Source organism: Haliotis rufescens, unplaced genomic scaffold (genome assembly GCF_023055435.1).
Source record: "Haliotis rufescens isolate VD_foot unplaced genomic scaffold, xgHalRufe1.0.p SCAF_16, whole genome shotgun sequence".
NCBI classification, from domain to species: domain Eukaryota; kingdom Metazoa; phylum Mollusca; class Gastropoda; order Lepetellida; family Haliotidae; genus Haliotis; species Haliotis rufescens.
The window spans coordinates 34,171,830-34,316,008 of NW_025963846.1; the positions used below are offsets into that span (position 1 = coordinate 34,171,830).

General features: G+C 41.4%; 4 protein-coding genes across 4 annotated transcripts; 2 read left to right on the top strand and 2 right to left on the bottom strand.

Annotated features, from left to right (window-relative positions):
* Nucleotides 1-25,693: 25,693 nt before the first annotated feature.
* On the bottom strand, nucleotides 25,694-32,564 carry LOC125380911 (uncharacterized protein K02A2.6-like). Its single transcript, XM_048396672.1, has 2 exons — nucleotides 29,153-32,564; nucleotides 25,694-25,707 (listed from the first exon to the last, which is right to left on the bottom strand). The coding sequence occupies exons 1-2, from the start codon at nucleotides 32,562-32,564 to the stop codon at nucleotides 25,694-25,696; spliced, it is 3,426 nt and encodes a 1,141-aa protein (XP_048252629.1).
* A 4,238-nt stretch (nucleotides 32,565-36,802) lies between these two features.
* Nucleotides 36,803-50,044, bottom strand: LOC124118030 (gem-associated protein 2-like). The gene is made up of 8 exons (XM_046480076.2): nucleotides 49,835-50,044; nucleotides 46,575-46,662; nucleotides 45,909-45,998; nucleotides 44,303-44,365; nucleotides 42,085-42,303; nucleotides 40,336-40,404; nucleotides 39,046-39,156; nucleotides 36,803-37,415 (listed from the first exon to the last, which is right to left on the bottom strand). Exons 1-8 carry the CDS (start codon nucleotides 49,960-49,962, stop codon nucleotides 37,329-37,331), a joined length of 855 nt encoding a protein of 284 aa, XP_046336032.1. The 5' UTR covers nucleotides 49,963-50,044; the 3' UTR covers nucleotides 36,803-37,328.
* A 212-nt stretch (nucleotides 50,045-50,256) lies between these two features.
* On the top strand, nucleotides 50,257-77,258 carry LOC124118035 (DNA/RNA-binding protein KIN17-like). Its single transcript, XM_046480082.2, has 11 exons — nucleotides 50,257-50,346; nucleotides 52,118-52,254; nucleotides 52,942-53,036; nucleotides 60,057-60,223; nucleotides 66,744-66,977; nucleotides 68,210-68,261; nucleotides 69,513-69,657; nucleotides 70,346-70,468; nucleotides 71,217-71,316; nucleotides 75,733-75,833; nucleotides 76,927-77,258. The coding sequence occupies exons 2-11, from the start codon at nucleotides 52,135-52,137 to the stop codon at nucleotides 76,990-76,992; spliced, it is 1,203 nt and encodes a 400-aa protein (XP_046336038.2). The 5' UTR covers nucleotides 50,257-50,346; nucleotides 52,118-52,134; the 3' UTR covers nucleotides 76,993-77,258.
* Nucleotides 77,259-86,499: 9,241 nt separating this feature from the next.
* LOC124118052 (threonine synthase-like 1) lies at nucleotides 86,500-104,132 on the top strand. The gene is made up of 10 exons (XM_046480102.2): nucleotides 86,500-86,762; nucleotides 89,610-89,750; nucleotides 92,824-93,626; nucleotides 96,916-96,986; nucleotides 98,752-98,856; nucleotides 99,384-99,486; nucleotides 99,580-99,745; nucleotides 100,485-100,736; nucleotides 102,756-102,846; nucleotides 103,664-104,132. Exons 1-10 carry the CDS (start codon nucleotides 86,634-86,636, stop codon nucleotides 103,990-103,992), a joined length of 2,190 nt encoding a protein of 729 aa, XP_046336058.2. The 5' UTR covers nucleotides 86,500-86,633; the 3' UTR covers nucleotides 103,993-104,132.
* Nucleotides 104,133-144,179: the final 40,047 nt, after the last annotated feature.

Here is a 144,179-nt window from a genome sequence, read left to right on the forward strand (position 1 = left end):
ATAGTAGTTTTAAAATAACAAAAGGCACCACTTTATCCGCCGATTAATACATCTACCAAGTATAGATAGTCGTACGGAGGCCACGGGTGACCCAGTCGTCTAAGGCGCCGCGATTCGCTGTGCAGAGTTGCGTCCCTTGGGCACGCCAGAAACCTGAGATTGTGGGTTCGAATCCCGGTTCGCCCTGATTATGTTTCTAGGTTTGTCAGCACCATACCCGTGCTCGTGGGTTTCACCGAAGTTGTAAACGTCTGAGACCTGCATCACTTCGGGCTTTCCTCCCACATAAAGCTGACACGCCGTGATATGACTGGAATACTGCTAAAAGCGGCGTTAAACCAAACTCACTCACTCACTCACTCACTAAAGTTTCTTTGAACTGTATTTGTCCTATCATGTCCTGTTAGAGAAATTTGGGAAGAAAGCGCCAAGTGATGTTGGACGTAGATTTTTCCACCTGGGTGAAACCCTTGAACAAATGACGGTGCTGACAAATCAAGAAACTGGTAATCCAAACTTACTGATAGGATCCCGATATCAAACCATAAACACCAACTACAGCACCTTAATGTCCTGTTTACTTGTTGGTAGAGACCCGTGAAGATCCGGGGTAGAATAGGTCTTCAGCAACCCATGTATGTTGTAAAAGGCGACTATGCTTGTCGTAAGAGGCAACTAACAGGCTCGCTGACTTGGTTGATGCATGTCATCGATCCCAATTGCGTGGATTGATGCTCATGATATTAATCACTGGATTGTCTGGTCCAGACTCAATTATTTACAGACTGCCGTCATATAGCTGCTGGTTGAAGTGAGTGAGTATAGTTTTACGCCGCTTTTAGCAATATTCCAGCAACATCACGGCGGGCGAACACCAGAAATGGGCTTCACACATTGTACCCATGTCGGGAATCGAACTCGGGTCATCGGCGTGAGAAGCGAATGCTTTAACCACTAGGCTACCCGACCGGCTCTTGTTTGCAGAACATACAAATTGCTACAGTATTGAATTTATAATGCAAAAGATATACCTGTGAATACTTTTTCGCCTTATTTCTTGCAAAGAGTAAAAATCAGTCAAATATTAAGCCCTATGCTTCTGAGCACGCATTGTCATGACGTCAGTGTGAAAATCCCTGTCTAAATTACTTTCACTGATGTGACTCAAGAGTTCTACAACCGGATGCCAAGACGAAGTAAAGCGGTATGCCAGATGCCAAGAGTGGGTGGTGGTTTGAGGTGTGTCGGCACCTTCACTTTCTACATTCAGTCGAGTCTCTTCTTTACGGCTACGGAAAGAGGCGAGGTTGGCCGATGATCCAACCCCTGCAACATTCGTGACCAACTCGTGTTATTCCGGGACAAGCTTCTTGCAGGTTACGGAAAGGGGCGAGTGGTGACGAATGGGGGACGAGTCTTCTTGCAGGTTACGGAAAGGGGCGAGTGGTGATGAATGGATCGGACTTTGCTCTCTATTAGTATACAAATGCGCTTGTACTAGAAATCGGAGTAGTCAGTGATAATGCAAGTCTTTCAGTTCGAATTACATATTGTTCTGCAAAAGTAAGACACCGAAGTACCATCGCGACAGTAAGGAATATGAGAATGCATCCTCACGCATCAAAGTGACCGTATCGCTAGCTTTCCAAAGGGGTTCGATGTCAGCAGTGGAACCGTGAGTGAGTGAGTGAGTGAGTGAGTGAGTGAGTGGGGTTTAACGCCGCTTTTAGCAGTATTCCAGTTATATCGCGGCGTGTCAGTTTAATGTGGGAGGAAAGCCCCAAGTGATGCAGGTCTCAGACGTTTACCATTTCGGTGAAACCCACGAGCACGGGTATGGTACGCAACTCTGCACAGCGAATCGCGGCGCCGCAGTGGAACCGTACAACCATTGTAACAAAGATAAAGACGCTAATGTACTTCGTTTTTCACATTAAATGTGTGGACTATTTTCAAGTGAAATGGGTGATAAACAATAATAAAGTGTAGAATGATGTGCAACAGGTGGCTTAAAGAGGAAGTGTACACGCAAAGATCACTTTCTTTCTTATTTTATACAAAACGCAATTTTAGAATTAGTTGGTATCACTGTTTGAAAATACACACTCATTTTTCTCACAGTGAAAGTAGGAAGCTCACAAAAAGTGTAAAAATGTCATGCCGTTATGAGGCCTTCGATATCCGAGCCAAACAGGCCTGAGTTATCCCCCATTCATAGAAAATGCATTGCAATTTGCAGGGAAACTATTGATCATCCACTATGAGGCCAGAATTTAAAATAAATGTTTACAAACTTAACAAATTATAAAAGGTTAAAAATAGAATCTATATACATAAATAAAAGATGTAAAATAATATGTAAATAATTAATCATTATAATCAGTGGGTTGTAAAACTGAGTGGACCAGATATATAAAATGTTTACAAAAAGCTCATTTACTGTCACTATCAATAAATATAACTTATTTAAGAAACTATAATTAAAACTTGTTGAAAATTAATAAGAACAATTTGAAATTGTAAATTTTTGTTTGGAAATTTAGACCTCCTGACCTGACTTTTTGGGCAAATCATCTGTAACAACCAAGCCCCGCCATCGACTCTGGACCAGACAATCCAGTGATTAATATCATGTGCATCGATCCACGCAAATGGGACCGATGACATGCATCAACCACCTGACCTGTTAGTCGCCTCTTACGACAAGCATTGGATGCTGAAGACCTATCCTCACCCGTTTTCCAGCTATATGACGGCGGTCTGTCAATAATCGAAACTAGACCAGACAATCCAGTGATTAAAATCATGAGCATCGATCCACAAATTGGTGGGTTGGTTGGTTTGTTATATAACGCCGCACTCAGCAATATTCCAGCTATATGACGGCGGTCTGTAAATAATCAAGTCTGGGCCAGACAATCCAGTGATTGACATCATGAGCATCGATCCACTCAATTAGGTTCGATGACATGCGCGACAAAGTAAGCGAGCCTGACCACCCGACCCCGTTAGTCGCCTCTTACGACAGACACAGTCGCCTTTTACGGAAAGCATAGGTTGCTAAAGACCTTTTCTACCCCGGATCGTCACGGGTCCACCCAATTGGGATACGATGACATGCATCAATCAAGTCAGCGAGCCGGACCACCCGATCCCGTTTGTCGCCTCTTCCGACAAACATAGTCGCCTTTCACGGGTTGTAGACAGACAGACAGACAGACAGACAATAATTTATTTGCGTCTCACCCATTAGGTACATTGTACAATATACATATAAAATCAAAACACGCGTAAAACTTACAGCCAGTCGTAAAACGACTTATGAGAGACGATATGATCATAAAACAAACATGTATACGAAAATGAATATACATACAATATATACATCATGAATATAAAATAGATCGGCGCTTCAATAAAATATCATAGCAGGTTTTGGCCACGTAAAAGGTGAGATCGGAGCTGGATAGAAGTAGTGTAAATTGTTGTAACCACTACAAATCATCATTATGATTAAAATGCATTAAAATGTTACGTCGCTTGGCAACTCATGGTCGCTCATCCACTGTATTACATCTCCATTCTATTAAGATGAATACCGCTAAAAATTATCATTTATTATTACAAAATGATTTGCGAAATTTGGAACAAAACCCAAGCCATAATACAGAGAGGGGCGTCAAAATCGACTCTACGTGGTGTACCATGTGGTGAATTTGTGTGACGGAGTCGACGCTTTAACCTCGCTGGACAAACCCAACCGCCAATGGCTTTGACGGTTAAGATTATTTATATAAACAAATGTCAAATCAGGTCAGAAATGTTGTAAATTTCATGCAGGTGTTCACCAGAATAGTCACGTGATGTCATAGTTACGAGTTTAGCCAATCGTTAAACACTTCCGTTGCACGAGTTTTCCCTGCGCGTAATCCCGACTCTATGGATCGAAGCAGACGACGCTTACTTTATCAAATGCACCGGTGCATGTTAAATTAATTTCAACAAGCTGTTTAGAATTCATCTAAAAACGAGATTACAATGGGCTTAGACCCCCATTTCTCATGTATATATTATTCACGCGCTACTTTGAACGCCGCGTTTAAAACTTTGGTATGTCATGTGCATTATGAGGACTTTTCACGAAGAAACATTTTTCAGCTTGATTTCCTGCCCTGCCGTATGTTTTCACTCTGGAGAGGACGTTGAACAAAACGACATGGTAAGTGCAGCAATATGTAATTAAAAACTCGATGTAATGTTACTATATTCAATAGATATCAGCACCAGGGCACCAGGCCGGCAAAAGCGTTTCTCTGTCACTGTGTATGTGTGTGTGTGTGTGTTCGTGCGTGTGTGCGTGTGTGTGTGTGGAGGGGTGTAGGGGAGATTGTCCCATGTCGTCAATGAATGAAGCAAATTATTAAATGTAATAATACAGCATGTTCATAAAACATATTGATTCTAATTTCTGTTTCGCAGCAAATACTCTGTTTGTATGCATATGTTGTTGGCCATTGTATGGTGGCGTTGGACAAAATTCTCATTGTGAAATTTCATTGAAAAAAATAATTCGGTGTGTGTATAGTGTGCACGCGCGGGTTCGAATCCCGACATAGGTACAATGTGGGAAGCCCATTTCTGGTGTCCCCCGTCGTAATATAGCTGGAATATTGCTAAAAGCGGCGTAAAAACCACACTCATTCATTCATTCATTCCTCCATTATTCATTATCTAAAAAAACCAACCTGATAAATGATATACCACTTGTTCATACGGGTGGAGTTTAGAATTGGTATATTGATAATTATGTTGAGGAAGCCCTTATGACAGCAACGAAACTGTTTTCTCTTGTTTACATCACTGGTGTTGTATGGAGAAACCATGTTAAAACGTTGCCGAAATTGGGCAAAATGTGTGAAACCCATCCTTGGTCTTCCCTTTAATGCGGTTGAAATATAATTATAATTGTGTATTGGGGAAAGTTGAAAACACCAACGACATAGGTGTGAGAACATAAATTTTAACCATTCACTGCAGCTCTATCTTGTCCAGCTCCGCTATGAAAGGTGCAGTAACATAAATACATGCTGTTTTCTTTGTGAAACCTGCAAACTGTTGGTTTAATATCAATAAAACTTAGTATTAATTGCAATAAAAACGAATTTAGATCCGTCGATTCAGCAAACTTAATACCAGTGTCTAAATACGAAGGGGTGAGGTTTCACTTTTCCCTTCGGAATTTTTATCAACAAATCATCACAAAATGAGACTTTGCTAAACCCTGCACCCACTGACCGACATCTACATGCATTGAAAGATTTAAAAAAAACGAATTTAGATTCATTATATATGGCAATTTGTTTGTTTGGAATTTTGTTTAGTCAAGGATTAATCTAAAATATGTGCTGTATATTTCAATTAAATCTGAAATTGCCGAGAATATTTTGATGTATAGAGCTGGAACAGAAACGTGTAACTGATCGTGATATAAAGATCAGTTGTCAAGGTCATCGGTTGTTTTGCAGTTTGTACACTGATCACTGTGGTGTTAAGTTGCAGAGTTTAGATCTGAATGGCTCTGCGATTTCTTGAGCTTATTTTGTCTAAATGGGTCGAGTCGGAAGGGATTGTGCCATTTAGTAATACTTTGAGTGTGAAGAGATTTATGCCCATATATTTTACAATTTGGAATATAAATTTTGAAATTAGATGCGATTAATGTTTTGATCCTCTTGCTAAGTTTAAGAATTTTTGAGTTGGCGGGGGTAGATAAAAGGTCAGATAATATAAGTAATATGTTGAGGGAGGTTTCAGTTTTAGGGATTACAGTCCACGATTTTACATGGCCCTGTACATTGCCACGTGGACTGGCATACCAGGGTTTATATTTTTATATTTGGGTTTGAGTTGCTTAAAGCAATAATACTCATCTAATTATTCAGTACACATTTAATTTTTTCTGCAAGATTAACATTGTTATACTGTAGTACTTTGTATTGTATTTCTAGTTCTCTTTTAAATATTCTAAAAAGGCAGTCGGTTTCAGTTACTTTGCATCTGTACACAATATACTTTGCTAGCAGTAGTAAATAATTCATCAAAGTACACTCCTCTGTGCCTCCTTCTATACCATACAATACAGTATCTCTGTAATTATCATAAATCTGATTATGGACATTAACCTTCGCCCACTTAAAGAACTCTATCCAAAAGGGTAATACATTTGAACAGTAAAACATGTAATGTCTAACAGTATCTATACTACCACAATGTTCACATTCATTACTTTCTTAAATGTTAATTCTATTTAATACTGATTACAAGGAATGATTGAGTGTAGAATTTTGAATTGCAGTTGCTTATACTTGTTTCCAATTCTCATGTCCTTTAAAATTTTCCATTTAAAAACATCTTCATTAGCAACTTGGAACACATAAATTGTATTATACCAAAATTTACTTTTACAAGGTGTGTCAGCAAGTCTGATTCCTTTAACTTCAGGATGTGGTTCAAGTTCTATAGGACCCGCGTTTTGGAAACTAAACATGTTCTGCTCTATTGCCTTCCTAATAGCATTGATATACCTACTATATTTTCTTGGTGTTATGACCTATGATTGTGGGTACGAATCCTGGTTCACCCCGATTATGTTTCTAGGTTTGTCAGCACCATACCCGTGCTCGTGGGTTTCACCGAAGTGGTAAACGTCCGAGACCTGCATCACTTCGGGCTTTCCTCCCACATTAAGCTGACACGCCGTGATATAACTGAAATACTGTCAAAAACGGCGTTAAACCCAACTCACTCACTCACTCTTGGTGTTATGTCAATTCCATATTTTCTAGCAATTGTTTCGCGTTGAAAGAAATCCCCATTCTTTTTAAGTAATGCCTTATATAAATAATGCCCGCATCTTTCCATTTCGCATCACATATACTTTTTCGATTGATTAAGATTTTTTGGTTATTCCAAATTATTTCATTGTAGATGTCATCTTCTCTTTTTGCAAGAAAGGCCTTCCACAAGGATAAAATTTCTTTATAGAATAATGGGATTTTTAATTTTAATTTGGACACTTGGAAGTTACAGTTAAGTAAGAATTCAAGCGAACCAATTGGGGATTACACATAAGAATGGATTTTTTTAAGTATGAACCTTCATAGAGTGTGGTCCAAACTGAATGAACGTCGGGGCATGACTGGCGCCAGCAATGGCGGCCGGTATGGTGGCTGCATGGGGCATGTTCCCGTGTTGTTTCAGGTGAACAATTAACTTGCCTTTACATGTGTTTGTGACGGGGGTGCAGGATACGCTCACCTTCTCGCGAACACCTGGTATCATCACTCTGACGTTGTGCTGATAGTACTTGCTACGGCCGATTATACCATGAAATAATGTGAATGATTGAATCATAATCAGTGCGTCTTTTAATGTTTTGGGTCCAGCTCAGATGCGTGAAACCCTATCATGATCAGTTCGTCTCGTATGTTTTAGCTTCAGTTGTGACATCCCAATTCCTACAATAACTAATTAGTCTTTTAATGTATTCCATTTAAGACGCGCAACTTCCTATTAAAATGAGTTGTACTTTTAATGTTTTAGCTCAAGCTGAGATCCATCTAGATCTCTTAGACGATACAGACATTCTCGTTTTCAATTTTATGGTTATTGAAGTGAATTGGTCTTTTAATGTGTCAGTATCAGTTGAGGCGCCCCATTTTTTATTAAGATGAGTGTATCTCTTTTAGCTCCAGCTAAGACGCATCACTTCTATAATAATGATGTTTGTTTGTTTGTTGTTTAACGCCGCACTATTCCAGCTATATGACGGCGGTCTGTAAATGATCGAGTCTATACCAGAGCTGAGACAATCCAGTGGTTGACACCATCGTTCCACGCAAATGGGATACGATGAAATGCATCAACCAAGTCAGCGTGCATAGTCGCCTTTCACGGCAAGAGTTGGTTGCTGAAGAACTATTCTACCCCAAATCTCCACGGGTCTTCTATAATAAGGAGCTAGACTTTTTTGCGAAACGATCGTTGCCCTAAAATTATCCTCAAGTGATCGTAAGGAAGTCGTAGGCTATCGTAGCCTATTTTCGAAACTATCGTAGCCCTAAGATATCGTAAGATTGTCCTAAATCTATTTTATCTTCATCCAAGATGGCGGCATTCTTTGCCATAGATATTTTTCAAACAAATAATCGGCTTGACGTTCAAAGATTGACATTTCATTTTGTTCAACTGTGTTATTCAAATTGACACTTCGAAGAAACACGAAGAACGCATCGAAGATTTCACGTCAGAAATGTTCTTAATCGCGACAGCGATCCACATAACTGTGGAGTCGATAGCTTATAATATATTTCTATCCGAGTCCATGCTGAAGAAGTGTGAAACAACATACTTTTTGATAATTTGGGAAGGATTAAAACGGAAGGTGTCGGCAGGCTCTATAGTAGTGACCGTGACCTTATTGATAACTCAAGGGCAGCTAATCTTATTGATTTAACAAGGAAATACATGTGATCAAATACGCATATAGTATATTTGTATAGAGAGTATATTTAATGTTTTTCGAGCAAACGTAATTGTGTTTGGTTTCGTTTTCATAACAACACCTAGGTTATCTATATTACTGAAAGACAAATATTTGACAATTGATTAAATATTATCTATTGAATAATTGCATTATTTAAAAACAGGTGATTAACGACATAGATATATTCCGTTAAATATCGCAATTTATTGATATTTAGAGAGCAAATGTTAACCACATATTTTCGTATCGTATTTTCAAGAATGGCGATTTGAAAAATCAAGTAAAAAATGGGTTCCCATGCTCATTTGGGTTTAAAATGTCGTAAAAAAGTAACTTATTTTGAACATTATCCAATATTTACTTTCCAATATATTTTCGCAGAAAATATTTAATGAATGAAATTTACTGATCAATATGAAATGGACATTCTGCGAAAATATTTATTGAATGAAATTTACTGATCAATATGAAATAGACATTTTCACCACAATAATCTTTGAATTTTGCATTCAATGGACCGATTCTAAAATAATGATTGAAGTTGGTCTTTATAAAATTTAAGTGTACATTTACCCGTTTTATGTTAGCAAAATATAGATACTTGAGACCATTCAAACAATAATATCATTGTAAAGGATAGGGTCACCGGACAAATACTATTAATTTACCCTCACCAATGCTGTCAGACAAGCCAAGCGTCATCGAACTACGTTCTGGAATAGATTTTACACACTGACAATGTAGATATTTCGCTCCTCAGCCAGATTTAAATAAAATCAGACAAATCAGTTTATTAGCTCTACTTCATTTAAAAGGATAGAAAAACTACTTCATGAGACAACATAACTTGACAATTCCTAAATTATCTCCCTTTGTGAACGAAAGTGTCACTTTCAAATCTTGATAATAATTATGGATCTAGATAGGTTAAAAAAATTACATAATCTAAATACAAATAGCTTGAAATTGTTCTTGAGTCCTTTGTTTATTCGTGAAATATATTGGATAGGTAAATAACGAAAGAAACTTACATTGTCATTATAACTCGTTCGTGGGTGCGCTGCCAGGTATAATGCAGTGTTCGAAATACCTGTCTGCCCGACCGTCCGAGACGGGTTGATTTCAACTCGGGCTGCCAGATTTTCAAATTCCCCTGACCGACGGTCGGGTTATATTTCATATGTGAAAATATTCTAAATATTTCCCGATGATAAGCATTAATTCACATGTAAAGATGAATGATAAAATGTAACCAAAAAGAAACCCCGTAAGCTTATCCTGAGAAACATATGATTATAGTGGGCAGGCCGGTTTTGGTTAGGGCTGGCAAGTATTTCAGGTAGCCAGTCCTGTGGACTGGCTGAAAGTTTTGGGAGTTTCATACCCTGTATAATGTTAGTGATTTCTCTATAAACTTGACTTTTGACATAAACACAAGAACCAAGCAGTATTGTGAAACTGACACAGCATACATCACGTAACATCAAACCTGAACACGCATCTTAAATGTTCGATCAAAGGTCTCGTCATTGTCATTTAGAATAACGTCCCTTAATTACTTTCGTCCTTGCCTTTGTACCCGTGATATCCGGGGTAGAATAGGTCTTCAGTAACCCATGCTTGTCTCCCTGTGAAGATTCCGGGGTAGAATAGGTCTTCAGCAACCCATGCTTGTCTCCCCGTGAAGATTCCGGGGTAGAATTGGTCTTCAGCAACCCATGCTTGCCGTAAAAGGTGACTATGCTTGTCGTAAAAGGCGACTAACGGGATCGGGTGGTCAGGCTCGCTGACTTGGTTGATGCATGTCATTGATCCCAATTGCATGGATCGATGCTCATGATATCAATCACTGGATTGTCTGGTCCAGACTCGATTATTTACAGACCGCCGTCATATAGCTGGAATATTGCTGAGTGCGGCGTTAAACAACAAACCAACAACAACAACAACAACAATTGTACCCAATATGTTTACATAAAGCTATGCGCGCTCCCGAGAGGATCATTAGAAGGGAAAATAGTGAAGTATCTTTTTTGCACATTATTTCAATTCTAATAACTATAATGTGGTAACACTACACTAATTGTTTATAACCATTTATTAGGTTTGAAAAATGCCTTTGCATAGCACAGCGTTCGCTCGTCACGCCGAAGACCCGGGTTCGATTCCCGACATGGGTACAATGTGTGAAGCCCATTTCTGGTGTCCCCCGCTGTGATATTGCTGGAATATTGCTAAAAGCGGTGTAAAACCATACGCATTCACTCACTCACTTTGCATGGCACACGAATGCTATTTGTGTTCGATTAGTCATGGTATCATTTATCATATTGGACATTTGTAGCATTGAACGGACTTTCACTCAACTAGTTGCGTGTTAAACAGTGTGACCTGACAATGTGATTATGAATTCCGTGTCACTTCTCCATGTTGTTGTTATTGTCAGCAGCTGGGACATATCCGTGACATCACTGGAAAACACCCCGCTTTTTCAATCTCTAACACAAATGAGTGCTCTGATAGAGATCGTAACTTTATAGATATTTTCGAAAATATATCTGATCTTAAACTTGAAATATCTTATCTTTGAACGTAAGTTGTTAAGATTAATCGTATCGAAGATCGCTTCGAAAATCTAGACCGTGGTCTCTAATGTTTAAGCCTGTCCATATTATGGGGCCGACAGCTGGCTTTGTACACCTCTCAGTGCCGCACTGTGATGACGTCGCGGTTTCAAACACATATACATTGTATCAACCCCAAATATGCTGCAAAGTTCTTATTATTTCACGTAGTGTAACCGAATTGTATAACATGCAACTCGAGTTGATTGTCTTTCCAACAGTATCTAAAGTCAACAAATCCAAAAGATCTATTAGGCCAGTAGGAGAATACCCTGATTTTATTACACCTAGACATTTTCGATAACAGACAATATGTGTGTGCCAAGGTATACTCATGTTCATATGGCATTACCAAAAGAATGGTCATAGGAGCATGCCTACCTGATTAAAATGGAAAAGTCACCTTGACTTAATTTTGAATTGACCGTTTGCTGCTTTTAAAAAATTACTTCAATCATAAAGGTTCTGCACACTTTCAGGTAGGAATGAAGACCAACATTTTGACAGTTGATGCGAGTATGTTTAAAGGGAGACAACTCAAGTATGGCCTTGCGACACATCAATTGTTAATTGTTAATTTCCTTAACAATTAATCCCAATTCCCTTTTATATCATCATAATCTGTATTTGTTTACCAAATATGGCAAATAATCATCATTATGTGTTTAAAGACATCCCGATTAAAGCCTTCGTGAAGAAATCATTTCCCCCATTTTCTACCATATTTGTCCCGATAATAAATTGGTTAAAAATATATTTGCCAGAGGTTGATTTTGGCTGGGTTTGGTATGGTGTAACATAATATGTATATGATTCATTTTAATATAAAATTAGCCTGTTATCAAAAATGTCTAGGTGTTTCAATATTTCTACATATGCACTGACTAGCCATCGATAAAAATGCCGGTATTGTAAGGTTCCTACTTTTATTTATTAATCATATCCAATAATTCATATCATTAGAAAGTACATGTCCTGACGGTGATAGACATATGACATTTATGTCGCAGTATCATTGAGAATTTTCCGTGGTTAATGTTTACTGGTCACCGACCGGTTTTTTTCCATGTTATTTCTGACATATTCCGGGTATAAACTTGACTGTACCAATAACGTTTATTTTTGTGAAACTATGAGCACATACGCTCATTTCTGTCCGTGGAATAAGATGCAGTTGATTTCTGTTATAACGCTGCGATAGGGATTCAATACAGTGGAAATAAAAACTTTCCCGTCGACTTACTGTACTAGTTATCGCCATCGTCTTAACAACACTTGCCACGTGATCACGCACACCGCTTCAGTTATACAAATTGCATTTTTTAGTATCTCGGATATCGCACTCAATTTTTTTTTCTTCATCAAAATGAATAAGAAATGCTATTAACAATTTGTCGTCAGCAAACTGCTAAAAAAACGATATTCCCCAAATTCGATCTACTTAGTAGCAACAAACAAACATGGCGGATTGGTGTCCGGTATAATGCATTTGAACCCGAACAGGTTTCAGAATTATACTTGGGGGAAGAAGTGACAGACAGATAGAGAGCAATGACAGACAGGCATCATAGTCTTGTTTGATTTATATTTTTGCATGAAATACTCACGTGACACAGCCCACGCGTCCTTTCTAAAGTTGTCTTTCAGCAAGGTGATTATTGTGGGTTTTTTTCAAAATATTTCTTCACAAGAGTCCATTTTATTCATCATTTTCGGATAAATATTTCTCTCTTCTAATAAAACGAGCAAAAGTAAAATGAGATGCGATCACGTGCGCGCTATAACGGTGAGCTGGCGATAATTGGTCCTCAGCGATAACTGGCCAGTACCGATATAAACTCCCGATGAAATTGTCAGTGCTTTTTACCTCAAAACAAAATTGACGGAAGTGGTCACGATTAGTTCGTACGCAGACTGTCAAAGAGAATGTCACAATACGAATGACAGTTTGTAATGCATATCTTGATATGCATATCAAGATTTTTCTTTTACAAATTCTATTTCTTACTTAGGATGCAAAACAAAGTAATTATTACTAAATACGTATGTCACTGCTCGAAGTATTTGATAATTTATATAAGGCACAGTGAAAAAAACAAAATGAAGACTATTTAAAACATTAAAATGAAATCACAGTTAGTCTACTATGAAATCATTTTGTCATTCAGAAATCGATTATGAATTTATCTAATAGTATATATTATGTGTAGATCTAATTATATTTACTTTTTTTGGTTATAAATTGAAGCATGCGATATTGTAATATACGAGGATAAAAAAAATAAAAGGTTGTTTAATATTGGGTCCATTTTGACAGCTTTCTCACTGTAAAACACATTCGTCAACATGCCAAAATTAGAAAACGGTCCAAAATATTCTAACAGTGTTAGTCTAGCGATAAACGGTCTCATTCACTCGTTGGTCGCCGTGGTAATATTCCCATTCGTGATGTACTAGTCTACTTTCTAGTTCTGTCAAAGAGAATATATTATTATTTGGAAACTTAAACCACGTGTATCCATTACACGACCACAACATTAGATCAGCTGTTTGACGTGACGTCATCCACGTCACAACACGCGACGTCAAATCACGCGAACCTGTTCAGACGACAAAATCATAGCGACGGGAAATCACCGACCGCCTATTTGGCCTACACAAATAAAATTGAAGATTGTAACCTCATTGAGCCAAAAAAACATAAAGCGTTTACTCACTGCTGACTTTTCAGATAACATATCAAATTAGAGGTTGAAGACTTGCAATTGATTATCATACTATACTAGCCACATAAAGAAACTGTGCACGGAGAAAATATATTCTGGATTGAAATACAACACAGCAAGAACAAAAAGATGCAGTCGCTGTAGAAGCTGAATGATCGGACCATCAGAAAATGTCAACGGGACCTGAACAACATCTGTTACGATGACGTCAGAAGATCAAAATGGAGTAGGGGGTCAAACGACAAAGTCACAAAGTCAATAACAGGTATGACCACCCTGTGCGTGAATCACAGCAGTGCATCGGCGACGCATGGAGTCCACCAAATGGGCATGGAAGGCCTGGGGAATGGCCTGCCATATCTTCCTCAAATCCTGTGCCAAGTCACGGACGTTATCTGGAGGATGTGGAAGACGACGCAGACGGCGCTCCATTTCATCCCACACATGCTCTATTGGGGAGAGATCTGGAGATATTGCAGGCCATGGCAGTAACATGACATTGTTATGGTGAAGGAAATCCATTGCGACCATAGCCGTGTGAGGACGAGCGTTGTCCTGTTGAAATGTCAATCCCGGGCCATGACGTTGCAGGAAAGGAATGACCACAGGCCTCAGAATCTGATCTCTGTAGCCAACACCGGTGAGATTGCCCTGAACAACCATCAAAGGGGTTCGGTGCCGTGCTGTTATCCCACCCTAAATCATCACAGAGACACCTCTAAAACGATTCCTCTCCACAATACAGTTGCGTGCATAACGTTCTCCCAAACGCCGGTAGACACGTTGGCGCCCGTCACTTTGGGAAATGTTGAACCTCGATTCATCTGTAAAGACAACAATTCTCCATCATATTCGAGGTTGGCGAACATGATTTCGACACCATCTCAGACGGTTGGCTCGATGACGGTGTGTCAGGATTGGACGTATGGCAGGGCGTCGTGGTCGAATCCCGTACTGACGTAAACGATTTCTGACAGTGTTGGGATGGATACGGCGCAGTCCAGGAATTGTCTGGGACGTCGTTACTGCCGTTTGGAACCTGTGTCGGAGATGTGTAACTCGAATCCATCTGTCCTGTCTTGGCGTCGTTACACGGGGACGTCCTGAACGTGGGTGGTCGGCAACGTCATTTGTGTTCTGATAACGCCCAAACAATGCCGATATCGTGTCACGATGGTATTGGAAATGTGTTGCCACCTGTTGTTGCCTCATTCCCGCTCGGATCATTCCAATGGCTTCATGACGCTGTGCAGCTGTCAATCTTGGCATGATTTGCTTGTGATATGCTTGTGTCTGCGCCTGAGAAGTTTTGAATTTTTGAATGACCACAGATCATGCTTTCCAAAGTGACAGCGAATTTTGAGTTGCACATGCTGTGTACAGCTGCACAGGATGCACGTGCAGTAACACATTGCACGTCCATAGGCCCCCATCAATGACGTCATATCGCATGGCACGTGCATGAGCGTTTGAATGTCTCCAATAATTGCTGTGTTCAAACCTATCTTTCATATATGGACGGTGTGCCCTTATATCTATATTTTCTCCGTGCACAGTTTCTTTATGTGGCTAGTATATAATCGAGAGTACAGTCAACATCAATAATTTGTAAATTTATTATTAATTGGATCTAATATCTATGGCACAATGTTGGACATACGAGCAGTGGTCCTATGATAATATATTCCATTTTCTGAGGAGATTTAAAATGTGTATTTGATGATGTATATACAAACATATTGATTTCCAATTATCTTGTACAATCACAGCATGTACCATGACTCACGGAAAACACTTTTTCAGCAAACCAATCATAGCCATTATCACAGTTTCAACGAAAGGAAACAAATCGTATTCGAACTTTACAGCACATCGTATCCGTAAACGGTTAAATCAAATGCAAAAAAGGTATTGCTGTCATCATTTTAGAGCCCGTGAACATCCGGGGTCGAATAGATCTTCAGCAACCCATGCTTGAAATAAAAGGGGACTATGCTTGTCGTAAGAGGCGACTAACGGGATCGAGTGGTCTGGCTAGCTGACTTGGTTGATGCATGTCATCGTATCCCAAATGCGTGGATCGATGCTCCACATCTGGATGCTTATGATGTCAATCACAGGATTGTCTGGTCCAGGCTCGTTTATTTACAGACCGCCGTCATATAGCGGGAAAATTGAAATGATATTAAAAAGATATAAGCTTTGCTATCACTACAAAATGATCATTGTGTGAAACAAAATAGAGACTCTATAGTCTATATTGAAATGTATTACCTCCAGTACCGATGATTTAGTCTTTTAATGTTTCAGCTCCAGTTATGACGCACCACTTGGACTTCATATAATAAGTCTCTAATGTTTCAAAGTTGTGATGTGCCACTCCATATAATTAGTTGGTCTCTAATGTTTCAGCTCCAGTTGTGACATGCCACTATCTATAATTAGTTGGTCTCTAATGTTTCAGCTCCAGTAGTGACGTGCCTCTTCATATAATGAGTTGGTCTCTGATGTTTCAGCTCCAGTTGTGACGTGCCGCTTCATATAATTAGTTGGTCTCTAATGTTTCAGCTCCAGTTGTGACGTGCCACTTCATATAATTAGTTCGTCTCTAATGTTTCAGCTCCACTTCATCTAATTAGTTGGTCTCTAATGTTTCAGAGTTGTGATGTGCCACTCCATATAATTAGTTGGTCTCTAATGTTTCAGCTCCAGTAGTGACGTGCCACTTCATATCATTAGTTGGTCTCTCACCTTTCAGCTCCAGTTGTGACGCGCTACTTCATATAATGAGTTTTTCTCTAATGATTTAGCTCCAGTTGCGATGTGCCACTACATACAAAGCGTTGATCTCTAATGTTTCAGCTTCAGTTGTGACGTGCCACTTCATGTAATTAGTTGGTCTCCAATGTTTCAGCTCCAGTAGTGATGTGCCACTTCATATCATTAGTTGGTCTCTAATGTTTCAGCTCCAGTTGTGATGTGCCACTTCAAATAATAAGTTGGTCTCTCACCTTTCAGCTCCAGTTTTTATGTGCCACTCCATATAATTAGTTGGTCTCTAATGTTTCAGCTCCAGTTGTAACGTACCACTTCATTGAATTAGTTGGTCTCTAATGTTTCAGCTCCAGTTGTGATGTGCCACTCCATATAATTAGTTCGTCTCTAATGTTTCAGCTCTAGTAGTGATGTGCCACTTCATTGAATTAGTTGGTCTCTAATGTTTCAGCTCCAGTAGTGACGTGCCACTTCCTATAATTTGTTGGTCTCCCACCTTTCAGCTCCAGTTGTGATGTGCGACTCCATATAATTAGTTGGTCTCTAATGTTTCAGCTCCAGTTGTGACGTACCACTTCATTGAATTAGTTGGACTCAAATGTTTCAGCTCCAGTTGTAACGTACCACTTCCTATAATTAGTTAGTCTCTCCCCTTTCAGCTCCAGTTGTGATGTGCCACTTCATATAATTAGTTGGTCTCTAATGTTTCAGCTCCAGTAGTGACGTACCACTTCCAATAATTAGTTCGTCTCTAATGTTTCAGCTCCAGTTTTGACGTACCACTTCATATCATTAGTTGGTCTCTAATGTTTCAGCTCCAGTTGTGATGTGCCACTCCATATAATTAGTTGGTCTCTAATGTTTCAGCTCCAGTAGTGACGTACCACTTCCAATAATTAGTTCGTCTCTAATGTTTCAGCTCCAGTTGTGACGTACCACTTCCTATAATTAGTTGGTCTCTAATGTTTCAGCTCCAGTAGTGACGTACCACTTCCAATAATTAGTTCGTCTCAAATGTTTCAGCTCCAGTAGTGACGTGCCACTTCATATCATTAGTTGGTCTCTCACCTTTCAGCTCCGGTTTTGACGTGCCACTTCATATAGTAAGTTGTTCTCATATGTTTCAGATCCAGTCGTGACGCGCCACTTTTTACTAGTATGAGCTGTTTTTTTAATGATTTAGGTCCAGTTGAGACGGATCGCTTATACGAAGCAGATTATTTTTCCAGACAGAATATTTATTTTCAATATTATGGTGTGAACACGGTGCTTTAACTCCATATAGTTTCTATTGTCACGGTGACTTTGACTGTATGTAAGCATGTCCTACTACAATTGTACTTTTTACCTAGACGACCAAGGTGCCTGGACATGGGTTACACATTGCAACTGTCCGTGGTCATGTGGGCTCCATTCTGAGAAAGCCATGCTATGCTGGACTTTCTCTGTGAAGAATGTGGTCAGTAGATATAGGGGTGTATTTTGCTGGTCCGAATGTTCCGAGTAGTAGGGAAAGTATAACCTTCCGCATTCATGGTGAAGTGTAAGAATGAGTTGCGGGTGCTGTCCACACCCAATGATACCCCAGTTACCGTAGAAAGGCAGTTGTAGTGTCAGCTGAGGTCGTCTAGAAGTCTGATCTGTAGAGCACATATACTGATAGATATTTAAAAGCTCTAAGCTTCAGATTAAAGATAAGAGATACTTTATATCATTAGTTGGTCTCTCACCTTTCAGCTCCAGTTGTGATGTGCCACTACATATAATTAGTTGGTCTCTAATGTTTCAGCTCCAGTAGTGACGTGCCACTTCATATCATTGGTTGGTCTCAAATGTTTAAGATCCAGTTGTGACGTGCCACTTCATATAATTTGTTGGTCTCTAATGTTTCAGCTCCAGTTGTGATGTGCCACTCCATATAATTAGTTGGTCTCTAATGTTTCAGCTCCAGTAGTGACGTGCCACTTCATATCATTAGTTGGTCTCTCACCTTTCAGCTCCAGTTGTGATGTGCCACTCCATATAATTAGTTGGTCTCTAATGTTTCAGCTCCAGTAGTGACGTACCACTTCCAATAATTAGTTCGTCTCTAATGTTTCAGCTCCAGTTTTGACGTACCACTTCATATCATTAGTTGGTCTCTCACCTTTCAGCTCCAGTTGTGATGTGCCACTCCATATAATTAGTTGGTCTCTAATGTTTCAGCTCCAGTAGTGACGTACCACTTCCAATAATTAGTTCGTCTCTAATGTTTCAGCTCCAGTTGTGACGTACCACTTCCTATAATTAGTTGGTCTCTAATGTTTCAGCTCCAGTAGTGACGTACCACTTCCAATAATTAGTTCGTCTCAAATGTTTCAGCTCCAGTAGTGACGTACCACTTCCAATAATTAGTTCGTCTCAAATGTTTCAGCTCCAGTAGTGACGTGCCACTTCATATCATTAGTTGGTCTCTCACCTTTCAGCTCCGGTTTTGACGTGCCACTTCATATAGTAAGTTGTTCTCATATGTTTCAGATCCAGTCGTGACGCGCCACTTTTTACTAGTATGAGCTGTTTTTTAATGATTTATGTCCAGTTGAGACGGATCGCTTATACGAAGCAGATTATTTTTCCAGACAGAATATTTTGTTTCAATATTATGGTGTGAACACGGTGCTTTAACTCCATATAGTTTCTATTGTCACGGTGACTTTGACTGTATGTAAGCATGTCCTACTACAATTGTACTTTTTACCTAGACGACCAAGGTGCCTGGACATGGGTTACACATTGCAACCGTCCGTGGTCATGTGGGCTCCATTCTGAGAAAGCCATGCTATGCTGGACTTTCTCTGTGAAGAATGTGGTCAGTAGATATAGGGGTGTATTTTGCTGGTCCGAATGTTCCGAGTAGTAGGGAAAGTATAACCTTCCGCATTCATGGTGAAGTGTAAGAATGAGTTGCGGGTGCTGTCCACACCCAATGATACCCCAGTTACCGTAGAAAGGCAGTTGTAGTGTCAGCTGAGGTCGTCTAGAAGTCTGATCTGTAGAGCACATATACTGATAGATATTAAAAAGCTCTAAGCTTCAGATTAAAGATAAGAGATACTTTATATCATTAGTTGGTCTCTCACCTTTCAGCTCCAGTTGTGATGTGCCACTACATATAATTAGTTGGTCTCTAATGTTTCAGCTCCAGTAGTGACGTGCCACTTCATATCATTGGTTGGTCTCAAATGTTTCAGATCCAGTTGTGACGTGCCACTTCATATAATTAGTTGGTCTCTAATGTTTCAGCTCCAGTTGTGATGTGCCACTCCATATAATTAGTTGGTCTCTAATGTTTCAGCTCCAGTAGTGATGTGCCACTTCATATCATTAGTTGGTCTCTCACCTTTCAGCTCCAGTTGTGATGTGCCACTTCATATAATTAGTTGGTCATTAATGTTTCAGCTCCAGTAGTGACGTACCACTTCCAATAATTAGTTCGTCTCTAATGTTTCAGCTCCAGTTTTGACGTACCACTTCATATCATTAGTTGGTCTCTCACCTTTCAGCTCCAGTTGTGATGTGCCACTCCATATAATTAGTTGGTCTCTAATGTTTCAGCTCCAGTAGTGACGTACCACTTCCAATAATTAGTTCGTCTCTAATGTTTCAGCTCCAGTTGTGACGTACCACTTCCTATAATTAGTTGGTCTCTAATGTTTCAGCTCCAGTAGTGACGTACCACTTCCAATAATTAGTTGGTCTCAAATGTTTCAGCTCCAGTAGTGACGTGCCACTTCATATAATTAGTTGGTCTCTCACCTTTCAGCTCCGGTTTTGACGTGCCACTTCATATAGTAAGTTGTTCTCATATGTTTCAGATCCAGTCGTGACGCGCCAATTTTTACTAGTATGAGCTGTTTTTTTAATGATTTAGGTCCAGTTGAGACGCATCGCTTATACGAAGCAGATTATTTTTCCAGACAGAATATTTTGTTTCAATATTATGGTGTGAACACGGTGCTTTAACTCCATATAGTTTCTATTTTCACGGTGACTTTGACTGTATGTAAGCATGTCCTTACTACAATTGTACTTTTTACCTAGACGACCAAGGTGCCTGGACATGGGTTACACATTGCAACTGTCCGTGGTCATGTGGGCTCCATTCTGAGAAAGCCATGCTATGCTGGACTTTCTCTGTGAAGAATGTGGTCAGTAGATATAGGGGTGTATTTTGCTGGTCCGAATGTTCCGAGTAGTAGGGAAAGTATAACCTTCCGCATTCATGGTGAAGTGTAAGAATGAGTTGCGGGTGCTGTCCACACCCAATGATACCCCAGTTACCGTAGAAAGGCAGTTGTAGTGTCAGCTGAGGTCGTCTAGAAGTCTGATCTGAAGAGCGCATATACTGATAGATATTAAAAAGCTCTAAGCTTCAGATTAAAGATAAGAGATACGCAGTCTCCGTTTGACCATTTATTTAGCACAATAGTCAGTGCAAAGATTTGGAGTTATTGACTTCTGTGCTGTGTACCCGTTCAGGAAAGTAACTTTGTAGAGGTTTATAACGATTTGCTATCACTACCAAAGGATCATTGTGAAAACAAAACCAACACTCTATAGTCTATATTGAAATGTATTACCTCCAGTAACGATGATTTAGTCTTTTAATGTTTCAGCTGCAGTTGTGATGTGCCACTTCCTATAATTAGCTGGTCCCTTATGTTTCAGCTCCAGTCGTGACGTACAACTTCCTATAATTAGTTGGTCTCTCACCTTTCAGCTCCAGTTGTGATGTGCCACTCCATATAATTAGTTGGTCTCTAATGGTTCAGCTCCAGTAGTGACGTACCACTTCATTGAATTAGTTGGTCTCAAATGTTTCAGCTCCAGTTGTGACGTACCACTTCCTATAATTAGTTGGTCTCTCACCTTTCAGCTCCAGTTGTGATGTGCCACTCCATATAATTTGTTGGTCTCTAATGTTTCAGCTCCAGTAGTGACGTACCACTTCATATCATTAGTTGGTCTCAAATGTTTCAGCTCCAGTTGTGACGTACCACTTCCTATAATTAGTTGGTCTCTCACCTTTCAGCTCCAGTTGTGATGTGCCACTCCATATAATTAGTTGGTCTCTAATGTTTCAGCTCCGGTTTTGACGTGCCACTTCATATAGTTAGTTGTTCTCATATGTTTCAGATCCAGTCGTGACGCGCCACTTTTTTACTAGCATGAGCTGTTTTTTTATGATTTATGACCAGTTGAGACGCATCGCTTATACGAAGCAGATTATTTTCCCAGACAGAATATTTATTTTCAATATCATGGTGTGACCACGGTGCTTTAACTCCATATAGTTTCTATTGTCACGGTGACTTTGACTGTATGTAAGCATGTCCTGCTACAATTGTACTTTTTACCTAGACAACCAAGGTGCCTGGACATGGGTTACACATTGCAACTGTCCGTGGTCATGTGGGCTCCATTCTGAGAAAGCCATGCTATGCTGGACTTTCTCTGTGAAGAATGTGGTCAGTAGATATAGGGGTGTATTTTGCTGGTCCGAATGTTCCGAGTAGTAGGGAAAGTATAACCTTCCGCATTAATGGTGAAGTGTAAGAATGAGTTGCGGGTGCTGTCCACACCCAATGATACCCCAGTTAACGTAGAAAGGCAGTTGCAGTGTCAGCTGAGGTCGTCTAGGAGTCTGATCTCTAGAGCGCATATACTGATAGATATTGAAAAGCTCTAAGCTTCAGAGTAAAAATAAGAGATACGCAGTCTCCGTTTTACCATTAATTTAGCACAATAGTCAGTGCAAAGATTTCGAGTTATTGACTTCTGTGTACCCGTTCAGGAAAGTAACTTTGTAGAGGTTTATAACGATTTGCTATCACTACCAAAGGATCATTGTGAAAACAAAATCAAGACTCCATAGTCTATATTGAAATGTATTACCTTCAGTAACGATGATTTAGTCTTTGAATGTTTCAGCTCCAGTTGTGACGTACCACTTCCTATAATTAGTTGGTCTCTAATGTTTCAGCTCCAGTTGTGACGCACCACTTGAACTTCATATAATCAGTTGTTCTCTAATGTTTCAGCTCCACTTCATATAATTAGTTGGTCTCTAATGTTTCAGCTGCAGTTGTGATGTGTCATTTCATATAATGAGTTGGTCTCTGATGTTTCAGCTGCAGTTGTGATGTGCCTCTTCACATAATGAGTTGGTCTCTCATGTTTCAGCTGCAGTTGTGATGTGCCTCTTCACATAATGAGTTGGTCTCTGATGTTTCAGCTGCAGTTGTGATGTGCCTCTTCATATAATGAGTTGGTCTCTAATGTTTCAGCTCCAGTTGTGACGTGCCTCTTCATATAATTAGTTGATCTCTAATGTTTCAGCTCCAGTTATGACGTGCCTCTTCACATAATGAGTTGGTCTCTCATGTTTCAGCTACAGTTGTGACGTGCCTCTTCATATAATGAGTTGATCTCTAATGTTTCAGCTGCAGTTGTGACGTACCACTTCCTATAATTAGTTGGTCTCTAATGTTTCAGCTCCAGTTGTGACGCACCACTTGAACTTCATATAATTAGTTGGTCTCTAATGTTTCAGCTCCAGTTGTGACGTGCCACTTCATATGACTTTGTCCCTGTTTCAGCTCCAGTGGTGACGCGTCACTTCATATGAGTTGGTCTCTAACGTATTAGCTCCATGACGTGAGGTGATCTCTAATCTTTGCGCTCTAGTTGTGACGCGCCACTTCATATAATGAGTTGGTCCCTTATGTTTGAGCTCCTGTTGTGATGCGCCTCTTCACATAAGTTGCTCTCTAATAAGGATGAAATTGCTATACATCCATGGCCTTATCATTCTGTACAGCCTTTATATTTAAGGGCGGTATTCTCTACAACATGGTACACTCAAGAAGTCAAAAGGGGTTGTTGGAGAGGGGTAGGGGAAGGCTCCTATATGCAGTGTGCCGGGAGCCACAAGAAAGTGCCAGTCGGCGTTAACCCAGGGGAGAGTTGGGTTACATAGACTGGCGGCAAGTCTCATATAGCTACAATACGGCTGAATGCGACGTTAAACAACAAACAAACAAACAAATGTTGATCATCAATAATCATTTGTCCCCATGTATTTGGTGTCGTTTGCTAGCCCGTCTAGCATAAGGGCCAGCGCAGAACCATTAACTGGGATGCCCATGTGTAAAAAGATTTAAAATTCCTCCAACATTTGATAGAATTGCCCCGTCGCATCCGTATCGCGCATTCATGCAAGGGGCTTTTGAATATCTGCTTTGGACTTCATTGCGTCGATCATTGTTTTGACATCCGAGCGAAATGAACGTTTTACTTGCTGTGGGGCCGAAAGTGAGTCTGATTTTCACAGAGGCCTGTTTTAGGAATATTATAACAGAGGATAACAAATGTAAATAGAAACATGATTCAAAGAAGTATTATTATGAATCATAGTATATTCGGCACATTTGATATTGCCTTGTATTACAAATGCTGATTAGTCAAAGTCCTGTCTCGACGGATTCCACTGTGCACGGTGATATTTTATGTGTGAAGGAAATATGTCCATAATAGCAGTAAGGCAGCCCAGTGTCTCAATCAAGTTTTGACACGTCACGCCGAAACGGCCGAGTTCGATTCCTTACATCTGGCTAATGTTTCGTATGAAGCCCGTTCCTACAGTCCTCCGCCGCAAAGCGTCTAACACCATACCCATGCATCTAGTGCACACACAGAACTCAAACTATTGGGTACATAATAACAAAGACATTTATTTGATAACAGAATAATAAACATATATAATATATCCACTGTAATTAAAAAGGTATTTTGGGTACACTTGCTTCAAGTAGCCACGGCACCAGCAAATATTAACACACTCGGGGTACTGTGACTCGCAATCAACCAAGCCACCGAGTCCGACCACCCAATCCAAGTAAGTCGCCTCTTTCTACAAGTGTCCAATTTTATCGACGTTAATTGTTGGTAATTGTTATCAATTAAAGGTTGCAATTGGTGAACCATTTCACCTTAACTACGGTTATCCCCTCGTTCTTGGTGCTGACAGTCAGGGATGAGCGAGAGGTACAATGTCAGTACCCGAGGGCCTTGGACCTTTTACCGTAGTTCCTCCAACAAGCACAAAGAGTCGTCTTCGTTTTTAACAGCTTTTATTCCCACTTTGTCTTGCCGGTCAACCCACTCTATTTGTCACACTTAAATACGAGACTTCGACCGCAAAGCTTCAGTCTCAGTCGAAATGCTGGTGCTTAAGTTTGGTTTCTGGTTCGAAAGATCGTGACAACAAGCCGAGAACGGAGCACCAGTCCAGATGTCGTCTCCCCAGCCGCTCTCTAGCCGCTCTCTCGATCTGGGGGCTTTTGCCCCTATTTAAACCGGTACCTACGTCACAGTTCTACTCATTTTTCCATGTATCATTGTCAACCACCTTTCCCCCCTACACTAGATCATTCTAACCCACTCTTGTCTAGCCTCAAGGTGCTTTTTAGGACTTGTGGTAATGTGACCACCTCAACCCCCGGAATCTGGACTATTCCCCCAAAAAAACATATATGAACCCGAGGGCAATTTCCTCTACGTTTCCTCTCCCTATCTATTTTGTCTCTGGCAACTTGCATATTCCCTTGCTATGTTACTTTAATTGATTTGCTCTAGTACTCCGACCCTCGACCTACTACTGTCACCCCTGGTTATTAGTGGCCCAGTATGTTTCCTATGCTCTTCAACTCCTACATCGCCTGCACTCAATATATCTTCCCATGTGTTATACCTATATCTTACTGTTTTAGCCCCTCATATTGCCTACTTATATAATTACTGTAGATATCTTAATGAGTTGCTAATTACCATTATTTCATGCCTATAATACGACCCCCGTTCTGACGAGGAGTGCGTCCCCACACTCTGAGATGGTGCCAATTCTTGTTATAATATCTGGTATACATTCCCTCTTATTTCTGTGACTTATTGATTTATCTTCCCTTTAATTATCTAAATATGTATTACACTTTCATGCCTAGAATACAAGCACAGGTTACTTGAGGCAACGCCTACTTCGGACTCCCCATAGGGTGACATCAATATTGAACACCATTGAAACATTTATGTTTGTTTTTCAACGCCGCACTCAGCAATATTCCAGCTTAATGACCAGAGGGCTGTAAATAATCGAGTCTGCACCAGACAATTCTGTGATTGACATCGTGAGCATCGATCACGCAAATGGGATACGATGACATGTATCCCGTTAGTCGCCTGTCTACAAGTATGTTTGCTGAAGACCAGTACTAAAATTATATGAATGGATCACTGGAAAACAACAGAGATAAACATGCCATTGTAAAAGTTCAAATATACTACTACTCGTTTGTAGATGCCAAACAAGAACTTTTAGTTTTTCCTGTCATCTAACTTAGACATGGCACGGAATGCATGCTAAATCACGCTGCATATTTATATGTAAGGTACATGTATATCAACATGTTAGAAATAAATTGTATCAATGAACCTTCTCTTTCCTCTGCATTGTCCACCTCTAGAAAGTAAAATGTCACTTTGGAAAAGAAATATGACGCTTGTGCGTACTAACTGGCGTAAATCGTCAAAATGATATCAACCGATTATATGTTATTACCCATATGGGCAGGCTCGCTGACTTGGATGATGCATGTCCTCGTATCCCAATTGCACGGATCGATACTCATGATGTCAATCACTGGATTGTCTGGTCCAGACTCGATTATTAGCTCATCGGGTCCAAAGGACCAAGGTGAGCTTATGCCATACCATGGCGTTCGTCTTCGTACGTCTACAATTTATTCAAACGACTTCTTCTTCTGAACCACTGATTGGTAACGAAATTAACGAAATTTGACTGGAAGCATCCCTAGGTGTAAGGGATTCAAAATTGTACAAATGGAGGGGCTGAGGGGCGGAGCCAAATAGGGGTAATTTGGCTACAATGCTTTATGGACTTCATCTCTGGAACTGAGAGATAGATATAAACCATATTTGGTTGGAAGCATTCTTAGGATTCAAAATTGTACAAATGGAGAGGCTGACCCCCCAAGGGGCGGGGCCAAATAGAGGTAATTTGGCAATATTGCTTTAAACCATTTCTTATCGGGAACTAAGAGATAGATGGGTCATTATCAAAATATGTACCCTTTTTATGTCAGTATATCTTTCATAAAGTTTGAGATAGCCCTGGGCCTAGATTTTCAAAACGACCGTAGCACTAAAATTATCGTGAAGTTAATTATCGTTAAGAAATCGTAGGTTATCGTAGCCTATTTTCGAAACTATCGTAGCCCTGAGATATCTTAAGTTTGTCGTAAATCTATGACAGCCCCATACCTGTCGTAAGTTTATTTTATCTTTATCCAAGATGGCGGCATACTTTGCCATAGATATTTTGGCAAACAATTAGTCTGTTTTACGTTCAAACATTGACATTTCATTTTGTTAAACTGTTTGATTTAAATTGACACTTCAGAAATGTTCTTAATCGCGACAGCGATCCACATAACTATGGAGTCGATAGCTTACAATACATTTCTATCCAAGTCCATGCTGAAGAAGTGTGAAACAACGTACCTTTTCGATAATTTGGGAATGATAAAAATGGAAGGTGTCGGCAAGCTATAGGAATGACCGTGACCTTATTTAAGGATTGAAGTTGTATTTGTTGACGTTCATCAGCTGATGAAGACAGTGCCTCACGTGAGCAAATCGCTTCATGGAAAATTTGCTCACGTGAGGCACTGTCTTCATCAGCTGATAAACGCCAACAAATACAACTTCAATCCTTATATTGACAGACACATAAATCATAACAAAACTATCCATTAAACATCAAACTTTAATTATTTAAGCGAACTATATCAACGCGGAGAGCCGTGACGTCGTGACGTCATCCGCCCCAAACATTCCATTTGGAGTGACATCCCTTGGTTTTACAAACGGTAGAAAATGGCGGCTACGGAAATGTTAGTCACTTGAAAAGAGCACCTAGAAAAAGTTAGCGTTGGAAAGAAACCCAGACGCGGCTGATGCTGAAAATGGATTGATATTAACGTTCTGTGAACTTTGGGTGTGTGTTCGAGTCATAGTACGGCTGCTGATGTCGGGGATCACCGCTTGAGTCGTCAGTTGTCCCTAATGATTTTTAATGTTATTTTTAGTAGTTCACGTATGACTCCGCTCGATTGACAACGTAATCACGTGACATACTGACGCTCATCGGGAAATGAACGACAGTCAGCTTGGTAGTGTTCACCTAGGCGAGGTCACCCGCTACTGTTGATAACTCAGGGGCAGCTAATCTTAGTTCATACTCAAGTTGAGAGTGGTTTCCCTTTGTATTCGTGTCTGCAAGCTCCTTCCCAGCGCGTGAGACCGCCTCCGTGGTCTTGTGGTAGAGCGTCCGCCCGGAGAGCGGAAGGTCCGGGGTTCGATCCCGGGCCGCGTCATACAAAAAGACGTTAAAAGATTGTACTTGTTGTTACCCTGTCTGGCGCTCGGCATTAAGGGGCTAAAACAAGGACTGGTCGGCTCGGAGTCAGTATACTGTGTCTGAGTGGGGTATTCATGTTAAACTGCGGCATGGTGTAACGTGTTTTATGGTGTTTGTTTGTCGTATGAAGACTTAAATAACAAACAACACGTTAGCTGATCGTGTGTAGCTTTTACTTCTCTTGCCCAACTAGTAGGAACAGAGTTACCTCCCCTGTTCCCGAACATAACAATAATGCACGCTTATATATACGCCACATCCTTCCTCTCAAAGATATGTCACTCACACCAGATTATCAAATTAGAGTCCTTGATAGACTTAACTTAACACAATTTTGAATTAACACTTTAGCACGCCTAGTCCTTGTACTTTGCAGGCATTTTCACCAGTCTACCACTTGAAGTTCTCACTTCCTTTGGAACTGTCACTGGTTCACTTGGTTCGGTCTCTGGTAGTTTAGATTTAGGTGAAATTGTCTTTGGTACTGTATGTGTGTTTTCACTGATTTTTCTGTTACCATGGTTACTTGAAGATTGTCTTGATTGAGTGATTGGTGGATTATCTGGAACAGATGGATTATTGACAACTTCTGTATCATATCTAAGAGGTGGCGGTTCATTTGAAAGTCTGAGATGCTTTCTATTTCTTCTCAGAATTCTTCCATCCTGCATTTTCACTTCATATGATCTCTCTCCCACTTGTTTCTCTACAGATGCTTTTTTCCACTGTTTATTGTTGTAGGGCTGAACTCTCACTGTTTCACCTGTCTTTAACATGCGCAGTGGATGTGTAGATCTATTGTAGTATTTTGCTTGCTTTACTTTTCTTTTCAGCAATTTTCCTTTTTCATTTTCACCTTTTCTTGATTTCAGCAATTTAGGTGATGTTGGAAGAAGTGTCTTAGTTCTCCTACCATACAGCCTTTGAACTGGTGATGTACCAATACCTTCGGTAGGCACATTTCTCCAATCTAGTAGAGATAGAAATGGGTCAGTTTCAGCAAGCTTGGATTTTGTCATGAGTCTCTTTACTGTTTTTACAGCATTTTCAACTTTACCATTTGACTGAGGATGCCTTGGTGATGATGTGACATGCTCAAATTTGTAGTTTTCAGCAAACACAGCAAATGATTCGGAATTGAAAGGTGGTCCGTTGTCCGACATGAGCTGGTCCGGTATTCCATGACGAGCTAGTTGATACTTCAGTTTGCCTATCACTTCTTTGGAATCTTTACCTTGAAGACGATCAACTTCAAAATAGTCAGTGAAGTAGTCGACTGTAAGTAGGTAATCATGATTTTCAAATTCGAACAGGTCACATGCTATCTTCTCCCATGGGCGAGATGGAATTGCATGACTCATGAGCGGTTCTCTCCCTTGCTCTTGTTGTACACTGTTGCATATCTCACATTTACTGATATAATCAGTCAAGTCTTTTACCATGTTTGGCCAGTAGACTAGTTCACGAGCCCTCCTGATACATCCTTGGATACCAATGTGACTTGCGTGTATCCTTTCCATTATTTCAGGTCGCAAGTTATTTGGAATCAGTATACGTTCACCCTTGAAGATGACGTCGTCTTGCTCTGATAATTCCTCCCGGAATGTGAAATAATCTCTTACTGCAACAGGTAAGTTCAGTTTGTTTTCAGGCCATCCCTGCAGAATTATCTTCTTCAGATTTTGCATGTTAACATCTGACCGAGTTGCGGACTGTATCTGTGACAAGGTTTTGTCTGAGACATTAACATAATCCTTCATTTGAATTGTTTCAGTTTCCAGCTCAGTAGAGGATCTGTGATCAACATTGAAGATGTCACTTGAGTCACTGGATTCTTTGGATTTGGATTGAGGTAAGTATGCACGACTCAAGGTGTCTGCTACATACATTTGAGATCCTTTCTTGTAGTTCACTTTCAGGTCAAACTTCTGGATCCGTAGAAGCATTCTCTGTAAGCGTTTAGGTGCGCTTAGCAGACTTTTGAGCATGATGGACTCAAGAGGTTTGTGATCTGTTTCTACATAGATCTTCCTACCATAGGTATACATCTCAAATCTCTCCAACCCAAACACAATCCCAAGCATCTCCTTTTCGATTTGTGCATAGTTCTTTTCTGATGGTGTTAATGCACGAGACGCATAGGCTATTGGGTGTCCTTCTTGCATTAGGCAGGCTCCCAATCCATTTTGAGATGCATCACATTGCAGGTAAGTCTCTTTTGAGTCATCAAAATATTTCAACACTGGCGGTTCAGAGAGAACATTCTTGATCTCTTCAAAACTTCTGCCATGAACATTTGGATCCCATTTGAAGTTTGTCTTATCCATAATAAGTGATCTCAGTGGTGCAGTGATCGCTGAAATATTTGGTGCGAACTTTTGGACGAAGTTTACCATTCCTAGCAGTCTTTGTACCCCTTGTTTGTCAACAGGAGCTGGCATGTGCGTGATCGCTTTCACTTTGTTCGGATCAATTTTCAGACCAGATTTAGTCAACACATGTCCAAGGTAGGGAACTTCTGGTAACTTCAACTTGAACTTTTCTTTATTCAACTTGATATTTTTTTGTTTGCAGCGTTCCAGAAAAGCTCTGAGATTTCGATCATGGTCAGCTTCTGCCTCCTCATCACTGTTGCCACATCCATATATGAGGACATCGTCATGAATTGCTTTCACACCTGGGAGTCCTATAAGAGCTTCATCCATCCTCCTTTGGAACTCTTCAGGGGCAGGAGAGATACCAAAAGGCATACGAAGCCATCTAAATCTTCCCCAAGGCGTTTCGAATGTTGTGAGTAAGCTACTCTCTTTGTCCAATACGATGTGCCAAAATCCATTTTTAGCATCTGCTAGTGTGAAGTATTTCGCATTTGCTAATTCAGGTAAGATATCATCTATGGTCGGCATTAAATAGTGACTTCTTTTCAGGGCTTCATTTAGTGGTTTAGGATCAATACAGAGACGGATCTTCCCACTTGGCTTGACCACAACTACCATCGCCGATATCCAGTCTGTGGGGTCTGTAACCGGAGTTATTATGTTCATCTTAACTAGTCTCTCTAGTTCATCTTTTAGTTTTGGTTTCATTGCTACAGGTACTTTTCTACATGGAATTTGAACTGGTGTAGCAGATTCATCAATCTCCAGATGCAACTCTCCCTCAAGCTTACCATCGCCTTCAAACAGTTCTGGATACTTTGATGTAACATCCTTCAAAGTCACAGGTGAGTCTTCTTTATTTACAACATTAACTTGATCTTCTGCTGCAACTGACATGATATTGTCTCTATTGACAGTGATCAATCCCATATGTTGGATGACTCTTGATCCAAGAAGAGGCTTGTAATTACCTTTTGTTATGAGGAATTCAATACTGTACTTCTTGTTGTTCCTTGGATTGACGACCATGACTCTTCTCTTGCCCAATGGCGATGTTTCTGCTCCATTATACATGATCAAAGTTGTTGATGCCTCCTGTAGATTGTCTAACGTCGGATCATCATAGATTTCAGAGTAGAGAGTTTCTGGTAATAGATTGACAGTTGCGCCGCAATCAAGTTGAAATTTCACCTCTGTTTTCTTCAAAGTCATTTTAGCAAACAGTTTGTTTTGATACATCTCTTCTTTAACACTGTCTTCAACTGAAGTGTGCATTGCCATGATGTATTCAGCATCTTCATCATGTTCATCTGTATCATATTCATCTACCACTTGTACTTGTCCTTTCTTTTTCTTTCCTTTAGGACATTTGTCTGCAAAGTGATTTTTTTTCTTGCATTTGGAACAGGTGTGTCCATATGCTGGGCACCTTTCTCGACCGAATATATGTTTTTGACCACAGTATCTACATTCCCACAAGTCTTTTTCTTTCACTTTGTCAGATTCTCTTCTTTCTGGTTTAGCTGTTTTCTTCTGAACCAGTCCTTTTTTCTTTGACTTGACTGATTTTACTTCTTCTGAAGCTGCACCAATGTTCTTTAATTGCAGAGCTGCTGTTTCATAAGCTCGACAAATGTCAACTGCACTTTTCAGTGTAAGTTTTGAGTCTTGAAGAAGTCTCTTTCTTGTATTGTTGTCCCTTATTCCCATGACGATTCTATCTCGGATCAGTGAGTCTTCTAGCGTTCCATAGTTGCATGTCTTTGCTAAGGTCCTTAATACAGTCACATATGCATCAATACCTTCACTGCTATCTTGATCCCTTGTATTAAAGTTGTATCGCTCATAGGTTTCATTTGTTTCTCCAATACAGAAAGTCTTTAGTTTCTCAAGCACAACTTCTTCTTTCTGTCTATCATCTTCATTATCAAAACTCATGCCATCAATAACATCTAACACATCAGTTCCAATGCATGTCATTAATGTTGCACATTTACAATGACTAGATTCATTTGAAAGTCTAGATGCAATCACATAATTGTCCCAACCTCTTTTAAATTTTCTAAAGTTAGTTGCCAAGTTTCCCTTTAATTCCAATTTCTGTGGGAAAGGAATATTTACAGGAACATGTATGATTGTTGGCGCTTGAACTTGCACATCTTGCCCTCCTTCAGCCATATTGATTTGCAATAAACTTCTTAATATTGTCAGATTTGGCAAAAATCGTTTATCTTCATTACACACTTGGCACTATTTATTTTTTTTCCAACATGGCGTCCCAAATTCGCTAGTGAGACAACATTCTTGGGCATATTTCTGTTTCTGCTTATATTGACGTTAATAGTCTTCTATATTCATGAAATGTTCATAAAAGTTATTTTGTCACTTGTTCAAATAGTATCTGCTCTACAGTCTATCACAAAATAGCTTAGATGCACTAAATGCGACGATCAAAACAAACCACGTGGTCCGAGTTGACGAACCGATCGGCATTCAAATACAACGAAGATACACGTTGACATTCAAATTATTGGCTTGCGATGAGTTCTTTAGTCACTTCTGACACCATGTAACGTGTTTTATGGTGTTTGTTTGTCGTATGAAGACTTAAATAACAAACAACACGTTAGCTGATCGTGTGTAGCTTTTACTTCTCTTGCCCAACTAGTAGGAACAGAGTTACCTCCCCTGTTCCCGAACATAACAATAATGCACGCTTATATATACGCCACACATGGTATCTCAGTGAGCTAGCACTATAAATCGGCATCAGTCCGGACTAGTACAAGCAGCCACACACACACATACACGTGCATGCACGTCGCTATATAAGTGCAATAATCTTGGAAGCGACGTTAAACCCAATTTCACCTCACCTCACCCAGCGCGTGACACCTTCGTTACCACAGCCCATGCTCGTCGTAAGAGGCGACTAGGCCTAACATACACTCCCGGTAACATCGCGATAGTATAGTGAGCTCCGCGATCGGGCTATTGCTGTGAGGAGCTTGTCGTGTCTGACTGGCTGTGCTATTTGACTCAAAAATAGCTGTCTTAATTAACCCTCTGGCTGCCACCTAAAAATAGCCTGTGTACTATCGCTGTGCCAAGTTTATTTGCGAGTGACGTTCTTGAAACTGCACATGATGGTAAAGTTCAACATGCAGTAAATAATAGTGGTATCATTGCTCCAGACTCGGTGATATCATGGATGCGTTTAGCTCATACTCATAGGTTCAGGGAGAAATGTTGGAGGTATTTATGTATAATATAGGTCCAGTGTTTGTGGTAACGTAAGTTTGTAATGGTTTATCAAAGAGCTGTTCGCGCAGTTTCATCACAATGACATCACAGGTAAAAGATGGACAATATTAGTTGTTTTAACTCTTTCAACACCAGTCAACCAGAAGCGTTTACTGCTGTGAGTTACCAGAGATTCTTGTGTGATAGATGAAACCAACATTTATCTAAGAAAATATCTGCTTGTAAAACATCTTTGCTACTGTATGTTATACACCATTTGAAAGGTCTGATCCTATTGTTTATAAATATGAAAGTTATGTTTATCACATTATTTAAATAATGCATTTACAGCTTAATTATGTTCGTTGTAAATAAAAAGTGGTAGCTAACACATACATAACGTCAAGATTAAGGACCAAGGAAGCGAAAATTTGACGATATTCGGCAAATATACGATTTCATAAAATACACTTACCTATTTGTTATTTATTTTTATTGTTTACGTAATTGGAAAAACATTTTAAAAAGAATTATAAATAGTATCTGTCATAAACAATGTGACCTGACCATGTGATCATGAATTCCATGTCACTTCTCCATGTTGTGTTATTGTCAGCGGCTGGGAAATCCCCGTGACGTCATTGGGAAACACCCTGTTTTTTCAATCGCTTACACAAGTTCTCTGTCAGAGTTACGACAGCTATCATATCTTTGTGCGATCTGCCACAGGCTCCTCAATTTTAATACCCGCCTCCATGGTGTCACGGATTTGATCCCATGCCGCATCATATCGAAAAACATTAAAACATTGTACTTGTTGCCCTGCCTGGTGCTTTACATTATGGGGCTAACACAAGGACTGGTTGGCTCAGAATCCGTGAACTGTGTCAGAGTGGGGTATCCATGTTAAACTGCAGCTTGATATCTTAGTGGGCAATAACCTGTTTACTTTTCCTGGTCAATTTTGGCCTGGGTTTGGTTTGGCCAATCCTGGCCATGTGTGGGAAAAACTGATCTAGGCTATTACTTCCCCATATTTCAGCCTGTTACAGCTCATCAGTAGGTTTCTGGATCGCCCAAGGGACACAACTCTGCACAGTGAATTGCAGCGCCTTAGACAACTGGGCCACCCGTGCCCAGTTGCAATTAAGGGCATCCATATGCTGTGTGCAAGACGCCTTAGCATACTTCAGCGCAGTGATGACTTAGCCATTACAAGCCAGAAACATATTGACCTGTTGGCCTAACTAGAATGTTTTGTTTGTTTGTTGTTTAACACCGCACACAACAATGCTCCAGCTATATGATGGTGGCCTGTAAATAATCGAGTCTAGACCAGACAATCCAGTGACTGACATCATGAGCATCGATCCACACAATTGGGATGCGATGACATGCATCTACCAAGTCAGCATGCCTGACCACCCGATCCCCTTAGTCGCCTTTTACGGCAAGCATGGTCCAGACTTGATTATTTACAGATCGCTGTCATAGAGCTGGAATATTGATGAGTGTGATTAACAACAAACAAACAAACTGAAGTGAAATGCCATATCAGGGACAAAAAATTAAACTGACCCTCATAAATAACCTTGTGAGTGACTTATATTTGTGTGTCATAGCAGAAAATAATGAAACAAGTGGTTGATAGTATGACCACATGCTTCAACAAGATGACACACCCATCCCTCAACAATTTGCTTTTACAAGCGAATTAATTTAATGAATGTTGTTGAAATCTGTGTGTGTGTGTGTGTGTGTGTGTGTGTGTGTGTGTGTGGACCTGACAATACAGTGATTTATTTTATGAGCAATCATCCATGCTGTCGGGTATGAACACATGCAATCAACCAAGTCACGAGTCACCATTTGGTCGGCTCTTACGACAAGCACCACTTGTAGGGGACCTATTTTAATCCAAAATCCTACTCAACAATATTCAAGTTATGCAATGGCTGCCTGTAAATATTCAAGTGTGGACAAGAGAATACAGTGATTGATATTGTGAGCACCGATCCATGCCGTCAAGGCACCACCCAATCCACTTGGTAGCCTCTTACCACAACCATAAACACATGGGGACCAAATCTATCCTGGAAGCCCCACAAGGAAATGCACAGAAATTCATAACAAACAATATATGTGAGCACTTTATTTCATAAACAGACACCACAATTTCAAAAGTTCCGTAGCTCTAATTTAAAGCAAAGTCCACGTCCTGGCTAGCATACAGTAAAGGGAAGCAACTCTGTATTCACCCAGGAAACCAAATTATGAAAAATGGGTTGTCTGCTTGATGGCATGGTTGGCAAAGCAAAGATGACTGATATCTTGACATCAAGATCAACATTTGTCATTTACCTTTCAACATATCTACCACAATTAATTACGAGTCATGATTTGCTAGGTAAAAAAAACCCAGGTAATTTCATCCAGTGATTCTCTGTGAGTGAGTGTTGCTTAAGGATATCCGCTAGGATAAGTTTTCAATCACTGAATCAACTTGAACTATTGTCTATGTGAGTTTTCTGATGACATAATGGAAGTCAACCTATCCCTGATACGAAACAACGCAACCCAGAATCGTATGCCTGGTGTGGATCTGGTGCAGTAGTTAACAAGCCCGCTAAGCTCAACAAATTCCACACTCACATTCTTTTTCTAATTTGGACAAATAGATAAAATCATAAAGATTTTAGAAATATCTCAGAAACGTTAAATACTTTTAAATATGGACCATCTTCCCGAGGCAAGAGAGTTAACTGACTTTAAAAGTCCAGTTTCCACTGTTGCCGAACTAGGCTGGAATTCCTGGGCTCGATCGTAGCACCACCAGTGTCTATTACGAGTTATGTCCTTTCTATGCCTCTCCTATTAACCAATCAGATTTAACCTCTCGTATCACTTGCATTTGCTTCAAACAAAACGGTGGCGCCCAGTCAAGACGATCTGATCGATAATCAAGATCTATATTGTGATAAAACGAGTCTTACATCGCGAAGTGCATCAAATCACGTGAGAACCTTGATTAAAAACATGAAAAGATTTAGAAAATATCTGTTGACAACGAGTTAGCGGTGCACATGCTTTGCAAATCCTCCAGTAGACCAAAATCTGCCCGACACTTTACGAACTGGATTTTGATTTCGGTGCGCGATTTTGATTGGACTATGCCTCGGGAAGATGAATATGGACCAGCGGATATCCTTAATGCTACAGTATTACAGCCACATGATAATGCTCTGTACATAATGCAGTGTGGACGAGATAAAATACAAGTCAACATCAATGAGATACAACACAAATGAACCTCTGGTTGCAAAATAACTTTTTATGGCACTTTAGTAAAGGTAATATGAGGCCAATGATTTCATAGTTTCATATTACAACTAATACTTCAAGTTCTTGAGGTCAGTCATCATGGACAGGAATAGGTGTTCAACACCAGCATTACAACCGTGTTGTAAAAATACTTGTACCTCTGTCCAGTTTCATCAAAGTCTATGCCAGGTCATTTTGTTCGAAGTATTTGGCCACAAGACATATCATCAAATTAAGTTCCAGCAGCCTTGAATCTTCGGGATTGTCCTGAAAATAAACAACAAAAGAGTGAGTGAGGGATGTTTGTTTGTTTGTTTGTTGTTTAATGCCGCACTCAGCAATATTCCAGCTATATGACAGCGGTCTGTAAATAATCGAGTCTGGACCAGACAATCCAGTGAATGACATCATGAGCATCGATCCAGACAATTTGGATACAATTACATGCTTCAACCAAGTCAGCCAGCCTGACCCTGTTAGTCGCCTCTTATGACAAGCATAGTCGCCATTTACGACAAGCAAGTTGCCTCATGAAGAACACTGTAAACTGCCATACACAGATTTGACAGAAATGGTTTTGATACAGAAGAAGAATATTTTGCCAACTAAGATCTGAACAAACTCCTTGAATTCCCTACAATTGATCACTGCTGACAGTTACATAGAATGTGAACATATTTTATGTCTGTTTGTTTGTGTGTTTGTTTGTTAACGCCGCACTCAGCTATATTACTGACATCACAAGCATCGACCCACGGAATTGGGATACAATGACATACATCAACCAAGTCAGCAAGCCTGACCACATGATCCTGTTAGTCGCCTCTTAAGACAAGCATAGTACCTTTTTACGGCAAGCATAGGATGCAGAAGATCTATTCTAACCTGGACCTTCACAGATGCGGAAGATCTATTCTAAACTGGACCTTCACGGATGCTCAGATGCGGAAGATCTATTCTAACTCGGACCTCCACGGATGCTCAGATGCGGAAGATCTATTCTAACCCGGACCTCCACGGATGCTCAGATGCGGAAGATCTATTCTAACCCGGACCTCCACGGATGCTCAGATGCGGAAGATCTATTCTAACCTGGACCTTCACGGATGCTCAGATACGGAAGATCTGTTCTAACCTGGACCTCGATGGATGCTCATATGGGGAAGATCCATTCTAAACCGGACCTTCACGGATGCTCAGATGTGGAAGATCTATTCTAACCCGGCCCTTCATGGATGCTCAGATGCAGAAGATCTATTCTAACCGGACCTTCACGGATGCTCAGATACGGAAGATCTATTCTAACCCGGACCTTCACGGATGCTCAGATGCGGAAGATCTATTCTAAACCGGACCTTCACGGATGCTCAGATACGGAAGATCTATTCTAACCCGGACCTTCACGGATGCTCAGATGCGGAAGATCTATTCTAAACCGGCCCTTCATGGATGCCCAGATGTGGCAGATCTATTCTAACCTGGACCTTCACGGATGCTCAGATACGGAAGATCTATTCTAACCCGGACCTTCACGGATGCTCAGATACGGAAGATCTATTCTAACCCGGAACCTCCACGGATGCTCAGATGCGGAAGATCTATTCTAACCCGGACCTCCACGGATGCTCAGATGCGGAAGATCTATTCCAACCCGGACCTCCACGGATGCTCAGATGCTGAAGATCTATTCCAACCCGGACCTTCACGGATGCTCAGATGCGGAAGATCTATTCTAAACCGGACCTCCACGGATGCTCAGATGCTGAAGATCTATTCTAACCCGGACCTTCACGGATGCTCAGATACGGAAGATCTATTCTAACCCAGACCTTCACGGATGCTCAGATACGGAAGATCTATTCTAACCCGGACCTTCACGGATGCTCAGAGTACGTACCAGAGAAGTCCGGAGGTTGGAGCAGAGCCTGGCCAGATCTCTGATGAGAGAGCATGCCTCTGGCAAGAGCGGCTTCTGTAGGCTGGCCAGCAGTGCGTAGAACCATCGACCCTGTAACAGGTGAACAGTATGTGACAGTTGTGTTTCAGATACTACATAGATAAGAACATCAGAGGAAAGTGAGATAAACTACTCACTCACCTGAATATATATTAGATAAGAAAAGTGAAACAAGGCATGTTTTGTTTGTTTGTTTGTTTGTTTGTTTGTTGTTTAATGCTGCACACAGCAATATTCCAGCTATTATTACAGTGGTCTGTAAATAATTGAGTCTGAACCAGACAATCCAGTGATTGACATCATGAGCGTTGATCCACACAATATTGTGATATGACGACATGAATCAACCATGTCAGCGAGCCTGACCACCTAAACCCGTTTATCGTCTCTTACAACAAGCATAGTCACCTTTTACGGCAAGCATTGATTGCTGAAGACCTATTCTACCCCGGATCTTCACGGGATGAAACAAAGCATGCAGAACTGGTTATGTAGAAGGCTACCTGTTATGTTAACTATTGGGAGCCGTAGCAGTGCATGAACGTCAAAGGTTGAAATTGTGACAAATATCACAATACAGCAATGATTAATGTATCGTCATTAGAAGATAAACCTACCGTGTTTTGAAAATTAGAGGTAGTATAACGGATTTATATACTTGCTTTAAATTTAACTTAAAACTGAACATGTTACCGAATTGTTAACATAATAATGATGATAAGGTGAGGTGAAATGGGGTTTAACGTCGCATCCAAGATTATTGCACTCATATAGTGATGTGCATGCACATGTGTGTGTGGTTGCTTGTACTAGTCCGGACTGATGACGATTTATAGTGCTAGCCCACTGAGATACCATGCCGCATTTTAACATGAATACCCTACTCAGACACAGTATACTGACTCCGAGCCGACCAGTCCTTGTTTGAGCCCCTTGATGACAAGGGTATTAACAAATACCATCTTTTAACGTCTTTTTGTTTGACGCGGCCGGAACCTTCCGCTCTCCAGGTGAACACTCTGCCCCTAGACCATGGAGGTGGTGTTAACATAAACTTAATCAAATTGGATAATAATACATGCAGAAATGGCTGAGAAATGGATGTTAGCTCGGAGAAAGAGAATGATGTGGCAGGGGTATTCACGTGCTCCGGTCCTGTCATCCACTGGACCACGGAGACAGTCTCTTACGACAAGAGTGCTGGTAAGTACAGAGTAAGTGCACATGTACCTGGTGTGAAGTGAAGCCTGTTGCCTCCAGCCAGTTGACATGGTATTCTAACACTTTTATCACCATGGTCTGAAACAGCAACAACAGACAACAATGTAAGTCAAAGAATGTACTTCCGGTAAGTGAATAGATTTAGGCAGTATTTATAAGATTTTGTACAGGTAGAGTTCAGTGTAAAATTTCAGAGAGAAAATGTATTTGGATCATACATTGTCAGTGATTTGTTGTCTCCATTCAAACTGCTCTAGAGGAAATGCAGCAAGCCTTCTACATGTTGAAAGTTTTAGTTGTAAGGCATTCTGATGGTAACAAAAAACCTGAAAAAAGACAAAAAGAGCGAACACCTTTGTGAACATTCTTTTGTCTGACTCTTTTGTCGCCAAGCTTACAAAGTTTACAATTAGGTAAAATGGAAAAAAACACAAGATCTTAAAACCAGTTTGTAGAAATGGTGAATGATAGAAATAAAAAATAACTTTGATCTAACAAGAAACACAACCAATTATCTTTTGGTATCTTGCCATGTTAAAACTTGTTTGTTTTTCATTAATTAATTAGTAGCAGTACTAATCTGGAAGCTGAATTTGAAAATGTTAATATTCAACCACCTAAATTAAAATTTAGGCCAAACATTTCATAAACCAATAAAAAATATATGTGAAGTAAGTAATAGGACATGTTAAGGTTCAAAGGACAGGTAGTGGAAAGTTGATGTGTACAACTTACTGGTAATGCTACAGATGACGAAGGATACTACAACACTCCAAATATTTGTATATTTATATACTTATTCTATCTCACACTATGCATTTTTTTCTTTATCTTTCGATCCTGTGTGGAAACGTTCTTGAACAAAGTTTCCAGCTTCTCGTACATTTGACCCGAACACATCCCAGTATCACCATGGTCACCACGCAAACAAATGGGTCACTGACTGTAATCCCGTGCACAGCGACCTACATGACCCGATCACATGAATACCCCTGCCACATCATTCTCTTTCCTAGAAATAACAGGCTAGAGAAGCTGTGATGCAGGGACGATTAGGAGTGAGTGAGTGAGTTGGGTTTAACGCCGCTTTTAACAGTATTACAGTTGTATCACGGCGTGTCAGCTTAATTTGGGATGGGAGGAAAGCCAGAAGTGATGCATGTCTCAGACGTTGACCACTTTGGTGAAACCCATGAGCACGGGTATGGTGCTGACAAACCTAGAAACATAATTGGGGCGATTCGGGATTCGAACCCACAACCATAGGTTTCTTGCGTGCCCAAGGGACACAACTCTGCACAGTGAATTGCTGCACCTTAGACGACTGGGCCACCCGTGCCCCCGGGACGATCAGGAGGTCATATAGTGTGTGAAATAGGATAAGTTAAGTAAGTTTTAATCATCTAACATTATTACGTTCACTTGAAATAGGACTGGTTTGGTTTGTTGTTTAACGCCGCACTCAACAATATTCCAGCTATATGACGGCGGTCTGTAAATAATCGAGTCTGGACCAGACAATCCAGTGATTAATATCATGAGCATCGATCCACGCAATTGGGATCGATGACATGCATCAACCAAGTCAGCAAGCCTGACCACCCGATCCCGTTAGTCGCCTTTTACGACAAGCATAGTCGCCTTTTACGGCAAGCATGGGTTGCTGAAGACCTATAATACCCCGGAATCTTACCTCAGAATATTTTGATGAACATAGCTACAGTGCTAAGTTGTGAACCTGCAACTAACGTGTCTCACCTGATCCATGAAGAGGACGATGCTCAGTAGTGGTGGTGTCCCTTGCATGGAGGCTTGTGATGTTGAAGGCTGGTCCGTGATGTTGTAGGCCCCTAGCGGCATCGCACCGCCTTCAACCATGGGCTCCACACTCTCCTCAAAGCAGTCACCCGCAACCGTTTTGATTTTCAACCGATCGAAACACAGGCGGCACCAGTTATCGGCATCATTTGTCGAGGGCTACAAAAAGTTAGTATGACCCAGATCAGATCAACATGCATAGGAGCCAATTAATTTAAACAATCTTAGTAAAATCTAAATATTTTTTACATTTGTATACTTATCCTGCGTTACTCTTTAATGCATTCACTGCTCACCTTACGACAACTAGAAAGACATCGCAAATAACGAACACAGAGTGAGGGAGAGAGTGTCTGAAGCTGCTTTCAGTTACATTTTGAAGGAAAGCTGAGAGTGATGAAGGTCTTCAGCGTTAGAAATTGGCCCAATAGTTAAGGCATCAATTAATCCATTAATAAGGGTCTTGTTAAATTTCTTATTTTAAGGTTTTGGTTTTGGCTTGGTTTGTTGTTTAACGCAGCACTCAGCAATATTCCAGCTATATGACGGCAGTCTGTAAATAATCGAGTCTGGACCAGACATTCCAGTGATTAATATCATGAGCAATTGGGATCGATGACATGCATCAACCAAGTCAGCGAGCCTGACCACCCGATCCCATTAGTCGCCTTTTACGACAAGCATAGTCACCTTTTACGGCAAGCATGGGTTGCTGAAGACCTATTCTAGCCTGGAATCTTCACGGGTCCCTTATTTTAAGGACTAGTGGACTAAAACTGTTAGTTTCTGACGCTGGTCTTAGATGTGTACCAAAAGAACAAACATTTAACATGTTTAAGTTATTTTAACATTACAGAACGGGATGGTTGACATCATATAAATATCTTGGAGAACAGCTGATATTTACATAAGCATGATACATGTATGCTCATTTGATAAATCACTGATAAAAATTTGAGCTAGGTGGTTAGGGTAGTTTAGAGGGTCTATGCCTTTGAGTTGTAGAAGTTGTGAAACAGGGAAATCCTATCTGTGTAATTAACTGAAAGATCTGAAGGCCATGAATCCAGCTTGCTGGAACTGCCTCCAAATCAAAATATGAATCAGTGTGTTTGTATGTTGTTTAACATTGCATTCAGCTATAAGACATGATTAAGTCACGTTTCACAAGCAGCATAGGCCGCAGAGACCCATTCTAACAAGGATGATGATGGATGAGTTTAGTTTTACGCTGCTTTTAGCAATATGCCAGCAATATCATGGTGGGGGACACCAGAAATGGGCTTCACACATTGTACCCATGTTGGGAATCGAACCCGGGTCTTGGCGTGACGAGAGAACGCTTTAACCACTAGGCTACCCGACCGCCCCATTCTAACAAGGAATCATCACAAGGTACTATAATGTAATTCACATAACTGTAAATTTTGCAAAAGAATATATATTTATAAACCTTATTCTATCTCACAGTATGCATTTCATTCCTCTCCCTCGATCCTGGTGTGGAAACGATCCAAGAACATGTTTCCAGCTTCAAAGAACACCTAACCCGAACACATCCGAGCCATAACCATGGTTACCATCACTATCAGTGGTCTTACCAATGCATGAATCTCGTGCTGTCTGATTGAGGGAGAGAGATGAAATGCATAGTGAGAGATAGGAAAAGTTTTAAAAACATATGTCAATAAACCAAGTCAAAGATAGTGCACAAAATGAGCCATTCTGGAACAATCTGTACCATGATGGCAGAGCCCATCACAAAAGCAACAAGTTTAAAATAGCAGGTGAGGTGAAATGGGGTTTAACGTCGCTTCCAAGATTATTGCACTTATATAGCGACGTGCATGTAAGTGTGTGTGTGTGGCTGCTTGTACTAGTCCGGACTGATGCCTATTTATAGTGCTAGCTCACTGAGATACCATGCCGCAGTTTAACATGAATATCCCACTCAGACACAGTATACTGACTCCGAGCCGACCAGTCCTTGTTTTAGCCCCTTAATGCCGAGCGCCAGACAGGGTAACAACAAGTACCATCTTTTAACGTCTTTTGGTATGACGCGGTCGGGGATCGAACCCCGGACCTTTCGCTCTCCGGGAGGACGCTCTACCACTAGACCACGGAGGCGGTCCTTTAAAATGATGCCTGAACTTACCAAGGTTGGCCTCTTCAAATTTAATTCTCCAGAGTTCAGCATAGCTCGGAATCTGAGCAATTTCTGGAAGAAAACACAAGCATGAGTTGCTGAAGACCTATTCTCATCTGGACCTTCATGGTGGTTGACATTTTGAGTGACGTTCTACGCCTCCTTGTCATACCAACTCATCCAAGGTAAGCACCTTTTACGTAAAGCAGTCGAGTTCTGGGCTTCTATTCTAACCAGTCAAAAAGGTACACTGGATAGCTATGCCTAGAGTACTGTCAGAAATTTAAAAAATGCTTTTTGCCCCCCCCCAAAATCGTATGGAATGTTTCACAGATTGTTGCTTTTAAAACATTGAGTAACCACCGATCTACCTTCCTGTGGTTTGAAGTATTTCGGTCACAGGAGTCCTAACAACAATTTTACAGGAGAAAAGTTTGAACAAAAACAGTAATGAGAGAAGTCTGAAACTGACTAAAGACTGACTGACTGAGTATGGTTTTACGCCGCTTTTAGCAATATTCCAGCAATAACACGGCGGGGGACACCAGAAAAGGGCTTCACACATTGTACCCATGTCTGGAATCGAACCCGGATCTTCGGCTTGACGAGCGAACGCTTTAACCACCAGGCTACCCGACCACCCGAGCTTAATACTGTATGTATGTGTGACTGTTATGATGATGATGCAATACAACACACAAATATTTTCTAAGTTGATCATCATTTTAACAGTAAAAGTACCTTTTTAGGCTAATCACAGTAATGGTTGGGATAGGCTTTATTAGGTGGATTTGTGTCATATTGATACACACTATGATTCGTATTTATTAAATGAACCCAGTAAAGCATATATGTAGCATTTCCATCAGTATTGTAATGTTATGGTGATTGTTATAATGTTGTTGTTCTTGTAATTTTTCATATATCATTGTACGCAATTAACTCAAAGAGAATTGGGTAATGCTGATTTGTTTAGCGCATTGTACGCAAATCTTCAGCTTATGAAACTCTGCAGACTGTTACGTATTGATGGCTTGAGAGTTACCTCCCTTGCTGTACGCACATAGGCATCACGTCACTGTTAGTGTTGTCTGATGGCGTTCTAGAAGCTGAGAAGTAAATCCAATGACCAACCACTTCTATCTGTTATAACTTGGTAGTTATGAAGTCTGGTAACATCAAACACTTAACATAGAAATTTTTACAAACCTGTAGAGGTTATGAATTCTCTGATGAAATCCTCCTTGGGGCACTTATTGCATTTTCCTTGCTCAAGAAAATCTACATGACATAGTTGTAACCATTTTTCCTCAATAAAAAATATTACCACACAAAAAACTTCGTTTTTGTATGATATACGACCCCCCTTACGGTGCCTCACCCTCCACGGCGCCCTGCGCCATGGGGAGTAACTCTCACCCAAATCACTTACCTTTATGTCATTCAACTGTCAAGATGTTTGATATTTTCAAGATAGTTTCAAAGAGGAACCTAATTGTTCACTGAGAGACCATGACTGACCAAACTGTATGTATGGTACATTTCTTTCCTTGCAAAGGCGTAACGAGGAGGATTTAATCTAAAAGAGAATCTGATAGCGGACTGGCAACCTCACCTGTCTCAACTCTGCAAAGTCTGTGACCTGCATCTTCTCCCAGGCAGGTGATGGAGCTAGTCCTCGAGGTGGAGGGAGACAGCTGGATGGCTAGAAACCAGGGCGAACAAAATGTCAAAACCATCCTAAATAGGAAAAGGCCCCATTCATGGCTAGTCTGATATCTGGCCACAGTTTGATCAAGAAATGTGGAAGTCTTTGAGTTATGCTCCAGAAACAAAACCTATTTCATTGACATCATGTATATCGAGGCGTGTCTGCTTGATGGAGGAAAGCAAATCAAAAAGCAATGGTCAGTGCTGGCAAACCTTGAAACATCTTCAGGGTGTGACTGAGCATCTTCCAGAGGCAAGGGAGTTAACTGACTGCAAAAGTCTAGTTTTCACCCTTGCCGAACTAGGATGAAATTTCTGGGCTCGATCGTAGTGCCAACAGTGGCTATTACGAATTACGTATGTCCCTTCCAATTAACTAATCAGATTCCACCTCTCATATTGCACTTGCAGGGAACATACTTGTGTGGGCTTATTACAGTGATTGATTTAATTAGTGTCCAGCGCTTCACTGACCACTGCGGTCTATACGGTCATATATATATATATATATATATATATATATATATATATATATATATATATATATATATATATATAAATCTTAATTTACCTCTTTATACTTCACAGTCTGTTTACTGTTAAATGCCTTGGCATCAATGGGGGCCACCACCACTCGGGAGCATTCTCGAGCCTCTTGTCTGCAAAAATACATTTTAGGTTTTAAAAAATGAAAGAATAGGTTCTCAGGCAATAGCTTTTGAAAATATATTGCAGGCCAGCAGGGTTTTTTTTCTGTGTTTTGTGTGTGTGTGTGTGTGTGTGTGTGTTCAAACTAGTATGTAACCAAATACACAGTTGTGTAACCAAATAAACAGCCTGGGGGGTCATCATGAGCCCTAGCTGTGCTACATGGAGTCATATGTCTTCTGTAGGGAGTCATTTTTACAAAACATTGTTTTGACGTCATATTTCGGAATATATTACCTATGATTGTGGGTTCGAACCCAAGTTCACCTTGATAATGTTTCTAGGTTTGTCAGCGAAGTGGTTAACGTCCAAGACCTGCATCACTTCAGGCTTTCCCCCTGTGTTTAACTCAACTCACTCACAAACTAATAATAAATCGTATTTAAATCTAAACAATATTATCTTCTTCAACTTATCCTCTTCTTAAATCCTATCCTATAACATGTATATTTATCTCCTACATACATGAAATATGCACAGCAATTCTAGACTTGACAATGCCCTGGGAGTATTGTTTGACCATTCCAGGAACTGATTGGCAGTTGGGGCTTGTCCAGCCATCATGAGTGTTGAACATGCAGCTGAACATCAGGTAAAATCAAAGATGGCAGTCTGTAGCAGAACAGGGAAGTCCAGCTACTTTTCTTTCCTCCTAGCGACCGCCTCCGTGGTCTTGTGGTAGAGCGTCCGCCCGGAGAGCGGAAGGTCCAGGGTTCGATCCCAGGCCGCGTCATACAAAAAGACGTTAAAAGATGGTACTTGTTGTTACCCTGTCTGGCGCTCGGCATTAAGGGGCTAAAACAAGGACTGGTCGGCTCGGAGTCAGTATACTGTGTCTGAGTGGGGTATTCATGTTAAACTGCGGCATGGTATCTCAGTGAGCTAGCACTATAAATCGGCATCAGTCCGGACTAGTACAAGCAGCCATACACACAAATACACGTGCACGCACGTCGCTATATAAGTGCAATAATCTTGGACGCGACGTTAAACCCAATTTCACCTCACCTCACCTCTTTCCTCCTAGCAATCCCATTTTATCCACCTATCTGTCTACTGTTTGGGGTGCTTACACACCACAGATAAGAGTGAGTGAGTGAGTGAGTGAGTGAGTTGGGTTTAACGCCGCTTTTAACAACATTCCAGTTATATCGTGGGGTGTCAGCTTAATGTGGGAGGAAAGCCCGAAGTGATGCAGGTCTCAGACGTTTATCACTTCGGTGAAACCCACGAGCACGGGTATGGTGCTGACAAACCTAGAATTATAATCGGGGCGAACCGGGATTCGAACCCACAATCATAGGTTTTGGGCGTGCCCAAGGGACGCAACTCTGCACAGCAAATCGCGGCGCCTTAGACGACTGGGTCACCCGTGCTCCACAGTTCCTTTGGACCCTCGTGACTACTGACATAGTGGACATCGGTCTGTTTTGAGGATACCCCTGTCTGTGGTTTGCCCAAAGCAACAGTGAGTGAGTGAGTTTGGTTTTACGCCGCTTTTAGCAGTATTCCAGCAATATCACGGCGGTGGACACCAGAAATGGGCTTCACACATTGTACCCATGTCGGGAATCGAACCCGGGTCTTCAGCGTGACGAGCGAACGCTTTAACCACTAGGATACCCGACCGCCCCAAAGCAACAGTGACCTTCACAAAGGTGTCATGAACATGATGAAGTGGAACTGATTTAAGCAGTGTATTTGACTTCATGGAGTGCCGTGCTTTCCTTGCGCCACAGCAAGTGCATATCGGCTTCCGCATGGTGTTGGATGCTGAACGTAATGTACATGAGAGATTGTCTGGGTTGGACTGAGGATGTATGTGTCAGTTGATATCACTGGCCACACAATCGCTGAACATCTTCCATTGTTCCATGTGCTTCAAATTTACTTGCATGTTGATTGAATGTGCGCGGCAGGCCTGCTTCCGGAAGGGAGAGAGAAAGGTGAGGTGAGGTGAAATGGGGTTTAACGTCGCATCCAAGATTATTGCACTTATATAGCGACGTACATGTACGTGTGTGTGTTTGTGTGGCTTCTTGTACTAGTCCGGACTGATGCCGATTTATAGTGCTAGCTCACTGAGGTACCATGCCGCAGTTTAACATGAATACTCCACTCAGACACAGTATACTGACTCCGAGCCGACCAGTCCTTGTTTTAGCCCCTTAATCATGTTAATGCTGAGCGCCAGACAGGGTAACAACAAGTACCATCTTTTAACGTCTTTTGGTATGACACAGCCGGGGATTGAACCCCGGACCTTCCGCTCTCCGGGCAGACGCTCTACCACTAGACCACGGAGGCGGTCGGAGAGGGAAAGACCCGGGTAGGGTCGGGTAGATGGTACTAAATTTGGAATCTTCTCAGTCAGCCCTTGTGTGGGCACAGATCTATTGCAAAACACATAGGTGTCATCAGTACATGCAGAATGGCGACTGTCGGATCATAGGTTTTAAGACATACTTTTTTCGGACGGCTTATGTTTATCACGATTAAACACGCTATAGCAAGGGGTGTTGAGTCACAAAGATATTGTAAATACTCAGATGATGGCCTGTTTTTAAGATAAAGTCAGTTTTTATAACTGAGTGAGATGTTTTACAGTTGTTCTTGTGACTAGATTTGTTTGTTTGTTGTTTAGCGCCGCACTCAGCAATATTCCAACTATATGACTGCAGTCTGAAAATAATCGAGTCTGGACCAGACAAACCAGTGATTGACATCATGAGCATTGATCCACGCAATTGGGATCAATGACATGTATCATCCAAGTCAGCGAGCCTGACCACCCGATCCCGTTAGTCGCCTCTGAGGACAAGCATAGTCGCCTTTAACGGCAAGTATGGGTTGCTGAAGAGCTATTCTACCCCGGATCATCACGTGTCTCTTGTGATGAGAGAAAAAAAACTACAAATCTTTCTTAAGCGTCCGAAAACACATAACATGGGGTTACTCATATACCCTATACTACGGTGTCTAGCATTTGCACTGCAAAAGATATTGCGAGACATATTATCATGATGATTATGTTGAACACAATCGCAGCAGCAGAGACATTATCATGATTGTCATTCAAGATAGGCCTGTATAGATTTAGAAATTGTAGTGTTATGATCCTACCTCACTCGTCTAAGATATTCGTTACCCGTTGTTGGGGGTATGTTAAGATCAAAATTATCATCAGTATCATCAACAGCAAACGCTTGTGGAATTATGTCATCGTCCGGAATATCTTCCTCTGTCTGCATCTTTGCTTGTATCAGCCGTCTGTGTCCACCTACTTTCAAGTTTCGTTCGTCAAAATAACGTGTTCTGGTTTCGAAAAGTTAAACTAGCACCTGCAAACGTGTTTCATATACGTTACAACTTGAAAGGGAATTATGATTATATTATGAAGGTTTATAAGACATAAGCCATGCAATTGAAAATATAAAACCATGAAAACAACAAAAAAGACAGATAATTCGTTTTAACATAATTGTGTTTAATTGTATCACGCAGTGGTTCGTATGAACAACGCATTGCATATTTTGTAATCCGTAGACGCTCTTCCGGAAAAAGTACTTCCGGTATATACAAGAGAGGGAGAAAGGAGAAACAAAATATTGTTTGTCTGAGTCTTGAACCATTTTGTAAGTATGCTGATGTGTAAGTGTCAAAGACCGTGAACAGTAGGCCACAGTCTATCGACCAAACACTGATTGATTTAGTTTGTCATGCTGGCTGTCAAGAGAAGCACCCCCAACAGCCCACCCCAGTAAATTTATTTTATCGCCGAGTACCCAATTCTCGAACGACACCTGTTTTCGAACTGTCATATATATTGTCTCGTTATAACGAGAGGTGGGATGTCAACAAGGCTGTCGCCACGAGAGTGCACACGTTCGGCCTGTCAACATTGGGTTCACGCACAGGACCATGTAACTAATAATAACTAACTCGCAGAAGAGTCGAAAATTTATGGCGAGTGTTTAATGAATATGATTATTATCATTATTATTATTAATAGATACATGGCCCTGTGGTTCATGTGAAGTATACTGTACACCTGTCAGAACAGTCTGTTGTCATTCAAAATTTTGGTGCCCGTGCCATGATGAAAAGGAAGAGTGGAATAGTGTGAACTTTATAATTTGACAAATATTCATATTTTATGACTAGGTTTCAAACTTTTAATCACTGTTTGAGTTTTAATGCCAACCTGCAAGAAGTATGTCGAGAATTGTGCGCCAAAAAACGTCTCTTCATTCATGGAAACCCTGCTAAAGTACCAAACAAATCAGGTGTTGGAAAATATGTGACATCACTCGAGTGCAGTGAAAGTTAACAGGCGGGGCAGTGGAGGTCATGCCTTTTATCATGTTTATTGAGAACTCTTCCTATATACCGGTAGCTGAATTCTATTGTTGAAGACATCACCTACCAGGGGTGCAGGCTAAAACGGCACCTCAGCAAAACGTCACCGATTTCTCTGGCGAAAACGGCACCGCATTTGGCGAAAACGGCTACTATGTGTCGGACGAAAACGGCACCTCTATTTTTAATAACGATAACAACGATTTTTGTGGTAATATATAGGGTTTATTTACATGGTATTTGATGTATAGAGTACATCTGAAGCCGTAATGTTAATTTCCGATAGGTTTGGTTCTTCAGCATCTTCTGACTGGAAACTGACATCAAAGTTACCGATCACCTCTTCAATGACGGGAGCAACGCATTTCACACAGCGGAAAGAGAAGTCTTCTTGAGTCCGGCAAATTTCTCTTTTACGGGCCACAGAAAGTCCGGTTCCACATACACAATGGGTCCACTGGTCACAGTTATCACGGGATACAGCATGTTGATTTTTTCAGACATTCCTCTTGCATGCAACACATCGAAAGGCCATTGTGAATAATTGTGATCTGACAGCACCATGTTAGGCCTTTTAAATACAGTTTCAGCTTAAATTGAGTAAAGGTACTTAAAACTTCAAAGCGTATAGTGTTTTCACAATAAGTTAAGCTAAGTTGGATTATAGTTGGAGCAGAGGCTAATTTCTAATGTAAACTTGTTTTAACATCTCACAATTATTGGCCTTTGCAAGTTACAATGTAAGTTTAATATCATTTATTTCACCAAGGTAAAAAATAAATAAGGTGCCGTTTTCGCTCGAGTCGAGGTGCCGTTTTCGCTCGATTCGAGGTGCCGTTTTCGCTTGAGTCGAGGTGCCGTTTTCGCCAATCGGTGCCTTTTTCGTCCGGTGCCGTTTTGCTGAGGTGCCGTTTTCGCTATAACCCACCTACCAGTATGAACACAAATTTAAGTTTTGATATATCAGCAATGTCACCTTACCTGTTCGTATGGGAGGATATATTATTATAATAATAACCTCTTGTTGTATATTTTGTTTTGTTCCAGGAACGTAATCAAGAAAGATGGGGAAAGAGAAAGGAGGTTTTTTAACTCCAAAAGCAATAGCCAATCGTATCAAAGCCAAAGGACTTCAGAAACTGCGATGGTATTGCCAGATGTGTCAGAAACAGTGCCGTGATGAGGTGAAACTAATGTGCTGTTGTTCATCGCTAAATTTAATCACAAGTTAATGTCAGGATATTTGTTTTGTATTTGTTTTTCATGATCACTCTCCTCCTCGGGGTAATCTGTGTAAGACTAGGTCCTATGTCATCATGTGCTTGTCTTGAATAAAGAGTTTACTACAGTGATTTTGACACAAAAAGCTGTATACAGGTCAATGACTTGGACCCAAGAAATGTAATAAGTAAGTGGCAAAAGTCAATAGGTCACTTAAACAAAGATGCCGGATGCAGTAAAATTTCGAAGTTAAGTCAGTACTTTTAAAAAGTCGGGCATAGCTTCCGCACACCAAGCTACCCGCCGGGTCTGGGAGCAATACTGCCATCAACTTCACCCCCCATCCCCCAGACACAAGGAAAACTGAGTCTCGATTGGCAAAATCGATGGCTCCAAAATAATCCTTACTATTTACTATTTAATCATGAAATTATGACACGTGTGATGCCTTGCTTAGCATTTCTATCGGTCAAAAGTCCGACAACTTAAACAAACCATCGGTCAAATAGAAAGTTTATCGGTCTATGACCGGTGACCGAGGGCCATCTGAAACCCTGTACTAAATGTAATATATTGTGCTTGGCATACTCAATCTCAATGTCATAACTTTGATAGTGAAGATTCTATATCTTTGTACACCTTCTTTCCAGAATGGCTTCAAGTGTCACATGATGTCAGAATCCCATCAAAGGCAGTTGCTGTTGTTTGCTGAAAACCCTGACAAATACCTTGATACATTTTCAAAGTAAGTTAATGCAAACATTTAAGGACTTAGTGTGGGATGACCATGATTAGATTTGAAACTTGTGTTCATGTTGTTTCAACTTTGTATGTAGTTACTTTAGAATTGTTTCTGAAATTATGTTAATAAATAACAAATGAAGTGTCTGAATACAAAAAAGTGCAAGAACAAAATTATCATGATCATTGGTCATAGTTAATTAATTTAAATCAACCCTGATTTGTCCTAGTTCTGTGATGTTTTGAAAAATAGTCTTTTTGTCATGTATACTCACATGTTCCCGAGGCAAGGGAGTTAACTGACTGTAAAAGTCCAGTTTCCACTCTGGCTGAACTAGGCCTCAATTTCTAGGTTCGATCGTAGTGCCACCAGTGGCTATTACAAGTTATTTCCCTTCTATGTCCCTCCTATGGACCAATCAGATTCCACCTCTCATATCACTTGCATTTGCTTCAAACAAAATGGCGGCGCCCATTGAAGACGATCTGATCGATAATCAAAATTGATATTGCAATAAAACGGGTCTTACTTCGTTAAGTGCATCAAATTAGGTGAGCGCCTTGATTAAAAACACGAAAATGTCTCTTGATGCTAAGTTGACGGTATACATGCTTTGACAATCCTGCAATTGACCAAAATCTGCACAGCAGTTTTTAAACTGGATGTCGTTTTTGCTTTCGATTTTGATTGGACTATGCATAGACTCGTTAGTCCAGCCAAATTATAACTACATAATTCCAGCCTAGTTCGGCAAGGGTGGAAACAGGACTGCTATAGTCGGTTAACTCCCTGGCCTCAGGAGGATGGTATACACAGCATCAGGAAACATTTACACTGTGACAACTTAAGATCAGTGATCAAATATAGCAACGTTCCTCAGCTTTCTTCGATTTCATTTAAGCTCACCTTACATTAGCTCATGTGAAAAGTGGGATGCAAATTATTATCCAAATGATATAGTATTACCAGTGCAAGAATGTGTTCTTATCTTAATGGATAAATTAAACATGGTAGGCATAGAACTTGGTAAGGAGGTTTTGTCACATGGTTATTTTGAATATTATATTATAGGGGTGTCACGATAAATCGAAATATCGATATATTGCTATTGGTAAGCTCTTAAAGTCAACAAATTGATTGTTAAATCAGTTTCTGATGAATAATATCAATTTCTGATAGGAATATCGATAGTTTCGATTGTATTTTCCATATCAATAAAATACATGCAATGCTGTTCAAAGTGGTAGTAATTTACATGTGGTAATGTGGAAGTTTCTTTTTCTTAAAGGGGAAGTGTACACGCAAAAGTTACTTTCTTTCTTTTTCTAAACAAAATGCAATTTTAGAATTAGTTAGTATCTGTGTTTGAAAATATACACTCATTTTCTCACAGTGAAAGTAGGAAGCTCACAATAGTGTGAAAATGATATGCCGTTATGAGGCCTTCGTTTTTCGAGCTAAACAGGCCTGAGTTATCCCCCTTAGATTATGACGTAATTGGTGCCAATTCAACTGGGTCCCTGTCTATTCTCAACGCAAAAGATATCAAGTACCAGTTTGCAGTAAAACAACATGGCCTACGACACACTCCGCCGCAGTGGTGACTCAGCATAACACTATGCTAGCTGGCATCTGAGACGCAAGAATCACACACCTGTACCTACACCACGTGAAGCGGCTCTAACAAAGCATGATGACGTCATAATGTTTATCAATTGGCACCAATGACGTCATATTGCAAGGGGCATAAGCCATGGTGTTTTTGTTGTGGAAATAGAACACTTGGTAAATGTGAAAAATATAAATAGCTTTAATGCGAAAATTATGTTGATTAATTGTGATATTTTTATATTTTTGTCTATGACACTTCTAGGTTAACACTTTTAATGTGGAAAAAGTACAAGAAAAATAGGTTCATTTCCGTGTGAACTTGCCCTTTAAACTATTACGGTACAAAAAAACAAATCAGTCATATCTCAAACTTTACTTTTTATTTGTTGTTATGGTTATCACAGTCAAAGGAAACTTCAGTTCCAAGGTTTAATTCAATTCTAAAATCCATCTAAAACGATACACTGAAAACTATCAATGTTTATCGCAATAGTTGCTTGCAATATCAATAGTTATCGCAGTAGTTTTTCAATATCAATAGTAATCGCAATAGTGATTTCCAGACCAAAAGTCACCCCTATTATATAACATGATTGTTTCTGAGTGCATGTTTACATAAAATCTGTTAACAACTGGGTGGTGGTTCTTAGTTTTTGTGGGGGCACGGGTGGCCCAGTCATCTAAGGCGCCGCGATTCGCTGTGCAGAGTTGCGTCCCTTGGGCACGCCAGAAACCTATGATTGTGTGTTCGAATCCCGGTTCGCCCCGATTATGTTTCTAGGTTTGTCAGCACCATACCCGTGCTCGTGGGTTTCACCGAAGTGGTAAATGTCTGAGACCTGCATCACTCCGGTCTTTCCTCCCACATCAAGCTGACACGCCGCAATATAACTGGAATACTGTTAAAAGCGGCGTTAAACCCAACTCATTCACTCACTCTTAGTTTTTGTTTAACATGTTTAATTTTTGATAAATTGTAGACAAAACTTTGTTTTAGTCTGTTTTCAGTCGTACAATTGGGTATCTCATACCTCTAGTCGCTCGTTAAAAGGAAGCCAGAGGCTGGAATGTAAACAATAAACTTGTTTCCGTCCGGTTGCGCACGCACCTCCCGATGACATGCCACAAATCTCTCAGCGCGCCTCTGAGCTGGTCGCTCGAGAAGGACTTTCGCGATATTCTACTAGTACTTATCGTGTGTCTACAGTTGTTGTTCTAATAAAGTAATGATAATATGTCTTCCCTGTAGACTCCTGGAATGTAATCCTTGGTAATCCATTTTTGTGTTCAACACGTGTTTCACTGTTCACTTGATTATACATGTGGCAACATGTCGGGCATTTGTGCCTCGTGTCAACGAAAACTGTCTAAAGTAGATCCTCACAAGTATTGTCCTTCCTGCATAATTAAGGACGGGTTTTCAACGTGTTCGTGGGATAAACGTTGTAAAGAATGTGAGCACTTGTCTTCTATCAACTTTAACTTGTATCTTCGTGCGTTGGTGAAGCGGGCTACTGACCAGCGCTACAAGCAGAGAAGGTGGATCCTTGGACTCTGCACCCTCTACATCTGGCCCTGGGGGTGGCGCGTCGGCCACACCCAAGAAATCAGTTGATAAAGACCCGCCTCAGTCAACTTATGTTTTCGACAAGACACATGACCGTTCGCCTGCTGATGATACTTCCCGCACGACTGATCTTCGTCAATCGGTTGATCGAGAGCGTCACTCAGCCACCCCTGTTACGACGGGACCGGGTGGTGACGAGGACCACGGGGGGACTACGGTCCCCAGTCGGTCCGTCTCTCGTCCTACCAACGACGATAGGAACGTCGTGCGGGTTGACAGTGAACACAGATCCCTCTCTAGAAGTCGTTCCCGTTCACGGGACGACAGGTCGAGGGCCTCGTCGAGAGACAGTAAACGACACAAGGACGTTCGTCGCCTTCGTGGACGTCGTGAGTTCGTTTCGGACGATAACTACGATGGGGATCGTAGTACTTCTACAGTTAGAGATCGTAGCCCTCGCCCCCACGGGGACGTGCGACGCTCTCGAAGGGAGTTTTTTGGAGATCAGCGTCGTAGAGCCGATGACCGATCGACACCCTCGTCTCACTTTCCTATTGACCCGACTTTGATAGCCCAGATCACGGCGGCGGTACTCGCCTCGACGGCGTCGACCAAGAAGGATTCGACTACGTCGGAGGTCCATAGACCATCGACCAGTACACCAGTTCCTTCATCTACGCCTCCACAATCGACGTCGAAGATGGATTGTGACGACAGCCCTCCTAGGCCTCCCACAGACATTAAGTTGTTTGCTTGGCTATCTAACTTTCTGCCTGAGTTATCAAATGATGTCGACAAACCGACGCGTCCTGGCTTTAAGGTCGGTGCTACGCCACAGTCTCTTCAGTTTTCACCTCCCGATGTCTTCAGAGCCATGGCTCACGATATGGACCAGAACTTTGCCTCTGCTCTACCGGGACAGAGTTTCAACCAGCCGCCTGGTCGATCTAGTTACCCGATTTATGGCATGCCGTTTTCGTCACCCATGAGTAGGGACTTGGATTGGGGGCTACTCTTCAAGACACCAGCGCCCTCCAAGATTCTCGTAGAAGACAGGCATTTGGAATCCATGGACACTGCTGTTCGTCACCAGCTACAACCGCTTGCTATGCTGTCGACGGCGATCGAGGCCCTCTCAGTGTACTTTGAGGAGAAAGACCCCCTCGACGAGGACGGCAGGACGGTGCCATCAATCCTCACCTGTATGCAACGGTGGATCTCGGACGTCCTCGCCCAATCTCGATATGTATCGGGCCAGATTACTACGGCACGTCGTCATGGTTACATCGCCTGCACTGAACTACCTGATCTTGATGGCAGGACACTCTTACGGGCCCCGTGGTCATCGCAACAGTTGTTTGACGGTCGTACCAACGACGTTCTGGACAAGTACTCCAAGGAAGCCGAGCGTGACATCATCATTTCGGCTTCACACAGCATGTCCAGGCGGCCACCGGTTTCGAACGCCCCACGACGCCGTTATAGAAACGAGCATGTGCAACAGGCCTTTCGTAGGGACACGCCTGGACAGCCGTCCCACGAGAGAGATGCGGACAGAAAAGGTCGCCAGGTTACCTTTTCCACGTATCAGAAGGGGGACAGAGCCAGCGGGGGCAGAAGTGAGGATCCTTAGACATGGGCGTACGCGCCCGTATCATCCCGGGGGCCTAGAATGTGATAGTCGACGCCCTGTCGAGACCATCGAGGCCGTCTCCCACGGAGTGGATGATCCACCCGACAGTTTTTCATCTGCTGACAGATTGACTCTGGTTGCCTCAAGTAGATCTCCTCGCTGGTTACAATAAAAACTGTTGGTGAATGTACGCATTCTTCTGGTTTTTTGTTGTATGCAGTACTTCGGCTGTTTTATTATGGTTATTCGGTGTATGCATCGTCTTCCCATACTTTAAAGTACGGCTCGTATTTTTTAGTTACCTTGTATACTGCGAGTTGCTCTGTAACTAAATTATGCGCCGACCACACTTCGATCGCAATTCAACTGACGTGTGCAGTTGTCTTGTCGCATCGATAATTAGTTGTGTGTCGAAGAGCATTAACCATGCTAGTTTTCGTTACCTTGGATACAACGAGTCGTTCTGTAACTACATTATAAGCCGACCACACTTCGATCGCAATTCAACTGACGTGTGCAGTTGTCCTGTCACATCGATACTTACTTGTGGGTCGAAGAGCATTAAACATGCAGTTTTAGTTACCTTGGATACGACGAGTCGTTCTGAAACTAAATTATAAACCGTCCACACTTCGATTGCAATTCAACTGTCGTGTGCAGTTGCCTTGTCGCATCGATACTTACTTGTGGGTCGAAGAGCATTAAAGATGCTGTTTTAGTTACCTTGCCTACGACGAGTCATTCTGTAACTACATTATAAGCCGACCACGTTTCGATCGCACCTCAACTGACGTGTGCAGTTGTCCTGTCGCATCAATAATTAGTAGTGTGTCGAAGAGCATTAAACATGCTGTTTTAGTTACCTTGCCTACGACGAGTCATTCTGTAACTACATTATAAGCCGACCACGTTTCGATCGCACCTCAACTGACGTGTGCAGTTGTCCTGTCGCATCGATACTTACTTGTGGGTCGAAGAGCATTAAACATGCAGTTTTAGTTACCTTGGATACGACGAGTCGTTCTGAAACTAAATTATATGCCGTCCACACTTCGATTGCAATTCAACTGTCGTGTGCAGTTGCCTTGTCGCATCGATACTTACTTGTGGGTCAAAGAGCATTAAAGATGCTGTTTAGTTACCTTGTATACTGCGAGTTGCTCTGTAACTAAACTATACGTCGACCACTTCGATCGCCGTTCAACTGACGCGTGCAGTTGTCCTGTCGCATCGATAATAAGTAGTGTGTCGATGAGCATTACCCATGCTGTGCGTTCGTGATAAACAATTTGTCTCGTCCGTGCATCTGGTCGAATGTTCTATTGTCACTACGGGGGTGAGGAACTTGGTACATTCGACGTGCAAGAGGTCACTTCCGGATTACTTTCCAGACCCTCCTTCCAGTGTTCCATCGAATTCTACCCAATTGTACGACTGAAAACAGACTAAAACATGGGTTTTTCAGATTAAAAACGATATATTATTGGTCTGTTTTCAGTCGTACGTTCCCACCAAGCCATCACCACTGGGAAGTAATCCAGTCCAGTCCTGCTTGATGGCTTATTCTTCGAGATTTGTGGCATGTCATCGGGAGGTGCGTGCGCAACCGGACGGAAACAAGTTTATTGTTTACATTCCAGCCTCTGGCTTCCTTTTAACGAGCGACTAGAGGTATGAGATACCCAATTGTACGACTGAAAACAGACCAATAAAACATCGTTTTTAATCTGAAAAACCCATTTTTCACTCCCTCATTGAAGTGTTACATATTCTTAAATGAGGTGAGCTTCTGTACCGATGGTATCCTGTTTAGTGTCATTATATATTCATTTTTGTTATACCGCCTCTGTGGTCTAGTGGTAGAGCGTCCGCCCGGAGAGCGGAAGGTCCGGGGTTCGATCCCTGGCCGCGTCGTACCAAAAGACGTTAAAAGATGGTACTTGTTGTTACCCTGTCTGGCGCTCGGCATTAAGGGGCTAAAACAAGGACTGGTCGGCTCGGAGTCAGTATACTGTGTCTGAGTGGCATATTCATGTTAAACTGCGGCATGGTATCTCGGTGAGCTAGCACTATAAATCGGCATCAGTCCGGACTAGTACAAGCAGCCACACACACACTCACATGCACGTCGCTATATAAGTGCAATAATCTTGGACGCGACGTTAAACCCCATTTCACCTCACCTCACCTCATTTTTGTTATTGTCTTCCAGAGATTTTCAGGATGGGTACTTGGAACTATTGCGGCGGAGATTCGGAACCAAGCGAGTCCATGCCAATATAGTGTACCAGGAATACATCGCAGATCGGGAACACGTCCGCATGAACTCCACCATGTGGGAAACTCTCACAGAATTTGTCAAGTGGTTGGGGAAAGAAGGTGAGTCTCTTTGATTTTTTTATATCAGAGTTTTTAACATGTTTTCTTTAAGATTTGTGCTAAGCATGTTTTTGTTGTTGCTGGGAATGTATTGATTGAAAACAATTTTTCTTCTGGACAATTATCACATTGTTCAAGGCAAACATTACGACTAATATGTGTTAAAGGAATCTTTAAAAGATTATTTAGATGTGCGTTATTACCAGTATACCACAATATTAAATACTCCCACCCAGTGAAGTTCCAGGTAGAGAATAGGTCTTCAGCAACCCATGCTTGCCGTGAGATATGACAATGCTTGTCGCAAGAGGCGACTAACAGGATCAGGTGGTCAGGCTCGCTGACTTGGTTGATGCATGAACCCATGCTTGCTGTAAGAGATGACTATGCTTGTCGCAAGGGGCAACAAATGGGATCGTGTGGTCAGGCTCGCTGACTTGGTTGATGCAGGTAGATGCTTATGATGTCAATCACTGGATTGTCTGGTGCAGACTTGATTATTTACAGACTGCTGTAGTATGTCTGGAATATTGTTGAGTACAGCGTTAAACAACAAACAAACAAATAAACTACCGTAATGAATGCATGTCACAATATGCATGGGAAATACTGGTCTATTGCGTTTTCATTATCATGCATTTATTCATCTTGTTGGCAAAGTTTATGTAATTCACAAGTCAAATTTAAATTATAAAATTCACTAAATTAGCTACGGATCCCTGAAAAAAAACTGATCTAAAAAGCAAAACTATTCACGACCAGCCTCCTGTATAAAATGTGTCTAGTATGCATGCATTGTGACCTTAGCAACATCAAAATGACTGACAACTATGAAGTTGTCAAAAAGTTGGAGGGAAGTAATTTTAGAAATTTGTCCATGGCAGTAAGATGGACTTTGGTTCTGTGAGGGTAGGGTTCGGTTCCGGAGCATAACTCATAAACCTTTCAATATTTTTTCATCAAACTTTGCAGGTTTGTCAGGTACATGCTGAACTGGTGCCTTTTGCTATTTTTTTTTTAACGTTTCCATGGCAGCAAGATGGACTTAGGTTCCAAACTCTTCTTTTTTTTACAATTTCCATGACAAGTTCCAACTCGGTTAAAAAAGCTTAGGGTTTGTTTAGATTTAATTATGTCATAAATTCTGCGGGGGATATAGTCCGTGTTGGACCAAGTCATTTCCGTTAATTTTATTCAGGTTCATAACAGATTACAGATAAAAGAATGCATGCAATATTTTGTGGTACATATCACAGGTCACAAATTATTATTGAAATAGTGAGGGAGTGAGTTGGGTTTAACTCCACTTTTAACAGTATTCCAGTTATATCACGGCGTGTCAGCTTAATGTGGGAGGAAAGCCCGAAGTGATGCAGGTCTCAGACGTTTACCACTTCGGTGAAACCCACGAGCACGGGTATGGTTCTGACAAACCTAGAAACATAATCGGGGCCAACCGGGATTCAAACCCACAATCATCGGTTTCTGGCATCCCCAAGGGACGCAACTCTGCAGTATGAAAGTCAGGTCAGCACCCATCACTGTGTATCATCTATGTGTGATGTCATTTATCATGACAATCAATGTTTGTTGTTTATTGTTTATCCCCAGACACAGCAATATTCCAGCTATGTGACGGAGGCCTGTAAATAATCAAATCTGGACCAGACAATCCAGTGAGCGATGATTTGTGCCTTCGTGGTACGATGCAATGAACCAAGTTACAGAGTATAACCACCTGGGCTCTCTTGCACAAAGCGATCTTAGCGCTACGACTATTGTAAGCCTATGTTAAAGTATAGGAGTTACGATCATCTTAGCCCTAAGATCGCTGCAGTGGGCCCTGATCTATAGTAGTGTTTAGCCGTGCTCTTACTCACTGAGTGAGAGAGCATTGGTGGTCCAGTTGTCTAAGGCAACACATTTCTCTGCAGAGTTGCCTCCCTTAGTCATGCCAGGATCTCATAAATGTGAGTGCAAATCTGGGATTCACCTAGCTTGTTTGGCAGCACCACACCCATTCTCATGTGTTTAAAAGTTGTAACCGACTAAGACTAGTAAGAGCTTTCCTCCCATATAAAAACAGACAAGCCGTAATACAACTGAAAGATAGTTTGAAGGGTAGTTTAGCCCAACTTACTCACACTCATTCCCACATTGGTTGGGTTTGGTTTGTTTGTTGTTTAACGTTACACTCAGCAATATTCCAGCTATATGACAGCAGTCTGTAAATAATCGAGGCTGGAGTCAGGACCAGACAGTACAGTGATTGATATCATGAGCATCGATCCACGCAATTGGGATCGATGACATGCATCAACCAAGTCAGCGAGTCTGACCACCCGATCCCGTTAGTCGCCTCTTACAACAAGCAAAGTCACCTTTCACAGCAAGCATGGGTTGCTGAAGACCTATTCTACCCCGGATCTTCATGTTTGTTGGGCTGTGTATTGTATAAACATTGTATGGCAATACAGGTAGCTATACCGCAATATTTTTGGAGCTCCTGTAAAGTTTCACAGTGATTGCAAATGCAGTCCTATTTTCTAGATACTGAAGTAAATATTACTCTGCATGGTCAGTCACCGCCATTTTGAAGTCAAGGGGAGATAACAACATGAGAGAAATAGAGAATCTCACCCGAGCGTCTTTTGATATAAAAAATATCAACACAAGTTGATAAAAGAGGAAAAGCTCCAAGGCTTGCCGAGGAGTTTTCCATATTTATCAATGTGTGTTGATATATTTGATATCAAAAGACACTCGGGTGAGATTATATTTATCATCCAACACCATTCTTCCAACTTTTTCAGTGGACAGTAATTAGCAATGTCTTAAGTGTAAAATGTACTGCTAACAGCTTCAGTAACCAATGATGTCACAATGGTCTCCAAAGCATTGTGATGCAATTTCATTGCAGCGATATGTACAGTGTAGATATCACTTGATTTCACCCATTCCATATCTCTTGTGGGAGCCAGTTTTGGATGATAAAAAGCACTTCCATGTTTATGCAGTTTTCTTTATCAATTTCAAGGAAAACATCATTGGTGGATGAGTTTCTGTGTAGATTTTAGATTAAATGATACAAACATTAAGATAACTTGTTATATTTTTTAAACTCAATGTACTGGAACACAGAAACAAATATTGCAATACGTAACATTTGAAAAGCCTATTGCAGTTTACTGGTATACCATGCAGTATTATACATCCTCTGTTTCTTAGAGAATCATATCATGTTCATTTAACAATTGACCTTCACTTTGTGTGAGTTCATTGGAGTATGAACCTTCATAGAGTGAGGGCCAAACTGTAGGAATGCTTGCGACAACGTTCATACAATGTTTGGCCCTCACTCTATGAAGGTTCATACTCCAATGGGGGCGGTCAGGTAGCCTAGTGGTTAAAGCGTTCGCTCGTCACGCCGAAGACCCGGGTTCGATTCCCGACATGGGTACAATGTGTGAAGCCCATTTCTGGTGTCCCCCGCCATGATATTGCTGGAATATTGCTTAAAGCAGCGTAAAACCATACTCACTCACTCACTCACTCACCCATACTCCAATGAACTCACACAAAGTGAAAGTCAATTCTTATAATTTTTATCACAATATCTTACCTCAAAGGATGTAGGCCAAGATCTATACACAGTTTTATTTAGTACGTGTGACTTCTTGTTTACATTGACAGCCATACAACCAGCTACATCGGGGAATAAAATAGTTCCTCAAAAAGAGAGGTGACATGAGCGTATGGATGCACAACATGCTCTTCAGAAACATCTTACGCAACACATGTGTTCAAATAATATCGCCATTAGATGAGAAAGGTCTGTAAAGAACTACCTCAGTAAGTCAGTCACAATGACAGCGCGTCGTAATACATTTACATCAAGTACAAGACGTCAAAATGGCCGACACGATAAACGTAATGGGCGAGATTTCCGAAGTTGTTAATGAACCTGTGGCGGTTACATGTGTTAGTCATCATTGATCAACTGACCGATCATTTAAAGGTGAATAAAGATGCGTCAAACAGACACTAAGGTAAATTGTAAACCTATAGAAAGTGTGTTCTGTGTTGTGATTGGCTAATTTTGGGTCACATGACCAAATGTCAAAGGGTGAAAATATGATTTGAATTCCCTGAAGCAAGCGACCGAATCACTGTGTAGGAAATAGAGATTACTACACGAATGTCTTTCAGATACCATTGATCTTACGAGTTGTTTCAAAGCGTATCTAACGAGCGAAGCAAGTTAAATACGCTTTGTAACAACGAGTTGTAAGATCAATGGTATTTGACAGGCACAAGTGCAGTAATCTGTTTCTTTCACACCCCAAAATAGCACCTTTTTAGCATCGAACCGATGAATTTGTCATGATTGCAGTAGCACATTATACACGACACCACGGCTAAGGCGCCGCGATTCGCTGTGCAGAGTTGCGGCCCTTGGGCACACCAGAAACCTATGATTGTGGGTTCGAATCCCGGTTCACCCCAATTATGTTTCTAGGTTTGTCAGCACCATACCCGTGCTCGTGGGTTTCACCGAAGTGGTAAACGTCTGAGACCTGCATCACTTGGGGCTTTCCTCCTACATTAAGCTGACACGCCGTGATATAACTGGAATACTGTTAAAAGCGGCGTTAAACCCAACTCACTCACTCACACGACACCACTGTCATAAGTGAATATCCTATGTGCTGCTTACTACTCATAAATAATGTCACCCGACACAAAAAGGTCCGTCATATCTGGATTATCAAGGCAATGATGAAAATGCAAACTAGACCAAAACAAAGAACACGCTGGGTGCCAAGTTGAAAGTTTACACCTCAAAGAAATTACCAAATATGTACAACAATATTTACTTCCGTATGACATCACTGCCGGTGACCGACTTTTACAAAAGGGCGTGTTAACTGACAGCAGTACGCGGGATTTCCAGAGGAGGATTTTCATTGATTGAGGGATCGTACACACATAAATGGGTCACGTAAGTAATCAGAAGCATTCTGACAATCTGCGTACTGTTATTTGTTTACCATGTTTTCCAATGTAACAAAAAAGAATTAGTCAGACATGCAGATAACTACCTTCATCGTTGTGCGTGATTTAGCGTCAGTCATGGCGCCACACAGGACGGAAACTTTTGTAAACGGCTTCTGTTGAATTTACCACATCATTGTAATGTATATATGTGTATTCCCATAATTAGTGCAACGATACTCTTCCCATGAATATTCTCAAACGCGTGATCGAGCCAATGTATGCAACAATTAGACGAAAGTACCTCTAAAAATGCTACACAGTGTAAAATCTGAATTTTGCTTTGTTTACATTTCAGCAAGTACAGTTTTCCGAGCAGTTTTCCGTTTTCGTTTCCATAAATAACTTATTTCGCATGATTTCATCTAGATAATTTGCATTGGTGACAAAGACCATTTATCCATTGTTTCGAAAATGTATGAGGAATTCAGGGATGCATGTAGACTCTATAGCATTAAATATTAAAATAAATCTGATCGAATAGGTGTCTCATAACCGGCATTTTGTAAACACAATCCAATGTGGCGGAACATACACTTCAGCGTTCCTGTATGCGTATTTTCCAAAACTTTCTAAACGATTCTAGGCTTCTCAGCGACGTTTCAGAATTATCATTAGTGATTTGATACCCGTGATCGCTAATATGCTAATTTTCTACTTTGATTATTCAAGTAAATATCCGATATTTAGATTTCTAAACACACAGTAAATATTTATATAACGCCGTGAATTGTGATTTGGCAAGATTTACAAGATCTTGGAAATTTTCATTCGAGCCCCTCAAGCTAACGCTTTCGGGTCTCGAGATGAATTTCCAAGATGCAAATACTTGATAAAATCCCGGAAATAGACACACACATAGTATTTATCTTCTAATTCACAGATTGCTGGAGACAGTCAATGTCAGCCTAGACACGTATCGAGTCGATACTGACGATAGTTTGGATGTGCATTTCTGCGTTTGTTCATTAAGATGGGCTGTAGCGAGGATATTCGTCAACAATCATACAGTCAAGCTATTTTACGTTTCTCAATGTATACTGAAACGCTGAGGCCAAGGTTAAAGGTTCTAAATGATCAGAAAAAGCTTATGTATGTTTTCGTGCTAGGGAATTCCAAGGGGTTTCCCCAGGAATGTGGAAGTAGTCCGTCAGTGTTTACGTCATTTCAAGAACACGGCCTCGTTAAAAACGTATGAACATCAAATTGTGTCGTTCATACACTTATGAACGTCAATTTCGCGATCATGTGACCGACCTCTCGTCCAATGGAAAAGCCGTATATCCTGTAAATGTCAAATTAAAAAATTATTAAGAAATGAATCCTTGTGACATTTCTAACTGCTTCCACATTATCGTGTATTCTGTACTACGGGCCTATGGCCTTACAGTTATATAGGAATAAACTGAATTGATACACGGGTTAAATGATTTCCAAAGGTTTAGGTCCACCCTGTGTGTTGCAGGCGAGTGTGTGGTGGACTACACGGAGAAGGGCTGGTTTGTCCAGTACATTGACCGGGACCCCGAGACCATCCGGAGGCAGGAGGCCACCAAGGCCAAGGAGAAGATGGACATGGATGATGAGGAAAGAACCGCCAAATTTATCAAGCAACAGATTTCACGAGCATCTCAGTCCGATACAAAGTCCCACAATCCTGAGTTCACGGAACTGAAACGAGAAGATGAAGAAGAAAAGGGTAGGGTTACATTTAAGGCTGTCAGCATAAACCACAGAATTTATCTTTTAACTTGTTTCTTTCACTAAAATAATACTCTAATAAGAGCCCCCTATTTCTAATTTTGAGAGCACCCTGGGCGCTTATTACGTCGAATACGGTATTGCTATTTACATCATTATTCATACATCATCATCATCATCCCTGCTACACTCCGGACACCAGTGTTAGAAGTACCAATTAAGACTTAATGCATTCAACATAATAAAAATTAAAAACGCGGATGCTTATTAAAGCCATACACTACAATGTCAGAGATTGAGAGGAGAGAAAAATCTTAGTTACATTTTTTGGCAATATTAAGTTACAAGACAATGAGATTGACAGTTTTAATATTATTTCCCATTACGGTAGGCATTTATAAGGTGCAGTCATTAATATTGTCATGTGCAATTTTCCGGAATTAGCATATTGACATATGACATATGTTTTACATTTACTGCTATGCACTATAGGAGATTCACGGCCCACATAATTTCCTGGTACTTCAGTGATTGCTTATTACAAATATCGAAATAAATATAAGCTGAGCTTATCAGACTGAAAGAAATGTTAGTAGACCCAGACTTGAGACAAGTGACTGAGGTTGCAGACTGTCTCCATCTACCATCTTCCCGAGGCAAGAGAGTTAACTTACTTTAAATGTCCAGTTTCCACCCTTGCCAAACTAGGCTGGTATTATGGAGTTAAAGTTTGGCTGGACTAACGAGTCTATGTATAGTCCAATCAAAATCGCGTAACGAAATTGAAATCCAGTTTGTAAACTGTCGTGCAGATTTCGGTCGATTGCAGGATTTGCAAAGAATGTGCACCGCCAACTCGGCGTCAGTAGATATTTTCAAAATGTTTTCATGTTTTTAATCAATGTGCTCACGTGATTTGATGCACTTTGCGATGTAAGACCCGTTTTGTCACAATATAGATCTTGATTATTCAACAGATAGTCTTGACTGGGCGTCACCATTTTGTTTCCAGCAAATGCAAGTCATACAAGAGGTGGAATCTGATTGGCCAATAGGAGAGGCATAGAAGGGACACAACTAGTTATAACCACTGGTTGCACTACGATCGAGCCCAGAAATTCGAGTCTAGTTCGGCAAGAACTTTTATAGTCAGTTAACTCCCTTGCCTCGGAAAGATGCCATCTACTGAATGCAACAGATTTGATAAACTAGCTGTTTCTTTCACTTCAGTTACCTTTAGTCTGGACTCTGGAGCTAAGAAGACAGAAGACACAACGTTCAAGTAAGTTCACCATGTTTATCCGACTGATAGAATCTCCTGCATTTTCATGCATCATTACAAACTCAGTCACATGATAATAAGGCTATGTAACATGAAAACAATTGGTTCTCAGACAATGCCGTTAGTTTGGTCATTTCATAGCATTGAGATGGCCTAAGATTGTGAGAGTCAGTCAGTGCACTGATTACAGGGCACTGTGCCCGCACAACGGCAACATTTCTGGTGCAACCTTTCAGTATCTTCCCTCCACGTTGCTTCAATGTCAGGCAATGGCAGGGTTTACACAAAGTTCATTCACAGAGAAGGGCACATTTGACCCGTGAGTTATGAAGGCATTATTATCCCCCACCACCATGTGGAAGGGGGATATAGGAATGGGGTGCTGTCCGTCCATCCGTCACGTTTCCGGAGCCGAATTAAAAAAACATGAGAGATATCTTAACCAAACTTGGCACATAGATGGGTCTAGTGGTGAACTGGTGCCTTTTAATAGTTTGGGATTATAAAAAAAAATCTATTTTTGGTGTTTCCATGGCAACAACTTTGACTATTGCTTTTTTCCAGAGCTGATCATGAAAACCGTATAATAATTCTTCACCAAACTTGCCACATAGATAGGTCTAGTGGTAAACAGGTGCCATTCGATAGTTTGGGATTTTTTAAAAAAAATTGTTTTTTGAGTTTCCATAGCAGCAACTTTGACTTAGGCAGAAAATGGTGGTAGTGCTCGTTTCTGGAGGGCTTATGCCTTGCACACATCCGGATGTCATATTGGCAGGGAATATGAGTAATTCATGCTTGTTTCATTAGCTGACTGAAAATACCCATGCCACTACTAGTACTAAACTGCAGTGATAGGGGTTTGTTGGTTGGTTTGTTGTTTAATGCCGCACTCAGCAATATTCCAGCTATATGACGGTGGTCTGAAAAATAATTGAGTCTTGGTCAGACAATCCAGTGATTGATATCATGAGCATCGATCCACGCAAATGGGATCAATGACATGCATCAACCAAGTCAGCGAGCCTGACCACCCGATCCCGTTAGTCGCCTCTTACAAGAAGCATAGTCACCTTTTACGGCAAGCATGGGTCGCTGAACACCTACTCTACCCCGGATATCACGGGTCCAGTGATAGGGATAATGGAGGACAGTAGTCGGAAGTACTGATGATGTCACAATATTGTCCCCAGAACCCTGTTGGTCATGTGGAATGTCATTCCTGATGCTGGAATTGATTCTGTGATGCAGGAAGCCCACAGGCAACCCTCTGAAGAAAGTGGACAGCAAGTCAGTGTTTGGGAAGGGGGAGAGCTCACGGCAGGAGGGGAAGATGGAGACAGGAGCAGAGATGAGGGGGCAGAAACGGAAAAGTGCCCTGGGTGAAATTATGGAGGTCAGTACACAGAGGGCACAGACAAGGTTTTTCTTGTGTTGAAAATGCACTCAAAACCATGTCATATCCATGCCTAAAACGCCTGGCATTGTTTGAGATTTTTAACCAAGGGTAGGTAACTCTAATTTGCCAACCCAAGAGCAAAATGGTAGCAAGCTTTTAAGCTTTTTTGACCAATATTGTTATTCTTGGGCAAACATTTACGTCATCGCATCATAATAGGCCGTATGTTTTACCATATATTTTACCAATTTTATTTGATATATTTTTATGTTAACTGGGCATATATATAGCCTGTGAAATAGGCATGATTGGTGGAAGGACAACCTACTTTTATTATGTTTCTTGTCTCAAACGTATGTCCATGTTGAACTGTATAGACCCAAGTTGTTGTGTCTGTTTTGTTCTCGGGGGCACGGGTGGCCCAGTTGTCTAAGGTGCCTCGATTAGCTGTGCAGAGTTGCGTCCCCTGGGCACGCCAAAAACCTATGATTGTGGTTTCGAATCCTGGTTCGCCCGATTATGTTTCTAGGTTTGTCAGCACCATACCTGTGCTCGTGGGTTTCACCGAAGTGGTAAACGTCTGAGACCTGCATCACTTTGGGCTTTCCTCCCACATTAAGCTGACACGCCTGGAATACTGTTAAAAGCGGCGTTAAACCCAACTCACTCACTGTCTTGTTCTCAGTTCGAGGAGAAGAAGAGGGAGAAGGTCAACCGGAAGGATTACTGGCTCCAGAAGGGTATTGTCATCAAAATTGTGTCCAAGAAACTAGGGGACAAGTTCTACAAGAAGAAGGCCTATGTAAAAGTAAGAGAAGTGCTGTAGCTTGTTGCTGATAGCCTCCGTGGTCTAGTGGTAGAGTGCCTGCCTGTAGAGCAGAATGTCAGGTGTTCGATGTCTGGCAGGGTCATACCAAAAGACAGTAAAAGATGGTACTTGTTGTTACCCTGCCTGGCACTCAGCATTGAGGGGTTAAAACAAGGACTGGTCAGCTCGAAGTCAGTATACTGTGACTGAGTGGGATATTCATGTTAAACTGTGGCATGGTATCTCAGTGGGTAGCACTATAAAATCGGCATTAGTCTGGACTAGTACAAGCAGCCACACACACACATACACGTCCATACACGTCACAATATATGTGCAATAATCTTAAAACCCATTTCACCTAACCAGACCTGTTGTGGATAGAATCATGTCCTCTTAGCTGAACAGTAGTTTGACTAGAATCACATCCTGAAAATAATTACTCCATAAAAAACTAAGGCGAAAGCTTCATTACTCAAGCAGGCTGAAAGCACTCAAAAGGGTTACCTGTCTCGGATGAATGTGAGCTAGACCCAGGAATAGCTGTACAATATCAACCTGTAATGTCTTGTAGCTGATACATGGTTTTTCACTATATTGAACTAGCCAGCAGTTCATTTTCAGTGCTACAGCTCTATTCTTGAACAAGTCAGTATTTGATGAATTTGTTACTTTACATAATTTACTCATTGTATTGTATGACTTTGCAAGTAAATATGAAGCCAAGACATATATGCCAATGTTCCAGGAAGTGAAGGACTTGTACACCGGGATCATCAAGACACTGGACTCAGGCGACACCATCAAGGTGGACCAGACACATGTGGAGACGGTTATACCTGCTATAGGTAATGTCATCGTTACTCTATACCAGCTATAGGTAATGTCATCGTTATTCTATACCTGCTATAGGTAATGTCATTGTTACTCTATACCAGCTATAGGTAATGTCATCGTTATTCTATACCAGCTATAGGTAATGTCATCGTTACTCTATACCAGCTATAGGTAATGTCATTGTTACTCTATACCTGCTATAGGTAATGTCATCTTTACTCTATACCTGCTATAGGTAATGTCATTGTTACTCTATACCAGCTATAGGTAATGTCATCGTTATTCTATACCAGCTATAGGTAATGTCATCGTTACTCTATACCAGCTATAGGTAATGTCATCGTTACTCTATACCTGCTATAGGTAATGTCATCGTTACTCTATACCAGCTATAGGTAATGTCATCGTTACTCTATACCAGCTATAGGTAATGTCATCTTTAGTCTATACCAGCTATAGGTAATGTCATCTTTAGTCTATACCAGCTATAGGTAATGTCATCGTTCCTCTATACCAGCTATAGGTAATGTCATCGTTACTCTATACCTGCTATAGGTAATGTCATCGTTACTCTATACCAGCTATAGGTAATGTCATCTTTAGTCTATACCAGCTATAGGTAATGTCATCGTTACTCTATACCAGCTATAGGTAATGTCATCGTTACTCTATACCAGCTATAGGTAATGTCATCGTTACTCTATACCTGCTATAGGTAATGTCATCGTTACTCTATACCTGCTATAGGTAATGTCATCGTTACTCTATACCTGCTATAGGTAATGTCATCGTTACTCTATACCAGCTATAGGTAATGTCATTGTTACTCTATACCTGCTATAGGTAATGTCATCGTTACTCTATACCAGCTATAGGTAATGTCATTGTTACTCTATACCTGCTATAGGTAATGTCATCGTTACTCTATACCAGCTATAGGTAATGTCATCGTTACTCTATACCAGCTATAGGTAATGTCATCGTTACTCTATACCTGCTATAGGTAATGTCATCGTTACTCTATACCAGCTATAGGTAATGTCATTGTTACTCTATACCTGCTATAGGTAATGTCATCGTTACTCTATACCTGCTATAGGTAATGTCATCTTTAGTCTATACCAGCTATAGGTAATGTCATCATTACTCTATACCAGCTATAGGTAATGTCATCGTTACTCTATACCTGCTATAGGTAATGTCATCGTTACTCTATACCAGCTATAGGTAATGTCATTGTTACTCTATACCTGCTACAGGTAATGTCATCGTTACTCTATACCTGCTATAGGTAATGTCATCTTTAGTCTATACCAGCTATAGGTAATGTCATCGTTACTCTATACCTGCTATAGGTAATGTCATCGTTTACTCTATACCTGCTATAGGTAATGTCATCGTTATTCTATACCTGCTATAGGTAATGTCATCGTTACTCTATACCTGCTATAGGTAATGTCATCGTTACTCTATACCAGCTATAGGTAATGTCATCGTTACTCTATGCCTGCTATAGGTAATGTCATAGTTACCCTATACCAGCTATAGGTAATGTCATCGTTACTCTATACCAGCTATAGGTGATGTCATGGTTACTCTATACCAGCTATAGGTAATGTCATCGTTACTCTATACCAGCTATAGGTAATGTCATCGTTACTCTATACCAGCTATAGGTAATGTCATCGTTACTCTATACCAGCTATAGGTAATGTCATTGTTACTTTATACCTGCTATAGGTAATGTCATCGTTACTCTATACCAGCTATAGGTAATGTCATCGTTACTCTATACCTGCTATAGGTAATGTCATCGTTACTCTATACCAGCTATAGGTAATGTCATCGTTACTCTATGCCTGCTATAGGTAATGTCATCGTTACTCTATACCAGCTATAGGTAATGTCATTGTTACTCTTTACCAGCTATAGGTAATGTCATCGTTACTCTATACCAGCTATAGGTAATGTCATCGTTACTCTATACCAGCTATAGGTAATGTCATCTTTAGTCTATACCAGCTCTAGGTAATGTCATTGTTTACTCTATACCTGCTCTAGGTAATGTCATTGTTACTCTATACCTGCTATAGGTAATGTCATTGTTACTCTATGCCTGCTATAGGTCATGTCATCGTTATTCTATACCTGCTATAGGTAATGTCATTGTTACTCTATGCCTGCTATAGGTAATGTCATCGTTACTCTATGCCTGCTATAGGTAATGTCATCGTTATTCTATACCTGCTATAGGTAATGTCATCGTTACTCTATACCTGCTATAGGTAATGTCATCGTTTACTCTATACCTGCTATAGGTAATGTCATCGTTATTCTATACCTGCTATAGGTAATGTCATTGTTACTCTATACCTGCTATAGGTAATGTCATCGTTACTCTATACCAGCTATAGGTAATGTCATCGTTACTCTATGCCTGCTATAGGTAATGTCATAGTTACCCTATACCAGCTATAGGTAATGTCATCGTTACTCTATACCAGCTATAGGTAATGTCATGGTTACTCTATACCAGCTATAGGTAATGTCATCGTTACTCTATACCAGCTATAGGTAATGTCATCGTTACTCTATACCAGCTATAGGTAATGTCATTGTTACTTTATACCTGCTATAGGTAATGTCATCGTTACTCTATACCAGCTATAGGTAATGTCATCGTTACTCTATACCTGCTATAGGTAATGTCATCGTTACTCTATACCAGCTATAGGTAATGTCATTGTTACTCTATACCAGCTATAGGTAATGTCATTGTTACTCTATACCTGCTATAGGTAATGTCATCGTTACTCTATACCAGCTATAGGTAATGTCATCGTTACTCTATACCTGCTATAGGTAATGTCATCGTTACTCTATACCAGCTATAGGTAATGTCATCGTTACTCTATGCCTGCTATAGGTAATGTCATTGTTACTCTTTACCAGCTATAGGTAATGTCATCGTTACTCTATACCAGCTATAGGTAATGTCATCGTTACTCTATACCAGCTATAGGTAATGTCATCTTTAGTCTATACCTGCTCTAGGTAATGTCATCGTTTACTCTATACCTGCTCTAGGTAATGTCATTGTTACTCTATACCTGCTATAGGTAATGTCATTGTTACTCTATGCCTGCTATAGGTCATGTCATCGTTATTCTATACCTGCTATAGGTAATGTCATTGTTACTCTATGCCTGCTATAGGTAATGTCATCGTTACTCTATGCCTGCTATAGGTAATGTCATCGTTATTCTATACCAGCTATAGGTAATGTCATCGTTACTCTATACCTGCTATAGTTAATGTCATCGTTACTCTATACCTGCTATAGGTAATGTCATCGTTTACTCTATACCTGCTCTAGGTAATGTCATTGTTACTCTATACCTGCTATAGGTAATATCATTGTTTACTCTATGCCTGCTTTAGGTAATGTCATCGTTACTCTATACCTGCTATAGGTAATGTCATCGTTACTCTATACCTGCTATAGGTAATGTCATCGTTACTCTATACCAGCTATAGGTAATGTCATTGTTACTCTATACCTGCTATAGGTAATGTCATCGTTACTCTATACCAGCTATAGGTAATGTCATCTTTAGTCTATACCAGCTATAGGTAATGTCATAGTTACTCTATACCAGCTATAGGTAATGTCATCGTTACTCTATAGCAGGTATAGGTAATGTCATCTTTAACTCTATACCTGCTATAGGTAATGTCATTGTTACTCCATACCTGCGATAGGTAATGTCATAGTTTACTCTATAGCAGGTATAGGTAATGTCATTGTTTACTCTATGCCTGCTTTAGGTAATGTCATCATTACTCTATACCTGCTATAGGTAATGTCATCGTTACTCTATACCTGCTATAGGTAATGTCATCGTTTACTCTATACCTGCTCTAGGTAATGTCATCGTTAACTCTATACCTGCTCTAGGTAATATCATTGTTTACTCTATGCCTGCTTTAGGTTATGTCATTGTTAACTCTATACCTGCTATAGGTAATGTCATCATTTATTTAAGACAAAGCTTTACATAGGTGGATCCAGAGAGGGTGTGTGTGGGGAATATTATATCCAAGGGGTCCAGACCCCCCCTTTGAAAACCAAATTTTGTATGTTGTAGACAATTCCACCCCACCCCACCCCACTCCACCCCCCAACACACACACACACACACACACACACACACACACACACACACACACACACACACACACACACACACACACACACACACACACACACACACACACAAAGACACACACACACACACACACACACACACACACACACACACACACACACACACACACACACACAGAGGAAAACCTGAAACTAGTTGATCGCTGTTGATGGTATAATCTGTCTTGACCAATCAGCATCATAATCTGCTGTGATTCAGGCAAGGAAGTGATGGTGGTGAATGGCGCCTACCGAGGAGAGAAGGCCACGCTAGAACACATTGATACCAAGGAATTCTGTTGCACCATAAAAATAAACTCGGTAAGTTGAAAACCAAAAATATTTGAAGATTGATTTGTAGAGGTTCATTGTAGGTTGACCATGTGTCGGTGCAGAGTTCGGCCCCTCAGATGTGCCTGGATCTTGGGTTTAAATCACAGAGTCACTATGATTGTGATTCTTGGTTTGTCTCATCTGCAGGAATAGAATATTATAAAGGGTTGTTCGACATATGATTTGGTTTTGGTTTGGTTTGTTGTTTAACGCCGCACTCAGCAATATTCCAGCTATATGACGGCGGTCTGTAAATAATCGAGTCTGGACCAGACAATCCAGTGATTGATATCATGAGCATCAATCCACGCATTTGGGATCAATGACATGCATCAACCAAGTCAGCGAGCCTGACCACCCGATCCCGTTAGTCGCCTTTTACGACAAGCATAGTCACCTTTTACGGCAAGCATGGGTTGCTGAAGACCTATTCTACCCCGGAATCTTCATGGGTCTGTTCGACATATGAAGATTGTACCTAACCATAATTTCAGTTTTTGTTTAGACATGGAGAAATGTGAACACACAATGCCTTTTAGAAAGTAATCAAATGTAACAAATGTCATGTTTAGGATAACACTTTCTTAGTTAAGTATACATTCTAGTACTTTGGAGTTTTAGTCCCATCCAGGATTTGAACTCACACTCTCAGAGTAAGGAACCTAATGGAAGCTCACAAAGTCAGCAATCTACCGGTAACCCACAGCCACTGAGGCTTCCACAGTGGAACCCCAAAAGTACTATCATGTGTACTTTACTAAGAAAGTGTTATCCCAATTATACCATCTGTTACATGGAGAAATGTGTTGGAAGGTCCACTTGAGACTTAAGAGTGTTAACATGTCATTTTATGGCTGAAATTTTGCTGATATGACCAAAAATATAATTTTAACTCACCGGGTACTCAGTGTGTTAAGGACAGATTCAGTTGGCTGGGTTGAAAGTAATATTTTTCATGGTAAATAGTTGTTATGTGTAGTAAAGACAATGACAGGCTCAGATGTTAATTTCGTGACATGAGGGTGGGGTGTGGGTGGTGTGATATAGGCGCTTGTACTCACACAACACCTTCCTGTTTCAGGGCTTGATAACGGGTCGTATTGTTGAAGGCATACAGTATGAAGACATCAGCAAGCTACACACATGACCATAGGTTCGTCTAGTTGCTCGGTCACTAGGAAAAAAACAATGTCTTTGTTGGGTTGTACAGAGACTGTTAATTTAGAGGTCCAGCTCTGCAGTGTTCAGGCGTCACAGATTGGTTTACAGTGGCAGGAGTCTTGCACACCGCAGATCTAAGCTCTCTGCGTACCCTCCAAGGGAGAAGCATCTTGTTGCCTTGGGATATGGAGAATCTGCATACAGCAGACTTTGGATAGAATGGTGTACACATTGGTCAGCTCTTCAACACATTCAAAGAAAAATGGCAGAACAACATAACTGTGCTGACACAAGGAAATCTGGAATTACGTGAGAACCAGCAAGCTTCAGGATGTTCAACATTTACGTTTTCCATCTGCCGCTCTCTACATTTTCTGATAAATGTGTTGCGATACTGAAGTACAGCAATCTCATTGAAATCAGATCTTAGTTCTCTCTACCGCTAAACAAAGATCTGAGGACATCCCATTACGGGTCACGTCTGACCGACCTTTCGCGAACTTTGACCGACCAATGGAATGAACAATCAGAAGGTAGCTTTCTCGTGCTTTACGGCACTAATTTCAAATTGGCAACGACGCTTCGAAACGTATTTTGACAAATTCTCGATTACAAATTTGAAACCTGAACAAAAGAACATTCTAGAATGGCTCATAGATGGCCTAGATTGTATGGATACAGTCATTAAATCCGTAACTATCACATTCCGACTGTCACTTTCATAATCTGGTAAGCGATGTTCTGATTAGTCGGATGAAAGGTCGTTCTGACGTAACCCGTAATGGGATGTCCTCAGATCTTTGTTTAGCGGTAGCGAGAACTGAGGTCTGATTTTAATGAGATTGGAAGTACAGTAGATTCTAGGATGAGAATTTTTTACATCTACTTGAACTTATGTCTGAAACATTATTGCTAATGAATGATGACTGTAACATGTTTAAAGAGCCATGTGATTGTTTCATGGAGGAAAGGAAAATTGTGATTGAAACACATGGTACAGGAGTAAATTGGAAGATTGTCCTTGAAAATGTGTCAACAAATGCATTATTCTTTTGGACTCTTCTTAAGAAGATCTGATAGTGTCCTGTCACACTATTTGTCCATTTTCCTTCCTCCTCGATTTGATATTGTTGTATATGATGGAGGATGTCATTTAGTTGTAAATATGGAGACGGATGGTGCTGTATATGTATGTACATGGGTGACGATGGAGAATAAAGTCAGTTTTCCACGAGCCTTGAGTCTTGGGTACTTTCTTTGTAGCCTGGGTAATGTTGATTTGATATGGGAGGCGAAAGATAGCGATGAAGCACAGAGGCTGGTTCAAGATTTGTTCAAGGATGAATTTTGAATTCTGAAAATTTGGAAAGGGTGGTCAGATTTTCAAGAACACATATATTATGTATAGGATAAAACACGTCCAAGGGTTGTTATGATATTTAAAACCCGCATCCCGAGGGATTTTCCGAGGGAAAGGGTTTTAAATATCACTAACAACCTGAGGGGAAGTGTTTTATCTAACTAATGAACCGAAAAAAGAAAATTAAAACAACATTTATCAACATTTTTATGTTTCGAACATACTTTCCATGAACATTAGGAAACGGGCGTAAAATATCTGTTGCTGGCATACGGATCTTGAAAAGGACATCCTACAAACATTGTGATTTATCAGCGCCTCTGTAGCCTTGTGGTACACTCACTGGATTACCTATACGAAGGTCGCGTGTTCGATCCTCGGGAATTTAAAGAAAATATTTGTCATTTGATTTTACATTTCATTACATGTTACAATCTGAACCAAAGTTGTATAAATAAAATACCCAGGACATCGGATATTATAACACATATAGCAAATATGACTTGAATATCCTATAAAATCCTGGGGATATTATATTAAATCCCAGGGACAGTACAGCGTCCCTGTTTATGAGATTTAACCCAACCAGAGAACACCAGAGGTTTATAAAGTATACTGATGGAAAGTGGTGTGTATGTAATGTTAGTGAAAATAACATAATATTTGACTATTCGTCTGATCAATGTGGGGGCATGGGTGGCCCAGTCATCTAAGGCGCCGCGATTCGCTGTGCAGAATTGCGTCCCCTGGACACGCCAGAAACCTATGATTGTGGGTTCGAATCCTGGTTCACCCTGATTATGTTTCTAGGTTTGTCAGCACCATACATGTACTCGTGGGTTTCACCGAAGTGGTGAACGTCTGAGACCTGCATCACTTGGGCTTTCCTCCCACATTAAGCTGACACGCGGTGATATAACTGGAATACTGTTAAAAGCGGCGTTAAACCCAACTCACTCACTCACTCACTCTGATCAATGTGTTATAAATATTTCATTGACAAGACTCATAGCTGTAACAGGAGACAGAGAGACATGTCCAACAAGAGGGGTGGTGTAACAACTCAGTTATCAGTGGCAATATCGGGTGTGACTACCATTTGTGTTGATACAGGTGAAGCAGCAGAGGTGCATTGAAGTCAACAGATGGTTTAAAACAGCCTGGGGGATGTTATCCCAAATGTCAACCACAGATTGGTCCAACTGTGTAAGCCATACCAGTTGGTTCTGAACCTGTCGTAGGCCTTGTCCCATCTCATCCCAGACATGTTATATGAGGGAGAAGTCTGGAGAAACAGCCAGCCATGGCAGTACAGCAATTTTATGCTGCCTCAAAACGTCTGTTACAACAATGCAAGGTGTGGGTTGGCATTTTCCTGCTTTTGCACCAGGTGTAGAACATGATCTGGAAAGATGACGCCACCCCATACTAACCCTGATCTTCACAGGTGCATTAACATGCACGTGCAGGTTAAGAGTCAAGACCGTAAGTCGAAGACAAGTCTTCACAAATATGGACTGAAAGATGCATTTATTAATTTCAGATTATATATATTTTATTGAACGTCATATTAAGCATAGTTACTTTTCCCAAGCTAGTATATTTTTATACTTCAAATGTATGACTTATATTTTATCATGTACATGTTTTTATCATGTTACTTTCAAAAGTAGGGGTTTGAACTCACACAATCACACAATCATATTCTGATGTTTGTTGTTTAAGGCAGCACTAGAGATTATTCCACTTACATGACGCTGGCTGTAAAAAAATTGTGTCTGAATCAGACAATCCAGTGATTTGTTGCGAGGACATGCTCAATCAAGTCAATGAGCCTGACCACCTGATCCGTGGCCTCTTGTGACAAGCATGAGCTGTGAAGACCAATTCTGACCCAGATTTTCATGTATTCTGCTGTGACTTCGGTTGATTGGTTGGGTAGGCTACTGTTTAGTCAGCATGACAAGTTTGAATCAATGTTGAATGCTACGTCAGATTTCAACATATTTCCCATATCGAGAAGCCAGTTTTAAATCAATGTTGAAACCAATATCAGATTTCAACATATTTTCAAATATCGAGAGCCCATGTTGCAACAATGTTGATTCAACCTCAGTTCAACCAAACACTGACACAATGTCATGTGCCTGCTGGATGGTTTGTTAATGTGTTTGCTCACAAAAGGAAAGGCCTCAGTTTGATTCACAACATAGATAAAACATGCGAAACCTATTCTTGGTGTTCCCCAATAAGATCTTGGATTATTTTTTAGTAAGTATAAGTGGAGAAAAAACACACCCACTGTGCAATTTCATTTAAACGAACTATGAAAAACGATGTTCCATTCATAACCCGAAGTGATGCAGGTCTCAGACGTTTACCACTTCGGTGAAACCCACGAGCACGGGCATGGTGCTGATAAACCGTGAAACATAATCGGGACGAACCGGGATTCGAACCCACAATCATAGGTTTCTGGCTCGCCCAAGGGACGCAACTCTGCACAGCGAATCACGGCGCCTTAGACGACTGGGCCCCCCGTGCCCCCCGTGCCCTCAAATGAAACAACGGAGAACGGAGAGAAATAGAGAATAAGGCACATGCCAAAACTACAAGGCTGCGTTATGTAAGTTTTTTTGTCAGTCCTTGCGTATAACATGTTATTTTTTTGGACATCATCGGCAGAAATCAGCTTCGGGAACAAAGAGGGTATAAAAAATGTGAAAACTGCGATGGCGGCCATGTTGCTCAATGTGAAAATACACAAATAACATCTGGTTTTCAAGAAGCAAAGCAACAGTTCAACCTCCACCCCTAAACAACTTCTACCAAACTCCTTTTAGCTAGTCTCTTGTCGGGCTCCAGTTACCCAAGTCACCAAAGTTATCCTGAGTGAAAGAGCAGGAGATCACCTTAGATTAGATCACTCTAGGCGGCCAGAACTCATCTTCCCGAGACAAGGGCGTTAACTAACCATAAAAGTCAAGAAACTAGTCAGCTAACGACCTTGCCTTAGGAAGATGGCCAGAACGATTAAAATATTTTAACGTGTTTTTTTTCACAAACAGGTAATATAACCCAATTCAATGAGTAAAAGAAATGGAACCAGTCCAGTGCGGTACACGCTTGACCAAAAAAGAAACAGATGAGAAGGGGAATTGGAAGTTCCGTTATCTTTACACTCCCTGAAGCGGTGAACAATCTGGTGGAACCTCCTTCACCATAGTCATTGGGAGCGGATCTCTCTCCCGGCCCCAGATCACCCACTGAAGCGGCATGAGTTCCAATCACACCAGGGGGCACGGGTGGCCCAGTCGTCTAAGGCGCCGCGATTCGCTGTGCAGTTTCGTCCCGTGGACACGCCAGAAACCTATGATTGTGGGTTCGAATCCCGGTTCGCCCCGATTATGTTTCTAGGTTTGTCAGCACCATACCCGTGCTCGTGGGTTTCACCGAAGTGATAAACGTCTGATACCTGCATCACTTCGGGCTTTCCTCCCACATTAAGCTGGCACGCCGTGATATAACTGGGATTATGTTAAAAGCGGAATAAAACACAACTCACTCACTCACTCCAATCACACCATGCAGTGGAAATATTTCAGAACATTTTAAAGCTTTACCGCTATCCATACATGATTTCCAACCATGAGCACACTGGTTACAGGAAACAAAAAGTGCAGATCAAATTGATGTTTAACAGTATAAAGGATTTCCGAATAAACAGATAATTTTATATAGCTGTGTTTACGTCTTCATAAAGTCATAAGGTAAAGTGTGAGTGCGTGCATTCGTGCGTGCGTACGTGCGTGCGTGTGTGTGTGTGTTACAGGTTAAGTCGGGTCCGGGAAAGCGAGGTTGCACTGTGATGTATACAATGTCTTTTCACCTTCTGGTGCTAAAGCCATCATCTTTTCAATCCTTCATCAAGCCATTACAGCCCATACAGTCTGTAACACTGTACGTTGTTTTCGCATTGTGCTCTCTGTATACTCCGCCATCTTCTTCCATTAGCCAGTCAGACATTCAGCCACTCAATGACCATCTCCCAAAGCAATGTCACAAAGGGCGATTTCAAAAGCCATTACCCACTTTGGGATGGTATAAAAACCAATACCAAGGGGAATGTGGTCATTTCCCATCGTCATGGTAACATGCTCTTGTAGTTCCTGTACCTAAACCAGGACGGGATGCTACCGACCCCAGTAATAACAGGTCGATATCACTTACTAGCTGTGTTTGTAATACCATGGACATGTAGCACGTATGGTAAACAAAAGTGTAGTATGATATTTGGAAATCTCATAATTTAATCTCATTGCTAACAATAAAGAACTATCAATCAATTCGATCGTTTTGAATCTTTTATTTAAAAACGTCTTTGTAAATAAACTGCATGCTGTATCTACCATATTTATCTCGGCAAGTCATATGATACCACTTGTAAACGGCGTTATACAAGACCTTAATGGTTTAGGTTTGAGGGCCGTTTGCCTCACGCTATCTAAGTTTAAAACAAAATAGATTTCGTGTGTGAACCAATACGATCATGATACGGGTGTCCCACAAGGCAGTATTTTGGTTATAACATTATTTAGTATAAATTCAATAGCCGGTGTAAGGTCTTAAGTGATTTCAATATATAATGTGGCACAACGATGCATACTGTTGAAAGACAACTTTTTAAGTCTAAACAAAACTCAGAAATAGTGTCTTGAAAATGGATTTAACTTTTCTAAAGCCAAGACAAACTCTGTACATTTTTGACAAGAAATTGGACGCCATAGAGGTCCGGAGCCACATTTCGATGGTATAACAATCAAATGGAGTGATTGAGATGGGTTTAACGCCGCTTTGAGCAGTATTCTAGTTATATCACGACGTGTTAGCTTTACGTGGGAGGAAAGCCCGAAGTGATGCAGGTCAGAGATGTTTACCACTTTGATTAAACCCACGAGCACAGGTATGGTGCTGACAAACCGAGACGAACCGGGATTCGAACACACGATCGTAGGTTTCTGGTGTGCCCAAGGGACGTAGCCTCTCTTACAAAAATTATATCATATAAATTTAATAAAACCAGAATATGTACAATTCATAAAATATACATACGGTATCCAAATATGAGTCATTCAGACACTTGCATACACTCATCAGAAGGTCGTCATGATATGGCTGAAATATTGCCCATGTGACGTTAAATAATAACTCACTCACTCACTCATCAGAAGCACCCGTGAAGAGTAGGTCTTCAGCAACCCTTGCTTGCCGACTAAGAGGCGACTAATGGGATCGGGTGGTCAGGCTCGCTGACTTGGTGGATGCATGTCATCGTATCCCAATTGCGTGGATCGATGCTCATGATGTTAATCACTGGATTGTCTGGTCCAGACATGGTTATTTACCGACCGCCGTCATATAGCTGGAATATTGCTGAGTGTGGCGTTAAACAACAAACCAACCCACCAACCAGGCGTTAGTCGCCTTTTACGACAAGCATAGTCGCCTTTTACGGCATACATGGGTTGCTGAAGACCTATTCTACCCCGGATCTTCACGGAGCTTTTCTTTTTTAAGCTTTCACAAAGAAATAGTCGAATTTGTATTCATGTAGGCAAGTAGGAACTTGGTACAATATCAACAAACAAAAATAAACAAACACAAATAAACTGAGCTGGGTTAATGGTGACTTGTAACACTTGACGTGTGACTGGGGCTTGAAGGACTATGAAGCAAGACGTTGCAGGTTCGTATCCCGCCAGGTTAAAAACATGTTGGTCACAAATGTGTTGTTGCTGAGTTACTATGGTTTTTTAGTTAACATCCCCAACCACCACACTTTTGTATCCCCATTAAACGTTAGAAAAAACCCATAGGAAGAGCCATTTTGTAAATTACTTACAATGAAGTACACGTATCAAGATATCACACAAGGTACCAAAGGGTACACGGGTCTTTCCCACATTTAGATCCTAAACAGATTTAGCTGTTAAACCTAATCCTAAACAGATTTAGCTGTTAAACCTAATCCTAAACAGATTTAGCTGTTAAACCTAATCCTAACCAGATTTAGCTGTTAAACCTATTCCTAAACAGATTTAGCTGTTAAACATAGTCCTAAACAGATTTAGCTGTTAAACATAATCCTAAACAGATTTAGCTGTTAAACCTAATCCTAAACAGATTTAGCTGTTAAACCTAATCCTAAACAGGTTTAGCTGTTAAACCTAGTCCTAAACAGGTTTAGCTCTTAAATGTAACCCTAAACAGGTTTAGCTGTTAAACCTAATCCTAAACAGATTTAGCTGTTAAACCTAATCCTAAACAGATTTAGCTGTTAAACCTAATCATAAACAGGTTTAGCTGTTAAACCTAATCCTAAACAGATTTAGCTGTTAAACCTAATCCTAAACAGATTTAGCTGTTAAACCTAATCCTAAACAGATTTCGCTCTTTAACCTAATCCTAAACAGATTTAGCTGTTAAACCTAATCCTAAACAAATTTAGCTGTTAAACATCATCCTAAACAGATTTCGCTGTTAAACTTAATCCTAAACAGATTTCGCTGTTAAACCTAATCCTAAACAGATTTAGCTGTTAAACATAATCCTAAACATGTCAAATTTATGGGAAAGGAATATGTTTGGTTTTATAATCTACATACATGTTATACAGTGTAGCCATGGCAACATCATCTAGAATATGCCCAGCATGTGAAAAGGGATTTGAAGCAGAATATTTATCAGTTGTTAGTAACAAGTGTTCATGTCATTGCTCTCATCAAATGTGTAAACTTCATTATAAAGATTAGTGTTGTTTAGTGCTTTGAATTGTATGTTGTTTGACGCCGCACTTGGCAATATTCCAGCTGCATTTTGATGCTATTGTGAACAAAATAAATATTTTTTGGGCAAACTGTTCGTTGGAAGAACAGTAAATATAATTGACTTGACTGTATTCTTACCTGACGTGTTTGTGGAATCAAACACTCTTGACTGCAACACAATTATCCTGCGAAGACAGAAACCTATGTACCTAATGACATAGATAGACATTTAAATGAGAAAAAAACAAAAAGATATAATATTCACACATTTTCAGATAATGTGCTCATTTAATATAAGTTGTAGATTATTCCGCGTGAGATACGGCTTGATGCATCTTCATCGTGGCCCTGCACCATGAGCCGACCATAATCCTCAAGGTGAACATCTTCCTTAAGCAAGGGAATTAACTGACTATTAAAGACCAGTTTCACCCTTGCCGAACAAGGCTGGACGTATGGAGTAATGGTTTGGTTGGACTAACGAGTCTATGCATAGTCCAATCAAAATCAAACTTTGCACTGTCCAATAAACTTCGAGCAGTAGTAAGATACATGTAAGATAAGATTAAGACATATTTCAACATTCTCAAAAAATAATGACACATTCACACGAACTAATACTACTCGTGGCTGCGTCATTCCAACATATCAAATAAGTTGGTACTTGTTATTACCCTATCTGGCGCTTGGCATATAGCGGATAAATATATTTAGCCTTACAAATATTTTTAAAAAACAAAACGCCGGAATTTTTCGTTGTCCTTGACTAATATTCGTTCGGCTCATTCTTTCTGAGAAGAAAAAAATGTACGTTTTGATATTAATATCCTTTCTCTAAGACAATTCCAGGCCACACCATGATACGGTAAACTACGGTTATAACGAACTCAAAGGGACTTCTAATTTTAGTTCGTTATAACCGTAGTTCGTTATAAGTACATATACAGCATGACTCTAGCAAGTAGTCTGGACCAAAAAGTAAGTGCGTTATATCCGTCAGTTCGTTATAAGCGTGTTCGTTATAACCGTAGTTTACTGTATTTAGTGTTACTACACATACTACTCAAAAGAAGTTAAAGTATGTCATAGATCAACTATAGTTATATGGAACTATACGGTGTTCTTTAACTCCTGTTGGGTAGTACATATCAGAGGAATCATATACACGTCTTTATGAACAAATTCTGTCACATAATTTGGGTATTGAATAAGACTTCTTCAGTATCAACTACTAGCACATTTAGTAAACCTGCACACGCGATCACGGTCAACTGAAATATGTCATGCTACAACCATTGACGTTTCACGTGGCCAGGTGGTAACAGCTGTTGCTCTACAGTATGTTGACCTACACTATACCTTACACAGTGCAGCGGAAGTCTATTTGCACTGACGCATCTTTAATCTTTACACACAACAAATTATTCAGTCACGAATCAGATGATGGTAATGCCACTTTTGACGAAATTTCTAGTTCCATGTAGAGCAGCATGGCGAGTCAGGCTTCACGTGTGTCGACACCTGCAGACGGACGTTGAATGGAAGCATGGAGAATTTGCCAACTCGAACGTGAGTAGTAATGTTCTTGTGTCCGTATCTTCGAGTACGGAAACCTCTTTAATATGGACTGTTAAGCTTTTAATAGTTTTACGCACGAAATGACATCTATGTTAACCTCATGTTTGACCTCCTATTTCTTTACATAACATATCTTTGCTTGAGATCGCAGATCGAATTTATACACATCGATATCATTTAAAAGCAATGTCGCCCAAATTGCGTTGCTCGATGCTGGAGTGTCTGGTCCGAACACGACCAGTTACAGAGTAATTTTTAATTTAAAGAGTTCAGGGTCTACCGCAGTAATCAGATGTACTTTCATTGTCAGCTGTCATTCGTGACCAACTCGTGTTATTCCGGGACAAGCCGAATAGCGGGTTACGGAAAGGGGCGAGTGGTGACGAATGCCGACAACCGCTTGCTTTGTAGGTCTTCACGCTACTATATCAAGATCAAAATCAATTTTCCCAGTCACCATTAACCTAGCTTGGTTTATTTGCATTTATTTATATTAATATTGTACCATGGTGTATATGTGTTATGCATATATAAAATCCATATTTGATATGCAATGATATGCACTTTATTTTAACATGTTTAAGGGTGTTTAAATTCTAATCATGTTTAAATCTTTTATACCCCGCCACCAACAAGTCAGACTGCACGTGGATTTCTGAGAGGCAGAATAACTCCCCCCTACCCCGCTCAGCCGCACGCTTTTTCAGAGTCAATGAAAGTCACGTGACTCAAGTTAACCTCAGCTCAATTGAACAGCTGGTTCAAATCAATTCTGAATTTGTTCTAATTCTTTTACAATGTGGGGGCATGGTGGCCCAGTCGTCTAAGGCGCCGCGATTCGCTGTGCAGAGCCAGAAACCTATGATTGTGGGTTCGAATCCCGGTTCGCCCCGATTATGTTTCTAGGTTTGTCAGCACCATACCCGTGCTTGTGGGTTTATCCGAAGTGGTAAACGTCTGAGACCTGCATCACTTGGGGCTTTCCTCCCACATTAAGATGACACGCCGTGATATAACATGAATACTGTTAAACCCAACTCACTCACACACTTTTACAATGTCGCATTAAATCATGTCGGTAATATAGATTCCTTGTAGCAGGATCACTCGGGGTTCATGGTTTTTTTTATGCGTCCCTCTTGGCTTTATACCACTCTTCTCCGGCTCCTGGTATAAAATCTAATGCGTGGTATTTCAGTGTATATATTTCAGTGTACCAAACTTAATTTTATCACCAAATGAAAATTTAATTTTAATCTCCGGTTCGTGGTAAAAAACCTAACGCGGGACGCATAAAACACAACTACAACTTATAATAATGAAAATAATCATATTCAAAGTCACTTGTGCCTGCAACCAATGCGACCGTTGTTTTTCCTTCTAATCCGCCCGTGGGAACTCACTTCAAGATCGGACCCGTAAAGATTCCTGGGTAGAATAGGTCTTCAGCAACCCATGCTTGCCGTAAAAGGCGACTATGCTTGTCATAAGAGGCGACTAACGGGATCGGGTGGTAAGGCTCGCTGACTTGGTCGATTCATGTCATCGATCCCAACTGTGTCGTTCGATGTTCATGATGTCAATCAATGGATTGTCTGGTCCAGACTAGATTATTTACAGACCGCCGTCATATAGCTGGAATATTGCTAAGTGCGGCGTTAAACAACAAACAAACAGTCTCGTATATACGTCTCATTTTTTATACGCATACTTTGTATGTCTATGGTACAGTTACCATTGGACCCCCATTTTAATGCCTGGAACCTCAAACAGTAACACCGAGACTCCCCAGGAGAGCAAACTTACAAACCAAGGGAAATAATTTATATTGAAAGGACAATGCATGATAAGGATAATTTTAATGATTTTATGTACATTGGTCTGTTAATATATTTTGGGATGTTTCCGACTACCCACTGATTCTCTCTCCAACCTGAGTGGACGATGGGCTAGTGGTTAAACGCGTTGGCTTGTCACGCAAAAACCCGGGTTCGATTCCCCACATGAATACGATTTGTAAAGCCCATTTCTGAGGTTCCCCAGTCGTGGCATGACTTAATCCCAGTGAAGATCCAGATTAGAAATGATCTTCAGCAACCCATGCCTGTCGTAAGAGGCGACTAACGGGATCGGGTGGTCAGACTCGCTTACTTGGTTGTTGCACGTCATCGTATCCCCATTGCGTGGATCGATGCTCGTGATGTCATTCACTGGGTTGTCTGGTCCAGACTCGATTATTTACAGACAGACGTCATACAGCTGTAATATATCTGAGTGCGGTGTTAAACAACAAACAACCAAACAACACACATTAGTGAGTGAGTGAGTGGGTTGGGTGTTTAACGCCGCTTTTAACAGTATTCCAGTTATATCACGGCGTGTCAGCTTAATGTGGGAGAAAAGCCCGAAGTGAAGCAGGTCTCAGACGTTAACCACTTCGGTGAAACCCACGAGCACGGGTATGATGCTGACAAACCTAGAAACATAATCGGGGCGAACCGGGATTCGAACCCACAATCATAGGTTTCTGGCTCGCCCAAGGGACGCAACTCTGCACAGCGAATCGCGTCGGCTAAGACGACTGGGCCACCCGTGCCCCCCAACACACATTAAGCTGACATACCGAGAATTAACTCAAATACATTCAAAGCAGCGTCTAACCCGACTCACCCACGGACACTCTGCTGCCATTAATGGTGTACCCTTGTAGCTGATTCTGTTGAGAATTATTGTTGAATTTGGCGTTAAACAGCAAACAAACAAACAAACAAATAAATATGACATAAGACTAGATATGATATAAACCCAACTCACTCCCTTTCTGTGTTCTCTGTTTAGACCAACGTGCTACTTATAGGCAGTCCTGGGTCAGGCAAGACGACCGTGGCCCGGCTACTGGGCGCTATGATGGACCGTCCGGTGGTGGACATCGACGACGACCACTTGGAGCCCTACTGGAAGATGACAGTGGCCGACAAGGTGAGTCTGAGGGCCGGGTTCACGAAGCTATCGTAGCCTTCAGAGCATCGCAACTCCCATACTTTAACATAGACGTACGACAGTCGTAGCGCTAAGAGACCTTGTGAAACAGAGCCTACGGCCGCAATTCTCCGTTGACAGTGACCCGTGAAGACTTAATTTTTGGAGAAAAGAATAGGGAACTTAAAGGTAGGATTAGACCAGTGATGATCCGGGATAGAATAGGTCTTCAGCAACCCATGCTTGCCGTAAAAGGCGACTATGCTTGTCGTAAGATGCGACTAACGGGATCTGGTGGTCAGGCTCGCTGACTTGGTTGATGGTTAATACATGTCTTGTATCCCAGTTGCTAGGATCAATGCTTATGATGTCAATCACTGGATTGACTGGTCCAGACTCGATTGTGGTGTGTTAAACAACAAACAACAAACAAACAAGCTCCGTCGTCAGTACTTCACGGCTTCGTTTACACTATGTTCGTAAATACATTAGGACGATATGCGTAGTGGTCACGTGTCTCGTGTAACCCAAATATTGAGTCCGTGTATTACTCAAATAAACCCTATACTCCGTGCATGAACTGTGCGAACCCTACCATTGTCTGACAGTGATGTAATGTGTAGAGCAGATAGCAGTGAGTGAGTGAGTGAGTATGGTTTTTAGCCGCTTTTAGCAATATTCCAGCAATATTACGGCGGGGGACACCAGAAATGGGCTTCACACATTGTACCCATGTCGGGAATCGAACCCGGGTCTTTGGCTTGACGAGCGAACGCTTTAACCACTAGGCTACCCGACCTCCCCCCAGTATACTTGAAGACTATGGCACATGCTGCACAATATATCACGATGACAACTGGGCGATTATTGGTCTGAGTATTAGCTGGTTTCCCCCTCGCTAGCCCCAGGCCGTTGGTTGATTCGTTGGTTAATATGGCTTTGGTTTGGTTTGTTGTTAAACGCCACACTCAGCAATATTCCAGCTATATGACGGCGGTCTGTAAATAATCGAGTCTGGACCAGATAATCCAGTGATCGATATCATGAGCATCGATCCACACAATTGGGATCGATGACATGCATCAACCAAGTCAGCGTGCCTGACCACCCGATCCCGTCAGTCGCCTCTTTCGACAAGCATAGTCGCCTTTGACGGCAAGCATGGGTTGCTGAAGACCTATTCTACCCCGGATCTTCACGGGTCTGTATTCACAGGACATACAGGAACGTGGTATATACAAACCCTTCGAGAATTGGCCATGGCAGTTTTCACACATCATGTGTCATGTGCTGATATAACGCAAACAAAGAGAGTGTAGTGCGAACCAATGGGGACTAGTTCTGTACACTTTTCAAGTCAAGGTCAAATTTACTATGACTGCCAATTGGCCTGAGCATTTCCACTCTAGAGAGATAATACAAAATGGGTCACATTGTCATTGTGCCCTCAACTCTGAGTTCTGGTGTCCCCCGCCGGGATATTGCAGGAATACTGCTAAACGCGGCGAGCGGCGTAAAACTAAACTCACTCACTCACTCACTCAGATAATGCCTCAAGCTAACTTGGCAGTCCTACATAGCAAGCCCACTCAAATAAAACATGCTTGTCTGTAAACTTATGTCTAACGATCTAAATCAACTTAGCAATGCAAGATTATCATACGAGTATTTCAAAAAGTGAGTGAGTTGGGTTTAACGCCGCTTTTAACAGTATTCCAGTTATATCGCGGCGTGTCATCTTGATGTGGGAGGAAAGCCCGAAGTGATGCAGGTCTCAGACGTTTACCACTTCGGTGAAACCCACAAGCACGGGTATGGTGCTGACAAACCTAGAAACATAATCGGGGCGAACCGGGATTCGAACCCACAATCATAGGTTTCTGGCGTGCCAAAGGGACGCAACTCAGCACTATTTCAAAAAGAAAATTTCCCACAAGTAACAACATCTAGATTGAGCTAGTGAGTTAACATTTGACGTCGCATCGGCGACGTAGCAGCCATACTGCGACGAGAACCCGACTGATATCTGAATGACCCGAAGACACCATGTCACGCATGTCCTATCACGAATTGGGTTGTTCTCAGAGGCACGGATGACCCTCTTGGAACGTAATTTGCTTATCGTGCGTACGAATTACAAATTCAGCCTGCTTGTGTTGTCAGCACCTTATCCATGCTTTTGGGCTTCCTCAAAGTTTCAAGAACGTCGACAAATATCACGTCGGGATTCGTCCCACGTATAAACCTATTGCATTCAAGGCCGTATTTGTACAAGTATCACTTGTCCCCAACTTGTATTTTCATGATTCAAATAAAACTGTTATAAAAAAATTCAGTGTTTTAAAAATCGAAGACAAAATATGAATTTTTTTCATTATGAATAACAGGAACCGAACGTACAACATCACACATCGTGTTAAGATTTTTAACCCATTATTTTCCCCCTGAGCCACAGGGCAGGTGATGAGGGTGTTAAATCTGAGATGTCATGAGTTAGTTTTGTCAATGCCGCGCGTTTCTTTCTCTCGCACGCTTTGATCGCATTCCTTTTATACCGCGGCGCACTGTATTGTTTCTCTATAAGATATCTCGAGGTTTCGTTGTGTGTTCTGTTATTTCTTGCAATTAGACTGTTTATAAGTGAGGCAAAGCACTCCTTCTTTGTTATGGTCTCGCTCCTCGGTCGTACATTGCCGATATCCTCTTGCCTCGGTCTTACATGGGGCCTCGGTCTATACATGGGGGCACGGGTGGCCCAGTCGTCTAAGGCGACGCGATTCGCTGTGCAGAATTACGTCCCTTGGGCACGCCAGAAACCTATAGTTGTGGGTTCGAATCCCGGTTCGCCCCGATTATGTTTGTCAGCACCATACCCGTGCTCGTGGGTTTCACCGAAGTGGTAATTATTTTAAACGTCTGAGACATGCATCACTTCGGGCGTTCCTCCCACATTAAGCTGACACGCCGTGATATAACTGGAATACTGTTAAAAGTGGCATTAAACCCAACTCACTCACTCATTACCCTATAGTATGAATGAAGTATATAGTATGTTTTTTTTTCAATTGTCTAGCTGTCTAAAGTTGGAGGCGATAGGTTTCTGGAGGAAGAAGGAAAAGCATTGTTGAAGTTCGACGGTAAAGGCAAGATTGTTTCCCTCACGGGGTCGAACCCCATGCATACAGAAGCTATGAGACATATAGCCAAATCAGGGACAGTATTTTTCATTGACTGCCCAAACAAGGAAATCATCAACAGGTTAAACATGATGAAGGTAAACAGAATTGTAGGTCAAGGTGACGGGACCAGCATGGAGGAAATACTCAAATACCGACGTCAATTTTACGAAAAACACTATGACGTTAGGATTGTTTGTGACGAAGGAGAGACCCCAGAAAGCGTTGCTAACAAGATAAAAACCAAGTTTGATAATTTTGTCAACGACAAAGGTTACGTGTCGACCAGAGGTTCCGTGATCAAACCACGAATTCCGTTTTTCCACACGGTTCTCAAAGGACTCGCTGAAGATGGCGGCCTATACACAATGGCCGGGGATATGCCACGGTTTACAAAGGGCCAGTTTGACAGATTGGTGCATTGTGGCTACAGGCGGAGGGCGCTGGGTATCCTTGAACAACTGATTCATCCTTATGATCTCTCATCAAAGTCACTACAGAATTTCGTAAATGAAGCTTATCATCGTGAATCCTTTGCTTCCGATGATATTTTCCCAGTGCGCCACCTAGCGGGGAATCAGTACATTCTGGAACTGTTTCATGGGCCTACAGGGTCTTTTAAAGATGGCGCTCTACAGTTAATGCCGATGTTCTTCACAGCGGCCATGGATAGTGAAAGACGTTTTGGTGACCGTAATAAGTGAGTACTCAATCTCTACCTTAGTGTTAGTGAGTGAGTGAGTTATTATTTAACATCACTTTGTCACAATTTTAGCCATACTGTGACAAGCATATTTATCAAGCCTTTGAAAGGCATCTAGAAGTGATACACATAAGGAAGAGAATTTATGGATGTCAACTTCTTTATTATGAGGAACACCGTTTGTTATCTTACTACTTTTGCATTCATTCACCTGATAAAGGAGTAAGCATGTACTCCGAAACGTTGTGACCCGTGAAGATTCCGGGGTAGAATAGGTCTTCAGCAACCCATGCTTGTCGTAAAAGGCGACTAACGGGATCGGGTGGTAAGGCTCGCTGACTTGGTTGATGCATGTCATCGATACCAACTGCGTGGATCGATGCTCATGATATTAATCACTGGATTGTCTGGTCCAGACTCGATTATTTACAGACCGCCGTCATATAGCTGGAATATTGCTGAGTGCAGCGTAAAACAACAAACCAACAAACCAACCAACCAACCGAAACGTTGTGTTCCTGATAATAAAGAAGTTCAAATCCATAAATTCTCTTTCTTATAAGCATATTTTTGTCATAAAAATCATGTCGATGAAGGATTGTAAAATAATTCATTTCATACCACAGATAAATATCCAAGACCATTTGAAGGGCACGAACAAAAGGTTTGCTCTAAAACTACGACACGTATTATTCTAGTCACGGATCGCCAGCAATATATCCATACCACCGCACTTTGGACCGTGATTGATCTCCTTACAGGCAAACTGTGATCGTGTGATTTTATAGATTACCAATATATTAATACTTATAAAGATATTGATTATATGGTTTTACAGATTGTCTGCTGTTTATACAACATATTGGGCCCTAGAACTTGGCCCCAGATCAGACTATTGACTATCGTAATGATGTAGACAAGCACAAACATATGGTTCGCGAGCGAGGTCAAGGATAGCTTGGTGCCCTAAATTGTTAGACCTATCGGGGTGAAAAAATGGAGGTCTTTAAATTATCCTTCAAACGGTGCATGGACACCAGCAGACATTTCACAATAATTCGTGAAAAGGGAACAAAATGCATTGCAGAATTTATATTTGATGTTTGAACCGTGCAGCCCAATTAAACACCTACACATTTTAATTCCAAACAGTAAAAGTGAAATGATTTGTACGGAAGCCTTGGTTTTTTTTGTTGGTTTTTCTTGAAATTTCAAGAATCTAACTTGAAATTTTAAGATACTAAGTTGAAGATACTAAGTTGAAATTTATTTAATAGCAGCACGTGTAAGATAAAATAATCTTGTTTCAGACGTATTTGAATGTCCATTAGACCCGTGAAATTTCCGGGGTAGAATAGGTCTTCAGCAACCCATGCTTGCCGTAAAAGGTGACTATGCTTGTCGTAAGAGGCGACTAACGGGATCGGGTGGTCAGCCTCGCTGACTTGGTTGATGCATGTCATCGTATCCCAATTGCGTGGATCGATGCTCTTGATGTCAATCACTGAATTGTCTGGTCCAGACTCGATTATTTACAGACCGCTGTCATATAGCTGACATATTTCTGCGTAAAACAACAAACATACAAATTGAATGTCCATTCGGCCTTAGTCAAGGTTATGTATTGAGCCCATTCTTGTTCTCCATGTTAAATAATGAATTTGCTCATGCCGTTGAATCCTCTTGCTCACATGGTATTTAAGAATTGACCTTCACCTTGTGTGAGTTCATTGAAGTATGAACCTTCATAGAATGAGGGCCAAACTGTAGGAACGTCGGATATTGCGACGACGTTCATACAGTGTTTAGTGTTTACTATTTTGTGCCTCAAAGGATGTAGACCTAGATCTATAGACAATTATATTTAGTACGTGTGACTTCATGTTTACACTGACAGTCATACAACAACCAGCTGTATCGCGGAATAAAATAGTTCCTCAAAACGAGAAGTGACATGAGCGTATGTAAGCTCAACATGCTCCACAGGAACAACTTTTGTAGTTATTTTATGACAGATGTATTCAAATAATATCCTCATTACTTGAGAAAGGTCTGTTAAGAACTACCTCGGTAAGTCAATCACAATGACAGCGCGTCGTAATACATTTACATCAAGTACAAGACGCCAAATGGCCGACACGATAAACGTGACGGTAGAGATTTCCGAAGATGTTAATGAACCTGTCTCTATTACAAGTGTTGGTCATCACTGATCAATTGGCTGATCATTGAAAGGTGATTGTAAAGATGTGTCAACTAGGCACTAAGGTTAATTCATAGATGACTGGGGCGGTCGGGTAGCCTAGTGGTTAAAGCGTTAGCTCGTCACGCCGAAGACCTGGGTTCGATTCCCGACATGGGTACAATGTGTGAAGCCCATTTCTGGTGTCTCCCGCCGTGATATTGCTGGAATATTGCTAAAAGCGGCGTAAAAAAACATACTCACTCACTCACTCACTCACATAGATGACTGTTGTCTAGACACGGATCGAGTCGATACTACGATACTTTGGATGTGCTTTTCTTCGTTTTGTTTTCTGGGATAAGTTGTAGCGATGTATATCCCAATGTATGCTAAAACGCTTAGTTCATGATTAAAGGGGCTAAATGATGAGAAACGACGCTTTTCTGTATTTATTCGTGCAAGGAAATTCCCAGGGGTTTCCCAGGAATGTGGACGTATTTCATCAGTGTTACATCATTTCTAGAATACAATCTCGTGAAGAATGTATGAACGTTAAAATGTATTCAAATCCACATGTATACACTCGTCAAAAAAGGAAACGCACAGGTAGATTTTTAGTAAAATTTTACGCACCGTTTGTTGAATATCAGGCCACCAACATTTTCAAACAACATATATCCAATTTATATACCACATGTTTTGTGTTGTCAGATTCAATGAACCTGTGTTTTTCTTTTTTTGAAGAGTGTATATATAAATTGTACACCATGTGTAATCGCGTGAGGCGCTGTATAGACATTTAAGCCCCATTTTATCATATGAATTAATTTATTGAATCACAAAATCAATCATTGTTATTTCATTTGATGAAATAGAATAATTATTGACATAAAATATTTATTGATATCACAAATTCGAGTGTCAGATATGAAAACGGGAATTTATATATAACAATGTATTTGTGAATATTTCAAAATCAATTTTGTGATATCTACAGATGTATTTGTTGATATATCAAAACTAAATGAATTGTTGATATATTTGGATGGGGAATAACAGTAAAACGGTGCTACACACACCAAGCTTGCATTTCCATTGCAGCTACCTGATCCTGGTGGCCACATCCGGGGACACTGGAGGAGCGGTGCTGGACGGATTCAGCAGACATGCTGGTGAATACATAGTCTCTTGAAAACTAATGATGCTAATAATGAGTGAGCGGTTTAACGCCGCTTTTAACAGTATTCCAGTTATATCGCGGCGTGTCAGCTTAATGTGGGAGGAAAGCCCGAAGTGATGCAGGTCTCAGACGTTTACCACTTCGGTGAAACCCACGAGCACGGGTATGGTGCTGACAAACCTAGAAACATAATCGGGGCGAACCGGGATTCGAATCCACAATCATAGGTTTCTGGCGTGCCCAAGGGACGCAACTCTGCACAGCGAATCGCGTCGCCTCAGACGACTGGGAGACCCGTACCCCCTACTAATAATGATGATGGTGACGGTGACGGTGATAATAATATTAATGATGATGATGATGATGATGATGATGATGATGATGATGATGTGTGTACTTATACCGCGCTTTCATTATTACCACAGTCATTGGATAAGTTTTTTTGCACTCTATTTTTATTCACAGATCCCCGGTGAGTATACAGCCCCAGCTGCATATTCAGACTCTAGAAGGTTAACAGTCTCACTATATCTCATTCTACCGGGTACCCATTTTTCCTGCTGAGTTAACAGAAGCATATTTCGAATAGACAGATATGTTCAGTAAACTACGGTTATAACGAACTCAAAGGGACTACTATTTTCAGTTTGTTATAACCGTAGTTCGTTATAAGCAAATATACAGTATAACTACAGCAAATAGTCGGGATTAAAAAGTAAGTTCGTTATATCCGTCAGTTCGTTATAAGCGTGTTCGTTATAACCGTAGTTTACTGTACTACAAGCAACCGTTTAGAATCAGCTTGCCTGTTACATTCAACAACATTACAGTGGAGCGCGTGAAAATAATGGAGATCAGACAAACCAGTGATTGATATTATGCACACCGTCCGGGTACGATGACACGCAAACATCCAAGGAACCGAGCCTGACCACACGATTCATTCAGTCTCCTCGTGCAAGAAGTTGTTCAGTATCGGAGAAATATTTTAATCCGGGACCCGGAAGGGGCGTAATATTCAGTCTGAATCCTGTGATGAATGTACTCAATTGCAAATTGTATACATACATTATATAGAAGCTCCATCAGCACTTTCAGGAACCACTTCATACTGTGCATGATGATCAACCTTTAGATGACAGATATCCTGTCGTTACTGAATGTTTCAAAGGGTAGAATTTCAGGGTATCGAATACTCAAGAACACAATTTTTGTTGTTGTTTAACGCCGCACTCAGCAATATTCCAGTTATATGATGGTATTCCAGCTGTATGATGGCGGTCTGTAAATAATCGAATCTGGACCAGACAATCTTGTGATTGACATCATGAACATCGATCTATGCAATTGGGATACGATGATTTGCATCAACCAAGTCAGCGAGTCTGACCACCCGATCCCGTTAGTCGCCTCTTATGACAAGCATGGGTTGCTGAAGATCTATTCTAAGTCGGACTAACTATAACTGATAAAGAAAACCCCAGATGATATCTAGACATACTTTATTTTCTAAAATCCGATTCCTGGAAATTTCTTTTTAGTCCGAAAGATTGTCGGGATTCGAATCGTTTAGAACGTTTTTCAACCAATCAAATTGCAACACAATCGTTTCGGCTGAATGACAAATCATAGAACTGAGTTATCGGCTTTGGATATGGCACTCTGGTTCCAAAATTGGCGAACGGTCTTCCAAAGTTCTGTGCCAGTGATCGTTAAAGCGACCATGCTCGGTGACACTGTTACTGTTATTATGACAGGTGGGTCTGGAGTGGGCGTGGTTGTCCTCTACCCATCCCGCGGAATCAGTCAGCTGCAACAGCACCAGATGGCCACGATGGACGGGGACAATCTCAGAGTGATAGGTATATACATTTGCAATCTGAGTAATATAAAATTTATATCTTTGCACCGGCAGTATCTCTGTCATGTAGCGACTTTTGCAATCATGTTCAACCATTTACCAATCTTTCAAGAAGTAGAGTCTGGTATTCAAATTAATTTATATTTGAAAAATAACAATGAGTACCGAAAGACAATTTTACTGGCTCATAATACCATAATATACCATGCTATATCAGTATGTTGGAGTAATGTATGTAAGAATTTCATCATATTTAGGTGTTTCGCAATTTGTAGGCTTTTGTTAAGAACACATCCAAATTATGAAGGACAAGATTATCACCTATTTGCATTAGTTTTGTGAATTGCATCGGAGATTTTGATTCAGTGTAATATGGTGAGTGGTAATTTCTTATATTGGCATACTGTTTCGCATATAAACATGGTATTCCTCATGGTAATATATGTCGTATATATCATGGTGGCTTTAGCAATTGCATTTTTGACCTTTGAATGGAATTTAATTTTAACCTCGTCTTCATTTACAAAGGAGTTGACAGTGACTTTGACTTCTGCCAGACAACGGTTAAGCGTATCTTCCAAGATGAGGATTTCGCAGATGCACTACAACGTCAGTATTCCTGCAAACTGAGGTGGGTACTTTCAACACTCTAAATGGGCAAGACTTGTAGTTTTAACAGTCGTGGTCAAATTCTAGAGTTCTAAAACGGTGAAATATGTTTCAGTGCCGCCAACAGTTTAAATTGGGGTCGCCTCCTTCCTCAAATCGTATATCACGTCTCAGGTTACCTTGACCTTGTCAAAATGAGGGTTATCTCCCTTGGTGATGAAATCGATGTCTGTATCCCAACTGGGAACTTCGGAAATATTCTTGCAGCTTATTATGCCAAGGTAAGGCAAGGCAACAAATTCGTAATTCAACGCAGTAACAATTACATCGTAGGAGACATAAGTCTCATTTGTTAAAATATTATTCCCAAAACTACAAAGTGTCAAGCACTTAGGTCTTAAAAGCAAAGAAGATATCTTTCTTCATGAACATTCAATGCTGGATATAATACCATGGTGTTGATAATTAATGACTTAATTCCTTCTGGAAATCAATGTTGTACATGTATTCACATTCAGATCGAATTTCTTGCAAGATTTGTTGTCATTTGTTCATAACCATATGAATCACATTACGCCGCTTGATCATATTCGAATATTAAAATTAATTTTATAAGGGCCGTTCTTATTGAGTACGTCGTATGGCAGGGGTACTGCATTAGATAAAGCGACAAACCACGTTGTATTCCGACTATGTGATAATATAAGAATGCGTTTATGAAGCACTATTAAATAGTGACGATACTAGGTGTTCGCGAAAAGGTGAGCGCATCCTGCTTCACTGGTGGCATCAGTCACAAACACATGCAAAGTCAAGTCAATTGTTCATCTGAAAAAACACAGGAACATAGAGTACACGTCAAAATAGGGAATTGCATTGGACATCATTTTTGTCTCTGATGCGTCAAATTTAGGTATGTCCTCCACATGTCTAGCATACAATTTTTTGAAAGCTTTACTAAAGCCTTGAATGTTGTTACCTTGATCAAACAAACAAACAAAAATCTTCAACTTATTTTAGGAAATGGGAGTTCCAGTCCGACGTCTCATCTGTGCCTCCAATAGCAACAACGTCCTCACGGACTTCCTCAACACAGGCAACTACGATCTGACCTCGCGTACACTTCTCCGCACAGCCTCCCCTGCTATCGATATTCTGAAGTCATCTAACCTTGAGCGCCTCCTCTACCACCTGCATGACAATAACGGCGCTGCTGTGAGCCAGCTGTATTCAGACCTGGACAAGCAGAGGAAGTTTTCAGTGTCAGAGGAGGTAGGCTAGCACTTCCGGGGAAGTGAAGTGTCCCCTTGGACATCATATATAATTGTTAGCCGTGTAGTTAGAGATGAAGATCCCACAGAAGCGTATTAGTGCCACATTCTAAAAAAATATCTAGGTATCGTCTACGTAGATGAAAGTATTTAGTATTTTTTTAGAATGTGGCGCTAATACACTTCCATAAGATTCTGATTCGATTCCACACAATGTGCAGCTCATTCTTTTGATAAACCACGCAATGGTATTGCTGAAATTATTATATTACAGAAAGTGTCAGAATACCACACTCACTAACTCTATCTCAGCCCTGTTGGGATTCCTGATAATAATAGATCCACCGCTTGTCTTAAAATCCGACCAAAATTTGGGTTCGGGACTTAAGCTCTGTGGCCTGGAGACCGCCTCCGTGGTCTAGTGGTAGAGCGTCCGCCCGGAGAGCGGAAGGCCCGGGGTTCGATCCCCAGCCACGTCATACCAAAAGACGTTAAAACATGGCACTTGTTGTTACCCTGTCTGGCGCTCGGCATTAAGGGGCTAAAACAAGGACTGGTCGGCTCGGAGTCAGTATACTGTGTCTGAGTGGGGTATTCATGTTAAACTGCGGCATGGTATCTCAGTGTGCTAGCGCTATAAATCGGCATCAGTCCGGACTAGTACAAGCAGCCACACACACACACATACACGTGCATGCACGTCGCTATATAAGTGCAATAATCTTGGACGCGACGTTAAAACCCATTTCACCTCACCTCTGTGGCCTGGCTGACTGAGTGTTTGTTTGTTTGTTTGTTTGTTGTTTAACGCTGCTCTCCGCAATATTCTAGCTGTATGACGGCGGTCCGTAAATAATCAAGTTTAGACCAGACAATCCAGTGATTGACATCATGAGGATCGATCGCACCTGATGACGTGGACCGTTGTTCATATTTTTACTCACTGGTTTACCTGGTCGGATTGATGCCGTCCTCGGCGTTAAACAACACTCACTCATTTTTTATCATGGGTGTGTTCTCAAGATGCATTTTGTTATTCATATTTCATAGTCGATTAGGGGGCACGGGTGGCCCTGTCGTCTAAGGCGCCGCGATTCGCTGTGCAGAGTTGCGCCCCTTCGGACGCGCGAGAAACCTATGATTGTGGGTTCGAATCCCGGTTCGCCCCGATTATGTTTCTAGGTTTGTCAGCACCATACCCGTGCTCGTGGGTTTCACCGAAGGGGTAAACGTCTGATACCTGCATCACTTCGGGCTTTCCTCCCTGACACGCTGTGATATAACTGTAATACTGTTAAAAGCGGCGTTAAACCCAACTCACACACATAGTCGATTAACAATTGAAAGTTCATAGTTACCACATAGGGACAACGTGATAGAGAGCGGATATATATATGTATATATATATATATATATATATATATATAAAGGCGGACAAATTTATTACAAGGTATATACGCCTAAGCGTACAATTCGCCAATCCGAAATTGTATGAAATAAGCCACAAAGGTGGGGGAATCAACGCATACACGCACATGACTAAGAAAAAGGAACCTAAATAGCGAGATAGAGAGGAGGAGGCTTGGGAGGAGGTGGTTTTAAGTTGCTAAAATGAGACAGGGCAAAACACGTCTGGAGCGGGCGGCTATCCAAGCGGAGATGCGCGTTAATCAGAAAGCTAACGTGGATGACGCTAACGTGGATGACGTCACCGTTTACGTCATATCTTTTAAGTGACGTATTGATTCCCGCCATGAGGTGTAACCGGGCAGCGCGCATGAAGCGCAACTGGCTTTTTTCCCATAAAACATTTTTTTAAAATTTTTTTGCATATATATATATATATATATTATATTTTTTATTAAACTAATCAGAATTAATCAAAATGTCTCAAATGTACACTAGCTGTAACCATGCTATTCACAAGGTTCTTCACAAGATACTGAATCGCCCGTTTTCGATGAACTATTTAAAGGACACATTGTTTTCAACTCGATGTCAAGATTGCCTTATGTTTCAGATCCTAAGACGTATTCAGGGTTCGTTCGTCGCAGGTTCGTGTGATGAACAGGCTTGTCAACAAACAGTGCTAAAGACCTACAAAGACACGGGTACGTTCAGTTCCTGTTAGTTAGTGAGGGAGTAAAGCCCGAAGCACAGTTCGTAGACGTTACCACTCTGGTGAAACGGGTATGTTTAGAACCCATAAGAATCTGCACAGCCACCCGTGGCCCAATTTCCTGCAGAAAAAAACCCACAGTATTGATGAATACCACTCAATAAAACCTGCAATTGTATGCATCCAATCTAACATGCCTGCACTGCCAAATTTCTCAAGTCTATCTCCTACATGATTTTTCTTACAAATATGTGATAAATCATGTGTAAAGAAGATATTGAATCGCTGAAAAGTGAAACGAAAATGTCAAATACTAAAATGAAAATGTCTAAAACAAAAATGAAAATGTCAAAAACTAAAATGAAAATGTCAAAAACTAAAATGAAAATACAGAAAACTATTTCCACCGCGGTGATAATATTTACCCCGCGGTGGAAATATTATCACCGCGGTGGAAATAGTTTTCTGTGGTTTCATTTTAGTTTTTGACATTTTCGCTTTTGTTTTTGACATTGTCTTTTTGTTTTTGACATTTTCATTTTAGTTTTGGACATTTTCGTTTTGGTTTTTGACATTTCCATTTTAGTTTTTGACAGGTTCGCTTCACATTTCAGCGACTCAATAGCTACTTGAAAGTACATTTTCCATGTTTCGGTTGTTTTTATACATGATTTATAACATATTTGTATGAAAAATTGTGTTAATTTGCCAAAGGTTACGATAAAAGTAAGTGAAACATCAAAATATTGAAAAACAGACTCCATGTCCCTTATGGGCCACCGTAATCTCCCTATATTTATACATTTCAGGCTATCTCCTCGACCCGCACACTGCTGTGGCCAAGTCGGTGGCAGACAGGTTCGGAGGCACATCTTGTCCCGTGCTCATTTCGGGAACCGCCCACTATGCTAAGTTCGCGGACAGAGTTCTTCCTTTCATAGGACAGATGACTTCATCAGACGATCTCTCCGTGTCAGAACTTATTGGGAACTCACTTGATTTGAAAGCGAGGCCTGCAATGCATCGAGACTTGGAGAACATGACAAGAAAACCTGTTGTCCACAAAGAGACGTGTTCAGCTGATTATGAGAATGTGAAAAGACACGTGAGGAATTTTGTTGAGAAATTGAACAGCTAGACAGTTATTTAGACGTTGCTTATCCAGGATGTGTTGTACAATGTTACAGTCTACTTGTCTGACCATCCGGTCCATTTTGTTGTCCTCTTGACCAGCATAGATTGCTGGTGATCTGTTCCAAACAGGAGTCCTCACGGGAATTTGGTTTGTTTGTTTGTTTGTTGTTTAACGCCGCACTCAGCAATATTACAGCTATATGACGGCGGTCTGTAAATAATTGAGTCTGAACCAGACAATCCAGTGATTGACAGCATGAGCATCGATCCACGCAATTGGAATCGATGACATGCATCAACCAAGTCAGGGAGCCTGACCACCCGATCCCGTTAGTCGCCTTTTGCGACAAGCATAGTCGCCTTTTACGGCAAGTATGGGTTGCTGAAGACCTATTCTACCCCGGAATCTTCACGGGTCGAGTATGGTTGGTCAGTGAGTTTGTATTGTAAGACGAATTCCAAATGACATTCAGGCTATGAGAGTAGGATAGCTGGACGCATGGAAACAATAGCGGGTTGAACCACTTACACATGGCATACACCACTTGTACCTACAAACGCAGGCATCTTGTTGGCTGTTACTAGAATCTAAAATATTTGGTCCAAATTACCGATGGTTATGAATAGAACTTAACACAAAAGCATCGCTCTCGACCAACTGGACAAAAAATACACTTACCGTAACCACAGCTAAACAGTGAGTGAGTGAGTGAGTGAGTGTGTGTGTGTGTGTGTGTGTGTGTGTGTGGGGGGGGGGGGGGGGGGGGGGGGTCAGTGTGAGTGAGTGAGTGAGCTAGTGAGCTAGTGTGTGAGTTTTAAGTAAGTGCAATGCTAAAACACGGAGTATAAAAACGGAAAAGCGTTTAATGCTAAGCCATAATTACCAAAGACTGCAACATTCCCTTTTTGTCTTAAATATATGTTCATCACCTTCTATTTTACGAGATGTTAAGGCAGCGTGTTGTAAGTGACAGTGTTGATGTGTGAATGGATATATAGAGATTACTACACGAGTGTCTGTCAGATACCATTGATCTTACAACGAGTTGTTTCAAAACGTATCTAACGAGCGAAAGCGACATGGAGTAGCCAATCACGGGCCTGGAATTCGATCTCACACATGTTTGATACCAGTTATCTCAAATGGGTTTCTCACACAGTGACAGGTGTGTAAGAAATCTACATCAGTGTGAAATTAAATCATTTACCGACAACAACTGTTTGGACAATAATAATTTATTTTCAAGTATTTGAAGTATCTGTTATTTTCAAAACATAGACCTAGCTCCAGCTCATTAACATAACCGCGTTATCCATAAAATACCATGTGCATCTTGATCTATATGTACTTCCTACTTTTCCACTCAATGTCGGACCGCCTCCGTGTTCTTGTGGTAGAGCGTCCGCCCGCAGAGCGGAAGGTCCGGGGTTCGATCCCCGGCCGCGTCATACAAATAGACGTTAAAAGGTGGTACTTGTTGTTACCCTGTCTGGCGCTCGGCGTTAAGGAGCTAAAACAAGGACTGGTCGGTTCGGTGTCAGTATACTGTGTCTGAGTGGGGTATTCATGTTAAACTGCGGCATGGTATCTCAGTGAGCTAGCCTATAAATCGGCATCAGTCCGAACTAGTACAAGCAGCCACACAAACACACACACGTACATGCACGTCGCTATATAAGTGCAATAATCTTGGACGCGACGTTAAACCCTATTTCACGTCACCTCCAATCAATGTCATTGAATACAAGAGCTCGATCATAACTAAATGGTAAACCTTTTTAGGGATAAAATTAGCTGGTGATATTGACCATTCTCAGTTTTTTTTACTGATTTTACATCGACTGTACCGAACATATCTTAGTTTAAATACCCGGAACATCACGATTTATTGGTGTTATTACATGATGATTTCGATCTATGTTTAAGTGACCGACCATTCAATATTCTGGGTGTGGTGGTGGGTGGTCGGCCTGGAATGGTTTTATTATGTAAACAAATTGTCCTAGAACGTGTTTGAAAAAACAAAATATGTTTGACTTTGACCAAAAAAGAGATATTTGCTGCCACCAATAATCAATCGTTGCAATTTTTTTTTTATGTTGGCACATAGTTCTAATTTGAAAAATATATCTGGTTTTGCAGCTGTAGCCGAATAAATATCCAGTCACCATAAAAAAAATCCAAGCCCCTCCCCCTCCCCTTCCAAACCCCCGAATAAAAACGCTACTGAATTACAATAATTTCTATGGTGACCCCATGTCTTAATATAAATCAGAATTAGGCTCATCGCTTTTCGCATCCGTCTGAGAAACTGAAAACAAAGTGTATTTGTTCAGTTGCCCACACTAATCGCGTCTTGGCTTCAGGGTTAAATAATGACAGGTGGGATACAGATTTAGCAGATGTATCTAATATCACTGCAGACAATGATGGGGTTAAATATTTACTCATTGTTATTAACATTTTACTCGGTATTTGTGGGTTGAACCATTGAAAAATAAAACCCCTGATACTGTCATCAAAGCTTTGAAAATGATATTTCTTCAGGCAGATTTACCTAATATTAATCGATCAGATAAAGGCGTCATCCTCGATTGATCAGTGTGTCATATTTTATTCTGTTATAAAAAAAGAAACTTTGACTTGACTTGTTATGAAATGTACCCAGAATCCATTCGCAACCACAGCTTCCGTTTCTGAAATGACGCCATCATCTTAATCGCTCTCAACACTATCACAAGCCATCGTTATCTTTAATCTAATCAGAAGACATTTTAGATACTAGCGACAAAACCCTTCCCATACTTATAAGAACTATCTGCTAAAATAGGTGTTCGCAAAATGACGAGCTTATCCTGCAAAACCGGTGGCAACTATCACAACCACAAGCAAAGGCAAGTCAATTTTTCACATGAAAAAAACCGGGAACATATGGTACAAAACCTTAAACCTTTAGCTCGAAAAGTTGTTCCATGATTATTGGACAGTGGGATGGTAGTCCTTATTCTTCAAGGCATTCCCAGTTGTATTTGAGAAGGTACCAACATTGTGAGCCGAGTACTGTTTTTAACTCGGCTTGTTTATAATTAATCACGGACGAACAGTGCTATTTTGAGCGCTGTGTCACTTCAAACGGACTCAGATGGAAGCTATAATGGATCATAAGAACAGCTTATACGTCATTATACAGTCAAGTCTCGTTAATCCGACAATCGGCTTTATTCGACACTAATGATGGGAGCCCATTAAATCAGTGCTATTTAGACCCGTTAATCCGACAGTCTCGCACTCCGACTCCAACACACCTAATTTGCAACGAATGACCGAAATCACTCATTAATCAGTCTCGTTAATCCGACACGGTGATCAGCGTACTCCGTGGTCATCTGCCCTCGAGCACACAGCCCCGTGTTGTGATGCGAGACGAGTCGGCTGATGCTGTAACAGCCTCTGTAATAATATATTTGCTACATATTGTAACTGTACACCATGTACCGCTTTAAGCGGTCTTATTGGAATAAAAGATGATGAACAGATGATAGCTTCATAGTACAACGGCTACGGAGATAAACTTGCTTATCAATAAACAATTAATGCCTTTAATAATCCAAACAGGATTAATCACATGCTTAGATTACCTCAATATCAATAAAATCACATACAAGTTCTTGGTACCGCTGAAGACATCCCATAACAGGTCACGTCAGCACGACCTTTCGCGAACTTTGACCGACCAATGAAATGACTAACAGGAAGTCGACATTAGCCACTAAGAAGGCAGCTTTCTTGAGCTTTGGAGAATGGAGATATGATACAGAGGACAACCAAGGGTACAAAGTCAATGAATATGTTTGGCTTATCGTAAGATCAACCAATATATTTCATACTGAAACACAATGAAAATGCATACTCAATTTTATTGAAATCAGATAAGAATATTTTGTGCTCAAGTCCGCCTCCCAACACTTCGAATGAGATTCGAACCCGTGCTACGACATTGCTGTTTGACTATCTCATGCCTAAATACCAAGAACAACTTACTTTCAGAAATTACAAAAACTCGAATACCTGTTTCTAAAGTGTCTCTGTGTATAAGTAATATTAACGTCAGCGTATCATGACTATCGCGGTATACCCTGTCAATTTACACTGGTTCTGTATTTTTACGGGGCGGTCGGGTAGGCTGGTGGTTAAAGCGTTCGCTCGTCACGATGAAAACCCGGGTTCGATTCCCGACATGGGTACAATGTGTGAAGCCCATTTCTGGTGTCTCCCGCCGTGATATTGCTGGAATATTGCTAAAATCAAACTCACACACTCACTCACTGTATTTTTACAATGTTTATTTCTTATGTAAGATATCAACATTATGTACAGCCTCTTAAAATGTACAAGCTTTGGCAATATTTACCTGTATTTAAATAATGATGACTCCCTCAATAGAATCCGACCTCGGCAATGTCGGACAGTCGATTTTAGGCACATGGGTATTTCCCACCTATTCTCACAATCCTCACATCGATTACCTGTACCTTTTCCAATACCGATTGTCATATCTCTCCTGCTTTGGGATGCGATCGTTCAGCCTTCGCGTTTATCTGCGTTGCCAGGCTGCATCTTAGGGGAACAACTCACTAGACACTCCCCTCTCAAAAATAACGTTGTCTAATATACGACGTCTTGAAGATGCGTGCGCATGTTTGAAGCTCCAGAAAGAACGGGCATGATAGAGTGAGTGAGTATAGTTTTACGCCGCTTTTAGCAATATTCCAGCAATATCAGGGCAGGGGACACCAGAAATGGGCTTCACACATTGTACCCATGTCGGGAATCGAACCCGGGTCTTTGGCGTGACGAGCGAACGCTTTAACCACTAGGCTACCAGACCGCCCCGGCATGATAGAGCAGTGTTTTATCGTGAAAAAAACCACACTTCGTTCTTCATTGTTCTTTGCGATTTATCGCGTAGCTATCGCATATTATTGTGTAGAACATATCGATTACCGTTTGTGATTATACTATTTATTATGTCTGTTTTGATCTACTGGAGAGTCAGTGTAAACTCCTGTTGATTGACCGTGATGAATAATAAACAATGCTGGTTAAAACTTCATTAATGACTACATAACAAAAAGCCCTAATATCGCCAGCTAAAACAGAAGAAATTGATAAGAAAATACAACTTATTAGAATGAATAGTGTCAATATGTATTGTTTCTATTGTCAGCTGGTTGTCAACGGACAGGCAATAAATACTTTACTTTCTTAAGTAAATTTGTGCCGCCTCCGTGGTCTTGTGGTAGAGCGTCCGCCCGGAGAGCGGAAGGTCCGGGGTTCCATCCCCGGCCGCGTCATACCAAAAGACGTTAAAAGATGGTACTTGTTGTTACCCTGTCTGACGCTCGGCATTAAGGGGCTAAAACAAGGACTGGTCGGCTTGGAGTCAGTATACTGTGTCTGAGTGGGGTATTCATGTTAAACTGCGGCATGGTATCTCAGTGAGCTAGCACTATAAATCGGCATCAGTCCGGACTAGTACAAGCAGCCACACACACACACGTGCATGCACGTCGCTATATAAGTGCAATAATCTTGGACGCGACGTTAAACCCAATTTCACCTCACATTAAGTAAATTATGTGAATGGCGGGTGCTACCGTAGAGCAGGACATGCTTACCCTTTTCGGGAACACCTGGTGTCATCACTGATTTTCAGTGGTCCATTCATATAATTTCCACACCCATTTTGCCCTTTACGTCAAGTGGAATCTGTTTCGTCAGAAAATCTTGGCTGGTTATTCTCTTTCATTGACATTTTATATTTTCACGGTGAACGTCTGTAGGAAGAAATGTTCCGTGTGTGAGTGAGTATGGTTTTACGCCGCGTTTTGCAATATTCCATCTATATCACGCTGCGAGACAACATAAATGTGTTTCACACATTGTACCGATATAGTGAAACGAACCCAGACCTTCGGCGTGACGAGCGAACGCTTTAACCAATAGGCTACCCCTACCTCGACCCCCTCTGTGTTTGAGCTCCTCTTGATAGCTTTCGTCCATCTCCTCATAGAGATACTATTTCCTCACAGACACCGACGACCTACTACACATGCAGTTCTAATGGGAACGGACCGCCTCCGTGGTCTTGTGGTAGAGCGTCCGCCCGGAGAGCGGAAGGTCCGGGGTTCGATCCCCGGCCGCGTCATACCAAAAGACGCTAAAAGATGGTATTTGTTGTTACCCTGTCTGGCGCTCGGCAAAAGGGGCTAAAGCAAGGACTGGTCGGCTCGGAGTCCGTATACTGTGTCTGAGTGGGGTATTCATGTTAAACTGCGGTATGGTATCTCAGTGGGCTAGCACTATAAATCGGCATCAGTCCGGACTAGTACAAGCAGCCACACACACACACACACACACACACACACATGCAGGCACGTCGCTATATAAGTGCAATAATCTTGGACGCGACGTTTAACCAAATTTCACCTCATCTAATGGGAACGTAAAAGGCGGCTATGCTTGTCGTAAAAGGCGACTAACGAGATCGGGTGGTCAGGCTCGCTGACTTGGTTAATGCATGTCATCGTATCCCAATTGCGTAGATCGATGTTCATGATGTCAATCTCTGGATTGTCTGGTCCAGACTCGATTATTTGCAGACCGCCGTCATATAGCTGTAATATTTCCGAGTGCGGCGTTAAACAACAAACAAACAAACAAACAATCTTATGGGAAACGGAACACAGATGCTAAGTGTCATTGTTAACGTGAGTATTGAAAACATGGAACAGAGTATCACAGGGTAATAACAATACAATGACGATATTTGACACATAATTACGGTTGTGTGGTCAAAGATCAAGTGATGCAAACATTTTCTAGCCACAATCTGCAGCTGAAGCCATGTGCAGAATTCCATCGTCCGGAAGCACCTAGTGTAGTACACGTGACCGTCTTTTTACATAACTTCCCTCAATTGACGTATTTCTGCCTCACGGGATTGCCCAATGACAGTCTTACCTTACCTCTCTCCGGATAGTTTATCATGAGTATCCCCTCACTGTCCTAAAAGAAGCCACAACTTTGCCAACCAACGCTACCTGTTTGTACTTCTTCAGGAGGTGATAGGCCATACCTTTCCACTGTTTTGAGTGAGTGAGTGAGTGAGTGAGTTGGGTTTAACGCCGCTTTTAACAATATTCCAGTTATATCGCGGCGTGTCAGCTTAATGTGGGAGGAAAGCCCGAAGTGATGCAGGTCTATGATGTTTACCACTTCGGTGAAACCCACGAGCACGGGTATGGTGCTGACAAACCTAGAAACATAATCGGGGCGAACCCACAATCATAGGTTTCTGGCGTGCCCAAGGGACGCAACTCTGCACAGCGAATCGCGGCGCCTTAGACGACTGGGCCACCCGTGCCCCTCCACTGTTTTGACTCGCGATCAGACCCGTGAAGATCCGGGATAGAATAGGTCTTCAGCAACCCATGCTTGCCGAAAAAGGCGACTATGATTGTCGTAAAGGGGACTAACGGGATCGGGTGGTCAGGCTCGCTGGCATGGTTGATGCATGTCATCGATCCCAATTGCGTGGATCGATGCTCATGATATTAATCACTGGATTGTCTGGTCCAGACTCGATTATGTACAGATCACCGTCATATAGCTGGAACATTGCTGAGTGCGGCGTAAAACAACAAACCAAACCAAAATCAAAGACTCTGGATCAAAGTGACGGACCCAGGTTCATCTTGGGTGTCAATTCGCATCCAAGGATTCTGCTGATAATTTGACAAGGGGTCCCTGGATATCTTCAGCTTCTGAGGTGGTGTGAAAATTCTGAGCGACTTTCTTCCGACATCTAGATCATGTGGAGTGTATCATTTAAAATTGAACTATACGGACCTATTCGTGACCAACTCGTGTTATTCCGGGACAAGCCGAATAGCGACTCGTGCCCCTATCATGGCCATTTTTGCGACCGGGTTCCGTCTTTGTGCAAACGGGCATACCTAAAACAATTGTCAACTCGATGCGTAATGGTTCACATTTATTTCCCCATATATTATATATTTTTCAGATGCAATTTAAAGCACATCGGGACATGCGGAATTATACAGTATGATTGAACACATTTAACTGTGTCTTGGGTATATTTTTAGATGCAAGACATATGTAAAATCAAAAATTATTTCTGAGGGATTCTTTGACGAAGAACTTGAAATCATACGCGCATTCTGATTGGTTTGTCGTATTTTCGCACATAACATTCATCGATAGGGGGACGAGTCTTCTTGAAGGTCACGGAAAGGGGCGAGTGGTGACGAATGATACGGACCCACAACAGATGCCACTCGTGTCAGCGATATACTGAATCGTAACACGTCGGTTAGCCATAACTATGTGGTTTGACAGCCTCCACACGAATTTCAGACGTGGCATCCTTACTTCGAGGAGACATAGGGTCATACCCTGTGCTAGTTCTGCCTCACTTGTCGCAGTTTGAATCTCCCCTTTCACACTGTAAAGTTCACTTCTCGAGTAATCAGTCTGTTCTTCAAACACCCGGAGGGCGTGGTTTGATTCATCCCCTCGATGCAAGAGTGAGTGAGTGAGTTGTGTTTAACGCCGCTTTTAACAGTATTCCAGTTATATCGCGGCGTGTCAGCTTAATGTGGGAGGAAAGCCCGAAGTGATGCAGGTCTCAGACGTTTATCACTTCGGTGAAACCCACGAGCACGGGTATGGCGCTGACAAACCTAGAAACATAATCGGGGCGAACCGGGATTCGAACCTACAATCATAGGTTTCTGGCGTGCCCACGGGACGCAACTCTGCACAGCGAATCGCGGCGCCTTAGACGACTGGACCACCCGTGCCCCCTCTCGATGCAAGAGCGCCCACTAGACATTTTATCTTGTTTCCGCACTTGCCACATCAAGCCCTTTCCTGTGCTGTATATGATTGGATTCGATAATCCAATCAGAGAACGTTTTACAAAATCAACATCCACGACTGGTACACCTTCTCATGAAAGGGGGCGGTGGGGTAGCCTAGTGGTTAAGGCGTTCGCTCGTCACGCCGAAGACCCGGGTTCGATTCCCGACATGGGTACGTGCCTTCTCATAATGACGTAAATTATTTTTCCACTTTTGGGGATTCCGGGTTAAAATAATCCCGAGCAAAAGTCGCCGTTTATATTCACACAATACTGTCTTGTTTTATGCTTTCCCGAAACGGGGCGGTCTGGTGGCCTAGTGGTTAAAGCGTTCGCTCGTCACACCGAAGACCCGGGTTCGATTTCCGCCCTGGGTACAATGTGTGAAGTCCATTTCTGGTGTCCCCCGCCGTGATACTGCTGGAATATTGCTAAAAGCGGCGTAAAACCGAATTCACTCACTCACTCACTCGTATGAAAGTGATATACCGCTGCCTGTCTTTGTTGATACCAATATATCATTTTCATCTTTTCATTATTTATTACCGTCTTCGCCATGCTTTTGGTTTTGACACAGAGGTCCATCCATGGTACAACCCAGAATATGTCGAGGGCGCCAACAAACCTGATCTTATGATAAATCCATTGAAATCAGTTTTATCATTGAATTTTCTGTCCCTTTTGACACTAATGTGATTGACAAGATTCAGGAAAAACATGGCAATATGCAGACCTCGTTTTCGAAATGTCACGCTTGCATCCCAAGTACCAGGTTGCCGACTCCCCATTGTTCTCGATGCCTTAGGTTTGGTACCCCCCAATCTGTTGACTGACATTGGGAGAGTACCCGGCTTTGTTGCTAGGAATACAGCCCTTCTAAACAATAAGGGTAATGCAGAAGGCTGCATTGTTCTTGAGTCTTCACATTCTCCGAAAAGTTATCGGTGGGTTTGACAAGGCAGCGCTTCCTGGGAGAAGTCCCAGCAATCGATATATTAATCTACCCATTGCTATAATAAAGGACGATACTCAAAGATCCACCTAGACCACACGGTGAGGTTGTACTAGCAGTAACGGGGAGATTTTGACAATCAGAGATGATTGGACTCACCTTATTCGCTTCTGTGTGTCTTCAGTACTCCTACAGCCATACCGTGGTTCGTCATTTCACACGAATGCTGGAATTAAATGATAAAGTTATGACCGACTGGATTCAGGAATTGGCTCACAACACTTATGTTGGCTGTGCGGGACTTTGTTTCAAAGAAAAGTCGTGCAAGGGTTTCTCATTCTACGCCGGTGTGTGTTATACTCATAACACATACGTTCCTCACACACCCTCTAGTCTACATCTACCCTCACCTGGAATGAAGACGTTCGCGAAGAAAGGTAAGCCAGTGTGAAAGAAAAGTGAGTGAGTGAATGTTGTTTTAACACAATGTGTACTTGGGTTTAAAGATGAGACTTTCAGTTGTTTCTCATTCATTTCTGGGGCGTGTTATAAACAATGTTTCTACACTCGTCACTATTTCTTAAATCGAGGGGAAAGAAAACTTTCTTCAAGAACTTGTCTTGAACTCCCATCTTCAGGAGGACTACTGTTGTGAACGTCTTTATATTAAAGGCAAAAAGTAACGTATATTTGAATTGGCCACACTGTGAATTTTAGAGACATATAACCCGAATGGCATCTTTTTCAGATTTAATGAGTACCAGAGTTGAATTTGGCTGTCACCGAGCCCTCTGTGCGTTTGATAGGTTTTTATACTTCATAAGTTAAACAAAAAGTCAAATTCAATTTTTCTCAGCAAATATGTGTGTTATTTAGATCTACAATGAACAACTGCGGTCTTACGTTACCTGAATTCGTGTTCCCTTTGATCTGCAGCCACATGCACCTCTCCATATCGTCAGATAGAGGACATATGCATGTGGATGTCCACGACTGCAGTGAATAACTCGGCGGCAAGATCGAAATGTCAGATGGACGGTGGAGACTTGGTGACCTTGCCATCGATTGACAAAATACAACTGCTCGACGCCTTTATGGTTGCAAATGGTATGTTGTGCGTTATACTTAATATTATATCATGTTGAATGACTATTGACTATTGTTTTACTGTGGGCATTTCGGGTATAAACAAGTAAAAAAACCACCAAAATACGTTGCTCTATACTTAATGGTATACCATGGCGATTGGCTATTGTTTTACTGTTGTCAACAATGTTCCTTCTGTGGACTTTTCGGATCATGGGGCACCGTGGCCCCTCCGTCCAAAGTCCAGCGTCATGTCATGATGAATGACTATTGTTGTTCTGTTGTCACCAATATTCCCAATGTGGGTTTTTCGGATCGGGGGTACGTAGGCCAAGTTGTCTAAGGTGGCGCGATTAACTCTGCACAGTTGCGTGCCTTGGACACCAGACAGTGGTTCGACTCCCGGTTCACCACGATTATATTGCCGTGATATAACACGAATACTGTTCAAAGCGGCGTTAAACTCAACTCACTCACTCACTTTCCGGATCAGAATAGGTCGTCAGTACCTCAACGATTTACGTCAGATGACCCACAATTAGCCAGGTCACCCACTGTTACCAGCCGATCCTCATGGATCCTCGTGATAGGCATTTCAACGATTTACGTCAGATGACCTACAATTAGCCAGGTCACCCACTGTTACCAGCCGATCCTCATGGATCCTCGTGATAGGCATTTCAACGATTTACGTCAGATGACCCACAATTAGCCAGGTCACCCACTGTTACCAGCCGATCCTCATGGATCCTCGTGATAGGCATTTCAACGATTTACGTCAGATGACCTACAATTAGACAGGTCACCCACTGTTACCAGCCGATCCTCATGGATCCTCGTGACAGGCATGAGGAATAGGCCACCGGGATCTGTGTCGCTCGGGCAGACTAACTTGAGGACTAAACCATGTCACTGTAGCACGACGACGTGACTAAAATTCTCATGTAAAAATTAATCACTGAATTAAGTGAGTATGCACATAGATGATAACTTAAACGTTAAGGGGGCGGCCGGGTAGCCTAGTGGTTAAAGCGTTCGCTCGTCACGCCGAAGACCCGAGTTCGATTCCCTTCATGGGTACAATGTGTGAAGCCCATTTCTGGTGTCCCCCGCCGTGATATTGCTGTAATATTGCTAAAAGCGGCATAAAACCACACTCACTCACCTATCCACTGAAACGTTAAGAAAATGTATTGATGACGTACGGCCCCGTTACAACAAACAGACCACGTTACAGCTATTCAAACGATATGACGGCGGACTGTGACTATTCGAGTCTGGATCACACAAACCAGTGATTGATACTATGACCAACCATCCACCCCGTCGGGTAACGATGACACGTTATCAATCATGTCACCACATGTGATCAACGTAGGTTGCTGGGGAAAATTCTGACCCAGAGGGGATAAACCAAGCCACTTTCCTTTTAAGATGCCAAAACAACAAACAAAGGAACTTTGTGACGGTATGTACAATGTGGACAACGCTATCTTGGTGCAGCCTTTTAAAAGAGATCTGGGGCGGTCGGGTAGCCTAGTGGTTAAAGCGTTCGCTCGTCACGCGGAAAGACCCGGGTTCCATTCCGACATGGGTACAATGTGTGAAGCCCATTTCTTGTGTCCCCCGCCGTGATGTTGCTGGAATATTGCTTAAAGCGGCGTAAACCATACTCACTCACTCACTCACTCACTAAAAGAGATCTAAACATACCACTGAAGCCCCATGAGCCATCAAAATACGATTGTGTCGTTACCATTACTTGCAGGTTTTGGGGGCACGGGTGACCCAGTCGTCTAAGGCGCCGCAATTCGCTGTGCAGAGTTGCGTCCCTTGGGCATGCCAGAAACCTATGATTGTGGGTTCGAATCCCGGTTCGCCCCGATTATGTTTCTAGGTTTGTCAGCACCATACCCGTGCTCTTGGGTTTCACCGAAGTGGTAAACGTCTGAAACCTGCATCACGTCGGGCTTTCCTCCCACATTAAGCTGACACGCTGTGATATAACTGGAATACTGTTAAAAGCGGCGTTAAACCCAACTCACTCACTCAATCACTCAGTCACTCCTTGCAGGTTTTGACGTGGACAGCCGACGCTCAGTAGGTGCCTATCTGGATGTGGCCACTCTCACGTGGACTTGGCTGGACGGATCTGCACTCACAAGCTCAAGCGGATGGTGTGATCAAGATGATAGTGGTCATCCTTCAGAACCTTGTTTACAGTTGCAGAGCTCCTGCTTCTTGGACTTTTCCTGTACAGCTCCCTATGAGTATATTTGTGAAATCATGTTGTAGAATGGGCTCCACTGTCTCAAGCTAAAGCTACTACAGTGATCATCCATCAGAACCTTGTTTACAGTTGCAGAGCTCCTGCTTCTTGGACTTTTCCTGTACAGCCCCCTATGGGTATATTTGTGAAATCACGTTGTAGAATGGGCTCCACTGTCTCAAGCTAAAGCAACTACAGTGATCATCCTTCAGAATCTTGTTTACAGTTGCAGAGCTCCTGCTTCAAGGACTTTTCCTGTACAGCCCCCTATGGGTATATTTGTGAAATCACGTTGTAGAATGGGCTCCACTGTCTCAAGCTAAAGCTACTACAGTGATCATCCTTCAGAACCTTGTTTACAGTTGCAGAGCTCCTGCTTCAAGGACTTTTCCTGTACAGCCCCCTATGAGTATATTTGTGAAATCACGTTGTAGAATGGGCTCCGCTGTCTCGGGCTAAAGCTACCATGACGGATCCCATTACCCCAAACCCAAAACCTATAACGAGGACTAGCTTCGTAGAGTGGTAATATGGATGGGCCGCTGTTTATGGGAAGATTATAATGTGTTGGTTGGTTGGTTTGTTGCACTCCGCACTCAGCAATATTCCAGCTATATGACGGCGGTCTGCAAATAATCGAGTCTGGACCAGACAATCCAGTGATTGACATCGTGAACATCGATCCACGCAATTGGGATCGATGACATGCATCAACCAAGTCAGCGAGCCTGACCACCCGATCCCGTTAGTCGCCTTTTACGACAAGTATAGTCACCTTTTACGGCAAGCATGGGTTGCTGAAGACCTATTCTACCCCGGAATCTTCACGGGGCTTGCACACGACACTATAGCTCACCTGGTTGTGCGGGCAACAGTCTAAAACCTCAAACGAGACATATTTACAGTTGTTGTCGGAATTGGCTTAGTCTATTGTTGAACGCCGCACTCAGCATTATTCCAGCTATATGACGGTGGTCTGTAAATAATCATGTCTGGACCAGACAAACCAGTGATTGATATTATGAGCATCGATCCACGCAACTGGAATTAAATGAAACTGAGTCAACCAAGGCACCTGATCACCTGAACTATTTAGTCGCCTCTGACGACAAACGTGTTGCTGGGGGACCAATGATGTTTATTAAATCACTTTATTTCTTTTATTACTCTGTGGGTATCGACGCATTTCAAAAAGAAATATTTTATAATTTATTTTTTTTCAAAGAGAAATATTGACGGACAATATATATAATTATGTTACGTACATATTATTGTTTGTTTGTTTGTTCGTTTGTTGTTTAACGCCGCACTCAGCAATATTCCAGCTATATGACGGCGGTCTGTAAAATAATCGAGCCTGGACCAGACAATCCAGTGATTGACATCATGAACATCGATCCACGCAATTGGGATACGATGACATGCATCAACCAAGTCAGCGAGCCTGACCACCCGATCCCGTTAGTCGCCTTTTACGACAAGCATAGTCACCTTACGACAAGTATGGGTTGCTGAAGACCTACTCTATCCCGGAATTTTCACGGGTCGTAGTGCTGTGTAAACATAGGACATTGGATAAATCTAACATATGTAAACAGGGGTGACATGAGATCCAGATGGTCATATTAATATAAGGTCAATACTTTCCAATATTTGCATTCTGAATAGGCAGTGAATTTGTTGAAATGATAAGAATTACTAAATTAACAGTCTTCAGATCATTCACAGTTGGTAAGCGATTCGTACATTTGTTTTTGTAGATGTATGATTTACAGTAAACTACGGTTATAACGAACTCAAAGGGACTACTAATTTTAGTTCGTTATAACCGTAATTCGTTATAAGCATATATACAGCATAACTACAGCAAATAGTCGGGACTAAAAAGTTAGTTCGTTATATCCGTCAGTTCGTTATAAGCGTGTTCGTTATAACCGTTGTTAACTGTAGTTAGAACGAAAATCAAGTTGAGAACGTCATTTCGTTTTTCCTTAAATCCAAATAGGACATTTGGCTTATTTATTTCCAATTTTGTGCCAGTACTGTTTTCTATCCATTTCATCAAGCTGTGCCACAGCTGGTTTACATGTGTACATAGAGAATACTACACTAAAAATGGTATCTAACGAGAATGAGTGTGGTATTTTATTTATTACCCACGTTAAATATATATTTAAGTGTAAATACCTAACAACTTTCGTTAATTGACAGACCAAACTGAAACCGGTTGCAAAATCTGGATGCGCATGAATATTGATATATGCCCAAATATGGGCATTGTTGACATTTCTGTGCATCCGCATTAACAACATGCGCCTGCAGTTCTGTTTCCAAACAAAACAGCACCGACGTTCAAGATCCTTTTGGAAGAAATTCTTCAACTTAAGGTAATTCAAGCGAAGTCAGTACGAAGGACACCTATAAGAAAATTTGAAAAGTCACATTAGCGCCGCGCTTTGAATATCGGACTAACAGCCGGTGTCCCGTCTGTGCAATCAAAATGGTTCGGTTTCCTTGATCTATCAGCTGAATTTATATCATGTTCGTACCATTTTGGAAGAGTGAAATCGAAGTGTCGCCAAAGACATTCGTGTTAACTGTAACCCCCTGAAGACGTGAAAATCAACAAACTCAAGTCTGCTTGCATGTCAGTGACCGCTTCGAACGATCGAAGGGCAAGGTCACCACCGGAATAAGAAAAGAAAACCGTGATCTACTCACAGCGTTTTACGGTAGAGATAGGGAATGTTATTGTTCACATTTGGAATGTTTGGGGCCACAAAATCAGAAGTCAGGCACACTTCCACGAAGTTTTCTCATTTGTATGAGAACTGTTCACTTTTAGTGATCTGGTCGTGCACTCGTGTTCGTTCATTCATGAACAACACCTCCCGAAACAGCGCCACAAAAAACACTTCGAAGGGGACACTGATGGCACAACCGGATCATCCAAAGTAAGTCTGGATATCTGTCCAGATAGTTTAAACAGACTTCATTTCACCACGCTTATCCTTTTACGTTAAATCAAATTGAAAGTTGCGACAGCGGTCGGGTGCGTCACGCTCATGGGGACCCTAGCTCTATTGATCGGTAGTCGTACATTGTAAATGATATAGCTCGATTATATAATGTCTGTAGAAGCTCTATGCATAACTTATATATAATGCAAACCAAATTTGATGCGTGTGACTATTTTGTATGGTTTAATAAAGTGTTTGTAAATATCCCTCGTTCTCGTTAATGAATGACGTCTCGCGCTTTTTTATGAATGAAAAAAGTAGTCCCGGTGTAACAGGTCACGGTTATCCAATCAAAACGAGTAAAACAAGGTTGACCTTGTACGACACACGTGTGACGTACGGATTTAGTATCTAACCACCTGTATCTTCACCACGTGGGTAATAAAGCCAAATATATGATGGATAATAGATTCAGCTTCAACGTCGCAATAAGCCCGCCGTGATATTGCTGCAATATTGCTAAAAGCGGCGTAAAACCATACTCACTCACTCGCAAAAAGTACGCAATGGAGATGTTTTTATTTTATAGATGTGTAAATCTTTATTAGTTGCGAGAATTCTATGGACCACTCGGTATTGAAACCATTTTAGTTTGGTGCTATCGGTACCCGAAAAGCAATGAAATTATGAGTTGTCCATAAATCATCCGTTATTTCTGAGTTAATTTCATTTTCCCATTTTGTTTTACTCGAATGTTTTCCTTTAAATTTAGATTATTCACTAAATTTGAATAAAATATACACAAAGAAAACAGTTAAGCACACCCTAATATATTTCATTATTGTTTGGTCCCAATATTTGTGACATTCATGAAAGATATAATTATGGGAAGAATTATGTTTTCTCGAGATGATGTAACCAGTCATGAAATTCCATTCGTGATCAACTCGTGTTATTTCGGGACAAGCCGAATAGCGACTCGTGCCCCTCTCGTGGCCATTTTTGCAACCGGGTTCCGTCTTAGCGCAAACGGGCATACATAAAACAATTGTCAACTCGTTGCGTGATGGTTCACGTACATTTCCCCATATATTATATATATTTCAGATGAAATTTAAATCACATCGGGACGTGCGGAATTATACAGTATGATTGAACACATTTAACTGTGTCTTCGGTATATTCTTAGATGCAAGACATATGTAAAATCAAAAATTATTTCTGAGGGATTCTTTGACGAAGTACTTGAAATCATACGCGCATTCTGATTGGTTTGTCGTATTTTCGCACATAACACTCATCGATGGGAGACGAGTCTTCTTGCAGGTTATGGAAAGGGGCGAGTGGTGACGAATGCAGTCATGCGTGACGAAAGTTCACGTGCCATGCATGGTAGGCCCGTGCAGCATGCAATCCTCGAGTATCTCTAAAAGCAGTATATCCAAACGTTAAAATTGCTTTCTTTAGCTCGGTTTTAAACAGTTATTCCATGACATTGTATGACCATGGCACGAAGGCGACTATCAAACGCCACAAGATGGCAAATAATCGGCATGCATAGCGCAGGAATGTCTTGTAATGCCATTGGTCGGAATTTGGGGTATCATCACAAAACATAGTCGAGAAACATGCTCAGAGACTGTTGTATACGGCGGGGGCTCGGTAATGGTTTGGGGGTGTATCTCTCATGATTGCAGGTTGGGTTTGGTCACCATAAGGGGCAACTTAACAGGGGCTCAGTACATCCGGGACGTTTTGAGGCCAGTCATCGTTCCTCATTTTGACAATCACCCTCTTGCTACTCGACCTCAGTACAGGGATGACAATGCCAGGCCTTATCATTCGCATGCAGTCGTGGATTACATGGGCCATATTAACGACTCTACCCTGGCCAGCAATGAGCCCAGATTTGAACCCCCTTGAACATGTTTCGGATATTCTAGGGCGGTGCATACAGGCACGACATTCCCCTGTACAAGATTTACGCCACTTGGAAGCAGCATTGCATCAGGAGTGGTCAACGTCTGACTTGAGATATGAGACGTAGGGTGGAATGCGTCATCCGGGCACGTGGCGGTTATACCCGCTACTGATCTGTTTCACGTGTCATGTCAAGTAGAGACTTTAAGGAACATTTTCACATGTAACATTAAACGTAACTGTTTTACTTAATCCTGCAGCTCCATACTTTTTTTAGGTATTGTCTAAGGTTAAAAACAGTACCTGTGTTACCATGATGTTTTTGACAGTAAATTTCAATCACAACTCACCAATATCTTCTTTATGTGTTGTCAAATGTTTGTTCTATCCGATGACATTGGTATCGCCCAGCTCCTGTGGTCAGTCATCCCATGCCATAAATATTCAATTTGCCATTTGTCATGGTTCAGAAATAGGGGTGTGCTTAACTTTTTTCTTTGAGTATATCTTGCATCAAGGCACTTATCTGTAAACTTCTGCCATTTTACCGAGTCAAATGCTTGTTCGAAATCGATTAATATCAATAATCCTGGTATGTTGACATGCTGACATGCCGTGATATAACTGGAATACTGTTAAAAGCGGCGTTAAACCCAACTCACTCACTCACTCACACATATGTTTGAAATGTTACAACAAGTCGTGATGGACATGGTCGCGGGAACTGAGTAACTAAGTTAAGATACTATCTTTTTAACTTAGGTTTTCGCGACGTATGGATTTCGGAGAAATGTAAAAGACAATTTTCAACAGCTCTGGTACAGCTACTTACGGAACAGTTCCAAGATGTTAGTTCCATTTCAATTTCAAAACATTATTTTTATCTGAAGATTATTTACAAACTATTAAATAGTATTTTCCCGATTTTCGCTGAGCTGTCACAGTTTAGAAATTGAGCGTGGACGGCATTTCAGTATTCTGCGGGAATTCATAAAATGTAGGGTATGTAACTCTGAGAATATGAATACCACTTCTTGCTGAAGTCTGATTAACTGCTATCATTTCGAAGTCCAAATATAATTAGTAACAAAGCAAAGATTTTGTTCTATGCAAATGTGGAAAGATCTCAAGAGATAGGAGTGAGTGAGTTAGTGAGTTGGGTTTAACGCCGCTTTTAACATTATTCCAGTTATATCACGGCGTGTCACCTTAATGTGGGAGGAAAGCCCGAAGTGATGCAGGTCTCAGACGTTTACCACTTCGGTGAAACCCACGAGCACGGGTATGGTGCTGACAAACCTAGAAACATAATTGGGGCGAACCGGGATTCGAACCCACAATCATAGGTTTCTGGCGTGCCCAAGTGACGCAACTCTGCACAGCGAATCGCGGCGCCTTAGACGACTGGGCCACCCGTGCCCCCTCAAGAGATAGGAAGGTACCTACAATACAATAGGCAAAAATATGCCTGACTGTTATGGGTACTGTGGTCCATCTTCTAGGAACATGTGCTTTTCTGTGCTTTTCTGTGCAACCGGGTATGTGACGAGCAAATGCAGACAAATATGTTCAAGTTCTCAATACCATGCGAAAACTCTTGTTGTTTTTATTTGTCGATGGTGAGGTGAGGTGAAATGGGGTTTAACGTCGCGTCCAAGATTGTTGCTCTTTTATTGCGACGTGCATGTACGTGTGTGTGTGTTTGTGTGGCTGCTTGTACTAGTCCGGACTGATGCCGATTTATAGTGCTAGCTCACTGAGATACCATGCGGCAGTTTAACATGAATACCCCACTCAGACACAGTATACTGACTCCGAGCCGACCAGTCCTTGTTTTAGCCACTTAATGCCGAGCGCCAGACAGGGTAAGAACAAGTACCATCTTTTAACGTCTTTTGGTATGACGCAGCCGGGGATCGAACCCCGGACCTTCCGCTCTCCGGGCGGACGCTCTACCATTAGACCACGGAGGCAGTCTTTTATATGTCGGACTACAATGTCGGCAATGAAATGTATGTTTGCTGATCTATAAAGTGCTATCAGAGAAGACCTAGTACGCATTAAGGATAAACAGAAATCTTTTCAGACAAAATTGGACAATGTTCACAGTCCTGTACCGTCAGTAGAATGATGACTGATGTGTATATATCATATAGTTTCATGAAGAAAACTGTCAGCGAGTTCTGCTCCGGAAACGATCCTTACTTTCATAGTTGAACCTAAATCAAACTTGTCTTGGATACCACACAAAAATAATCATTAAAATAAATTCTGATTAAACGAATGGCACCAATTACGCCCTTGCCTGATGTATGACAGTGACACGATAACTATTGAACAGCTTATGAGTTATTTTCAGTAAACAAACCATACCCTCATTCAAGCCCAACATGTTACCTTGAAAACGCAAACTCGTTTCTCCTGTAATACCCAAATTATACAAATCATATCGGTGCAATCATAAAAAAACACCAACAGTACACGCTTCTCAAATCAGACAGCTTCATGCTAATCATCGTAAATATATATAGATGTACATCCGGAAATAGTCAGAAGCTAGCTGAAGCCCGACATGTAAAACCAGAGGAAAAAAATATTAGAGAAAAAGCTCTGGAACTAGACACGAATAAAAACAGACATATTGTAATTAAATAAACCAACAACCAACACAGTATGTATATATACATAGCATAATGCCTTTCATCCCTTATGACAATATATACTAGTATTACAATATTTCATTTGAAATATTAGAGAAACCCTTCAGCCATTAAAATCATCACCCAGTGCAAACATGTACTAAATATTGCAACCACTCTACAGGCAAAAGCTTTAATGCATTTGACATGCAACTATTCATTCGCCAAAAGATGACTACAAATATAACAAATATACTGAAATACCATATGAGAGTAGTATAACGGCTCTGCGGGCCAATGAAATTACATATGAGAGTCGTATAACACCTCTGTTGTCCAATGAAATTACACATGAGAGTAGTATAAGGGCTCTATGGGCCAATGAAATTACACATGAGAGTAGTATAACAGCTCTGTGGGCCAATGAAATTACACATGAGAGAAGTATAACGGCTGTGTTGGCCAATGAAATTACATGTGAGAGTAGTATAACGGCTCTGTTGGCCAATGAAATTACACATGAGAGTAGTATAACAGCTCTGTTGGCCAATGAAATTACACATGAGAGTAGTAGAACAGCTCTGTGAGCCAATGAAATTACATGTGAAAGTAGTATAACTGCTCTGTAGGCCAATGAAATTACATGTTAGAGTAGTATAATGGCTCTGTGGGGCAGTGAAAATACATATGAGAGTAGTATAACGGTTATGCGGCCAATGAAATTACACATGACAGCTCTGCGGCCTATAAAATTACATATGAGAGTAGTATATACAACTGTAGCAAATGAAATTACATATGAGTGTAGTAAAACGGCTCTGCAGCATATGAGAGTAGTAAAACGGCTATGCGGCCAATGAAATCACATATGAGAGTAGTATAACAGCTCTGTTGGCCAATGAAATTACACATGAGAGTAGTAAAACGGCTCTGTGGGCCAATGCAATTACATATGAGAGTAGTATAATGGCTCTGTGGGCCAATGAAATTACACATGAGAGTAGTATAATGGCTCTATGGGCCAATGACATTACACATGAGAGTAGTATAACGGCTCTGTGAGCAAATGAAATTACATGTAAGAGTAGTACAACAGCTCTGTGGGCCAATGAAATTACACAGGAGAGTAATATAACGGCTCGGTGGGCCAATGAAATTACATGTGAAAGTAGTATAACGGCTCTGTTGGCCAATGAAATTACACATGAGAGTGGTATAACAGCTCTGGTGACCAATGAAATTACATATGAGAGTAGTATAACAGCTCTGTGGGCCAATGAAATTACACATGAGAGTAGTATAACAGCTCTGGTGACCAATGAAATTAAATATGAGAGTGGTATAACAGCTCTGTGGGCCAATGAAATTACACATGAGAGTAATATAGCGGCTCGGTGGGCCAATGAAATTACATGTGAAAGTAGTATAACGGCTCTGGTGACCAATGAAATTGCATATGAGAGTAGTATGACGGCTCTTTGTCCAATGAAGTACACATTGGAGTAGTATAACGGTTATGCGGCCAATGAAATAACATTTAAGAGTAGTATAACGGCTCTGTGGGGCAGTGAAATTACATATGAGAGTAGTATAACGGTTATGCAGCCAATGAAATTACACATGACAGTAGTATTACCGCTCTATGGCCAATGAAATTACATATGAGTGTAGTATAACGGCTCTGCAGCCAATGAAATCACATATGAGAGTGGTATAACAGATCAAAGGGCTTTGAAATTACTTATTATACCTGTCCATTGATACTTCGATGAGCAGGAGGGACATTGTATAACTCCCCATCCAATGACCAACTCTCGCCTCTCTCTCTATATATATTACCTACGTGGTGAAGATACAGATGGTGAAGGTTCTGTCGAGTTCTGGAATGGTAATCACCATTTTGAAACTAGTGCCATAAAGCTCGACAAAAATGCTTTCAGGTTGGCCAATGTTCACTGCAAATTTCAGCTTACAAAAAGCATCCACTGTGTAAACAATTACAACAGTGTCCCTAGCTTTCAACGCCTTAAGCTCAGTAATATGATATGTTCAAACACTCGCGGTGACTAGAATATACAAAAACAGTCCAGAGGCCTAGGAAAGAGACACTTTTAGTCTACTCTAAAGTCTGTGTTTGATTTACCGATCATTTGCCTTCTCTGTCAACGACCATGTCCCTTAAACATCCGGTTTGGTATTCCATTATTGGCAGCTGCTGAAGGTCCACCATGACGCAGACTGCTCAAAAGAAAGTGTTTGAATTAAGTTCTCGCAAAAGAGAATAAGGCAAAGGATGGCTCCCTATTCTGAGTACATAAGTTGATACACATTTTGTAACATTCCTGAAAATGTATTCAGGCGAATCTGGGGAAATATGTGCATATTTTAAATATTTAACCAAACACGACACATTGCATAACATTGTACTCATCCTTCCAAAGTCCCAATCCCGGTTCCATCCCTGTAAACACCCGTTTTAGTTTTTTTAATAGAAATTGTGAAATATGTTTGAAAATCGACGACATTAGATCTTTTGACATGGTTCAATGAACAGAACAGCCCGCATAAACTAACAAACACATTGACATCATAATATTCTCAGATTATTGACAGAGTGATCTGACATTTTGGCATGACATACCTGATCTAACAACGAAACAGAAACAGGTTCCCTTTTGTTGACCGGCTTGGATAACTTCCGTTTGTCAGCCTCTGAAACTTTCAGGACTAACGTATATATTTTCAGCAGGAATCCCCAAACCAATGATGCAGTGAACGTGTCATAATGCAATGGAAAGCTGTGTGAAATGGACTATACAAATCACTTTGCGGTACAACAAACCACAGGTAACTAGAACAGTGTAATGGAGAAATTAGCAATTGATCAGACATACAATTAGGTTTTGCCCACCATTTCCATGCTGCCCAGACTGCTTCCGTGGTCTAGTGGTATGACGTCCGCCTGGAGAGCGGAAGGTCCGGGGTTCGATCCCCGGCCGCGTCATACCAAAAGACGTTAAAATATGGTACCTGTTGTAACCCTTCCTGGCGCTCGTCATTAAGGGGCTAAAACAAGGACTGGTCGTCTCGGGTGGTTAGGTGGTTGCGGCGTGTGCGTGGTGGTTGTGATGTTTCTAGGTTTGTCAGCACCATACCCGTGCTCGTGGGTTTCACAAGAGTGATAAACGTCTGAGACCTGCATCACTTCGGGCTTTCCTCTCACATTAAGCTGACACGACTGATACAATTGGAATAATGTCCAAATGGCCTTAAACCCAATTCTCTCACTCACTCACTTCAACTTGCTTGAATGCGTTAGAATGTACACCGAAACGCCCACTCTATTGCAATCAAGATGCTGTTTATTCATTAGTATATACTCTCCAAAAAAGCAAAATTAGCGGACCAAGAGGTGCACAATAAAGAGGTTTAATCTGTTATAGTGTCAGTGACACATTTCCCGGATGAAAATTATCACAAGGACATGCAAACCATTAGGCGGGACAAACATACGATTCGGAGAAACGCACCCAGTGCATTAACAAAAGGGCCATGGACCTGCACATACTGCACGTGCAGCAGCACTATGAACGGTATTAAAGTGCAGGGTCTTTGATTGCCTAGCATCTGCGTCAATCGAACAGTGACAGTTCAACAACATGCCAAGATTAACAGAAGTGCAAAGAAACAACGTCATAGGTCGCTTGCAGGCAGGGGAATCCCGATCAGCTGTAGCCAGGGTTTTCAATGTAGCGCCCAGCACCATCATCATCGGTGTCAATAGTATGGGCAACAGGTGATCGGCCAAGGTCGGGACGACCAAGAGTAACCACCCCCGCCCATGATCGCTACATCCGACTGCGCCATCTACGTGAAAGGATGACCACAGCCACTTCAACCGCATCCCAAATACCCGGACTGCGCAGAATCTCCGACCAGACCGTAAGAAAACCGTTCAAGAGCACCCGGTCTACGTGCAAGACGTCCTGTTCGACACGTCATATTGAATCGACAACATCGTCAACAACGACTGCATTGGTGTCGTCAACACAGGGTATGGCCTTCACTGCGATGGAGAGATGTCTAGTTCAGCGACGAATCAAGATTTCTCCTCCGTTAAGGAGATGGAAGAGCACAGGTCCACAGAGGTCGGACAGAGCGTTACACCGGAAACTGCGCACAGGAAGTGGACAGGTTTGGTGGGGGTAGCGTTATGATGTGGGCGGATATCTCTCATCATGGTAGGACAGGTTTGGTCCATATCCAGGGCAATCTTACGGCTCAACGTTCCATCAACGAAATTCTCCTACCAAACGTCCACCCAATTGCAGCCAACGGCAACAGTGTATTCCAGCAGGACAACACTCGACCTCATACAGCACGGATCACAAGAGCCTGTCTACACAACAACAACGTTGATGTTCTCCTCTGGCCCTCCAAATACCCGGATTTGAACCCGATAGAGAACCTGAGGGATGAATTGGATAGACGGCTACGCCGACGTCAACTCAGACGTTGCAGCAGTTGGCTTTTGTGTTGCAGACCGAGTGGGCTCCCACTCCCCAGGATGTGATTCGCATACTCGTCTCTTCCATGGGCAGGAGATGCCAGTCAGCTATTCCAACGGGGCACATACACGTTATTGATGGCAGCTGACCTTCACCTTGGACTTTTCCTTTGTACCGATAACTGAGATGACTACAATCACGAAGTGTTCTCTCGACAACATTATGGCTTTAAAGTGTTCATCATAGAATTACACGATTTACAATTTACACGAATTAAGGCAAAATGTTTGAAATAAGCATTTTGAAATTCAGAGTACATTTGTTGTGTCACACGTTGTTTTTCTCCAACACGAATTAATACTTTGTTACGTCATCATGGTCTGTGCTGGGGTCTAAGGTGGTTTAGGGTGAATACACATATATTGTTTCAGCCAGAACAGTCCCGCGGGTCAGAGGGATAGCCTTGTGGTAAAAAGCGTCCGCTCGTCACGCCGAAGGCCCCTGTGCGATTCCCGACATGGGTACAATGTGAGAAGCCCATTTCTGGTGTCCCTCGCCGGGATATTGCTGGGATATTGCTGAAAGCCGCGTAAAGCCACACTCACTCACTCAGAACATGCCCGCCATATAAGCCTGCATTGGGAATTGCGAATGTGAAGGATTGTATTGTTATTTTTATAGAGGTTGCTTTTGCAAGAGTTAGATACAAACACAACATTCGTCTTTACAATTCGGATGAGGTATCCAATTACCCGGAGTTGAGATTGCCAGGAAAATAGTCAATATACGAAGTGTAAATGAATTTTTAATCCATTTCTATTGAAACAGTAAAATAATGATTTATGCTTTCAGCGTCAGAACTATATAATATGGTGATTAAGTTACTTCATCTACAGAACACTACGACCTTCGATAGCCGAATCAACAATTATTGGTGACGTCGGGAATCCTAGAGACGGTAAGTGTGAATATGCAATCCTCCAAACACATTACTTCCCGTGTGCTTGAGTGTCAATGATTAATACATCGGGTCTTAAATGAGTTGATGTGTTGACTTCGCATATTGTCCACCGATTGATTATTATTAAGCAGAAGAATGAAAGAAGTTAATGACAACGAAGTATTCAATCCATCTTGCCTGACAACGTTGGTGAATATTGATTCCCCCGTGACGATCCGGGTTTAAATAGGTCTTCAGCAACCCATGCTTGTTGCAAGAGGCGATTAACTGGATCGGGTGGTCTTGCTCGCTGACTTGGTTGATGCATGTCATCGTATACCAACTGTGTAGATCAATGTTCGTGATATTATTCACTGGAGTGTCTGGTCCAGGCTCAATCATTTACGCACCGCCGTCATACAGCTGGAATAATGCTGAGCGGGACGGAACCGACAAAAATTGATTTGAACAAAATCTTTTATATGAATCGAGAACAAATTCGAATTCGCTAACGTAGTGCAAGAGTTTTGCCGCTGGTGACCAATCAAACTTAGTTCTGCATAGATCTACATTTAAAATAGCGGCTTCGTTCGAGCGACCCTCGATTCCTTTCAATTGAGTGATTTTTACAACGAATCAGAATGAACGTCTATCTGGAGAGATGTTTCCTTGCGTATCAAGACATGGATGGAATTCCTAAAGCTACCAGACGTAGCCAGTTGTGAAGACAATTATTTCCTCTATACAATGTACATGTATACTGACTGAGTGAGTATGGTTTTTACACAGCCTTGAGCAATATTCCAGCAATATCACGGATGGGGAACACCAGAAATAGGCTTCACACTTGTACCCATGAGCGGAATCGAACCCGGGTCCATGAACAAATAGTAAGGGGAGACATAGTTTCTATGAGTAAAAATATATATTTCTAATTTCCGTTTTTACGAATAGCCGTTTTTCTTCGTAACAACCCCAGCACGTAAAATCCGCTGATGTCGAACGATTCAGTTAGGACGAGAGGGGAGAGGTTCGCGGTCTTGCATCGTCTTTAAAGACGCAAGCGCGTTCGTAAGTCAGTTTAGGCCACCCCAGGGAACGATGTGTTAGGAGGGCGCTAACCGAAAAAATACACTGGATAATCAAGGAAATGGTCAGCAATAGCGAATGAGGCAAACGTTGAGCCATAACATACCCCAACAGCTGACCATTCACCCGATTGTATGTCAGGTTGTCACCAGTTTACCTTCTTATCACTGACGCCCGTGAAGATCCGGGGTAGAATAGGTCTTCAGCAACCCATGCATGCCGTAAAAGGTGACTATGCTTGTCGTAAAAGGCGACTGACGGGATCGGGTGGTCAGGCTTGCTAACTTGATTGATGCATGTCATTGATCACAATTGCCTGGATCGATGCTCATGATATCAATCACTGGATTGTCTGGTCCAGACTCGATTATTTATAGACCGCCGTCATATAGCTGGAATATTGCTGAGTGCGGCGTTAAACAACAAACCAACCAATCTTATCACTGACCGATTTGACAGATCATTGGAGCTGACCCTTCATGCTCAGAGACTTAGTTGACTGCTTGTCATCGTACCCCGACAGCGTGAAACGTTGCTCATAATATCAATCACACGATTATCGGATCCTGATTCGATTATTAACAGGTGTTTTATGATGATAGATTGGTAGCCTGGGCGTTACAACGTTCGATGGTCTCGCCGAGAGAAATATTGGAAAAATATAAATGGATAGAAACGCAGAATTCCGTTTGACGTTAATGACGTCACCACCATCGTATATTTTCCGGAGTATTCAAGCAATGTCACGACAGGGGACACCAGAAATGGATGCACATTGCCCCCCATGGGAAGTCGAACCCGGGCCGTGACAAGTGAACGCTTAAACCACGAGGTTACCGCACCGCCCTCCGCATTTTGAGTGAGTGAGAACAAGACAGTGAGTGAGTTGGGTTTAACGCCGCTTTTAACAGTATTCCAGTTATATCACGGCGTGTCAGCTTAATGTGGGAGGAAAGCCCGAAGTGATGCAGGTCTCAGACGTTTACCACTTCGGTGAAACCCACGATCACGGGTATGGTGCTGACAAACCTAGAAACATAATTGGGGTGAACCGGGATTCGAACCCACAATCATAGGTTTCTGGCGTGCCCAAGGGACGCAACTCTGCACAGCGAATCGCGGCGCCTTAGACGACTGGGCCACCCGTGCCCCCCCGGATTTGGAAGCAATGGTAGTATATACGATCCTTTTTTCCCATACACGCAGATGAGGTTTGGTGTGGTGGTCGTTGTGGTGATGGTAGGAATTATAAAGCATTTTGGGCTTGACAATAAGGAGATAAACCTACTGTATATTGAAATTTTATGTACACCAACTGCAGATTAGATCCGTCTTTAGTACGGTTTTTGTGTGAAATATCTTAATTCATAAAAAGGTATCAGTGGGAAACAGGATACCTATTTTTAACCAATCAGAATCAAGCGTTCTCCAAAGTCATGGTAGATTTCAGTTTAGACATCCCTCGCGTTTTGGAATGGCTGCGAAAAGGACATTTTAAGACCGGACACAACTATGTTGTCCCTCCCGAATACGTACATTGTATCGCTGGGGTTAGTATTAGGGAATCATGCAAATGAGCTTGTGTGGACAAGAAGGATGTGTCGTCATTTTAGGTCAAACCCAAACGATCAGAAACAAAATACTTCTTTTTGCCTGAGTGAGTGAGTGAGTATGGTTTTACGCCGCTTTTAGCAATATTCCAGCAATATCACGGCGGGTGACACCAGAAATGGGCTTCACACATTGTACCCATGTCGGGAATCGAACCCGGCGTGACGAGCGAACGCTTTAACCACTAGGCTACCCGACCGCCCCTTTTTGCCTGACGTGTCAACTAAAAGTATACGAAACGAAACGTTCGCGCATACTAATTAACGTTTGTGCAATCGATATGTTAATGTACCCAGTGCTATAATATAGGACGATACTCAAAGATCCACCAAGACCACACGGTGAGGTTGTAGTGGAAGCAACGGGGAGATTTTGACAATCAGAGATGATTGGACTCACCTTATTCGCTTCTGTGTGTCTTCAGTACGCCTACAGCCATACCGTGGTTCGTCATTTCACACGAATGCTGGAATTAAATGATAAAGTTATGACCGACTGGATTCAGGAATTGGCTCACAACACTTATGTTGGCTGTGCGGGACTTTGTTTCAAAGAAAAGTCGTGCAAGGGTTTCTCATTCAACGCCGGTGTGTGTTATACTCATAACACATACGTTCCTCACACATCCTCTAGTCTACATCTACCCTCACCTGGAATGAAGACGTTTGCGAAGAAAGGTAAGCCAGTGTGAAAGAAAAGTGAGTGAGTGAATGTTGTTTTAACACAATGTGTACCTGGTTTAAAGACTTATGCTAGAGGGCTACACATGTATATATATCGGAATATATATAACCAGAGAGCGATCGTATAAGAATATATATATATATCACCAGAGGTGTCGTATCGGAATATATATATAACCAGAGAGCAACCGTATCGGAATACATATATATTTATATCACAAGAGAGCTACCGTATCGAAATATATATCACCAGAGAGCTATCGTATCGGAATATATATATATATATATATCAATCACAAGAGAGGTATTGTGTCGGAATATATATAACCAGAGAGCTCTCGTATAAGAATATATATATATATATATCACCAGAGGTGTCGTATCGGAATAAAAATAATCAGAGAGCTATCGTATAAGAATATATATATATCACCAGAGGTGTCGTATCGGAATATATATAACCAGAGAGCAACTGTATCGGAATATATATAACCAGAGAACAAGTGTATCGGAATATATATAACCAGAGAGCTATCGTATCGGAATATATAAAACCAGAGAACAACTGTATCGGAATATATATAACCAGAGAGCAACTGTATCGGAATATATATAACCAGAGAGCTATCGTATCGGAATATATAAAACCAGAGAGCTATCGTATAAGAATATATATCTATCACCAGAGGTGTCGTATCGGAATAAAAATAATCAGAGAGCTATCGTATCAGAATATATATAACCAGAGAGCTATCGTATAAGAATATATCTATCACCAGAGGTGTCGTATCGGAATAAAAATAATCAGAGAGCTATCGTATCAGAATATAGATATCACCAGAGAGCTACCGTATCGAAATATATATAAAGAGAACTATCGTATCGGAATATAGATATCACCAGAGGTGTCGATTCGGAATATATATAACCAGAGAGGTGTCGTTTCGACAAATTTATTACAGACAGGTGTCTTATCGCAATATATAAAACCAGAGAGGTGTCGCATCTGTATAGTATAATAAGAGAGGTGTCGTATCGGTATAGTATAACCAGAGAGGTGTCGTATCGGTATAGTATAACCAGAGAGGTGTCGTATCGGTATAGTATAACCAGAGAGGTGTCGTATCGGTATAGTATAACCAGAGAGGTGTCGTATTTTTAGAGTATAACCAGAGAGGTGTCGTATTTTTAAAGTATGATCAGAGAGGTGTTATATCGGTAAAGTATAACCAGAGAAGTGTCATATTTTTAGAGTATAACCAGAGAGGTGTCGTATCGGTAAAGTATAACCAGAGAGGTGTCGTATCGGTATAGTATAACCAGAGAGGTGTCGTATCGGTATAGTATAACCAGAGAGGTGTTATATCGGTATAGTATAACCAGAGAGGTGTCGTATCGGTATAGTATAACCAGAGAGGTGTCGTATCGGTATAGTATAACCAGAGAGGTGTTATATCGGTATAGTATAACCAGAGAGGTGTCGTATCGGTATTGTATAACCAGAGAGGTGTCGTATCGGTATTGTATAACCAGAGAGGTGTCGTATCGGTATAGTATAACCAGAGAGGTGTGGTATCGGTATTGTATAACCAGAGAGGTGTCGTATCGGCATAGTATAACCAGAGAGGTGTCGTATCGGTATAGTATAACCAGAGAGGTGTCTTATCGGTATAGTATAACCAGAGAGGTGTCTTATCGGTATAGTATAACCAGAGAGGTGTCTTATCGGTATAGTATAACCAGAGAGGTGTTATATAGGTATAGTATAACCAGAGAGGTAACCATTACGTCATGCCGCTTCCTACTTGATGATATGAAGTAATCTTACAGGGTGTCGAGGATGCTGTTAAGGCTAGTGTTAGCCACTCGTAGCAATTTCATGGCGCAAAACGTTCAAGATATACAGTATTCAATAATAAGAATTGATTATCACTTTGTGTGAGGTCATTGGAGTATGAACCTTCATAAGTGTGAGGGCCGCCAATCTGTATGAACGACGTCGCAATGTTTGGCCCTCACACTATGAAGGTTCATACGCTATGCAATGAACTCACACAAAGTGAAAGCTAATCCTTAAATTTTAATTAAATCAAAATTTTATACCTCGAGAAATATAGCGCTGGACTTAATGTTTACACTGACAGCCATACAACAACCAGCTGTATCGTGGAATAAGATAGTTCCCCCAAAAGAGAGGTGACATGAGCGTATGTATGCTAAACGTACTGCACAGGAACATCTGTTGTAGTTTTGTTTACAAGAAATGCATTCAAACGATATCATCAATCTACCTCAATCATCGTGACCTACTCGTGTTATTCCGGGACAAGCCGAATAGCGACTCGTGCCCCTCTCTTGACCATTAGCCCCAACGGGCATACCTAAAACAATTGTCAACTCGTTGCGTTATGGTTCACATATATTTCCCCACATATTATATATATAAAGCACATCTGGACATGTGCAATTATACAGTAGGATTGAGCACATTTAACTGTGTCTTGGGTATATTTTTAGATGCAAGACATATGTAAAATCAAAAAGAAGAATTTGAAATCATACACGCATTCTGATTGGTTTGTCGTATTCTCGCGCATAACATTCATCGATAGGGGGACGAGTCTTCTTGCAGGTTACGGAAAGGGGCGAGTGGTGACGAATGCTACCTCAATGACAGCGCGTCGTAATACATTTATACATCAAGGACAAGACGTCAAAATGGCCGACACGATAAACGTGACGTGAGAGATTTCCGAAATTGTTGATGAACCTGTGGTGGTCACAAGTGTTAGTCATGATAGGTCAGATGGCCGGTCATTGAAAGGTGATTGTAATGATGTGACAAACAGATACCAAGGTAAATCATATATTGCTGTAGTCTATTAATGCCAGTCAAGACACGGATCAATGTACATTTCTACGTTTTGTCACAAGGATAATCGTAAACGATCATGCAGTCAAACTTTCTGACGTTTCTCAATGTATGCTAAAGCGATGAGTTCAAGATTAAAGGGTCTAAATGATCAGCAACAATACTTTTGTATGTATTCGTGCTTGGGTATTCCCAGAGTGGAAGTAGTCCGTCATTTCAAGAACACGGTCTCGTGAAAAACGTATGAACGTCAAAGTTTGTCGTTCATTCGCTTATGAACGTCAGTTTCGCGGTCATTAGAAAAGCCGTACATCGTGTAATCTTCAAATTATAAAACAAATAGGCAGTTATCAACGTATATTTTTATTGACCATACTGTGACTATTTAGAGGCATATAAAGGTAGTTTTACATAACAATTCAAACAAACTTCAAAATTTCAAATTCAAGTTTCCAAGCAAATATTTGCTATATTTAGATTTGCAATAAAACAACTACAGTGTTAAGTTACCTGAATTCGTGTACCCTTTGATCTGCAGCCACATGTGTCTCTCCATATCGTCAGATGGAGGACACATGCATATGGGTGTCCACTTCTGCAGTGAATAACTCGGCGGCAAGATCGAAATGTCAGATGGACGGTGGAGACTTGGTGACCTTGCCATCGATTGACAAAAAACATGTGCTCGACGCGTTTATGGTTGCAAATGGTATGTTGTGCATTATACTCGATCTCATGTTGAATGACTATTGTCTATTGTTTTACTGTGGGCATTATGGGTAGAAACAATTCCAAAGTAGCTCAATGATTTACGTTGCTCTTCACTTAATGGTATACCATGGCGATTGGATATTGTTTTACTGTTGTCAACAATGTTCCCTCTGTGGAACTTTTCGGATCATGGGGCACCTTAGCCCCTGAGTCCAAGGCCCAGTACAGAGCTGCGTCCCTTGGGCACGCCAGAAGCACGTTCGAATCCCGGATCGTGCCGATTGTTTTGCTCCTTGACATAACTGGAATACTGTTCAAAGCGGCGTTAATCTCAACTCCCTCACGCAGTGGATCCCTGGATCAGAATAGGTCGTCAGTACCTCAACGATTTACGTTGTCTGGGTCAGATGATCCACAATTAGGCCACCCATTGTAACCAGCCGATTCTCATGAACTCTCGTCGACGCACATCTGTGTCTCTCGAACTGAGTATTAGACTGTGTAATTGTACCACGACGTTGTTGATTGATTCTCATGCTATAGACCACTGGCCTATCCTCGAATTATGTGTGTGTGTTTATTTGTTGTTTAACGCCACACTCAGCAATATTTCAGCGATATGACGGCGGTCTGTAAAACATCGAGTCTGGCCCAGTCTGGATGACATCTAAACAAATATTTATGAACTCATGTCTCTCGTGAACCCTCAAAAGAAAACGTATCGTTACCATATGTTGCAGGTTTGGACGTGCACAGCCGACGCTCAGTAGGTGCCTATCTGGATGTGGCCACTCTCAAGTGGAATTGGCTGGATGGATCTAGACTCACAAGCTCAAGCGGATGGTGTGCAACAAATCCTTCAGTTCTTCTTTCAGAACCTTGTTTGCAGTTGCAGAGCTCCTGCTTCAAGGACTTTTCCTGTACAGCCCCCTATGAGTATATTTGTGAAATCACGTTGTAGAATGGGCTCCGCTATCTCAGGCAAATGTGACCGTGAAGGATCTCACTACCACTGAGGCTATGGCTAATGTTATACTGTGCGTAAAAGACAACCATTAACGAGGACTAGCTTCGAAAAATGGTAATATGGGTGGGCCGCCGTCTGTGTTTAGGATATCATTGTGTTTAAAAAGCGCGCCATGACACTATAGCTCACCTGGCTGTGTAGCCAACAATTTGCATTCCCGAAAGAGTCACATGGCAGTTGTCGGCATTGGTTTGGTTTGTTGTTTAACGCAGAACTCAGCAATATTCCAGACGGAGGTCTGTAAATAATCAAGTCTGGACAAAGAAAAAAATAATTGACATCATGCGCATCGCACAACGCAATTGGGATGCAATGACACACACGCCCATGACGATCCGGGGTAGAATAGGTCTTCAGCAACCCATGCTTGAGGTAAAAGACATCTATGCTTGTCGTAAGAGGCGACTAATGGGATCGGGTTTTCAGGCTCGCTGACTTGGTTGATGCATGTCATCGATCCCAATTGCTTGGATCGATGTTCATGTTGTCAATAACTAGATTGTCTGGTCCAGATTCGATTATTTACAGACCGCCGTCATATAGCTGGAATATTGCTGAGTGCGGCGTTAAACAACAAACAAACAAACAAGCAATGACACACAGTCAAACCAAGTCACTGAACCTGACCACTCGATCCATTGTTTCTCCTCTTCCGACATGCATGGGAAAATCTGATTCGAAACGTTTGTTGAAAATTCTGGTTTAACTGTTAGTGGACACAGGAAATGTCAGGTTTCACATCATTGACCTGGTGGTTTATGAGACGTCTAGAGCCAAAATGCTTTTTGAAAGAATTAAAATGTATGTTCAAATCGTGGAGCTCAAAATGAAACAAATCGCGACGTACAAGATCCGGGGGAAAAAAAAAACAGGTCCTCAGAGACCCATGCTTGCCATAAACGGTGACTATGCTTGTCGTAATAGGTGACTATGCTTGTCGTAATAGGTGACTATGCTTGCCATAAACGGTGACTATGCTTGTCGTAATAGGTAACTATGCTTGTCGTAATAGGTGACTAACGGGATCGGGTGGTCAGGCTGGCTGACATGGTTAATGCATGTCATCGATCCCAATTGCGTGGATCGATGCTCATGAAGTCAATCACTGGATTGTCATATCGCTGAAATATTGCTGTGTGTGGCGTTAAATAAACATACAAACGTACTACGTATACACACATACCTTATGCTATTTCAGTTGGTACAGAATGACCGTCTAATGGAAATATAATGGTTTTTCAATATGGTTGCCCGAACCTCTTAAAAAATTCATGTGTAACCATTGGTGAATTTGTCCTCGTAATTTCCGAAAAGATGGTGTCAACAGCAACATGAGTGTGTTTCGATAGAACTGAAGAGCACGGTGAAAGGTCAAATTAGAAATAGCGCTTCTGGCTTTGGGGATGATATGCTGGGACTATGGGACTATGAATTAGATAAACACGCATTGTCAATGTGTTTAGAGTGTTTTTAACCTTTCCTTAGACGCCTTGACCGCCTACATTATTGTGAGACACGTCGCTACAGAAGTGAACGCGGCATGTTTTCGTCAAAGCACCGTCATGCTATGTTATTGTACGTATGCTTCAGTGACTATCAGCAGTGATTTTATGATTTTATCTTTAAATTTGACATTTATTGTGCACCGCATCCTTACATCTACCGCTTGGAATATATTATGTGTTATCTTGTAAATGATTTGAAGTGCGACACTGTAGAAATTTGCTTTACCCTCTCATTCTCTTAAAAAGGCCAGTGTATATTTGGTTTGCTCCTTAAAGACAACATGTGCGACTTACCATAAGTAACTGAACAATCGTCTTTAATACGTACATGTATATAAAAAATGACTAGTCTACACAAAATTACCGAAACAGTTATAATAGCTACATACACACACTCGTACTGTTGTATAGAAAATAGTACTAGCTTTGTCGAAGTTTTCTGAAAAGAAATACAGTTTCAAATATTATACTTTTGAATCAAATCATAATCACATTTGACCATAAAACGTTTGGAGATGTAAAATAAATCATCCTACATTTCTGACATAATCAAGTGATTATTATTAAGGCTCTGGAAAAAAACCTCTTTTCCTCGTTGCTGCCGGGAAAGGTAAGGAAATGAAAAGTTGAATTTCATGAATGGCAAGAGGCACCAGCTGAACAGTTGTCTGATGAACATACATGAAGAAATATTGATCTGTCAATGAATGATCCTCTGGGAACGAAGCCTACCTACAATTGATATGTGTCTAAGGAGCACTCTGACATTTATGCCTCCTTCTTTGGTTGGTTGTTTGTCGTTTAACGCCGCACTCGGATATAATCCAGCTATATAACGGCGGTCTGTAAATAATTGAGTTTGGACCAGACAATCCAGTGATTGACATCATAAGCATCGATCCACGCTATTTGGATACGATGACACCTCCTTCTTTACACATCCTTTGTCCACAGTCGTCCCTGGTTATAATGTTCTTCTCAGATCGTATTGCCACAGTACAAAATTCCCTGGCTATAATGTCAACGCGGTTATATTGCCAATGACGATGTTTTTTTAATAAACCCCCCAATTCCCTGGTTAAAGTGCCATTTAGTACATAATTTTGACAAAAACTGGCAATGTCGTTAATCTTTTAGAGAAAGATGTGAACAGCCACGGTTTGGGTTACACGTACACTTTTCCATTACCCTCACATGTCACGTACGTAGCTGAATGCAACTTGATGATAATGATAATTATCATCAACAATATTATTGTAGGTAAATTTCTGATTATCTTATTTTATTATGTTTATTTCCAGCTATTTGACTTGGCCGAGGTGGTTCACTCTTTACAGTGTTGAGTTCATTAACTCGGACGTTAATATAATGAACAACTAAAGTTCCTGTGACATTGAATAAGATTTAATGCAAAGTTATGTTTTTTACCAAATCTGAAACAATTTCGGTTTGCAACAGATAAAAGACTCATGAAAGTGTTCAAATGGTTTAATTGGTCATACTGACTTCAGAAAATGCGTGATTTCATAAAAAAAAAACATGAACATGCCAAAATGTCAATTTACAAATCAATAGCGTGTGTGTCCACCTCTGGTTGCGATGCAAGCAACACATCTTCGTCTCATGGAATGGACCAGGCGTCGCACAAAGTCCTGTGGGATATCTGTCCATATCTGCTGGAGCATGTTTCGAAGTTCCTGGAGTGTCTGTGGAACACGTGGTTGACGTCGAAGGCGCCGATCCATTTCATCCAGCATGTGCTCGATTGGTGAGAGATCAGGGGAGCGAGCCGGCCAGGGGGATGACATTCACGTTGTTTTGTTGAAGAGAATCCTGAACAAATCGAGCAATATGAGGCCGGGCGTTGTCATGTTGAAAGGTAATGCCTGGGCCATGACGACGCAAAAACGGTGGAACAACATTGCCGATGATCTCGTCGCGGTGGCGCTGTCCATTGAGATTTCCCTCTACCACTATCAAACGGGTCCTCTGTCTTTCTGTAATCCCACCCCATACCATAACGCTTGAATAATTGCGTAATTTTGTTGTTTTTCTGAGTGGTTGTTGTCAACACGATGCTGAACAATGCATATGGAATCCCGTTAACACACATGTTTTTATACCCATTCTTGGGTAGTGAAATGCATGGGGCTTGCATGAAAGTCAACTTTTGCATTGAATGCATGCTTTTCTGTAGCAGTTGCGTTTTGTGACTTGATTCCATACATGTACTACAATATTGAAAACCAAACTTTACTTGTTTGAAAAATACACTAAAATATTGGTGTCACAGGAATGTTTGTTGTTATAGGTCGCAGCCTTCTTAATTGGCTGTCTACGCTGTCTATAGTTGCTTACAGAATTAACTTGTGTATTTGCTTTATAATTAGTTAATGAGTTATCAGCGTCAGTGTAAATCGAGTTTTTGATCCTTTCTATTGTCGTCTATTGCTATAATTAGCTCGTGTCAATAAACCTGTGAACCATCACACCTTTTATAGTATTACAGTATTCTGGTTTAATGACAGCCAAGACACTGGAGCACAGCCCCGTGACATAGATGTAATACCAGTCTGTTCTCTCCCTTCAGCAAACGTCGCTATATGAGTGCAATAATCTTGGACGCGACGTTAAACATCGTTTCACCTCACATCACCCAGGGGGGCACGGGTGGCCCAGGGGATAACTTTCTCGTTGTTTTGTTGAAGAGAATCCTGAACAAGTCGAGTAATATGAGGTCGAGCGTTGTCATGTTGAAAGGTAATGTCTTGGCCATGCCGACGCAAAAACGGTAGAACAACAGGGCCGATGATCTCGTCGTGGTAGCGCTGTCCATTCAGATTTCCCGCTACCACTATCAAACGGGTCCTCTGTCTTGCTGTAATCCCAGCCCATACCATAACGCTGCCGCCCCAGAACCGATCTTCTATTGCTACAATTAGCTCATGTCAATAAACCTGTGAACCATCACATCTTTTATAGTATTACAGTATTTTGGTTTAATGACAGCCAAGACACTGGAGCACAGCCCCGTGACAGAGATGTAATTTATATCAGTCTGTGCTCTCCCTGTAGCAAACGTCACTATATGAGCGCAATAATCTTGGACGCGACGTTAAACATCGTTTCACCTCACATCACCCGGGGGGGGGGGGGGGGGGGGGGGTAGACGGTATTGACAGAAGAATGAGTGTTTTTCGATAGAAGTCAAGAGCACGGTCAAAGTGAAAACGGCAAACACAGAAATGTCGCAACAAAAATCCAAACCAAACACAACGGAAACATATTTGCCTGATCCTTACTTGAAATTTACAGGCAGTGTTAACATGCTCATTATTACCCAATACAATATTGTTTCGCAGCTTCTGGGGGCACGGGTGTCCCAGTCGTCTAAGGCGCCGCGATTCGCTGTGCAGAGTTGCGTCCCTTGGTCGCGCGAGAAACCTATGATTGTGGGTTCGAATCCCGGTTCGCCCCGTTTATGTTTCTAGGTTTGTCAGCACCCTACCCTTGCTCGTGGCTTTCACCGAAGTGGTAAACGTCTGAGACCTGCATCACTTCGGGCTTTGCTCCAACATTAAGCTGACACGCCGTGATATAACTGGAATACTGTTTAAAGCGGCGTTAAACCCAACACACTCACTCACTCACTCACTCACATCACCAAGCAGCAAACAACGTGGCGTTGCATACTCCGTTATGCGGCTCCCACTGGTACCCGTTTGGGTTCACGATTGATGTCATTGACGGTGGCAATGTTGCTTGGCGTTGGGGCGTTGAATCCAACCCAGATCCTACTGAAAAACGCTATTGTCGAACTCAGAATGCTATGCAGACCGGCTTTCTACGCGTAATGTCACAGGAGAATGTTTTCTGAACGAAGTGAAAACAAGCTAACCCTGGCCGACCCCGATATAACGCTTAAGCTGATTCGGAGTCAGGTCACAACACCATTCGTGACCAACTCGTGTTATTCCGGGGCCAGCAAAATAGCGACTCGTGCCCCTCTAGGCCATTTTTGCGACCGGGTTCCGTCTTAGCGCAGACAGGCATACCTAAAACAATTGTCAACACGTTGCGTTATGGTTCACATATATTTCCCCATATATTATATATATTTCAGATGCAATTTAAAGCACATCTGGACATGCGGAATTATACACTGTCAGTATGATTGAGCACATTTAACTGTGTCTTGGGTATATTTTTAGATGCAAGATATATATGTAAAATCAAAAATTATTTCTGAGGGATTCTTTGACGAAGAATTTGAAATCGTAAACGCATTCTGAATGGTTTGTTATATTTTCGCACATAACATTCATCGATAGGGGGACGAGTCTTCTTGCAGGTTACGGAAAGGGGCGAGTGGTGACGAATGGTGACAACACCAAACGATAAAATTGACTTCGCGAGTGACTACGACGACAGATAATGACTCAATAAGACAGAAAATCGCCAATCTTGAAATAAA

Excerpts from the sequence above, each read along its gene's own strand:
- LOC125380911 (XM_048396672.1), bottom strand. The coding sequence starts at position 32,564 with ATGACATGCATTGGAACTGATGTGTTAGATGTTATTGATGGCATGAGT.
- LOC124118030 (XM_046480076.2), bottom strand. The coding sequence starts at position 49,962 with ATGCAGACAGAGGAAGATATTCCGGACGATGACATAATTCCACAAGCG. Across the intron at positions 39,157-40,335 it reads CAGGCTTCACTTCACACCAG|GGTCGATGGTTCTACGCACT; the intron begins GTACATGTGCAC and ends CACCTGTTACAG. Across the intron at positions 37,416-39,045 it reads CCAACCTCCGGACTTCTCTG|GACAATCCCGAAGATTCAAG; the intron begins GTACGTACTCTG and ends GTTTATTTTCAG.
- LOC124118035 (XM_046480082.2), top strand. The coding sequence starts at position 52,135 with ATGGGGAAAGAGAAAGGAGGTTTTTTAACTCCAAAAGCAATAGCCAAT. Across the intron at positions 66,978-68,209 it reads AGAAGATGAAGAAGAAAAGG|TTACCTTTAGTCTGGACTCT; the intron begins GTAGGGTTACAT and ends CTTTCACTTCAG. Across the intron at positions 71,317-75,732 it reads GACGGTTATACCTGCTATAG|GCAAGGAAGTGATGGTGGTG; the intron begins GTAATGTCATCG and ends GCTGTGATTCAG.
- LOC124118052 (XM_046480102.2), top strand. The coding sequence starts at position 86,634 with ATGATGGTAATGCCACTTTTGACGAAATTTCTAGTTCCATGTAGAGCA. Across the intron at positions 89,751-92,823 it reads AGATGACAGTGGCCGACAAG|CTGTCTAAAGTTGGAGGCGA; the intron begins GTGAGTCTGAGG and ends TCAATTGTCTAG. Across the intron at positions 99,487-99,579 it reads CAGTATTCCTGCAAACTGAG|TGCCGCCAACAGTTTAAATT; the intron begins GTGGGTACTTTC and ends AATATGTTTCAG.